The sequence below is a fragment of the Lontra canadensis genome, unplaced genomic scaffold (genome assembly GCF_010015895.1).
Source record: "Lontra canadensis isolate GAN:19392208 unplaced genomic scaffold, GSC_riverotter_1.0 scaffold132, whole genome shotgun sequence".
In the NCBI taxonomy this organism is placed as follows: domain Eukaryota; kingdom Metazoa; phylum Chordata; class Mammalia; order Carnivora; family Mustelidae; genus Lontra; species Lontra canadensis.
Window position 1 is genome coordinate 2,670,580 of NW_022631126.1, and position 141,537 is coordinate 2,812,116.

Here is a 141,537-nt window from a genome sequence, read left to right on the forward strand (position 1 = left end):
AAAGGCTGCAGAGCTCCCACATCAGGATTAACCAAGGGTGACGGGAGCCGTCAGAGACCCACCAGGAAGTTTGGAGGAAGCCCGAGAAATGATGAAGGTGAGGAGGAGGAGGGAGACTATCTCCAGGATATCCCTAGGATGCAGGCTTTATTATCCTTCCTGTTTTACGAATGGGAAAGCCAAGGCCTGGGCAGGATAAAGGGCATGTAGCAAAGAAGGGGTCTGGGGATACATCCCCCAAATGCCTTGGGGTTCCTTGCCTAATTCGGAGAACAATGCATTGTGTAGAATGCCAGAACAGAAAGGAACCTCAAACAACCGAGCCCCCTCTTTTCCAAGTGTGGCCGTCAGGGTAGCTACTCAGAGACCAGAGTGATCACCGACATAGAGCTTAAATCCTGTGTTCGTCCTCATGCCATCTGCCTAGCTGTCGGGCTGGGATGGTTTCCAGACAGCCTGGCTAATGGAGACACTGCCTGGGTTCAGCTACGGACAGGCCTGCCACTGACTAGTTGTGTGACCTTGGCAAAGTGTAGCAGCTGCTGGCAATACTCAGTCTGCATCTCTTTTGATGTGCCAAAGGCTGCTCCAATATTCTTTACTCTTCAGCCTGGGGACTTGTTTCCTGGAGCAGCTGGAGTGCTGGAGAATGAGTCCCTGGAAACAGCCCTTGACCGGACCCCAGCTCCCCGACCTTTGCAGGGATGCCCTTGGGCATGCACCGTGCATGGCCAACCAGGGCTCCCAAAGGGGTGAGGGGCAGTTGCCCAGGCTAGCTCTGTTGGATAACACACCCTCTCCTGCCTCCTGACCTTCCCTGACTCCCCTCCCCATCCGCCAGCAAAGTGTCCTAGAATTGCTTCCTAAAGCAATGACCTGCTCTTGAAACCTTGTCTCCGAGGAACCCCAGTTGAGATAGAAAGTTACTTAACCTCTTGGACCTCGATTCCTGTGGACGTGAAGAGCCAATGAGTTAAATAAAAGAGATAAAGTGCTCTGGACCAGGTCTAGCAGTATGTTTGTTTAATAAATGGGGGAGGAGGGCGGGGAAGGAGATAAAGAGCTTTTATTTATACAAAACCCCACAAGTCCTCCTGTTCCACCCTCCCCTGCTGAGACATACCAGCTGATAAAATAATCTTTGAGATGCAAACAAGCATTACTCAACCCAGGGGGCAGGTCGACGTGCAGGCTAAGTGTGCCTGGTGTGGAACGTCTGGAACGCCCAGCATGGCTGGGTCACTGGAGGGGGGGGGGCACTCCCTCCGTTTGGCCTCCCATGGCTGCAGGCACAGAGCGGGCCCCAAGGTGGTTGGCTGTGTTTATTCTGGGGATCCCATGCTTCACCGGAGCACCCCCCAGTCTTAACGGTCACGTGGGAACCTGATGGCAACTTGGTGGCTTGGTGACCACAATCTTCTGTGTCCTTTTGTGTCTGTCGCCCACTCCTAATGAAGGGCCCCATCCCCCCCAACCCAGATCCCACCTCCAGTGTCAACCCAAAGGAGGTCTGTTCGGTGAATGGGCACCTCTGGGCAAATGAGGACCTTCCCGGACTTCAATAACCATCCATTTCCCAAGGCCTCCAAGGCCCCCCCCCCCCCCCCCCCCCACCCCCCGCTGGCTTGATTAGTTTCTGGGCTCGGCGTCCAATGCACGGTAGAGCAGCAGCTAATCCCAGAACTGGACGAGACAGGAGTTCCAGGGTGAGGAGGTGCACAAAGCAGGCCTCGCAGTGAGCGGGGGGGCATTGCAGGGACAGCATCCTGGACAAGCTGGGGACCCACGAGGAGGCCAACGGCTGGTGCACAAGCCGAGGTTCCCAAGGAATTCCCAATCTCTGAAGCTGCCTCTGCCCCCCGCACGCCATCCACTCCCATGGCATGTGCTGAGCCCAGGCCAAGGCTGGGAGATTTGGGGGGCGCAGTCTGGTCTTTGTTTCCCTGCATCAGACCACCTCACCACTTCATACCGGCTTCTTCCAAGTCTCTCATCAATCTGCCAGCCCAGCCACCTTCCACGGCTGGCTTCCACCTGTGGCAGGCACGGTCCTCCCCTGTAGACGGCAGCGATGAGAGGACACCCCTAAGAAGCGCTCGTGCACGTGGGCTCTGTGGACAGCATGGTCACCTTTCCAGGGGCCTGGCCTGAGCTCTGCGCATTGCCAAGGGCCAGCTGGAAGGACGGGGAGGACTTGTCCTCCCCTGAGACGCCCAGGGGTGCCAGGGAGGCTGGAGAGAGGCTGGCCTCCGGGGAAGCTCCCGCTGGCAAGGTGTCTGGGGCCCTAAGGGGGCTCCCCAGCGGCGAGGACCTGTCACCACAGCAGCAGCCACAGCAGGGGCTGGGCACCACGTGGGCCTTGCCACGCTCCTCCTGGCCATGCCACTGTTTCAGGTGGCCACACAGGTGGCAGGTAAGGGCCGAGTAGACGATGCTGCTGGCCAGGTCGTCCCTGAGGGCATCTGTGGCTGGCTCCGGGGCCAGCAGGGTCTTGCATCTGTCCCCTGCCTTCCCTGCTGGCTCTGCACGCGGATGCTCCGGGGAACTGTCTGTGTGAGGTGGGTCCCCAGGGCCGCGTGGTGGCTCCACATCCAGTCCAAAGGTGAACAGGGGGATGGGGAAGGGGGCCCCTGAGCTGCCCGGAGGGAGGCTCTGAAAGGGTTTGTAGCTCCCGTCTCCAGGGCTGGCCTCGCCCCCAGATGTCCCCGGGAGCAGGCTGGAGAAGGCCTTGTAGCCCGCGTCCCCAGAAGGGCCAAAGCCCGCCACCCCGTCGGCATCGGGGACACTGGCCTGACTCACAGCGCATGCGAAGTCCCGGTAGCCACTGCCAGGGCTGGGGGCCGGGGCCACCCGGTGCTGGAGGACACTCTGGCGCAGAATCTGCTCCCAGCTCTCTGGCTCGGGCTGGGGGGTGGAGGGGACGCTGGGGTCCACCTCCCCGGGGAGTTCAGTCTGCTCTGGGTCAGAGTCCCCCTGCCCGGGAGCTGTGGACTGGCTCAGGAGGCTGCCGAAGCTGCGGTACGCGGGGTTGTCTGTGACGACGGGGGGCATCTCTGGGAAAGCCGGGCTGGCTGGCCTCTGGGTCAGAGAGGCCCAAGGAGCGGAATCGGGGTGCAGAGGCTGCTCCCAGCCCCGGGGTGATGCCTCCTGGGGCCCTGTCCCCTGGAACTCAGCCCAGGGCCTCTGAGCACACTCAGTTCCTGAAGGAGGAGGAAGGCAGGACTCCTCCAAACCCTGCGGGCAAAAGCCCCCAGTTTCCCCCCCAAGAAGGTCCAGGAAGAGGCTTTCTGTCAGCCGGGCTGCGATGTCCTCCCTGCCCTCCTGGAAGCCACCCCCGCTGTCCTGGAGCGATGGGCAGAAGCTTCTTTTATCTTCCTCCACCTCCTCGTCGTCCACATTCTCCACTGGGGCCTCAAAGAGCTCCACACACTGCACCACGCTGATGTTCTCTGGCCAGAGGATCGTCTTGCTGACCTCCACGGGGCACCATGCTGATTTTCCAGGAGCCTGGAAAGGCGCATTTCTGGCAGTCTTGGAGCACTCCTCATCCCTGTCCATGCCGTGCTCCAGCAAACAGGGAAGGAGCTTGGTAAGACAGGACTTCCAGTGTCTGCGTGCGAGAGCAGAGAGATGTTTGGTCAGGATTCAATTTCTCTGCAGGAAAAACTCCTACTCACCCGTCAAAGCCCAGCTCTGAAATTGTTCCGGATTGATGTCTATCTACTGCACACAGGCCTCCTGGCTTCATAATCAGTAATCTATCAGTCTCTCTCCACTACTACACTGGAGCTCCCTGCAGGCAGGTCCTGTGTTTTATTTTGGGATTTCTGGAGACCACACATAACCAAACAAGGAAAAGTCTCTGACAGGGACGATGATATTTAAAATACTTAGCAATTTAAAATATCTGTCAATACCAAAGCATAAGTAATGACCATGGTCTGGAGCCCCCTGCTGGGCCAGCGATCAACCCTTTAGTGACTGGACTGTGATAGTTTCACAGTCTGGGAAGCCCTGGGGGAGGAGCTAGAGGTGACAGAGACAATGGGAGGCCAGGGTGATGATCAGATACTTAAGGATTGAAGATGGCGGCTCTCTGCCAACCAGTATGTAATTACACCAACATTGTAACTACTGTCTGGCTTGTAACCTCTATCAACCTTGCTCAGACCAGACTGCATTTCCAAGGGGGTTCGCCTGGGCCTGACCCCGCAGTGGAACTCAGGGGGCTCAGTTACCATGCCCACCTCCCCAGACCATCCCTCTTCCTGCCCAGTATCACAAGTGCTGAAGGCTGAGGAAGAAAAGGCAGACCTAGAGGTTGCGGGGGGGTGACCCCACTCTTAAGGTGGGCCCACTACCCTAATTCCAACCCCTTCCACATCCACACAGGTAATGACCCAAGTTTGTATACATACGGGCACTTAGCTGGTTCCTGGCCTCGGGGCCGCTTCCCCCATAGTGACACCTAAAATAGAGAGACAGCCAGTGAAACGGGGTGGAGAGGCCTTACAGCTGAGTGTGGCACACAGTTCGGTGAGTGTTTGCTGCAAAAGGGCGGTAAGGCTTGTTATCACACCGGCCGGAGGCCCAGTCCGGTCACTGCAGCTCTCCGAGTTTCAGCATCCTGGGAATCAGTGAAACTGCCTGGTACTAAGTTGCTAGCACTGATGGTAAAAACAGCCACAGTCTTCTGAAGCTCCTCCTACCGCATGAATCTGTCCTCGCCGGGTGACTCGCTTTGGCCAAGAGAATGCCTTGGAAGCGACACTGGGCCAGCCAGCTCGATGACCGAAACGGCTTAGTCACCCCCATGCTCCGGGTGAGAGGCAGACAACTGCTGGATCTCTGAGGGAGGCCTCTGGGAAGGGGCCCAGCCCAGATCCCTCTACCCGCACCACCATATGGAGCCCAGACCGCTTACCTATACAAGCAAGGCCTAAGTCAGTGGTTGTCCTTCTGACTCTCTAAACTGTGGGCTGATTTGTTACACAGCACAGCTAACTGATACACCAACAGCACTTCCTCTGTGCTGGACCCTGTGATAGACATTTTGTATTTATTGTCTCCATGAATTCCAACATCAGTTAGGGAGGCACAACGATAGCCCACAAGAAGGAAACTGAGGCTCAGAGAAGTGAAGCAACTTGCCCCAAGTCCTCACTGCAGGTAAGTGGCAGAACTGGGGTTCAAAGCCAGCCCCTCTGGACTCCAGAACAACTCTGGAGAACTGAGGACACTTGGCTCTTCTGTACTAGACGTGGCCTGTGTCACCTCCCTACCCCCCTCCTAGAGAATGCTGATATGGCCCAGGTAAGCCCACATGGTGGTCTTGGTGGTGATGCTGACCCACCCCTAGCTCGTGGCTGGTCTCTAGGTGTTCCCACTCCCCCACCCGGAAATGCTCTAGGGACAGGCGTGTGGCACCATTTAGACCAATGAGAATTGAGAAGAGATTTGCCAGTGTCCTGGGGGCAGTTTTCTGCTCATAAGGGGAAGACACAGGAAGCCTGTCCCCATCTCCCTCACCTTGTGGCTTCCTGTCTTGGTACAGGCACTTCTCCAGGAGATGACATGGAGGTGACCTCACGGGTCACCTCCTCCCAAGGGATGTAAGAATCCAAGTGACCAACCCAGAGGAGCCCACTCCAACTGAACAGAGTACCCATGGGAGCCAAGGGGCGGGGAGTGAAGGCCTCTGGGCTCCTAGTGACCGACCACACGAAGCTGCTGAAACCCTGGAACCTTCCTGACTTCCCGTGGACAGTTCCAAAAGCCACCTGGGATCCTTAACATCCCAGCTGCTTTGAATCCTACCTCCTGTGAAGGCAGTCCCAAGCATTGTTCCCGGCCCACACTCCTACCTGTGAGTCCTGGATGACTATGGCCACTAGGGGGCTGTGGGCTGGGTTGGGAATCTGGTCCCACCATCCTTTCTTAATCCTGAAAAAGAAAAGGAAGAAGTATCAGACATCATGGCCAGGCTGATGTTCCTTCCATGACGGGCTCAGAGACCACACTGACTGGTTCCTGGATGTCTTGCCCTAATCCCATTCTACAGAGGAAGAAACCCGAATCCCAGAAGGGCAGTGGCAGCTGGACTGTGGGCATGACTCTCAGATTTGTGCTCCGGGAGGAGGGGAGTTCCTGACGTGGCCACCTCTGTCTTCGGTAGGAACGAGCCCCAGGGAATCAGGACAGAGTTCTGGGTTCCCCCATCAGCGATGAAGCTGAGGAGACCCAGAGAGAAACAGATTCCTTCTCTCCGTCCGGGTCTGGCTGGAGCCACAGAGTGTCAGCACTGGGAGGAGAGGTTCTCAGATCACCTCTGACTGGCCCTCTCCCATTCCACTCGGTCAGGCAGCCCACACCTACTGAGCACCTACTACGTGCCACTCACTGTATCAGCAACACAGCAGTGAAGAAGACGAGAAAATCCCTGCCCTTGCAGAACTGACCTTCTAGAAGAGACAGACATCAGCCATAGCCACTTAAGGGTCATGAATAAAAATAAAGACGATGGGGAAGAGAGGGGAATGGAGAGTGTGATCCAAGAAGGCCTCTCCAAGGAGGTAACTTCCACGAGGTCACTGAGGATACAGTGGGAGCCACGGTGATGCCTGGGAAAGGGCCCTCCTGGCGGGGGGAGGGGGGACAGGTGAGGGGAAACTGAGGCTCAGAGAAGGGGAGAAGACCTGCCTGGGATCACGCAGAGCCATCAGTGACAAGACCAGAAGAGGGGAGACTGCATTGCCTGTGCACCTGCTGTGGGACCCAAAGTGCAAGATCCCCCCTCCCTCAGTCAATCTCCAGCCATCGCTAAGCCTTGTGGGGTGAGGGCTCACCAGACCCATTTCCAAGAGGGGAGGGCTGAGGCCGTGAGACACTGGGATTCCAAGCGTCTGAGCTCACCAGAAACAAGGCTCCTCTACCCTCCCTGCCCACTGTGACCCAGCACTCTCTCGGGACTCTTAGGACTCATGAAATACGCTCCTTCAACCTACAAAGGAGGGACCCAAGATGGTCAGCCTGTCGTTGGCCACAAAGCTACCGAACTCCAAGGCCAGAATCCAAACCCAGATCTGCAGACTCCGTCGCGGCAACTGTCCAGCATTCCTCTGTCTACTTCCACGTGCCCCTTGTGTGTGGACCTCACTTTGGGTACCCAGGGTGAGCCACCTTGCTGTTGCTGGAGGACGGTCCTTCCCCAGCTCATTCTACCCCGTCAGGCCTGCCTGGCCTCCCCATCCAACACGGCACCCCAAACATTTCTCCCCCATGCCCTGGTAAACTCCCTTCAGCCCACAGATGGCTCTGGAAACCAGCTATGGCTCCTGGTTGACTTGGCATCTTCTGTCTCCCCACAAGGAGCACAGGGTCCTCGTCAGCCTTGCCCTTGGCTATTGCCTCGGTGTCCTGTGAATAGCAGCTGCTTAAAAAAACACTTATAGCTGAACGAAGGGACCAGAAGCAGACAGGTCCCGTGGCGGCTTCCCACCTACACGGCATACCCCGGGGCAGCCAGCTTGGTGGCATCCCATGCTGAAGCCCAGGACTCACTTGATGATGCTGATGTAGCAGGACAGACAGATGGCCAGGATGACCAGGCAGGAGATGCTGACACCAAGCGGCAGGTGCTGCTCCCAGGGCTCATAGTCTGGAACGGGAGGGAAGCCGTAAGCCCGCGTTGTGCGGGGTACCACCTGCTCTCTGCCTCCAGGAGACCGAAGCCTCAGGAAAGGGTCGCCTGAGACCCTGCGTGAGCTGGCTGCCATCAAGCCCTCCCACTTCATCCCTTTCTTCTGAGTCCTTGTCACATGGCCGCTTCACTGTCCGCTGCTCCTCCAAAGCCCAGTGCCACCCCAGGATCTTGAACTTGCTGCTCTCTCTTTCCCTGAAGCCCAGAGGTCAGGAGCAGTGACTCTGGACCTGGACTACCAGAGTTCAAAGCCTGACCCTGTCCTATCCTTGCTGGTGACCCAGCTTCTCTATGCCTCATCTGTACACTGGGGTTAATGGACCGCTATGTCACAGGATTGTCGTGGGGACGTCATACATGAGCGCTCGGAACACGGCACGCCCGTCTGGAGACCTTTGCTGGTGTCCACACACCGATGGCTACTTCTCGCTCACTTCACGGTCACCTGCTCCAAAAAGTTCCCTCATGCCCTCTCTCCTGCTGCCCCTTCCCATCCTTCTGTGCCCTCGATGGACAGAGAAAGCACAGTAGTAACGGCATCATCAACCACTCAGCACAAATAGAAATCAACAAAAATATCACTGACACTCATCTACTCTAAAATGACAGCGTGTACAAAAAGTACCACTAGGTCTGATTTTTATGGTGGTAATAAAGCAGCGTATACTCGTCAACAACAAATATATTTTAGAATACTTTTATAACCTCATTTCAATAAAGTTAGTTTCCCCTTGTGATCCCACATATTGTATTTCTCACATTTGAAAACAGTATTCTGAGACAGGGTCCGCAGGCTTCCCCAGACTGCCAAAGGGGTTCACAACACACAAAGGTTAGGAATCTTTGTCCCAGGGAGTGAGGGAGCCACAAGGAGGAAACCGCCCCCCCCCCCAAACCAGCTAGGTTCATTCTGGCTGTTACATGAGCAAGAAATGCATTTCTACGGTGTTTGTACGGAGCCGTGGGCTCATTTGTTACCGCAGCCTCGCGTGCCCACCCTGACCAGTACACCAGTCTGCCAGTCATCCCGTTACCCGTGGTTCAAGGCACCTGACGCAAGGGAAACGTAGATGCTCTGCTGGAGCAGATGTCTAGCCACTGCATGAAAGGGACGAGCAGACGGTCCGCCTGCCCACGCCTCCCTGTGGATACTCACGGTTAACCCACGTGGTGCTGGGGCTCCACTCGCTCCACGTGCTGTTGTAGTTCTGGGCCCAGGCCCTCACTCGCGCGCTGTAGGAAGCGCCAGACTTCAGGGTGCTGGCTGCCACACGGAGGGTAGGGTCCATGTAGGTCACATTATAGACTTTGAACTGGTAGAGGAAAGGGACACGTTAGTGCGTCAGCTTAACTGCACCCACAGCGGTTAAGAGCCATGAGCCTGGGCATTTTGTTATTCCTGATTCGGGCCTTTCTTTGACATCTCTACAATGGGAGGAGTCAGGGAATTGGCCCTCACCCCGCCACACCCCCTCCCCGCCCAGGCTCCCTGATCAGCCATGAGACATTATGGGGGCAACCCAAGTTTTAGTTTTCTCATCTGTAAAATGAGGGTAAGAGTCCCTACTACCACCTTCTAGCTGTGGAACCCTAGGGAAATGACATAATCTCTCTAGACCTTGATATCCTCCTTCTGCAAAATAGTGGTAATAGAAGTCCGTACCCCACCCAGGGTGGTTGTGAGGGTTAATGCAGGTAAACATGGAGGACAGTGCCTGGCATGTAGGAAGCATGACAGAGACCTTTCTACGGCACAGAAAAAGCCTGAGCCTCTCTCTCCTCTGCGGGCTCTCTGGAGCCTTCACACTCAAGCCCAAACTTTGGCCTAAATCTCTGGGAAGGGACTTCTAAGACCTGTTTGTCAACAAAAAAGGTAATGAAAATTAGTATGTGCTGTTGGCCACCTTTTAAGTTAAGAAAGAAAAAAAACCAGACTCTAGGATGGCCCCTGGATTCCCACCTTGTATCATACCCCTGTGTGTACTCTCCTCTTCTTCAGTGTGGGTGGGGCTTGTGACCTGCTCCTATTCAACAGAGTGAGGCAAAAATGATGGGTAGGTAGGGACCACATGCATGGGGTTATATCTTGTAAGGCTAGAATTCCGGCTGGCTAGGAGACAACAGGGAAAGAACTGAGGGCAGCCTCCCACTAAGGACCAGCGAGAACCTGCAGCCCCCAGTCCAGCAGCCTGGAAGGAACAACGCCGCCAACATCACAGTTGGCACTCAGGAGAGATCTTTCCCCAGTCGAGCCTCAGATGAGACCACAGCCATAGCTGAGTCCTTGACCGCACCCTTGCGAGAGGCCATGCCGAGGTCCCAGCTCAGCTGCACCCAAACATCTGGCCTCTAGAAACTGTGGGTCAACAGAATACATGCTGATTAACACAGCTACGTTTGTGGTGATATTATTATATAGCAAGAGAAAGCTAACACGTGATGAACACACGTTTGCTTGTCCATGCATCACTCTCTGGCATGCACGCCTCCAAGGCCACTTGCTGGCTCTAACCTGGCCTTCCTTCCCCTCCTGGCAGGAGACGGGAGCAGTGGGGTCACAAGAGAAACATATTACTATTCTAAGTCCTTTCCTACCATTTGAGTTTTTTTACTACATGTAAGTATTACTTTTATTTAAAAAAACAAACAAACAAACAAACTTCTGTATTCCGTATTGATTCTGATGGCATGGGAGTAGCCCAAATCCTCTGCCTGGGGCTCCTCTCTCCACTAGGTCCAACCCTTTGCAGCTCTGCTTCTGCGTGCAGGTTGGATGCATGCCTGGAGAAATGGTCTGGCGTAAAGTGAGCTGAGGGGAGGTACTGCACAGAGCCCCAACAGGTCGCAGAACTTCCCAGCAGAGCTGAGGTTGGGAAAGGGGTTGAAGGAGGAAATGGGGGCAGGAAGAGGAGGACACTCACTCACAGCCTTCTTCTCTTTCTAAATATGAGTAAGCAGGAAGTCCCAGCTGGCCCTAGTTCTCCAAAGGAATTGTATACTCTGGAGAGGAGAAGGGGATTGGGAAATATTTTACCAAGAAACGGAAGAGAAATCGGAGCTTGCAAGAAACTCCTTGTGGCTTTTGTTTTGGCCAAGAGGCCCGGTGTTTGGGAGGCCACTCCTGAGAGAAAGATCCAAAGTAGGACAAACAGCACAGGCTCTGGAGTTCAAATCCCGGCTTCCGACCCCAGCTTTGCCATTTCCAGCAACACGGGGTGAGTCGGTCCATCTCTCCATGCCTCGGTTTCCTTGTCACTAAAGTAGAGAGACCAGTAGCCTCCCACCTGCAAGGCTTTCCAGTGTACAGAGATCCAGGTCGAGGCTAGCACATCTCAGGCACGCAGGAAATGGGAACCTTTATGACCATGAACATAGCATTCATGTCCCACCCCACACTCCTCGTGGGATATCCTTGTACCTCCACGCCTGTGCTCATGGGGTTCCCTCCATGCAGCCTATCTTTCCCTCCCTTCCCGATCTAGAAAGCTCTTGGACACCCTTCAATGCCCAGGGTAAAACTCCACTTCCTTTGTAGAACCTTGTTCAGAAATCATCCAGGACCCTGAGTAGCTTTATCCCTCCAATCCCACAGCCAATTTCTAAGACGTCTCCTTCCAACTGATCCCATCCAAGGAATGTACAGCGTGGGGACCACAGCTACTAATATTCTATTCACTTCATAGGGGGACAGGTGGTAGGTAACTGGACACATGGTGGGGATCACTTTGCAATAAGCACAAACGTCAAATCACTCTACTGTACCCCTGAAACGCATACACTATTGTATGTCAATTATACCACAAAAAAAAAAAAAAAAAAAAAAAAAGGATTGGTCCCATTGAGTCTGAGCCACAGCTGGTGCCTGCAATGCGGTAGTAAGCAGGGCTGGACACGCACCCAGCATCTACGCCAACAGGGTCCGGACAGGTAAGCTTCCGGGTCCCGCTCCCGCGTTAATCCTCATTGGTCGAGACCAATTGCGGCAATCCCACTCCCTAGCCTGTGATTGGTTAGCGAGGAGAATGTGACCAGCGCTGGCCAATGACCAGTGAGGGGAATTCTACAGGTCGGGTCTGTCCCTGGAGTTCGGAGGGATGGGTGAGGAGTGTCCCAATGGCCTCTGCCCCACAACGAGAGAAGCCGGACCCAGAATTCTGAGGCCCTGGGCAGCCCGGAGCATGTCTGTGACAACGGAGCCATGGCCTGGGTATGCTGGTTAATTCTCCCACCTTGGCCGGAGTTCGGGGCCAGGTACTGAACCTGAGTGTGTCTCAGCCGCTCCTGTCCCCGTTTCTCCCTCCCAGAGTTCCCTCTGGGGAGCCAACCCTTCCTCATTCTCCAGCCATCTGGCTCAGGTGGGGCTGACCCCACCTGCAGGTCCAGCGGAGGGCACGTGGCTCACCTCCGGCCAATCAGAGCACAGCACCCGCACCCTCATTCCTGCCCACAGCCTGGGCTGGGTTCGGAGATTTGCATGTGAGCCAAGCCAGGCAACCGAGCACCGGCCCCAGCACTTCTACTGGGACTCTCGGGCAACAGAAACTTTTCCCGTTGTGGCTCTAGCAGGTAGCGAGCATGGAGCATGGGGCTCTTGGTGGATGTACTGGCCACTGCAGGAGGCAAGAACCTGCCTAAAAATGAAGCCAGTGCAGACTAAGAGCGGGGCGCCAAGGGCGGGACAGATTCCCGGAACCAGGAGCCGGCCACCATAAGCAAATAAGGAACATGTCTTTGGACCCCATAGGTCACACCCTTCTCTCCCCTCTTAATAAGCCTTACACTTCCCAGGACACGGGGAGGGGATTTAGCTCCAAAATGGAACCTGCTCCTCATCCCACGCTTTCTGGGCCTCTGCTGTGAGCACCCGGCTGCTCTGTTACTGCTCCCACCCGACACCCGGGCCCCATGCCAGGGGAGAAACCACACCTGAGAGCCCGGGAGATGTGAATCAACAACCCCTCCCCCTCCCTGGCTGAGGCAAAAAGACAGGAAGCAGCCACAGAGGCTGATGTGGGAGTTGAAGATGTGAGGAGCCCGCTCCCTGGCAGAAGCCAAGCCAGCCTGGGTCCCTGGACATGGGGCGTGCCTCAGAGGGGGCCCTCCGAGATTCTGACGTCATGACTTCTAGACCAAGGTGTGGGAGGGCAAGGCAGATGGGGCTTTCCGAGGCCTATGGCACTTGGGAGAAAAGGAGAACAATGTTTACAGCACACTGGGTGCCAGGCAGGAGAGCCTGTCCGTGTCATACACTCGGCACTCTCAGTAGCCCAGGGAGTAGGTACTCTTGTGGGACCCATATTACAGATGAGACAACTGAGGCACAAGGAGGTTACGCGGCATGGCCGGGATCACACAGCTGGGGAGCAGAAGCAGGTATCTGAACCCAGCTCTGAGGGGTTCAGATGCTGTCCCTCCCCTGGGAATGTGTGAGGGGAATAGGAGGCTGGCAGGAAATGAGCTCTGTCACCACCCGAAACTGAAACAGAAGGGAGCCAAGCCCCCACCGCTGCATACAGCCCCTACTGGTACTTCCTGGATAGTCTGCTGTCCCTCAGCTCTCCCTTTTAAAAACCTGTCACTACATTCATTTAAGAAGCAAGCTCACAATCACTGCGGTGATGGCAAAGCCCGAACTGGATGCCATTAGCATCCTATAAGGTCAATGCAGTGGGGACCGAGGGATAGCATGAAATGTTGGCTGAACTTGTCCAGTGGGGGTGGGAGGCTCTGAGCCTGGGGCCTCCTCTCTCCGTGAAAAAGGACTGAACCCAGCACAGGGCCAGGGTGGAAGTCGAGCTCTAGGTCCCCGATTTTGCAGTCGGGCCCCAGGGCCTGAGTCTCCACTCGCCCGAGTCCCAAGGGCTGTGGAGAAGCTCCCCGGCGCACACACTCACGTCCGTGGGGTCGTTTTCATTGGAAATGTGGACCATGTAGGTGAGCTCGGAGTACAGGTGATTGTCGGTAGGGTATGGGTTTGTCCACATCAGCAGCCACATGTGGGAGACGCTGGGGTCAACCGTGAGGTTCCCGGGGGCCCTGGGCTTCACTGTGGAGAAGAGATGCCTGGTGAGGAGCTTGTCCGGGTGTGGGGAGGGGGTTGGTCCCCGGGACGTGGGTCACTGAGATTGTTAGTCAACTGTGGGGGCTCCCAGAGGGCACAGTCCATTAAGCATCTGACCCTTGATTGGGGCTCAGGTCATGGTCTCAGGGTCGGGGGATCGAGCCCCATGCTGGGCGGGGGGGTGGTTCCTTGCTCAGTAGGGAGTCTGCTTGTGATTCTCTCCCTCTCCCTCTGTTCTTCCTTTCTCTCCCAAATAAATAAATAAATCTTTAGATTTTTAGCCAGCCACACCTCTGCAGCACATTTCTGGAATCCTATATGGATCGCATCTCAGCAGAGAACGACAACTGTAATACCAATTATACTGTTGCTAAAACTCTACTTGGCACTCATGGTTATTAACCAGCTTTCTACAGTGAAATGCAAAACGTGTGAGCCCAACTGACCCTAAATTGGCCTTTTTCACCTTTGTCCTTCACACTTCTGGCCCCATCTATGTACTATGTCCTTACTCACTGTTTTTATTTGGATTCGTGTGTTTTAAAACTTAGTCTCCTTTTCAGCAATCCTATCCAGGCAATCATAGGTATAAAATATGTATTAAAATCCATGCACGTGTGCAGAAATGATTTTAATTCATGGGTTTGCTCAGTGGTCTCTTTAAACACTGACCGTGGGTGGCACAAACAGGCCCTTCAGGAACTGCAGAGCCCTGAACTCTGTAGATACTGGTGAAAATTCTCCTCTGTGGCTTAGTAGCTATGTGACCTTAGGCACAGCACTTGCCTTCTCTGTATTGTATTCGGATGTAAAATGGGGATAACTCTCTTCTGGAAAATGAGGCTCAGAGAGGTAATGTGACTTGCCCAGGGTCACACAGCAATAAATGGTGTTTTAAACTCCCATCACTACGCCACAGCAGAATCACGGTGAATTGCTGTGGGGACTGAGGCTGCCAGGATAACATCAGCCTTCAGTGGTCTGGACCATCTGAAGCAGCAGCAGTAGACCAGGAGACAGAGGGTGGAAGGCCGGCTTAGCTCGGCAGCCAGCGTGCCTTCCATTAAGCAGAAGCCTCATCTCAAGACCCCAGTCTGGGCACTTAAATCAGGAGGCTGGAATATAAAAGCTAAAGGGGACCTGATGTGCTAGGGAGCCCAGTCCCATTTCAGAGATGGGAGGACTGAGGCCTGGAAAGGAGGAAAAAACATCTCATTGTGTCTGTGAATACGCAGAAGACTGCTTGCACCTCACTCCCCCAACTGGAGCCTGGCCACCCCTAACCCAGAGCCCAGCTGGGGATCGGGAACCCCCCCCTAATCTGGGCCCTTCCCACCATGCCCCACTCACCATGTTTGCTGGGCTGGAAGGAGCCGCCCCACAGCTGCTGCTTCCCAGCCCACAGGTCCAGCTGATAGACGTCAGCCTGGACCACGTCATCTATGGACATGCAGCACACGCATACTGCACCTTCTCGGTTCTCGGGGACACACGTGCGGTTCCTGCAGACACAGAGGTGGCCTTAGGTCACTGTGTTCAGGGTATTCCTGGAACATGACTCACGGGACACATGCTCTACTAGCTTCCCAACTACTCTGCCCCCAGGACCAGATCTGGGGACAGGGGTGTGGTGAGGACAACAGACAAGCGCTGCTCTCCTTGCTGGCCACAGACACATGCCACACCCACCACGGACTCTTATATGGCTCTGGCCATGGCCATGGTCCTTGAACTTGGCTCCCCCTTGAAAGCCAGTGAAAGGGAAGAAACAAAGGCACTAAGGAATTCAGAACAATGTGAGTATGTGTGTGTGTGTGTCTGAGTGTACCTCTGGGTAGCACGGTTTATTCCAGGGGACAGGGCCCCATGTCTCACAGGCTAGGCTAGGGGTCAGTGAATGTCTTCGGCAAAGCACAGGATAGCAAATATCTGGGACTTAGACATAGTGTGTGTGTCCCAACTATTCAACTCTGCTGTAGTGCAAAAGCAGCCAGAGACAATGAAAAAACGAATGGGCATGGCCGCGTGCCAATAAAACTTTATTTACAAAGGCAGGTGGTGGGCCGGGTGTGGGCCTCAGGCCATAGTCTGCAGATCCCTGGTCTAGGCCATTGTACCACACTTTGAAGCACAGGCCATCCAGCTTGGTATACCTTGGAATGTCTCTGTCGGAGGACCCTATATTCTGGTGTGTGGCATATGCAAGGATGTCTTTTTCTTGGGCACGCGATCATGTTCTGAGCCCTGCCTGGAAGAGCACTCCAGGTGCTGTGGATGGTTCCAGTGACCTACCTGGAACAACGTACCCCGGGTTCCATGGTCCACCGCACAACACAGTGAACTCTACCACTCACACTCTATCCCCAGCCCTCCAGGCCCAGCCTCCCCCAAATCCCAGCTCTACCCCAGGCTTACTCAGACCCTATAAAGTCCAGCTGGTAGGACAGGCGGAGCTCGGCACTGCAGTTGATGGGACCGTCCATCTCCCACTGACAGACAGAGATGCTGACGTAGTCGGAGAAGCAGCTGGGCTTCTGCAGGACCTTAACACTCCCTGTGGGGACACAAGAATGCTCTGAGCAGCCAGAGTCACACAAGCAAGGGATACATGCACCAGAGGACAAGTCGGAAACCAGCCCAGACAGGACTGAAGAGTCCATCACAAAACAAGGAGACCACAGTCCCAGCTGTGTGCCAGTCTTCAGGGAGCTGGGGGAAGGGCGGGGTTCTGGAGCTTCCCAGCCAGCATGGGGGAAGATTCCTGAAGCCGAAGAATACCCCAGGAGGCGGGGTCTACCTTTACCTTCTGGAAACTCCACTACTTGCCCCTTTGAGGCCAAATCAAGGAAATTTCTAATCTAAGAAATTTCTAGTCTAGATTTCTAATAAGCATCTCAAACTTACCTCATGTCCAAAACTCACATCTGGTTCCGCTCCCCCCCCCCCGCAATGTGTGCTCCCTACTCTGTTCCATGCTGTCTTTTTCTATCACTTTCTAACACTCTTTACAACTGATTTATAATTAGGACCATTCATCATTAGCTGTCCCCTCCCACTATAGGGTGAGCTCCCCAAGGCCCGGAATCTTTGTTTTGTTCACTGATTATCCTAGGAGCCTGGCATCTAAAGGGCCAGTAAACATTTGCTGAATGAGTGGCCCAAAAAAGGAAGGAATGGGAATTGGGGACTTACCAGAGCCTGCTACCCACACCAGGATCAGGCAGCTCACAGGGAATGTGAGCCCAGGGCAAAGCCGCCCCATTGGGAGATCCTAAGATACCTGCTGAGAGAAAGTGAGCCGGGTTAGTGCCAACAATGAGCCCTCAGTGTTTGCTGCAGCGTGCATGTGCACGTTCTCTCTCTGTAATCATGAAACACGACCCAGATGCACAAAACCCAGAATGAGAGCCAAAGAATGCCTTGTCCCAAGAGACACTTCTCGAGAAAAACCCCATGACCTGCTAAATTTAAGCAACACCTGGGACTTTAGAAAGTTCATAATGCACATTTGCTTTTAAAGGCTCTGATAAGTCCTGCAGCAAAGAAATTTATTTTTCTTCATCTAACCCAACACTTAGCAATTTATTTCCCTACTCAACCTTCGTGTGTGTGTGTGTGTGTGTGTGTGTGTGTGCGTGCTTAAACCCCTAAAAGATTTATAATTCCTTTAAATACATTTTGGAGATGTTCACCTGTTTAGCCTTATAGAGCTGGTTAAATAAATGGTGGTATATCCACGTAATAAAAATGATGCTTGAGTGTGTGGAGTGTGTTAGACTTATGTCAATGGCCCCAATTCTCCACACCCCTCCTGGATCCACATAACCTCTCAATGACTCCACCACTACCACCCCTCTGGGCAGGGCGTTCGCCCCTGGCCTTGGATTATGGGCTCAATCATGTTACTAGCTTTGGGCAGCCAAATATTAGCAAGGGAATGCACTGTAGAAGCGTGCTTTTGTACGACCATTTCCTTGAGAACACAGCCATGCTAGCCTATGGGAGGATGGTGACATGGGACAATCCCATGTCACAGGCAGTCCCATCCTGCATTAGTCAACAGGCAGCCATTCCCAGTCATGTGAGTGAGCTCCCCAGAGCCATGTACCCAACCTGAGGCTGGCCACGTGCACAGCTGAGCCCAGTAAGCTCAGCCAAGCCCAGTTAAGTTGGCCCGCTGGACCTGAGCTAAACAAGCATCTCTTGTTAAACGCTCCTGGGGTTTTGCCATTCTGCCTCGGGTCATCACCCCACTCCTCTGACTTCTAACCCCGTAGATTCCCTTTGTGTTTGTGTTTTACATGAATGGAATTGTCCACTGCCCCTACTGTGTTAATGGCATCCTATAATACATGACTGGGGAATAAGAATCAGAAAGGACAGACACCCCCCCAAAAAAAAACCCACAATGCAAATCCCCCCCAAATTACAAGGCCTAGCAATAACCCCTGTACACATTCATATCAGTGCTTCCAGATTTGTATCTATACAAACAGGGAAATAAATACGAACTTTTAAAATTTTACTTAGAGCATCCTCTGCCTACTAAAACTTCATTTTTAGTATTTAATATATATATATTTTTAAATATTTTTATTTATTTATTTGATAGACAGAGATCACAAGTGGGCAGAGAGGCAGGCAGAGAGAGGAGGAAGCAGGCTCCCCGCTGAGCGGAGAGCCCGATGTGGGGCTCGATCCCAGGACCCTGGGATCATGACCTGAGCCAAAGGCAGAGGCTTTAACTCACTAAGCCTCCCAGGCACCCCTAGTATTTAATATATTATTAAATATCATTCCATACCACTGTAGATCCAAAGCGTCAAATTCGTAGTATCCCCATGGTTGCCACTGGATTTTTAGCCTTTGTTTATTATTGTTATTGCTTTGTTGTTATACACAGTTTGGTAATTGTGCCCATCCTTGGAGAACCATCACCCCATGTTTCCCTGATCCTTGCCTTAAGCTTATTTTTTTCCTTTTTTAAAAAAAAGATTTATTTATGTATTTTAGCAGGGGGAGGGGCAGAGGGAGAGAGGCAGGCTCCCCGCTGAGCAGAGAGCCCCACACCAGGCTCGATCTCACGACCTGCTTGTGACCTGAGCGGCAATCAAGAGTTGGACACGCAACCAACTGAGCCACCCAGGTGCCCCTTTATCTTGTTCTTTCTTTCCCTTTTTTTTTAAAGTATGTTGTTGATCTTTTCTCATATTATAAAAGCCACATTTGCTCACTGTAGAAAATTTAGAGAAGAGGGACAGAGCAAACAAGCAAAAAAAGAATGCCTGTAATTCCATCAGCTGGGAAAACACCACTGGCGACCTTTTTGCATATGTTTCTCATCTTTTCTGTGAGTGTCTAGTTCAACAGAATGGGCTGGTACAACATCTCCTGTTTCAGTGTGTGTGTTTCTATGCCATGAAATACTGCTCAACACCCCTCCTGGCGAGGGCTGTCTAGTGGGCTTCCTGAAGTTTAAACACCTGCTCTGTCACTCCTTGTGAACCTTGAGCAAATGGCCCTGTGCCTCAGTTTCCTACCCTGTAAAGAGGAGCTAATAACAGCTCCCATCTGACTGGGGTCTCGTGAACACTACATGAGCTGACACGGTCAGAGTCCCAGTAGTCACTGGTCACTTTTGTTAAGAAAAACCCTCACACCTGAACTCCCATGGGGGACAGGGAGTGTACTTCCCCCCCCACAATGCTCCAAGCACATAATGCCAAGGACCCTCTAAAAAGCAAGGTACTGAGGTATGTTCCCAACAATGCTGAGAGCACCTGCCTTCCCCACCCCTGCGTGGGTCTCTATCGTGGCTTCCAGGTTCCTTCTGCTGCTTGGTAGCTGCATGCTGTTAAGGCAGTTACCCTATCTTTCACAGCGTCAGCTTCCTTATCTGCAAAGTGGAAACGATACCAAGCTCAATCTCAAGGTTGTACAGCGAAAAGGAAGTGAGGTGTGTACCTCAAGCCGTCTGCACCCAGTGTCTGGAGCACAACAGGGCCTTCATGCCCCCGTTGGAAGCTCTCCACTTGCAGGACCTCCCCGGCCAGCACTGCCTCCCTCCCTACCTGGCCCAACACCTGTGCACAGCGCTCCTGCCACCTGCACATCTTCACTTCCGGTTGCCCTTGGAACACACAGAACCCGTTCCCACCTCCAGACCTTTCCTCTTGCAGTCCTTCTTGGTCTCTCTACCTCTCTGGCATTTATTCATTTTATTCATTCGTTTGTCCATAATGGATAAATTACCCCATAATACTGTGGTGTATCTTTCAGAAGAAAGGACGTTCCTTCTCCTACATAGCCACGAGGCAACCATCAAAACAGGCAATTAACACTGAGGCATTATGCCATCAGATCCCAGACCCTACCTATTTCCAGCTTGTTAATTGCCTCCGTAATGCTCTTTGTAAGACAAGGACCAGGCTATGATCGTGTGTTACACCTGATCATCACACCATCACAGCGCCCAGGTCTTGGCTTTGAGGACCGTTCCACACCGAATGGAGCAAGGGCTCCTTGAAGAAGCGGCTGACCACAGGAGCAGGGAAAGTGCACGATAAGCCTTGAATCCTTGCCTCAGAAAGTAAGGACGCACCCCAAGAATGGTGGGGATTCGTCAAAAAAGACACAGGACCCAGCTAACAGTATCTGGGGCTCAAACAGGCACAACTGAAGCATTGCAACAAACATATAGTAATCAATTTTAATTCTTGGAGTCAAACAGGGCACAAGAGTCTGTTCTGTTTTAGATCAACATGTGGGGGGGAAGGGGGCAGATCTATGTCTCTGTGGCAACCTTTAAGTATCTCCCCACAAAATCTGTATGGCTTATTAATTTAATGAGTCAAAACACTTACTAACTTTCCAACATTCCATATATTATACACAATACTTCATATAGAGATACAATTGTATCTAACTTTAGGTATAGAAACCTGGCAGGCACCACCTTCACCAATTGCCAGGAATGGGAATGAATCAAGGTTGGGAGCTTTCTGAAACTAACCCCTCCCCCCGCCCCCAAGAACACAGCCTTGTTTCTCAGCTGTTCCTGCCCCAAGTGCACAAATTGCAAGGAAGCATCAAACTTAACCGAGACCTGAAAAGAACGGAGTCTAGAAAATAATTGGCGTATGCTCTTTGAAATATGCCTTGGGGTGGGGGGGTGTGGGGGCAAAAGGCAAGGACAGTGTGGGAGGGCTGCTCGTTTTCAACTGTCTCTCATCCCGAGAGCCAGGCTTTGTCTGGTTTGCTGCTGGGTTCCTAGTGTCTGGTGCATAGCACTTGCTCAGTTAAACGCTTGTGGAATAACGCCATCTCGGACGCGATGTGGGGTCTCTAAAGGGCTCAGCATGGGACTGGAAACTCTCCCCAGGGGGAACCTGGAATCTGCTCAAAGCCCCAACTCGCTTCCCTTGAAGAGTCACAGGGAAGAGCAAGGAAGGAGGCGTGGGAATGTGGTGGTGGACCCATGACACTGGTGTCCTCTACAAGGTTCCAGGAACTCTTCCTCTGACAGGTTCACACATGCCCACAGCATCCTGTGGCAGAAAAGGCGAAATACAAAGTCCAGGTAACTTTTCCTCTGATAAGTTCACACATGCCCACAGTATCCTTCGGCAGACACGGCAAAGGTGTCACTTGAGCTCTGATTTTGAATAAAGAGAAACAGAGAGGGCAAGAAAACATGGACAAAGTCACACAGCAGAAGAGCTACTATGATAAAGTCAAGCCACCCTGGCAGGGGAGACTAAAACATGACATCTGTAGCAGTCAGGGTGGCTATCTTTGATCTGTTCCAGAGGGCACATCCAAATACAGGCACGTGTATGCCCATAACCGCGTGCGCGTGCACATGCTCACGCGCCCGCGCACCACACACACACACATGCCAGCTGGCTTCACGGACAAGCAGGGGCTGCATTCAGGGGAAATCACAGCCTGCGACGAGCAGTAACATAAGAGCCTCCCTGAATATCACAGGGATGGAGGACAGAGATGCGATAAATAAGAGATGTAAAGAGTAATTACCAAGTGCGTGGGTCAAGCACACAGCAGGAGAAAATAATTTGAGTGTAAACTCTCAATCATGGGATTCCTGACCCACTGGAGTTGGCAGGCAACTCCAGGCTTCACTGCCAACCCAAACAGTGATGCCCTGCACACATTCTCTCTCTGACAGGCTGCAGTTCCCTCTCCTCCACAGACGCTCATCTCCAGGTCACGGCTGAGCAGAACTGATGAGTGGAAACCGTTTCCTTAGGTCCAGCCAAAGATTCATGTAAACAAAATCCCACCTGTCAAGTACTTACATTGTGCTTGGCACTTAGCTAAGCGCGTTAGGAGCATTACCTTATTGAATCTGCCCAAGAACCCTGCAAGATGGCCTGTTAACCGCACTTTCCATCTGGGAAAACTGAGGCCAGAGAGGTCAAGTAACTTGCCCATCAGGGCCCACGGCTGGCAAGAGGGGAGAGCTAGTGTCAGAACCCAGGTCTGTTGGCTTCTGAGTCCAAGGTGCATTCCAGTACATTAGTGTCTTCACCTTCTTCTAGAACTACAGAATGAACCCAACTAGATGAATGAAACAAGCCCGGAAGAGCTGGCCCTCCTGCTTGTCAGTTTCAAACATCAGCAGCCCCAGCACAGGACCAGGAACAGCAGGAAAGACCTAGGGCTTTTTAAGTCTACAAACTCCCCACAAGCAGCTTAAAAAAACAGACATAAAAGCTAGTGGAAGTCATATTAACAGAGATAGGAGCACCAGGACAAGGGAGGTGACTGCCCAATCACACCTGAGCATCCCTTTGGAAGAAACACTGCTGACCTGAATGAAACTTGGCTAGAGAATGATAACTGACACACAGGGCCGGAAAATCCCAGAAGGCCTAGAAAGGCTTAGCCTAAAGGCTCTGCCCCTTATATCCTACATGCTCATCATTCACTGAACAAACATGATATTTACAGCACACCAAGTTTTGCCCATTAAATTTTGCATTTCATTTTAGGAGTTCATAGATCTCCCCACAGCCGAAGTAAGGACTCCAGGTCAAAGACCCCTCTTCTAGGCAATGAGCAGTTTTTAAGGGTTTGAACAGTGACAAAATTTTCCAAAAACCCAGTCTGGGGCTGACAAAAGGATCGGGTGGGGCAGAGGGGTAAGTTAGGAGTTACTGCAGACGTGACTCACTTTGTTTTCTTCCCCACGGGGGGGGGGGGGGGGGGGGGGGGAGAGGATTAATAAAACACGGCGGGGGGGGGGGGGGGGGGGGGGGGCGGCAGGAGTCATTTTAAAATCAGGCCATGAGGGGCGCCTAGGTGGCTCAGTGGGTTGGGGCCTCTGCCTTCCGCTTGGGTCATGATCCCAGGGTCCTAGGATCGAGCCCCACATCGGGCTCTCGCTTAGCGGGGACCCTTCTTCCTCCTCTCTCTCTCTGCCTGCCTCTCTGCCTACTTGTGGTCTCTGTCAAATAAATAAATAAAATCTTAAAAAAATAAAATAAAATAAAATAAGGCCATGAACTCCCTGCTCGTTCCCTTCACTGACCTCTAGGTCCTGAAGGATGTCTTCACCCAGGGGCCCGGAGAGATGCCTATAGTTCACGGCCCCGCCAAGAGGAGCATCTCCCACTCAGAATAAAACCCAAGCCCCAGAGCGCAAACGGCCAATCCAAAGGGCGCACCCTGTGTGATTCCATTTATGTTAACATTCTTGAAATGACAAAATTATAGAAATGGAGAACAGATTCACGGTTGGCGGGTAGGAAGAGAGGTCGGTGTGGCTATAAAAGGCAACACAAGGGATCCCGGTATCGCTGTGGCTGGGCTGGAGACACAGACCTCAGCATGTGACAAAACTGCCCGGAACTACGCACATGCGCACAAACGCACACATGCGCAGATGCGTCCGAGTAAACAGGTGCCTCCTGAACGAGATCAGGGGATGTCAATATCCTGGTCGTGGTGCTGTACTACCTGTTTCCTAAGTGGGTGCTCTTGGGGGAGCCTGACTCTATGCTTTCTTACGACTGCAGGTGAGTCACAAATATCTTAAAAAGTGTAAGAAAATGCAAAACCCAAACCAAGCAAAACCACCAAAAACCCCTGAGCCCCGTGATCGTCTGGCCCCTGCTACACGTTCCATTTCCCCTGTACCGCCTCCCAGTCCCCCACAAGTCTTCCGTCCCGCTGGCTTCTGAGCACCTGGACATGCTCCGAGCCTTTACACCCAGAAACCCCACCTAATGAGAGGTCCCCCGTTACCTCTTATCACAGCACCCTGTTTATTCCTGTCATATACTTATCACCATCTCTAATCGTATCGCGGAGGTTACACGTGTGAATGTTTGTTTTATTTCAGGATGTAGATAGCAAAGATTGAAAGATCCTACTGTAAAAATGTTTTCAACTTCCCCAGGTCAAAATACACCATTAAAAAAAAAAAAAAAAAAAAAAAAAGCAAGCAAAGACCGGGAAAAGATAGCAATCTACACTGCAGAGGGTTAAGGGCCTTCATATATAAAGAAGTTTAGAAATCAATAAGACAAAGGTCCCTTTACGAAAAAGAGGTAAAGAGGGCGACTGGGTGGCTCAGTGGGTTAAGCCTCTGTCTTCGGCCCAGGTCATGATCTCAGGGTTCTGGGATGGAGCCCCACATCAGGTTCTCTGCTCGGGGGGAGCTTGCTTCCCCCTCTCTCTCTTCCTGCCTCTCTGCCTACTTGTGATCCCTCTCTCTGTGTCAAATAAATAAATAAAATCTTTTAAAAAAGAAAAGGAGGTAAAGGATGTAAGCGATTCACCCAAAACATGTTTCATCTCGGCAAAATAGGAAACCCTCTCATTCTGCTTATTAGCTCATGACGTTGGGAGTGTCAAAGATCACCTGTAGCATTCAAATTTCTCTATATACGTACTGTTTGTCTCCCCACCATAAGAATAGAAGCCCCAAGCCCCAAGAGGGCAGAGCTTTATGGCCGTTGTTTTGTCCCCAGGACCCGAACAGTGCCTGACACATATGTAGTGTGTGCTCAGTAAACATCTATTAAATGTTATTGCTTGAAAGTCAAGAGTAACAAATTCTAGGATCTATTTTTAAACACCGAGTACCAGGCTTTTGCTTATGGTAATGGCTATGCACACAGCTCTATGAGGTGGGGGAGTTAAACCTCCCCCCTCTTTTACAGATGAAGAGACTGAGGCACAGAGAAGTTACAAGCTGCCTGAACCCAGGCAGCCTCGCTCCAGTACCCATGTGCCTGACTGCTGATTTTGCTGCCTTTTGAAATGCAGCCCCTGCCACCCTGGGATGTGGTGCTGTTGGCCTCAATTGAGGGTGAGAGGCGGCAAGCGGCAAGCGACAAAGCCAAGGTCAGGGAGGGAGGAAGCAGCCCTTGGTGAGAATCTGAGCCTGCAACACGTGGGAAAACCCTCCTGCTGGCAATGAGGTACTCTTAACTTACTCTTTATTTGGGAGGACGTGAGTGGCAAGTCTTGAAATGTCAGAGGCCAGCAGCAGTCGGGAAGTGACCTGGCGGCTCTTCCTGAGCCCGATGGGGTGCAGGGCCTCCTGCTCTCCACTCCTCTTCCCTCTCTTGACCGCAAACCGGCTTGAAGGCAGGCTGGATGGGCAGACAGGATGCAGCCAGTCCCATGACAAGCGAACATGAAGAGGAAGCCAGTGACAGTGGGGGCTCCGGGTGGCCTCGCTGGTGAGCCGCTGACCCCCGGAGCTCCAGACTGTAGTCGGCCAGGAGCTTCCTCTGTCCTCTGGGACAGCTGGGCTGCCCTGGCAGGGGGCCAGAGACACACTCCTCCCCGGAGCAGCAGCCTTCCCAGAACTGCTGCCCGGCTGGGGTTCCCAGAACCGGCAGCTGCGTCAGTGGCCCCACCCAGCTGGTGATGCAGGCCCGGCCAGGGTCCCAAAAAGGCCTGGCCTCTGCCTCCTTGGCTCGCAGCCCAGCGGGTGGACAGGACAGGTGGCGGTAGGCCGGTCCTACTCCCACTGCAGGCGAGAACCCAACAGGGTCCAGCAGGCTCCCTGTGGACCTACTGTGCACTCCAGCTCCTCGCCCACTCGCACGCACCCACGGGTGTTCCTGCTGTATTTTCTGAGCGCCTACTATGTGCCGGCAACCACCGAAGCGGAAAGCCATTCATTCATTCACTCATTCACCCATTCGTTTCTTCCTCCTTCCCTTTGACAAATACTTGGAAAAAGAAGTTACTGGAGGTTTCTGAGCAGAGATAGGACCCTATGAGACTTTTCAACCCATCCCTCTGGTTGTGTGTCTGAAAGGCCTATGGGGTCAAGGGCAGAAGCAAGCACTGGTGAGGAGCCTACTGCACTGGTCCAGGCAGCAGGCGCAGGGAAGGATTAGCAGGAACGGGCCGACTTCTAGATCGGCTGAAGGCAGAGCCAACAGGATTCGCCAACAGAATGGACTTTGGGAAGAGAATGGATCGGGGTTGAGTGTGACCGTCGTTCGTTCCTGAGCTAACAGAAGGCTGGGGCTGCCCTGGATCAGGGTGCCACGGAGTGGGGGGCGGGGCGTGTGAGAAAGAGGCCTGCCGGGGGGCAGCAGAGCGGGGGTTGTGGGAAGCAGCATCAGGAAAGGTAAGGGCTGTTCGGGGAAGTTCCACACGGGTCCTCGAGGGTCAGGTGTCCCTAGAGGGATGATTGAGAACTCCCCAGGGAGGGCAGGGGTGGGGGCCTGGAGAGGGAACAGAATAGCCTGCTGTAGGCTCTTGAGGACAGGCAACATCTCATCCAGAGCTCCCCACCCCCCCTCAATAAACGACCGTGCGTCTTCTATTTTTATTTCTACACTTACATAGTGCCCCCTTAGTGCCAGGCACTGTTTGAGATGCTTTAAGTCCTCCCTGTGAGGAGGGGACTACAATGTTTGATCCTGACGGGTCTTAGGAGAGGGAAAGGTCAGGGGAAGGGATGCATGAGGAATGAGGGCATAGTCAGGGAGGAGGGGGAGCACAGGCCCTTGGCTACATCGACAAAGAGAAAGAAGAGGTCACAGGGCCAGAGGACAATACTGTCAAGTAGGCATAGCACGTGATTCAGACTCCGTCCATCCCCAGGGCAGGCCGTTAAGCAGGAGAGGAGCTGTGCATCCGCCGGGAGGTCCACTCCAGCTTGTGTGTGGAGAAGGGCTGGGGGTTTGAGCCCCATGTGGCTGGGTTAGGAGGGCAGGGGCTGCTGGAGGAGAGGGGCTGACTCAGCCCTGCGTGGGAAGTAGAGGTTAACTTGCTCATGGGTGGTGGTGATGGGGGGAGGGGACTGGGAGGCAGAAGTGGCCTAAGGCTGGGCAGTAGGTGGCAATGGGTGGCACCAGGAAGATCACATGCCCAGCCACACTGTGGACGTGGCAAGTCTGAGCGGGTGGTGGGCCCCGGAGGGCATCTAGGAGGCAGTATGTTCTACTGGCCTGGAGCGGGTGGTGGGCCCCGGAGGGCATGTAGGAGGCAGTATGTTCTACTGGCCTGGAGCTCAGAAGGAAGGCTCAGGCTGGAGACAGGCCTGAGAGTCATCAGCTGTGTCTGAAGCCCAGGGGGTTGTGCAGAGAGAGACAGAGCCTTGTCTGAGAAGGCCAGGAGGGGGCTGGAGACCATGGGACGTGGCTGGAGGGGACACTGTCTTGGGGACACTCAGGTTGGCTATACCTACATTGAGTCCAAGCTGCCGATGGGAAGCCTGCAGAGGTGGTGAGCCCCACGGAGAAGCCTGGAAGCCATGCCCATCCTCAGAACGTCCCCAGAGGCCCCAAGGAAGAGGCGGAGCCCGAGGGACCTGCAAATCCAGACATGCAGTCTGGAGTAGCAGCTGACCGCCCCCCCGCCCCCGGTCACTGGCAAACCCATTTCTCTGCTCACCACTCAGCCCTCGTGGCCTATCACATACACACGTGTCCTGTGCATGTCCAAAGGCCCCCCTGGGACGCCAGTGCCCACAAGGCCGAAGGCTGTGTCCACCCTGTTCATTGCTGGGGCCCTAGAACCTAGGACATGCTCAGCACACCCGGCGGGGGGGAGGGGGATCCAAGGGTATTTGCTGAATGCAGCCGTCCCTGATGAAGACGTGGACACAGACCCCCAAGCAGGAATTATCCATTATCCACCCCTCACAGCCGGATAAACACTGACCAATTCTGGCTCAGAATCTCCTTAGATTCCTTTATGCAGGCCCTGAACTTGGCCACCGGGGAAACTGACCTTGGAGAGCTGGTAATTGGGGCATTACCATGATTATGGCCCTGGCCCCGGGACACTGATTAGATTTTGGCTGTCTTAGTGACAGTCATGGCTCCCAGCGGGCCTGCTTCCTGAGGTCTGTTGAAGGCACCGTGAACGCCCCTGCGTGTCCCCAGTTCCTCCAGCCATTAGAGATCATACCCTGGGCCCTTCCGCCTGTGACTGCCACCCCCACCTCCCAGAATGCCCGGCCTTAGTCTCTGTCACACCAGACTCTGCTCTGCACTTGAACTTCACCGATGGGCTTAACCCTGACATCAACCCAAAGACTATGGCAGGTGCAGTTTTATCCCCACTGCAGACGCAGGAAGCATTTGGGCTAGAAATGGCTTCTGGCCCTGTTTGCCCAGCCCTCGCCCCTGAACTTGTCTCAACAACGACCAGGACTTTGCCCCCTGGGTGAACCCAGAGCTGGGCCAATCAGGTCCACACAAAGAAGAGCTCTCTGTTCACTTTCTGTCTGCAGACGGGCACTGCAGGGGAGGAGTCTCTCCCCGAGCTCTTCCCATTGTCCACCCCCCCCCATTATTCCTGGCACAGTCAGGGACACATGGACGTATGGAGTCACTCAGGCAGGGACCCCAGTGCCTCGGAGACACAGAAGCCTAACTCTGGGCCTGAGTGGCCAGGCCTTGCCCTGATTGTCTTGGCAAGCTGGGGTTCTTCTCAGGGCCTCTGTCTCGTCATCTATGAAGTGAGGGCAGAACCACTTGCCTCGCCGGTGCTGCAAGGAGACAAGGAGACCAGGGCGGAAGAGGCCCTGCGACAGCAGGGATGGAGCAGGGAACAAAAGCTCATCTCCAAGCATAACATAAAGGCTCTGAGACCCCGAGTCCCCGACATTGGCCATATCAGGTCTCACGGGGGCATATGGAAGAGGAAGCTGGGCGCCAAAGGGCAGATCGACTCCATTGACAAGAAGTTCCAAAGGAGACAAACTGATCTTGGGGTGATAAGTCAGGAACTGTCCCTGGTTTGGGGGGGCAGGAGGGAAGCTTCGGGGGGACTGGCCAAGCTCTGTTTCTAGGCGGCGTTCTGCACATTTTTGCACACCAAGGGAAAAGGCACGAAGCTGTGCACCCGTCTGCACAGAGGGAGGAAAAGGGAAGAAGGAGGAGAGAGGCCATGCCCTCTGGGCTCGGGGCGGCCAGCACCTCCCCCCACCCCCCCAGACCCAGCAATCCTCTCCAGATAGCAATTCCAGCCCCCCTCGGTCTTTTCTGGGGCCACCGACTCTCCATTCACCTGCCTCTGCTCTCACGGCTCACAGCCATATCCCCCACCCAGAGTCGACCCAAGGATCTAAGGGAGCTCAGACACATGACGGACAGACCCATATGACATGACACATGACAGCGCGGTGGGCCCAGGGCCAGTCCTGAAGAGCAACTGTCACTCCAACAAAGCTGCTTTTTGTCACCTCCGCGAAGGCCTGGGCATTGCTAGGTCTCTTGACATCTCGAAAAGAAGCTTGAAATCCAGATTTCCATGCCCCTTTTCCTAAGTTTTTAAAATCTGGAAAGCAGTTCCAATTTCAAAACCCACACCACAGATCTGTCGTCCCTCTTTGGCTTCCAACCACAAGCTGACGTCCTCCAGGGTCGGGGGCGAGGGTGTCCCAGGATGCCGCCACCAAGACGCACAAGCAGTCACAGGTGGAGACCCCATAGCTGCCTTTTCAAAGGTCCCCTGCCCTCTGTCCCTATTAGCTCTTGTTCATTACGGGATGTGGTTGTCAGGGTGATGAGAATGGAGTGGAGCTGGAGAACCACAGCCCCCTCCCCAAATCGCCTCTTCTTTGTGGCCCAGCGGCATCCTGGGGGCAAGGGAGGAGAGTCAAAATTCTGCAAGCCCCATGCCTTCCTCTTTCGTAGGGGAGGAGGCCCGCCTGCCAATGCTGCGCTCTCCCAGCCCGGCTCCACCAGTCCCCAAATGTGCCACAGACTCCCCCCTCGATGCCCACCTCCTGTGCCACCCCCACGGACCTGACTGCTCAAACCCTGCTCTTCCCTCAGCCCTTCCCCTGGCTGTCCCTCTGTCCCAGCATCCCTGCCAGTCTCAGCAGTACTGGGCTGTGCCTTCTTTCCTCTCCTTTTCTGGACTGAAAGTTCTCCAGGCCAGAGACCGTGTCTTACTCATCGTCTGTGGGAACAGAGGAGGCAGCCAGCCAGGGGCAGCCGCCGAGAAATTGATCTTCACCCTCGGGGAGTGGTCCCTGCCCTCCAGGTCCTCCTCCGTCCTCACTGCCTGGAACGTCAGCCCATGTTCACACCCAGTGACTAACCCCCGCACAGGGATGTTGGCAGCACTTTTCATATCCAAGACCGTCGCTATTTTCACAGGAACTGGAGAGAGAGGCAAAGTGAGTCATAGCCCCATTTTATGGATGAAGAAAGTAAGACCCAAACAGGCCAAAGGACGTGCCGCAGATTACAGAGCAAGTGGATTGCCAAGCCGAGACTGAGATGCACGTTGTTTTTTGTTTTTAATTTATGTGGCTCCAAGACTAAGGTCAAAGAAAAGTCACGAAAATGCATAAAAAGAGAACAGGTATAGGAATATTAATACCGAATAAAGTGGAATTCAAGGCAACAAAGTATAAAAGAGAGAAAGGTGGGTGTTTTATGATAAGAGCAACAATTCACCAAGAAGGTATAAAAATCATGAACCCTCCTTCTACTCATATATTCTATTTCTATGCACCAAACAGTATGGGTTTGAAAGTAAAGAAAAAACAAAAACAGACACAAAAACAGAAAATATGAACGATGTAATGATCAAGCTTGAGCTCATAGATTTCTAAAACTTTACACCCAACAGAAAATATACATCCTTTCAAATACATGAAGAACATACAGAAAAACTGACCAGAGGAATCTTACAAGGACCTCAACGAATTCTCCGACACTGATCTCACACAAGTCATAAATACTGACCACTATGCCATAAACATAGACTCCAACAATACAAAGATAACTTTAAAAAAAGCCATGCGCCTTAAAAAAAAAAAAAAAAGTTTGAAGTACATAACATTTGCAATCAAAAGGGAAATTGTAAATTATTTTAGCAATGAACGACATTGTGTAAGAAAGACCTGTGGAATGAAGCCAAAGGAGTACTCAGAGGAAAAAACATAGCCACTTAGCCTGAAGCAGATTTACTAGAAAACAAGAAAGCCTGAAAACAAGTGTTAGCCTCAGATAAGAAGGAGTTTCAGAATGGAAGAAATTTTGATGGACAGCAATGTAGAAGAGGAGGTTTTAGCTGGAAAGCACAATGTGAACTCCAAGGGGGATGTGACCACTCAGAAGCATGATTGCAGGTTATATCAACAGAGGTATGGGCTCCAAATCCAAAGAGGTGATAGTCTCCCTCCCCCTGTGGCTGGGCAGGCTTTGGTGGGAGGCAATGGGTTTGACTTTGAGCAACTGGATCATGTCTGAAGCCAGGCTGAATTCTTTACAATTCCCTGAGTCCGGAAGAATGACTGAAAGAACTAGGACTCTGAATTTCGAGTAAGAGAAAAACTGGGCTCAGATTGGAGGGCACTGGTTACTACTTCCAAAGGGTAGAACCAGAGCCAGAACGTAAACACTACTCGAAAGTTAATTTGGCTAAATCTCAGGAAAGATTTTTCTCCCAGTTAGAGCTGTCCAGCTGTGAAAATGGGGCTTCTGGTAGGCCTACACTCCATCTCCAGATGCAAGATTGTTAAGAGGCTGCGGCTCCACGGGCTTGGAGGGCTGCCTGTCCACAGATCTGGTGTCTCTCCTCTCCACAGAAGTTCTGTTTCCTCTTTTGAAAAGACAGAACACTCTCCTGGCACAAGAAAACCTCGGGGCCACCCCAGTTCTCCAAAATGGCGGCTGGTAACTCTGCTCCTTCACTTCTGACCAAGAAAGGTAGTTTCTTTTAGACGCTACTCCTTGGGCTGGATGGCTCAGAAGAGCAGTTAAATGCACAGGCTCCCGGGTCAGCAGCCTCAAGGTTGAACCCAGACTCTGTCCCTTTGGCGTTGTGTCACCCAGAACAGCCCCCACCCTGAGCCTCAGTTTCCTCCTCAGGGAAATGGGGAGGCACCTGCTCGCCTACCCACCTTCACCTAGCTCAGTGCCTGATGTGGAGAGGGGCCTCTACTCATCCCCTTCCACACACCGCCCCCCCCCCACCCCGTGCTTTGGTGTGTCCTCGCTGTTTGGGGCCAGGAAGGTTCTCGTTGGTAAAATGATAAGTACAATGATTAGTTCAGGAAACACCATCCTGATCTGGATCCGACCACATGATGTGTTGAAACACCGTGGTGAAGACCGAGGATGCTGGAGCTGCTGGCTTCACAGCTGTGCGCTGCCACCTGTGTGGCCCTGGCCAAGTCACTCAACGACTCTGTGCCGGTTGCTTCATCTATAAAGTTTGGATGAGAGCAGCTCCTACTCTGCCGGCTCCTTTCACAAGGTGAATGAGGTACCTGCAGATGTCTGGTTTTCTGTTTTACCTCCCCGACCTGTGTTCCTTCCCCTCTCAGTCTTGCTCAATTCCTTCCAACCACAGCAGTTTTTTTGGAGGGTCAGACATACCAAGCTTGGTCCCATCTCGGGCCCTTTGCACCTGCTGTCCCCTCTGCAGGAATCACTCTCTTATTTCCCTAGATGTCCACATGTCTTTTTTTTTTTACCTCAGGTCTTAGCTCAAAAGTCACCTCCCTCCCTAGAATGTCAGCTCCATGAGGGCTCTTGCTTCTGTGTCACTGTTGTGTCCCCTGTCCCTAACATGTCTGCTGAGGGAGTGTAAGCCTGGTGCTAACACTCAAGGCATGTGTGTACCCGTTACTTTTTGGTGTGCGGTCCGTCCCTTTATAAACCCGCTGCTCAGAAGGACAGTCCTTCCCTTTTAGGAAATGTTCCACCAAACCCAGGGGGCTAAGCTCTCTTCGCCTCACGGGGACTCACTTCCTCCCTCTCTCCCTGTGGCGGCGAGGGGGGACTCAGGTGCCAGCCCAGCTGGTGATCCTCTCCAGGGAGTCGGCGCCCAGGCCTGTTTGAGCGAAGCCCGGGGATCTCTAAAGCAAACTTGAGGCCCCTAGGGTGAGAATGAGTCAGTCAGAGCCAAACCTGAACTCTCAGAGGCCTGGTCACTTGTTGGGGAGGGAAAGACATGCATGTTTAGACAGATCTGTGCACCCAGAGCCAGGGACAAGCAGCAAGCCGGGCAGTGCGGTTGCTGGGGTGGACAAGACCTTCCCCGGGGTTCCCTCCACCTGGCCCGTTCTTCCCCCGGCCTCTGCCTCCGGCCTCTGCCCCCGGCAACTTCCTCAATGTCGCTCCTCACAGAGGCTGCCCTGGAGTCCGCACTCGCCCTGCTTTACTTTTCCTCCCAGTCCTGACGGGATATTCCCTGTTCTCCTGTGTGAAGTCCGGGCTGACCAGGCATGTCTCAGAATTCACGGTAACTCAGATTACAGAAAGGTCACCTGGTATAAAATCCCACCCGCCCTAACCACCCTGCCTCCCCACCAGGGGTCCAGCACTCCCCAGATCGCTCACATTCATTCCTCTGCAGAGAGACACACAAGCATTCGTATCAGGGAAGCATAAACACACACATTAAAGTGCCTCGTGATTAGTTCACCTGAGGTCTCGCTTCCCATGGGGTCATGGAAAAACTTTCAGTTTCCAGAGCCTGCAGACTTCAGCATTAGAAATAAGGGGTGGGGCGGGTAGAGCTGTCTATATCAGTTTGCTTGTGTTTTGCCTGTCTTCTTAACTGGAACTGAAATTCCAAGACAGCAGAGACTTTGTCCACTGCTCTATTGGGAGCTCCCGGAAATATTGATAAATATTCAAAGAAATAAATGAGCAAGCTAGGGGCTGGGTATGGAGAAGTGACTGTCCTAAGAAGAAGAGAAACAGTAATCACTGAGCCGTGGGCAAGGTGTCTATGGAAACTATCTCATGAACATCCCTCCAGCACCCATTTTAGTGACAGGCAAACTGAGGCTTAGAGAGGTTCAGCACCTTGCTCAAGATCCCATAGATAGGAAACAGCAAGGTCTAAATTTGAACCCAGCACCCCCACCCCCACCCCCAGCCCAGTCTGCAAGCCTGTACTCTCCTCTCTGCCTTGGGCTCTGAGAAGCAGTGACTTCCTGGAAGTCACACATCAGGGACACAACCTGTTTGGTGCAGGACACCCTGGCTACTGCAAGACCCTTCAGTCTCCGCTGGGCTTCTGGTCCACACTCCTGCAAGGGCAAGTTCATACGACATGCAGGCAAGCCACTGGCCCCTCTTCTAGCCTAGCCAAGGGAATTCAGGTCAGAAATGACCACGGAAAATGCTCAGAAAGCTGTCCCCCGGGGCTAAAGTGAGCAAACTGGCACAGTGGAAAGGAACGCAGGCTGGGAAGAAAAGCAGATTCAAATCCCTCCCTGTCACTTCCAAATATACGGCCTCGGCCAAGGCCACTGCACACATCCCTGGCAAAATAGGTAGATTAAATCCCATCCAGTGAGGTTCATTTATTTACTTAACAAACACATCGTGCTCATTCTGTGCCAGGCACTGTCTGGATGCTTGACCGTTATCCTTACATTTAATCATCACTACAGTAGTAAAAAGTCATCACTACCCTTTCATAAATGGGAAGACCGAGGTCCTGAGAAATTAGTCAACTGTAAACCCAACATCTGAACCTGGGCAATCTGGCTCCGGAGCCCTGGCTCTTAACCTCCACACTGTGCTTCCTAATGGGCAAAGAGTCATGAACATTTGTTGTGATGTACTATGCGAGGGAAATCACGTCAAGTATCTTAAAAAACATGTCCTCGGGGCGCCTGGGTGGCTCAGTGGGTTAAGCCGCTGCCTTCGGCTCAGGTCATGATCCCAGGGTCCTGGGATCGAGCCCCACATCGGGCTCTCTGCTCAGCGGGGAGCCTGCTTCCTCCTCTCTCTCTGTCCGCCTCTCTGCCTACTTGTGATCTCTGTCTGTCAAACAAATAAATAAAAAATCTTTAAAAAAAAAAAAAAAAAAAACATGTCCTCAACCTTCACGAAAGTCCAACTTGAAAAATGAGAAGCACCTAGTGTGGGGGGGTTCTGCCCCTGCCCCGCTCCCAGGTACCATCAAAGGCAGCTGAGGGCAGTGGGTCACTTGAACCCAAGCTCTCTCCTCCATCCTGTGGGGTAGAGGGGTGGGGATTTAGGGAGGGGGGGGCTCCAGGACAGGCTCTCTCCTCTTCTGATGGTGCATTTCAGCTTCATTTCTAAATCAGAGCAGCAGGAAACTGACTGCCTTAGGGGACCACCTCCCTACCCCAGCTTGACCTTTCTGCACCCCCAGGAATCGTGCTGTAGAAGGCACATCAATTAAGTGAGTCACTGCCCAGAATCTAGAAGTCCTCAGGTCATCCCAGACCTGCTGGTAACTGGGTACGTGGTAACCAGGGTGACTGACTCACCAGCCGGCTTCCCTCCTTGCTCCTTTCCCATGGCCTCCCTTCCAGATTTGGCTCTGGAGGTCCTGGGTGGGGCCTGGAAATCTGCACTGTGGTTGTCTGGGGCTCAGGCAAAGGTGAAGTGCACCGGGCCATGCTTCTCAGCATGGCATTCAAGGCCTTCCACGATGTGGCCACACCCACCTTCCCATCCATGTGTGGCTTCTCCCCCCTCCCCAGCACCACTGGAGCCATGCTCAGCAGGAGCCCAGTAGGTGCTAATAAATGAGCGGATGGCTAGGACAGGTTGCCTCCCATGCCACACACCTCAGCATCCTCACCTGTAGCCACAGGGCAGATGAACGGCACTCAAGGGGACTCTGCAGGACCCTGAATGTCCCCTGACTGTGGGGGAGAGAGGTATACACCCTCAGTCTCCCCATTGGACTTTAGGATTTTAGTAAAGGCACTGATGTCCCAGCAAATGCCCACATTTCTAAAAGAGGCCACTCTTAGGGAGGAACCTCACAGAGGGCTGGGGGAGAACAGAGCAGACGCTAGGCCTCCAGGAGGATCAGTGCTGGCCGGAGAGTCATCGACCAATCCCAGCAGCAGGGACACGGAGTTTGCCAGGTCGTCAGTCTTGCCTGATCTAAGAAATCTAGATTGTGCGTGTGTGTGTATGCGCGCGCTTTAAAATCCAGACTCCCAGGTTTACTGAATCTGAATCTCACTGAAGGCAGCCTGGGAATCTGCCTTTTAATAAAATCCCGGGGATAATTTGTTTATGGGATAGTTTGACAAGTATCATGGACAGGTGGAAGACAGCAGGCTCTGGCACCCGACCACCGGGGGCTGAACCCTGCTGCACACTTTGCAGTCAGGAGTCACCTCGGGCAAACGATTTAAACTGCCCCGGGGGCCTAGTGTCCTCATCTGAAAAACGGACTGATTCACACACCGTACCAACCAAAACGGTTGTTCTGCGATTTAACTCAGAATATTTCCAAAGATCCAGACAGAACCTGTACAAAATTAGTCCAGTATTTGATCTCTATTATGACTGGGTCAATCCAATATTCAAATAAGGAGAGAAAGGGTCGACAGGACGCGATTTCCCCAGACGCCTCGACCTGGTCACCAAGTTCAGTTTTCGGAACTCCCCCGCCCCCATCCGATCCTCACCCACTTCCTGCGCTCGGGGTTAGGGGGTGATCTCCGCGACCAGGGGGCTTCGTGGTCCAAGTCCCGCCTGACCCCACGCTCACGACGTCCCCAAGTCCCCGAAGGGGCCGTCTCCGCTGGCGTCTCCGGGTCAGCACGAATCTGAGGGGGCGCGCCGGGGATCCTCGGCTCCGCGCGCCCGCTGGCCCCGGGCGACCCGGGTCGATCCCGGCGCCGCTCGAGACGCGGGGAGGGGCGGGCTCCGGGAGGCCCCCAGATGCGGTCGGGGCGGCCCCGGGGGCCCCAGCCGCCCCAGGCCGCGCCGGCGGTCGCGCCCCTCCCTGGGCCGATCGCCCGCTTCCGCCCCGCGCGCGGGCCCCGCGTCCTACCTGCGCGCCCCGGGTCCATTCGCCGCGCCGCCGCCCGAGCTGGAAGTGGGGGACCCGGGATCACCCGTCCTCCCCGCGCCGCGCGGGGCTTTCCTGAGCTCGCCAGCCCGCCCGCCCCGGTTTCCTGCGTCCCGCCTTCCTGCGCCCCGCCCCTCACCACCCGCCCCGCCCCGCCCCGCCGCAGGCCCCGCCCCGCGCCGCCCCGTGGCCCGCCCCCACGCCCTGCTGCTCCGGGCTTCGCGCCCTGCTGCTCCGGGCTTCCAGCCCCGCGCTCCGCGCCCTGCGCCCTCTGTGGCCGGCCTCGGACCTCGCAGCGGGCAGCCCCGGCACCCGGGCCCGGCCCCTCCTGGGCGCACGGCCGCCCCCGTGGAGAACTCCGCGGTGCTTACCCCTGACTCGCGGACCAAAGTCCCAGCTCCTGCGGGCGGCCCCCCAGCCGCGCTTTGCGGAGGGCTGGGTGCCTCTGGGGCTGGGAGCGGGCAGGGCTGGGGTGGGGATTGGCCAGCTCTCTTCCTTTACCCCTTCCTGACAGCCCGGTTTCTGGCTTCTGCGAAGTGCCCTTGGGTGTTTTTCCCTCCAGTGTTTACTGAGCGCCTCCCCTATGCCAGGCGCCACAAGAATTTAGATATCGAAGCAAGCCTTCTATCAGTAGCTCGTACAATCTGGTAAACTCTGCTCCGAGGCTCTGCACATGGTGACTCATTCGATCCTCACGACTGCCTTATGAAGGAGCTGTATTACTACAGCTCATTTTACAGATGGGGAAACTGAGGCACAGAGGGGCAACTTGCTGAGAATCACTCAGCAGGTGTGGGATTTGAGCCTAGGCACCACAGACCACTAACCACTGGACACCAAAAGAGCCCATGGGGAGCCAGACGGTGGGAAAGAACACTGAGGATTAAAGTATTTCAGCTAAGAAGAGGTCCCAAGAGAAAAGTTAAATGGAGAGGGAGGTATAAGGCCAGTGGAGCTGGTGTTTGAGAGGTGTCCCTGATGAGATATTTGAACTGAACCTGAAAAGAATATGGGGGGAAACTAGGGACCGAAAACAGAATGTGCAAAGGCCCTGGGATGGCATTTTGGAGGAATTGTCTGGAGGCTAGCTTGGCTGGAGAACTTTGAGGAGGGGAGAGTGGGAGGTGGTGGGGTAAGAGATGTGCAGAATCAGGCTGTGTATTGCTGGGAACCCGGAGGATAATTTGACCACATCTCAGCCTCAAAGATCTCCTGGTCTTAGAGTGGAAACAAACTTCTCAGAGCCATGGACAACCCAATGGGGTTGCTGTGGTTGGAGGGGGGCAGTGAGCCAGGGAAGCAGGGAGTAAGGGTTGGCTTCCTGGAGGAGGAGACACGGTACTTCCATTCTCTTTCATTATTCTTCATGCTTTCGTTCTTTCTCAGCCCTGCTGCCTAACCCTGTGACAAGTGCTGAAGACACAGATATGAAGATAGGAAATAAGCATGATCCTTGCTCTCTGAGACCTCATAACTCGAGTATGTGACAATAGACAGTCAACAGTATCCGGGAGTCAAGGATGGCTTCCTGGAGGAGGTGGCCTCTGATGGTCCCTCCATAGGTCAGTGTGGGAGAGAGAGGAAGAAAAGGGAAAGGCATTCATTCAGGCAGAGAGGGTGAGGTGAGCCTGGAGGCAAGAAAAACTACAATTATTCAGCATCTACATACTGATGTCTTGGTGAGCCAGGCCCTGAGCTGGCGGCTGGGGAGAGTAAGAAATACAGACCCATCTCCCGCTTTCCCAGCCCTGGGGGTCTGGGTAGGGCCCAGACAAGTGAGAAACGCAAGCAGTTGGATATAATGAACCCTGGAGGGGGGCAGGCCAGGCAGACAAGCGGAGAGCCCTCGGCAAGGACATGCAGCTTGGCCAGACAAGCCGCGAATTCCAACAGGTCCGATAGGGATTCTGCATTTCACATGGATTCCACAAAGAGCAACGGGGGCAGCAGACATCGCCTTCATGTACACAGGTTCGATTCTGCCTAGAAAAGCTTGCATGCACCTTCATGCCCATCCTTACAACCACTCGCTCACATTCCCCAAACACATTCGCAGTCATAGACTCACACCTACACACACACACACACACACACACACACACACACCTGCAGCCCTTCATACTCACCCACGCACACTCACTCACCCGTATGTTGACTTACACTCATCCACACTCTCCACGCGCTCGCACTGAGGCACACTCACACCACTGCACGCATTCACACCCACACGCAGGGACTCAAATTCATACACAACTGACCCTTGAACACCATGGGTGGGGGAGGGTCAGGGGTGCTGACCCCTGGGCAGTGGAAAATCCACAGGTAACTTTTGACTCCCCAAATACCTAACTAATAGCCTTCTGTTGACGGGAAGCTTTACTGACAACAGAAACAGTTGATTAAATATCTTGCATATTATATGTATTATATACTGTATTTTTAATTATTATTATTATTATTATTTTTAAAGATTTTATTTATTTATTTGACAGACAGAGATCACAAGTAGGCAGAGAGGCAGGCAGAGAGAGAGGGGGAAGCAGGCTCCCTGCTGAGCAGAGAGCCCGATGCAGAGCTGTATCCCAGGACCCTGGGATCATGACCTGAGCTGAAGGCAGAGGCTTAACCCACTGAGCCACCCAGGTGCCCTGATTTTTTTTTTTAAAGATTTTTATTTATTTGACAGAGAGAGCAAGAGAGCACAAGCAGGCAGAGCAGCAGAGGGAAAGGGAGAAGCAGGCTCCCCACTGAGCAAGGAGCCCAATGTGGGGCTCGATCCCAGGACCCTGGGACCACGACCTGAGCCACAGGCAGTCACTTAACCAACTGAGCCACCCAGGCTCCCCTATATACTGTATTTTTAGAATAAAGTAAGCCAGAGGTGCCTCGGTGGCTCAGTCAGTGAAGAGTCTGGCTCTTGATTTCGTCTCAGGTCATGATCTCAGGGATGGGAGATCAAGGCCTGCATTGGGCTCCACACTGGGCACGGAGTCTGCTTGAGATTCTCTCTCTCTCTCTTGCCTCTCCCCCGACCTCCTCGCTTGCACATACTCTCTCTGTCTCAAAATAAATGAGAGTGAAAGGGAGCACACAAAATGCAAAATGACTTGTATCCACCAATAGAGCAATGTGGACCCTGGAAGCCACAGATCTGTTTACTCTCCCTACAGTTTTCCCATTTTCAGAATGTTATACAGGTGGACGCAGCCCACGTATAGTCTCTTAAGGCTGGTTTCTTTCACTTAGCGATGTGACATTAGGATTCCTCCGTGTCTTTTTGTGGTTGAGAGCTCTTTTTTTTTTTTTTTTTTTTTAGTGCTGAATTCCGTCCTCTGACTATACCACCGTTTATGGGTTCACCTGTTACAGGACCCCTCGATTGCTTTCAGTCTGGGGCAATTAGGTATAAAGCTGCTGTGAGCACTTTTGTGCAAGTTTTGCATGGGGATGTTTCCAACTCCTTTGAGTAATTACTGAGGAACGCAGTTGCCTGGTCGTATGGTCAGAGAACGCTTCCTTTTGTAATAAACTTTCAAACGCTCTTCCAAAGTCTATACCCTTGCCCACCAGCAACCAGTGATAGTTCTGCTCATTTGTGTTCTTACCAGCACTTGGTGTTGTCGGTATTTTTAGCTGCCTGGTAGATGTGTGATGATACATATCATTGTTATTTTAATTTGCAATTCCCCAAAGGACATACTATGTCAAGCATCTTTGTATAGGTTTCTTTGCCCCTCTTAGGTTGCTGATTTTAAGAGTTTTCTTCATTTCTAATATCTGCATTCAATGCTATTGATTTTTCTCTGAGCACTTCCTTTGCCACACCTCACAAATTTTGGTAAGTTATGTTTTTATTTTGTTTGTTTAAAAATACTTTTTAAATTTCCCCTATGATTTCTTCTCTAGTCTATGTGCTATTTAGAAGTATGCTTTTTATTCTCCAGATATTTTGGGATTTTCCAGCTCTCTATTTTCTTACGAGGGGGAGGGGCAGGGCAAGCGCGTGAGCGTACGCGTGCATGCGAGAGAGAGAAAGAGAGAGAGAGAGAGAAAGAGAGAGAGAGAATCTTAAGCAGGCTCTATGCCCAGCATGGAGCCCGACAAGGTACTCAATCTCACAACTTTGGGATCATGACCTAAGCCCAAATTCAGAGTCAGACACTTAACCAACTGAACCACCCAGGTGCCCCGATCTCTTCCTATTTTTGATTTCTAGTTTATTTGTATTGTAGACTAAGAGTATACTTTATAAGATTTCTAATTTTTTAAAATTTGTTTAAGTTTGTTTTATGGTCCAGAATGTAGTCTGTCTTGGTGAATGTTCCACATGAAGTATTCTGTGAATGTCAGTTAGATCCCGTTGATTGATAGTGCTGTTTGCTTCAGCCATATGGTTGTGGATTTTTGCTTCCTGGACCCATCAGGTACTGAGGAGGTATTGAAGTCTCCAACATCCAATATTATTAGTATTACCCAAAATATTATTACCCAGACAATAGTGAATTTGTCCATTCCTCCTTGCAGATTTATCAGTTTTTGCCTTATGTATTTTGACACTCAGTTGTTAGATGTGTAACATTAAGGATTATTCCATGTCTTGGAGAGCAGTCTCTTGTATCATTATATAATATCCTCTTTTTTTTTTTTTAAGATTTTGCTTATTTATTTGACAGACAGAGATCACAAGCAGGCAGAGAGGCAGGCAGAGAGAGGGAGGAGGAAGCAGCCTCCCCTCGGAGCAGAGAGCCTGATGCAGGGCTTGATCCCAGGACTCCGGGATCATGACCTGAGCCGAAGGCGGAGGCTTTAACCCACTGAGCCACCCAGGCGCCCCATGATATCCTCTTTTTTGCTTTTTCTTTTTTCATAATATCTTCTTTTATCCCCGCTGATATTCCTTGTTCTGAAGTCTGCTTTGTCCGAGGTTAATATGGTGACAGCTTTCTTCTGATGAATGTTAGCATGGTATATCTTTCTTTATCCTATTGGTTTCCATCTAAGTGCATGTATACATTTGAAATGGGTTTCTTGTAGACAGCATGCGGTTGCGTCTTGTTTTTTAATCCACTCTGACGGTCTCTGTATTTTAGTTGGATGCTTCTACAACCAGGATACAAGTTGGATGTACCAAACCTAATTTCCTTCACACCACGCTCAGACATTTGAAGGGATTGTCAGTTGGGCTGCTAGTGACCATATTAGTAACCGTTTCATAGTCACTGCATGTATTTTTTTTTTCTTAAAAAACATTCTCTTTTTTGCATTCGCTGGTCTTCACTGAACATCTTATATGATTAAATTTTCTCTCCTCCCTTACCCTATCAGTTATATCTTCCTTTTTTCTTTTAAATTTCTTTTAAGACAAGGATGTCATACATCCTGCTTTTTAAAAAGATTTTATATTTATTTATTTATTTATTTATTTATCAGAGAGAGAGAGAGCACACAAGCAGGCAGAGTGGCAGGCAGAGGCAGAGAGAGAAATAGGCTCCCCGCTGAGCAAGGAGCCCGATGTGGGCCTCGATCCCAGGACCGTGGGATCATGACCTGAGCCGAAGGCAGCGGCTTAACTGACTGAGCCGCCCAGGCGTCCCTATATCTTCTTTTTAAAAAGTGTATTGGTTGTCATAACATTTGCAGTAAATATTTACAACTTAATCTAAATTCACTTTCAAACAATATTATATTGTGTTACAAGCAGTGCAGGTAATTTATAACAAAGTTTTCTCAAATCTTTCCTCCCATTCCCTATAACATTAATGCCATTCATTTCCCTTATCCACGTGCTATCATCGCCTGGTACTATTATTACTCTGAATAGTTATCTATTAGGTCAATTAAGATTCTTTTACAGTTTAATTTTTAATTTTTCTTAGTTTATTTCTTCTCTGACACTCTTCTTTATGTAGATCTGAGGTTCTGACAATATTTTCTTTCTCTTCCAAGAACTTCTTTGAACATTTTTTGGAAGGTACATCTATTGGCAACAAATTTCCTTGATTTTTGTTTGTTTGAGAAAGTCTTTACTTCTCCTTCACTTGTGAGGGGTAATTTCACTGGATGCTGAATTCCAGGTTGGTGGTTTTTTTCTTCAATATACTTAAATTTTTCGCTCTGCTCTCTTCTTGCTTGCCTGGTTTTGACAGGAAGTCTGTTTCTTCATAGATAAGGATTTTTCCCCCTTACTTGCTCCTTTGAAGATTTTTTTCTTTGCCTTTGGTTTTCTGCAGTTTAAATATGAGACATCTGGATACAGATGCTTTGATATTTACCTTGCTTGGCTGCATTCTTTTTTTTCTCTACATATCAGTTCTGGACATTTCTACTGTCATACCCTCAAGCTTACTGGCTATTTTCCAGTCAAGTCATGGGGCCACCAAGAGTGTTAGTATATCTCTTATAGTGTGTTTTATTCCCACCATTCCTTTCTGATTCTTTCTTAGAGTTTCTCTTCTTGCATGTTATCTACTTTTTTCTGTTAGGTCCTTTAACATAATAATCTGTAGTTACTTTTAATTCCTTTCCTGTCTGATTAAGTCTCAAATCTGCATCACTTCTGATTCTGGTTCCTATGGTTGCTTTATCTTTTCAGACTATGTTTTTTTCTTGCCTTCTAGCATATCTTGTAAATGTTTGCTGAAAGCCAGGCACGGTATGTTGCATAATAGGAACGGAGATAATTGGGCTGCCAGTGTGAGGCTTTATGTTAATCTCTCTGGGAGCTGGGCTGTGTTCGATATTGCAGTAGCTGTAGATGCCAGAGGCTCTGGTTATCTCTGCTTTCCTCATTTTTTTTTTTAACCCTCTGTGGTCTTTGGGTTTTCCTAAGAATTCCTTCTTCAATAAAATGTCTTTTATTTATTTATTGTCTTTTATTCATTTTATATACTTTTTGTCCTTCAGTTCTCCCAGTTTTGGTGAACTGTTATTAGAAGGGAGCCCTGTTGATGTGGCAGGAGGTGTTTGGAGAGGAGAACCTTCTAGAATAATATAAGTAAATCCCATTTTTCTAGTGGGCCTGAGTTCCTGGTCTGTGACCTTCAGAAGCACTTCTTAGGCTTTTTTTTTTTTTCCTTGCCTTGCTAGAGACAGCAAGGCTAGATGGAGTTGGAGTGGACCAAATTTTCCTTCACACCTCGCTCAGATAAAGTAGCCTCCCTCTGAGGGCAGGCCTTTGTTATGGAGAATGGTCTCTGCCCATTTCAGAAGGGCTATGTTCCTCTGGCTCCCCACCCCCAAATATGAGGGGATTTTTTTTTCCCCTCTGATATTAACTGGGAGAATGTGGTAGGCTCCTTGAGGTAAAATCTATGAAAGTATGGGATCCCCCTAAGCCTGGGCCCCCAGTTTTCATTTCCTGAGCTAGTTCACACTCAACCTCCTGCAATTTATAAAAAGTATCATCTAAGTGTTCCTACCAATTATTAGCTGTAGTGGTTTCTGCATCCAGGAAGCTGATCTTAGCTGTGTAATTCTGTGTTCACCTTGTCTTCCCAGACTTCTGGGTGGCACCAATGCCCTGTGACCTCTATTTCCCGAAGGGTCTGGGAGAAGTCCTCAATCTTGACTTTTTTCAGCTTTTCTCTTGTGCAGATGGCAGTGATGCCTTCCAAGTTCTTTCCACATCAGAGCTGAAACTCCAAGTTCTGTCTCTCAAGTTTTAAACCTAATTGTCTTAGTTTGTTTTCCCCAGAAGCAGACTGTGAGATTAGGATTCTAAGGCAAGCAGCTTACCTGGTCAGTGGTCTCAGGAAAACCAAGGAGGTATGGGAATCACTGATTCCCATCACTGAGAAGACAGTCTCTGTGGTCAGCTAAGGCTCAAGTCTGCTGCAGAACTCAGGGAGACAGTGTAGGACATGTACTGGAAATTCATCTCACTAAGGGGGAGAGAGCTGGAGTATTGATACTCCTCTCAGCTATGGGCTTACAGATGCTGGGGGTGGAAGTGGGATACGGACCAGGAAGGGGAGCAGAACAGGCTTCTACAACCAGGATACAAGCCCTCAGGCAAAGAGCTGTTTGGGCTCAAGGTTGGGAGTTGGGAGATGGCAAAGCTGATGTGAACCCGGGGTTGGAAGTTATGACAACAGGGGTGCTCTGCCTCTAAATTAAGGAATGGCTTCCCTTCCTGAGCAAAACCCACTCTGATTCTTCTAAAAGCAGCATGATATAAGTTTTAGGATCTTTAGAGAAAAAAGTGTTTTTTGTCAGCTGTCCTCATAATTCTCCCTCCAACACAATGCTTTATGGTCTGTTTTATTTTTAGGTCTCTGTCACTGGTAGGTAGATGTGGCATTAAAACATGTCCAATTATTTATCCTCCTACCAGAAGAAAAGGTCTAATTCCCTTCTCCTACACTATGACCTGGCCTCAGTGGGTCTCTTCTAAGGAATAAGATCTGGTAGAAATGATGCAGTGACTTCTAAGGTTAGGTTTAACACAGAGAAACAGCGTCACTTGGTATTCTCCCTCCCTCCTTCCCTCTCTCCTTTCCTTCTTCCTTTCCACTCCCTCTTCTCTCCCTCATCCCTTTTTCTCTCCCCACCCCTTTCTCTCAACTCACACCTTGGGTTCCCTGAGCTGACATGTGGGAAAGTCCAGCTGTGCTAGAGAGAGCATATGGAGAGTCCACATAGAGAGAGAAAGAGAAGCCCAAGGAGCCCCAGCTGTTTGGAGCTTTCCAGCCCAGGGCCAGATGTGAGTGAGTGAGTCATTAGATGGTCAACTCCAGAGTCCTCCCAGCTGACACCAAGGGGAACAGAGATGAGCTAAGCTCGCTGAACTCCAACAAAATTACAAAATCACGCAGAAAATAAATGTTGCTGTTGTTTTAACCTGTTGCCAAGTAGAGCAGAGACAAGCTGTCTCCACTGAGCCCTGCCAAATTACAGATTCTTGGACAAGATAAATGCCACTAAATTTGGAGACAGCTTGTTACGTGGCCGTAGTACCTTGAATTGCTGTAGAACCACGATACTCACCTCCCACCTTCTTCCTTGCCAACAGAATCCCGACTTTATCTGGGGGCAGCAAGGTACCTGGCCTGAAGCAGTGAATCATGATTTGTTTTGGCCAGTCATGGTGCTCCTACTCCAGCTTTCTCAGCCTCATTTGTCCTGGGGCTGGCTGAGGGACCCAGTTCTGCCAATGAAACACAAATGGAAGTGGAAGGGAAATTAGGTCAACTCTGTGCAGAGGTGGGGGAGCCTCTCAGAAAATGTTAGCATTTCTGATAGCAGTGGTCTTCCTGCTGTGACTACAGAACATCTTGCCACCATGAGAGAAGGCCAAGACAACTGCATTGTGGGAGCCCTGATATCTGTGAACGGGGCTCCAGCAGCAGCCAGTATCTGGAATTCTTGTACGGTGAGAAATATTTCCCTGACATCTGCGAAAAATACTTCCCTGACATCTTTGAGCAGCTGAATCATACCAGTGGTGGCCAGCCTCCAGACTCCATGTAATAGGAGAGACTCCAACAGCTGTTTATGTTTTTGTTGCTTGGTTTTATTGGGGGGGGGGTTGGTTTTGTTTTGTTGTAGTTTAACAGAACAGACCCAGTGGGATTATTTTAAAGTTAGAGCCATCTGAGACCTCCAAGCTGGTGTGGCTCCATTGGTTTTGGCAGGTGAAGACAGAGGGATGGCCCACAACTCCGAGCTAAGCACTGCGAACAAAGCCAGGAGACTATGTCAAAGAGGCTGAGAGCTGATCCTTTCTGCTACCACCCTTGGGCCCTTGGGGAAGAATGACATCCAATCATACCCCAGGTAAGGCAGTCTCCATAAAGAGAAAGAATGATGATGATGGTGATGATGATGATGGTGATGGTGATGTTGGTGATGATAATGGTGATGATGGTGATGGTGATGATGGTGATGGTGGTGATGATGATGGTGATGATGGTGATGGTGATGATGGTATGATGAAGATGATGGTGATGTTGATAATGAAGATGACGGTGGTGATGGTGATGCTGATGGGTGTGGGGAGGATGTTGATGACAATGAGGTGGCGGCGATGATGTCGATGATAATGGTGGGGATGATGGTGCTGGTGCTAATGACAGGATGGTGCTGAGAACTAATACCTGTATAACAGTGTGGCACAGTGTCCCAGACCCCATTATGGGATAATATGCTAATTACAGAAATTCTAGGAGTTAGGTGCTGTTATTAGGTCCTTTTCATAGATCAGAAAATTGGTACAAAGAGGGTAAGTAACTTGCTCAGATCCCGTAACTGGTGAGTCCTGAGCCAGCAAGCACTTTCTCAGGAAAGAGAAACTTCTGCCAGGAACCTGATAGACATTACATGCACACTTTGCAATGGGTGCAATTTTCTATCTGGAAGGAGCACACAGGAGGGTTAGTGTTTCTGGCTGAAGAACGATAGACTCCTGTTTACTTACCTCCCTGATGTCCCAAGGGAAAGGGAAAAGGTCCTGAATTACCCTGATCTCAGGCTGTCTTCCTCCAGGCCACCAATGACTCAGCTGTTGGAGTTCGCAAAGTTGAATCTCTCTCTCATTCTTGGTTAAGAATCACTCTGTAGCTCCTTATTGCTTATGGGTTAAACCAGAATTTCTCAATCTTGGCACTACTGACATTTTGAGCTGGATAACCCCTTGCCATTGGAGGCTGCCCTGTGCCCTCTCGGACGTTTAGCAACATCCTTGGCCTCTACTCACCGGATTCCAGAAACATCCTCCCAGTCGTGACAATCATAATATCCCCGAATGTTGCCAAAGGCCCCCTTGTTGGGGGAGAGAAAGTAAAATGACCCCCACTTTAGGACCATCGGGTTAAAGGAAACAGGCTTCTGACCTAGAGAACGTGATTTTGACCACAGGTCTCAGAAAACCTTACTGCCAGATGGTGGGCTCCCCAAAGGGTGGGGTCCCCGCCTTATGCCTATTTCTTTTCCCCCGAGGTTGATCCGTAGCTCACAGCAATGATGACTCAAGAAATAGTGGTCAAATCAGACGTAACCAGACTGTGGTCAGGAAGAAAACCAGGCAAACAAAAAGCATGGAAAGTACTAATGGGCGGGGGTCTCTGAAAGAGGTCCTGAGGGTGTCTCTGTTAGAGGGGAGAGCTGCAGTTGAAGGCAGAGGAGCATGCTGACGGAGGTGGAAGGGGAGATGAGCTTCTGAGTCACAAATGGCAGTGTGATCAAGGGTTGGAGGCCTAAAGGTACACCCTGGGGAGCTGGGCTGGGGTAAGCAATGCAGCTTGGGCCCTGTTATCAAAGGTCTTGTACACCAGCCTCGGGTGATATGGAGCATCAGTGAATTCCATGCTGGGGCATGAGAGGCCCAGCCTTGGCTTTTAGAATAACCTCTGTTGGGTGCCTGGGTGGCTCAGTCGGTTAACCCTTTGCCTTCGGCTCAGGTCATGATCCCAGAGTCCTGGAATCGAGTCCTGCATCGGCGGGGGGGGTCCCTGCTCAGCGGGGAGTCTGGTTCTCCCCCTGCGTGTACTCTCTCTCTCCCTCTCTCTTGCTCTCGCTCTCACAAAGACAAAAAGTCTTTAGAATAACCTCTCTTTGACAGCTGTGTGGATGGTGAACCTCAGGGAGCTATGGCTGTCGCAATAATCCAAGTGAGACCTAGGGCCCAAAAGAGGGGACAGGAAGAGGCAGCGTTCTCCTCTTTCATTGCGGATAAACGCTAACCCTTTCCAAGAGCGTAAAGGCAAATATAAAATGTCCAGCCCCTAATAAGCGATCCATTGTATGACTTTCTTCCCCACCAGCTCCGCGCCACTGTCTCCACAGTTCCTGGGCTGGCTATGCCCTTCCTTGTTTCCTCAGGCTGGGAAAGCACCCTCTTGCTTAAAGGCCTGATGTGTCTCCTTGGTGCAGAATTCTTGAGCTGCAGATGGAGGGCATGTTATGATTTCATTTGTTTTCTCTATGAGGTGGCGAGCAGGTGGAGGCAATGACTTTGTCTTGTCCCTTTATTCCTTGAACTGATATTGGATGAGCACCTACTATGGGCCAGGCACTGTGCTCGGTCCTGGGGTAGAGCTGTGTGCAGCCGTCTTGTACCCCAAGGAGCCGCGGAGGGCCCGGGGAGGAATGAACGCATGGATGCATGAACCGTGGGCTGGCTGAGGGGGGCTGAGACCTGGAGAGACTCAGCAAGTAAACCATGATGGCCTGGCGGAAGCAGCCGGGGAGGGGCTGAAGCTCCAGACAGTGAAGGAACGTGGAAACGGGTGTTTGGCACAATGGGGTTCCACACCGGGTGCTTTCCTGTGGGGTTTTCTGTGTTTCCCAGACCTGTCAGGAGGCGTGGCTCTGTTTCTTCAGCTAGTTGGCCAAAAACATAGAAACTGTGGATATGTTTGTAGTAGATGTGAACAGCTTGTCTCCCACACACGCTTGTACTCTTTGAGGCGACAGCCTGCTTTGCCTCTGGGGATCTGCCCGTCCTCAAGTGTCCATCCACGTACACGCACGGGGCTCCACGCCCAGCCTAGGGTGGGAGCGTGCGGTCCAGACTGACGTCATTCAGTGTACCTGGTGCCACTGGCCTCAAGACCACCAAGCTTGGTCAGGGGCAATCATGTGACCTGAGTGCCTTCAGCTAGTGTCCAATCAGGGTGAACTTCAAGGTTTTGGTGGGCTGCTGGGACAAGAGCACTGATACCCTTTTGCCCTGGTTGTGAGTGTGGAAGGTGTGGATTGCACCTTCATTGCTGTTGGGTTCCATCTTATAAACACCAGGAGAGGTCCTTTCTCTAAATGAAAACCCACAGAAGGCGCTCATGGGGTGGAGAAACAGAGAGTGAAATTAGGTCCTAACGTCACTTTCTGAGCTCCTGGATCCAGCCATGTCTGAAGCCAGCAAAATCTTACCTCACCTACATTTTGGTTATTTTCTCGAGCCAGTCTGTTGGATTTTCGATCTTAAGTCTTGTAGTGCTCGACTGGGTGCTCAGCCTGTGGCAAGGAAATCTTGGTACTCCAGTGGAAGGAAGAAGAATGTCAATGGCAAAGCTGTCAACGGGGGGCACCCTGCTCTGGCCCTCTGGATGTTTTGCAAGAATAAGGCAGGAGAGCACCAGATCCTTTAAACAAGGGACAAGCCAATGTGCGCACTGCATTCCTAGAGTACATTTCCTAAAAGCGGTGGCCTCCTTGTTCCAGACGTTATTCTTGGGTCTTCTCACAGACTCTGGTACAATCAATGCTTCTTGTCCTTCTTGATATCCTCCTCTGGTCCTTTAGCATCATCCGTGTCTTTAACTCAACTTACCCCTGGTTGGTTCTTGTATCTTCTCCTTGTCTCAGGACACTTGGAGATACTTCTGGAAATGTCATTCCTCCAGACTGGACTCAGCCCTGTAGCTCTCATTTCTTAGAACTCTACCATGTGCCCCATGCCATGTAATCAGTTGTCTCAGTCTTCAAACTACCCTGTATATTCCCATTTTAGAGATGAAGAAATTGAGGCCCTGAGAGGTTAAGTAACTTGCCCAAGGTCACACAGCTCGCAAGTGGGGAAAGCAGTCCACACCTTATATCTCCTCTACTCCACAGCCTGTGCCTTTAACCACTCTGCCATATTTCCTCTGGGATTCTATCCAGAGGCTGTACCTACCGGCTTCCTTGCCTCAAGGTCAGGACCCAGACCAAAATGAGCTAACGTCCTAACCTGTTTTTCCCACTCTAGTAGATGGTATTGATCCCCCACCCATATCTCCTAGCACTTACCAGTCCAGCTTCTGGCTGCAAGCACCAGCGACGCGGCTCAGAGGGTTAGCGCTCACAGGGCGGGTCTCAGCCAACAACAATTGGAATTGGCTGGGAACTTGCTTAGTTTCCCTGCTTCTCAGGGCATGTGGCAGGGACAACTTAAAGGCATGCTCTGTGGTCTCCATCTCTCTGGATGGAGCTCTGGTCCCCCAGCATTAACCTCCTCATCAACGCTCCTGCCCTTGGTCCCTTCCCCCAGCCCTCACTGTGCCACTCTTTCCTGGTGCTTTCTGGATCCCTTCACTTGTAAATTGTGCTCCAGTCCTCGTCTGGGATTTCTGGGGCCACCTAACCCAAGTCAGCTGCCTCTTGTAGCATCTTTTTTTTTTTTAAGATTTTATTTATTTGACAGAGAAAGATCACAAGTGGACAGAGAGGCAAGCAGAGAGAGAGAGAGAAGGAAGCAGGCTCCCTGCGGAGCAGAGAGCCCGATGTGGGACTCGATCCCAGGACCCTGAGATCATGACCTGAGCTGAAGGCAGAGGCTTAACCCACTGAGCCACCCAGGTGCCCCTCTTGTAGCATCTTTGATGTTCCTCCAATCAGCCACCCTCTCTGGATCCCAGTCCATATCAGTTAGGTAGAATGGACTCTACCTGTCTCAGAAGTGGGCAGGTGACTCAGAAGTGGCCAGTCAGAGCACTGTGTTCCCTTAGCCTTAGTGATTTGGTAAGAGATGGGCATGTGACTCACTGGAGCCAGTGAGATGCTGAGATTCTTCCGGGGCTGCAGAAATAGAGAGCCACCTGTCCTTTCCACAGGTGTCTCACCTGTACTGCTTGGAAGATGTGAGGGCTGGAGCTCTGGCAGCCATCTTGCTTGAAAGCAGTTTTACTACCTCTGAATAGAAAGAATGTGTGTCGTAGGAAATTGCAACCATGGCTTCTCTTTAACCCTCCCTGTATCCACACTCTTTGCCTTATAACTTATCGGTGCCTCTAACTTGGATTCTGAGTTCTCCTGCATGAATTGACAGGGATATCAGCAGATGTGATGGGAGGCAGAAGCTTGACATTGGTTTACATCATTGGACTCACTGGCATTTCCACCATTGCTGTGAGGACACCACCCACAGGGTCAGAGATAATGTGGAGCAGAGTTGCTCAAATGCCAAGCCAAGGTCAGTCTAGAGCATCCACACTATGCCCAGATATGAAAGAGCCCGGCCGAGATCAGCACCGCCACCTGGCCAACCATCGCAACGCGAGCAATAAATGCTTCTGTTGCAGGGCTCTGAGGACTTTGGGGAGATTTGCTACAGCAGTAGGTAATAGATGCAATTAGAAAGTTGGGGTCATACAGAAAAGCTTTAAAAAATTAAGTGACAATCACCTGAAATCTCATCACTAGCCCCTGCTGACATTTCGGTGAACATTTCTCTGCATGCATGGGCACACACACCATACACACCTCCACAGGCATCCCCAGTCATAGAGTTAATATAACTTGGGCAAGATGGGAGAGGGTTGGGGCAGAGACCACAAAGATAAGGATTTGACGTCATCCTGGAAAGGGCAGTTGTTGCCTCAGTACATCTGGGAGGAAGTAACAATGATGAAAGGATTAGCCTTGGGCATGTAGAGAGAGGAAGACCAAAAGGCTAAGGTCTCAGGGCGGTTGAAGAAGGTTATAAAAACACGATGGTTAAGGAATCAGAGATGGACAGCACAATAAAATAAGCAGGAATGGGAAGATCCTTGGGAAAGAATCAGGCTGGTTTATCTAAAACTCTTTCACTCCTAACCCTGAGGTTCGTTCATTCATTCATTCATTCATTCAATGAACATTTATGGATACCTGTTATGTGTCATCACATCCTAGGAGCTAAGGACCGCAAAGACGTGGTCCCTGAACCCCAGGGAGTTTGTAGTCAGCTGAAGGACAGAGGTTATTAGGGTACAATGTGATACCAGTTCTGAGAGGAAACCATGCAAACAGAGAAAATATTCTAGAGAAGGGCGAGCCATGTAGGCATCTGGTGGATGAATAGGAATTCTCCACTTTGAGGGTGAGTGGGGAGAGTGGGGAGAGTGACCCAAGGGAAGGAACAAAATTTACAAAGGTATGAAGGTGAGACCAATCACTGGGTACTTGACATAAGATCAGGGAAGGTGAGGGGGCAGGGAGAGTAACAAAGACAAGTAGAAGAGAAACAAGGTTCTGATCCAGGAGAATAGTAGCTTTAAAATTTTTTTGATTATAAGCCACAGTAAGAAATGCATTTCCTATTTTGGCCCCACACAATCATACACACACACATATAGACACACACACACGTGAAGCAAAGGTCAACAAAACAATATTTCACCCTGCAACATGGCATTCATTCTGATATTTGTTTTAAAATTTTGGTCAGGGATGAAATAAGCTGATCACAAGACAATTCCCATCATATGATTTTATTCCTATAAAATTCTATAAGAGGCAAAACTAATCCAGAGTGGTATAAATGACATCACTGGCTGCCTGGGGTGCGGACCGGGTGGGGCAGGATAAATTGCAAAGAAGTGAAAGAGAACTTTCGCATGAGATGGAAATTTTCTATATCTTGATAGGGGTGGTGGTTACATGGGCACATGCATTTGTCAAAAACAAATACATAAAAATAAATGTATGTGAGGGAACTTTCTCGGGTGGTGTTGATGTTCTAGATCTTGATAAAGGATTTGCATTGCACAGGTGAATGCATTTGTCAAAACTCATCAAATGGTACACTTATGATTTGTGCTCTTTGTTGCATGTAAATTTTACATCAGAAAGAAAAAAGATCGTGGACAAAAATTGAACTGTAGCTGATGAGATGAAGGGTTAGGAGGAAATATTGTGGTGTCTGCAACTCACCACTTCTGCTATGGTTAGAGCAATGGAAAGTTTGACAGACGTGTGATAAAGAAAATATAATAAGAGTGCTAAGGCATGTCAAGATACCTCAATGAAGAAAGACCAGTCTTGTTCATACACAATGCTGGAGTTACTGGGTATCTACCTACAAAAGAATGAAGTTGGATCCCTACCTCACGTCATATACAAAAACGAATTCAAAATGGATCAGGGACATAAATACAAGAGCTAAACTATACAATTCTTAGGAGAAGGCATAGATATCAATCTTCCTGACCTTGGACTAGGCAATGGTTTCTTAGCAATGACACACACACACATAAAAAACTGTAGTCAACAAAAGAAAAAAATAAGGCAAGCTGACATCCTCAAATTGAAAAGCTTTTGTGGTTTAGAGGATTCCATCAAGAAAGCAGAAAGATGATCCACAGAATCAAAGAACGTTTTTGCCAATCATACATCTGATGAGAGACTTGTCTCTAGGCTATGTAAGCAACAATTACACCTCAGTAATAACAGTCCAGATGACCCGATTTTAAAATGGTAAAGGATCTGAACACACCATTCTCCAAAAAAGATATACACGTGGCCAACAAGCACATGAAAAAACACTCAACATCATCAGGGAGATGCAAATCAAAACCAACGTGTTTTGTAGCTACCCCGAAAGGAATTATCAAACAGATGGACAGTTGTAAGTGTTGATGACGATGTAGAGAAATCGTATGCAGCTGGTGGGGATGGACAGTGGTGTAGCCACTTTGGAAAACAGGCTGGCAGTTTGCAACTCAGCAATTTCACTCCTGGGCATATAACCCAAGAGAAATTAAAACATGTGTCCAGGGATGCCTGGGTGGCTCAGTTGGTTAAGCGGCTGCCTTTGGCTCAGGTCATGATCCCAGCGTCCTGGGATCGAGTCCCACATCGGGCCCCTTTCTTCGTGGGGAGCCCACTTCTCCCTCTGTCTCTGCCTGCCACTCTGCCTGCCTTTACTCTCTCTAACTCTCTGATAAATAAATAAAATCTTTTTTAAAAATCATAAAAATGTGTACACAAATGTTCACAGAAGCCTTATGTGTAATAGCCAGAGGGTGGAAATGACCCAGGTGTTCATCAGCTGTCACTGGATAAGTAAAATGTGGCATATCCATACAAGAGAGGATTATTTGGAAATAAAAAAGAATGATGTGTTGGTACCCTCCACAACAGCTTGGATGAATCTGGAAAACATGATGCTAAATGAAAGCAGCCAGTTGCAGAGGCTCACAATTTGCGTGTTCTATTTACACAAAATGTCCACAGTAGGCAAGTCTGTAGAGACAGAAAGAAGACTAGGGTGGCCCAGGGCTGGAGATGGGAAGCACAGGGTAGGACATTGAGGGTTGAGGGGTGCAGGGTTTCTCTGGGAGGATGAAAGGCTCTAAAATTGATTGTGGCAAAAGGTGCACCAATCTGTGAGTACACTAAAGCAATTGTACATTTTTAATGAGTGCATTGTGTGATTTATTTTCATTTTTTTAAGACTGATGTATTTATATGAGAGAGAATTTATATGAGAGCATGGGGTGAGGGGCAGAGGGAGAGGGAGAGAGAGAATCTCAAGTAGACTCTCTGCTGAGTGCAGAGCCCCATGCAGGCAGGGCTCAGCCTCACAGTCCCAAGATCACGACCAGAGCCAGAACCGAGAAATGGACACTTATCTGACTGAGACACCCAGTTCCCCTGAGCACAGTATGATTTATGGATTGTATCTCAATAAATCTATTTAAAAATGTTTATGTAGATATAAATGAAAAATTTGATAAATTGCACTTCACCCAAATTAAACACTTCTGCTCCTCAAAAGACACTACCAAGACACTTAAAAAGATAAGCCACAGAATGTGAGAAAATATTTATAAATTATATATATAATAAAGGACGTGTATCCATAATATATAAAGAACTCTCAAAACTCAACTAAAAAAGACTCAACTTTTTTAAATGGGAAAAAGACTTGAACAGGCATCTCCCCAATATATATAGACATGTGGCAAGTGAGCACATGAAAAGATGTTCACCATCACTCGTCATCTGGGAATTACAAATTAAAACCTCATCACACATTAGAACGGCTCAAATTTTTTCAGTGCATTGACAACACCAAGCGATTGGGAGAGGCCAAACAGCTGGAACTCTCATGTGTTGCTGGTGGGAGTGCAACATGATACGGTCATTTGGAAAATAGCTTGACAGTTTCTTATAAAGAGAAACATATTTTACCATACGACCTGCTGTCCTACTCCTGGGTATTTACTCTAGAGAAATGAAACACACATCTAGGAAAACCTGTCTGCAAGTGTTGCTGCACAGTGACTCTATTTGTAATTGTCCAAAAAATAGAGACACCCCAAATGGACCCCAGCTGGTGGTGAACGGATAAACAAAGCTTGGTGCACCATGTGGTTTCTTGGCAGTAAAAAGGAACTATCCTCAGATACACACAACAATATGGAAAAATCTCCAATGTGCTATGTGTTTTGAAAGAAGTCAGACTCAAGATACTACATGCTGTATGACTCTCTTTCTATGACAAGCTCTAGGGAGAGAAAATAGACCAGTGGTTGCCGGGGCCAGGGGTGGGAGGAAGGGTCACTGGAAACAGGCAGGAGAGAATTTTTTGGATTAAAGGCACCATTTTGTATCATGACTGGGGTGGTGGCTACTTGACTGTGTTTGTCCAAATTCATAGACATGTGTTCTAAAATAGGTGATTCTCACTGTATATAAATTACACCTTAATCTTAAAAAGTAAAAATATGTATTAAGTATATTAAACTCATAATTATTGTATAGTATATATAATACTTATAATTAATTAATTAAATTATTATTAATTAACTTATTACTTAAAATTAATACACTAATAATAAATAATATATTAATCTGGATGGTGGGAATATGGGTACTCATCATACAATTTTTTACAACCCTTTGGTGTGTTTGAACATGTTCCTAACCAGATGCCTGGCAAAAAACATCGAAAAGATGTTAGGGGGTTGATAAAAATAAATAAATATAGGCATGACCAAAATAAGCTAACAGTTGATTAAATTTTATAAAAAGTGACTCATCTCACCCTTCAAGGTTTAAATAATAATAAATATAATACTTAAAGCATTACAGGTCCACAGCATTGATTTTAAAAACCATTGATGGACCCTGACCTTTAGTTCAGAGAACACTGCTTTAAGTTAAGGCCCTTGAACTTGAAACTGAGAGAGCCTTGGGGAGATTGAGGTCCCCAGATGTGGACTGAGCTGGGCTGACTCCCCACTCTAGGACCAGGAGTAGTTAGAGGTCCCAGGGAGTCATTGTGGTTCGTGCCCTGCTCAGAGGGAAATGGCTGTCTGGTGTCCCCAGGGAAGTGGGACCAGGGAAAGAATCCCGTGTCCTGCATCAGGGGGCCAACATTGTGGTGACAGCAGAGTTGGCATTCTGAAAGTCATCACCTGTATGCATGAAAATCAAAACCTTCCTCAACCATCTGGACTGTATCAGACCTTGGATTTTCACGTGACTCTGGATGGAGGAGGGTTCTCAGGTTATGACAGAGAGTAACTTTCTCACCAGCCTGTCATTGGGCACACAGGGTCAGGCTTAATTTATTAGTAAAACCATACTTCCTGCACTTAAGACAATTGCAGTCAGGGAAAGATGTATCCCTATTATATTTGATGTATGTATCGCAGTTACATTTAATTTCAACTTCTGTAAAGGGATTCACGAATAAGAAAACAGTCTGCTACTTGAAAATGCAAGTTTGGAAACCTCTCATTCAGACTCATTTTAAGAGTTTCACCTACCTGTGGTCTTGAAGCTAAGATGATACCCCTGTGTCTTCTTTACTGACCCCTTTTCCTGATCTCTGTGCCTGTTTACCCAATGCTCAGAATTCTGACAGTTTTGAGAGGGAGCAAGTCTTTCATACTTCTTTGCCTTTGCACAGACCCTTTCCCTCTCTTGTCCCCTTGGTGAACTCCTATTCATCCTTCAAGACCCTGCTTAAGCTGCCCCTCATCTCTGGAGACTTACCTGGATCCTTTCTCTTTATGACAGTGGCTGTGATTCCTTTTTCTGCGTTTCTACCCATCTGTGCACACAGCTGTCACATCAGGCTGGCTTCCTCTCTGGATGTACAAAACCATAGGAATTTGTTGTTCCCAATAAAACTAAGCCTGATGCCAAGCCCTCATACTCAGAGTATAATAAATGACTTTCAGTGGTTGCTGAAGTCTCTCCCTGCTTCCAGGGTGACATGATGGTGGAAGCATCATACATAGGAGAAATGCTTACATAAAGTCCTCTGGGTTCTGATGCGCAAAACGCGCCATTGAGTGGCTATTGTCTGATTCTGCCTGCCTCCAGAAGGAGTTTGGGTGTCCTCACTGCTCCTTCCCTGCTTGGGCACCCCCTCCTCACATCATGCAGTCCCACTGGGGTCCTGTCACCTCCCACCACAAGGCAGAACGGCATTGTCGCATTGTCGCGCAACCCCCAAATGCCTCCGCCTCCTTCCCCGGGGTTTGGCTCCCTGCTTCTGCCCAACTATACTGCACCTCTCTCCCCGCCACCCGCCCCCTGTACACACACACCAGCACTTCTGTTCCCTTCCTTTCTGGGAGATTTCATTAGAAACAAAGTGCGGTCTGGTTTGTCTAGGGAAGGTGGGGAGAGATGCTGATGCCAGACAGTTTTTTGCTAACTCACAACGACCCTGTTACACATGGATTAGCACTTACCTCACTACATTACAGTGATTTATTTCCCTGCCTGGACCTTCTGCTGAACTGTGAGTCTTTGGAGATCAAGTACTATCTCATTGACCTTGCTCTCCAAAGAGAGGTGACCTTGCTCTCCAAAGCCAAGTGTAGGCTTTCCAATTGTGACAATGGCAAGTTTTCTAACCTCTCTGAGCCTCAGTTTTCCTGCCTATAAAATGGGGGCAGCAATAACACAATCTCATGGTAGTGTGATTGGGATGAACCCAAGTAATGCATGTTGATCCCTGAAAACAGTGCCTGACATGTATCAGTGACTCAATTGATTTTAACTGCTATAATACTTTTTATCCTCATTATTGTTAATTGCAGTAGTTGTTTGGTTGCCTACCTAACAGTCATTCCCAGCTCTTTTCTCCCACTACAGAAGCTGAAAATGTAAAGTACTCATCCCCTAGCCTTGCTTACCAGCTGGGCATGAGTATGTGACCCAATCTTGGGCAATAGAACTAGAATGGGAGTGTGCCAGAGGCTTCTGGGAAAGAGCTCCCCCTCTGATAAAGACAGGACAATGGAAAGAGATGTTGGACATTGACATGGAGAGAGGCGATGCATGGAGCTGTGGCAGCCATTTTGTGACAGGAGGGCAGAGCTCACTAGAAAAGTCAGTATGTGGAAGATGTCCAAGTGGAAAGATGGAAGAGTCAGGGATCTTTATGACATTGTTGAGTTGCTGCCCCAACCATGGAACCTCCTACCTTAGAACATTGTCAGATTCTATCTGAAATGTCCTTATTATGAAAGCCACTTTTTGTTGGTATGAGCCACTGAAACTCTTCCATTGCATATATTATTACAGAAATTTATGCTGCGTGACTGTTGAAAGAAAGCGGCAACACCAGGGTGGAAATCCTGGACTTCTGGAAGTTTGGGTAAATGGGGTTTTGATGAGCACCTCCTACTGTCCAGCCCCCACGCCCACTCGGGTTCACATTAGCACAAGAGCTGGCTGCCAACTGAGGTCATAGATGGATAATGCTTCTTGGCCCACTCATGTGTGTGTTGGCCTCATGCGTATACCGTTCTGCAGTGTGTTCATAGGAAAACCAGTAAAAATACACAGCAAATAAAAATACCAAAGAGAGGGGGAGTAGAATCACTCACAAGTGAATAATCCAAATTCCTCTGGCTTTGTGTTTGCTCAGTCTTATCACATAGTCTTGTTCATTTAATCTGGGGCATCCCGTAATCTCAGTTAGAACATTGGGTCCACCCAAAAGCTGTGGGCTGGCAAAGCAGCACTCCCCTGCTAACCTTTCTCAGTGGTCTTTCTAACTTAGTTGTGGTACGTTATTCATTCTGTTGTATCAAAGTCTCTGTCTCTCTGTTGCTGAGAAGAGGAGGGGCAGGGGTTACGCTTCTCTTGTTTCTGGTTAATTCTGTGGCTAGACAAAATTTCGTGGGAAAGAAGAATGCACAGCCTATTTTTACCACAACGACTACCGGTCCCGTGGTCATGCAGGATGTTGCAAGGATAACTGGCGTGCACCTTGTTCAGGCTCATTTACATCTCAGGTGGGGTGGTCCTACGGTGGGTCAAAGACAAGCTAAAAAGAGAGAGGTGGTGGATAAGACATTTGAAGGGCATGGCCGGTCTTTTAAGGATAGGTACCTGAGAAATACCATTTCTCTGCTTTCTCGAGCTCCCGTGTTCTCATAGGGGCTCACATTTCTCTACGTAGCGGAGGAAAATCTTTTCCCTTCTTGGCCTCCATGGTCTTCAGCCAGGCCTAATAATTAAACTGAAATAAGACAGATGAACAGGAGAAAGACAACCTTAACTTCATATGCATAGGGGCTCATAAAAATCTGAGACTCCTAGAAGTGACCAGAGCGGGCAGCTTTTTATACTTTTTAGACAAAGACACGATACATTTGTGAAGAATTGAGGACACAAAGCACTTTGGGTTTGGAGGTCAGCAAATTAATGAAGAAGGTGTTTCTACAACCTTCTCGGCCCTGAGTTCCCCATCTCTGGTGATAAGGGGGCCTTTCGCTTCCAGGTGCAGGGAGGGTGCTGTCCACATAGGTGGGCGAACAAGGGAAGGACAGAGGGACAGGGGAGTGTCCTTCTGGCACCAGTGTTTCTTAAATAACTTCAATTCAAAATAATAGGCCAAAGTGACATCTTTTGGGGCAGTCTGCCCCAAACCCCATCACAAGTGTATGACCATATCTCGTCTGCACACCACCCATACTGTCAAGGGGCGGCAATGAGGTTTCACGAAACACAAAGCCCATCTTTCTCAGGCTCTCCTTCCGTCTTCCTCCTCCTCTGCATCCACTCATTCTTCTCCCAGCGTTCAGTCCCTATCCTCTAAGTCTCTAAACACCTCCCCCGTCTTCTTTCTCATGTTCCTCTAGATGGAAGCTTTCACCACAACCTTTCTTGTTCCTCTGCCGTTCTCTTTCTTGTTCAGCTCATTTCTAACTGTACTTTCCCCTCATCGGATGCATGCCCAGTATCAAAGCTTCAGCAATGCGGAAGTATACGATGTCAATGAACATTTTCCCCGGAAACACCCTCTCTTCTGCCCATCCCTTTCCCCAGAAGGAGCCTCTGTGAGTACTTGGATGTACATTCTTCTGGACCTTGCAGAAGCAGAGACATAATTTCGTAGCATGGTTTTGACTACAGTAGTCCTCCCCTTATCTGAGGGGGGAAGGGTGTGTCCTAAGATACCCATTGGTTGCCTGAAACTCCAGTATCAAACCTTACACATACCACGTTTTTTCCAATACATACATGCCTGTGATAAAGTTTAGTTTATAAATTAGGTACAGTAAAAGGTTAATAGCATAAGTGCTAATAAAATAGAATAATTGTAATGATGTACTGTAATAAAAGATAGGTTATTGGGGTCTCTCTCTCTCTCTCTCTCAAAATATCTCATCCTATACTTATTATCCTATCCTTCTTGTGAGGATGTGAGATGATAACATCTCTACATGATGAGACAAAGTGAGGGGAATGACTAGGCACAGTGACGCAGCACAAGGTGACTGTTGACCTTCTGATGATACCAGAAAGATTGTCTGCTTCTGGACCGAGTTTGATCAAGAGTAACCAGAACCACAGATAAGGGGTGACCACTCTCCAGCTTTAGGCTGATAACACCCAATTTATCCATCTGACCTTGACCATCCTCCCATGTCCTAGTACTTCATAGCCCACGCCTTGTGGGCATTTGCCTCGAGCTAACTCTCAGATCCCTCAAACTCCAAATGCTTAAGACCAAATTCATCTTTCTCCAACTTTGCTTCTTCTCTGTGTTCTTGGCCTGGGTCAATGGCCTCACCATTCAGTTAAGCAAGATGGAAACCACATTCTCATCTTGACTTCCCTCTTTCTGTCTCTGTCTCTCTTTCTCCTTCCCCTTCTCTCTCATGAAAGTTAAGCACGAGCCGCCATAATCGGTCCACTCCACCGGTGTATCCATGTTCACATCCTGCCTATTTTCCTCTTCCTGTTGCCTCTACCCCGGCCTTAACTCCCTCTTGCATGACCTAAAGTGACACCCTTCCCTGCTTTCCATTGCTGGTGGCTACCTCCGTATATCCTCCTTCCCCCAGTACCATTGTACCCCTTCTCCTTCCCACTTCATTCAACCTGCAATGGCCCACATCTGGAGAATAAATCAACAGCAATCCCTTTCCCCCCAGAAAAGATTCTCACTTTCCCAGACTCGTTTGCACCAAGGGGTGGCAATGTGATCCCATCCTGGCCAATAAGACAAAAAGGGCAAATCTGGAAAGAGGCTCAACATGAAGAGAAAGACCTCCGTGCCCCTCCCCAGCTGTCATCATTTTCATTTATGTTTTAGAAGTTCAAGCTCTCTGGGTTGGCATAAACTCTTTAGACTCTATGACCCAGCCGCCAACTTCTCTTTCTGCCAACACTACTCACTTCCCACTGCATACCTCATGCTGGAGCTTGGGGGTGGGATGCCCAAGCCCAGGGACATCTTCCTTGGCAGCTGGTATCCAGACATGGCCCCAAGGCTGCCCAGTCTCCCAGCAGTCACGATCTGGTGCATCCCCTTCCCTGAATCTACACTGGTCCCATGAAATAGCTTAACTCCTAGATCCTAGAAGATGATCTGGTGTTCTGCCAATCTACACCAAGATGACCCAGCAGGTTCCACCTTTGTGTCTTCAGTTTCCCTAAGAAGCAACCCACCCATCCTGAGACCATCACGCTTTGAGGCAGTGTCAGCTAACCACAGGGGAGGTCATGTGGAGGAGAGCAGAGAATTGCAGCCAACACAGAAGACCACGGCCTCAAAGTCATGATGGAAGTTGAACCATTCCAAGAAGTCCCCACCCACTTGTGTCCAAATGGAGCAAAGACAAGCCAGGGCCGTTGTGCTGAAAATGTAACAGACAGCCATGTTTCCGGATCATGCTCAACTCATTTTCTCTTTCTTGCGGATGACTGCCACTCTCCTGTGTCCACACTCCGCTTCTATTGCCCTCGGCCTGGGTTATCTTTCCTCTGCATCCAACACATCCCTTCCTCCAAGATTCATCTTGAATGCCACCTCTCCCGTTAAACCGCCATTACACCGAGCCCACATAGTTGGGTAGGCTGACCCGGCTTCATTCATCTCCCTTTTGCCGTAACAGCTCACCATTTTGTTGGGATGCGTGACCCCTCCTTTTTGGTGGAACCGACGATCAGCTTGTCCCCTTCCCTCTGTCCTGGGTGGAACATAAAACCCAGCTGGAACCAGTGAGCGGCTCCCACCTTCCAGGGCAGATCCTGAGATGGGAGACAGAAAGATCTGCAAATGGCATGCCGGCCGGACCACATCTCCTTCTGGCCAGGCCTCCCCAGGTGCTCAGACCCCTGTTCAGCTCGAGAGGGGAAGCTTCAGCTTTTCCTTGGAGTGGGCACCTCCCTGTACCACAGACACTGAGCTCACTGGTTATTCCATTTGTCCCCGTAAGTTTCCCAGCTCCCTGCCATGAGGCAGGCCATGTGACTCATTCTGACTGATGGCAATAGATAGAAATGACACATGTCACTTTCAGGCTGAGGCAGTAAAAAGCCCCCAAGCCAGCCTCCAGGCTCTAGACACCCCTGCCCAGTCCCTGAGGCTTCATGTTTGGGTGATGTGACTACAAAGTTGGGGGCCTCTGTTCGTCTGAGTCCCCAAGCAAGTGTAGAGCAGAGCCTCTGTGGACCCACATGGGATGTGTGGCATGCCTTCCAAGTAACACGTGGGGGATGTTTCTTATAGCACCTTGACCTTGACTATCCTGAATAATAAACATATGCCCAATATCCTTCCAATAACCTTTTTTTTTTTTTTTTTGCTTAAGGTATCCAGAGTCTGTCTCTGACACCCAAACTAGCTTAATTGGTAAATTCTAAGACAACTTAGCAGTTTCTACACTTAACTAATGGGTACCTATCTTATTTTTTTTAATCAGCTATTTTTTAAATCAAACTGACTATGGGGACAAAGACTCATCTTCGCATCCTAGCACCCTGCGCTATGCCTTCTAAGGCTCTTGATCATTCCTTAGGAGGAAGGCAAAAAATTAAATGAAAATGAAAAATGTGATGAGTCAAGTAGGTGCTTTCTTTTTAACCTTGGTTTCCAAAACCATTTACAAGTGAGGTTTTCTGTTGTTTTTTTTTTTCCCCCGAGCAAAAAAGGGGCTTTTATTATAGTACTTGGACAGGACCCATGGACAGAAAGAGCTGCACTGGGATTGTGAGGAGTAAGTGATTATATACTTTTTAGTTAGTGGGGATACAAGTGAGTTTTAATTAAGAGATTTGAAAATATGATGATGCTTCTATTTTATGATAATAGTGCTGTATATATATATCATGTATCTCTACATATTATATATATCATACTGCATATTATATCCTATATATCATATAAATCTCTATATATCATTTTTATATATCTCTGTATATCAGAGATCGTAAATATTTCTCATATTATCACCGGTTGTCATACATCAAGAAAACTTTACTAAATGCCAAAGACTAAAAATACTTTTGAGACATCAGAACAACAACAATATTCACTGAGCCCTTAATTCATGACCGGTTGTTGGTTTTGTGTCCCTATCCCACCGACCTCCAATCCTGATATCTAACCTCATATTGTAGACAAGGGAAGAAGCAGCGATTTGGAAGTATTTGTTGTTCCTAAAGGGATTCATAATTTTCAAATCAGAAAAAAAAAAAATAGGGCACCTGGGTGGCTCAGTGGGTTAAGCATCCGACTCATGATCTCAGCTCGGGTCTTGATCTCAGTGTGGTGGGTGCAAGCCCTTCATCGAGCTCTACGCTGGGCATGGGAGCCCACTAAAAAAATAAAAATTGTTCCAGGAAGCTGCTGAGCCAATGGAGAACTGCTGAAAAGATGTAATTCTCTGCTTTTGTCCATTTTAAAAGAAATGCATGTGCAAAAAAAAAACCGATTTACAACCTGCACCCAATAAGAGAAAGAGAGAGAGAGAGAAATATTTTCATTGTAGTAAGCTTTAAGAGGATGGCAGGTAGGGGGGCGCCTGGGTGGCTCAGTGGGTTAAAGCCTCTGCCTTTGGCTCAGGTCATGATCCCAGAGTCCTGGGATCTCAGTGTCCTGGGATAGAGCCCTGATTGGGCTCTCTGCTCAGTGGGGAGCCTGCTTCCTCCCTCTCTCTGCCTGTCTCTCTACTTGTAATCTCTATCTGTCAAATAAATAAATAAAATCTTAAAAAAGAAAAAAAGGATGGCAGGTGGGAGAGGTGAATAAATTTAAGTGTGTTTGAAATCAATGCTTCTCACACTTTCTTGTCATTCACCTGCAGGTCTTGTTGAAATGCAGACTCTGCTCCAGTAGGTCGGTGAAGGTGGGGGGAGGTGGGGGGGTGCATGCTGGGTGGGGAGGCACCTCAGTGTCATCTTCCCAGAGGTCTCTCAAGCCCCTCGGTGGGATGCGATGCTGCTAGTTCACCAACGACCACCGTCGGAAGAGCAAGGAAGGGATACCCCATTGTGATGCGAACGGGTCACCAAAGTTTCTAGAACTCTTAAAAGGCCTATGTGGGAGGCCACCCGATTTGGGGTTTTGAGTAGCTTGCCTTGAATTCAACCTTTGATTCCCTTTCTTGGTCAGTCCCTTGGGAGATCACGATGACCTTGCATCTTGTCTGGAAACCTCCCCTGGTAGCTTTGCTATGGCTTTTGAGAACAAAGCAGGGTCCCGAGAAGGAAAAGTAAGTGTAACAAATTCTCCATACTAAAACGTGAGCACTTTACTGATATTTAGCTTGCTTTATTTATTTATTTATTTATTTATTGGCACTTTTTAAAAATTTGATTTTATTTTTTCAAGATTATTGTTCCAAGATTCATTGTTTATGCACCATACCCAGTGTTCCATGCAATACGTGCCCTCCATAATACCCACCACCAGGCTTTCCCAACCCCCTGCCCCAAAAACCTCAGTTTGTTTCTCAGAGTCCACAGTCTCTCATGGTTCGTCTCCCCCTCTAATTTCCCCCAACTCACTTCTCCTTTCCTTCACCCAATGTCCTCCCTGTTATTCCTTATGCTCCACAAGTAAGTGAAACCATATGATAATTGACTCTCTCTGCTTGACTTATTTCACTCAGCATAATCTCCTCCAGTCCCGTCCATGTTGATACAGAAGTTGGGTGTTCATCCTTTCTGATGGAGGCATAATACTCCATTGTATATATGGACCATATCTTCTTTATCCATTCATCTTTTGAAGGGCATCTTGGCTCTTTCCACAGTTTGGCGACTGTGGCCATTGCTGCTGTGAACATTGGGTACAGATGGCCCTTCTTTTCACTACATCTGTATCTTTGGGGTAAATACCCAGTAGTGCAATTGTAGGGTCATAGGGAAGCTCTATTTTTAGTTTCTTAAGGAATCTCCACACTGTTTTCCAGTGTGGCTGTACCAACTTGCATTCCCACCAACAGTGTAATTGGGTTCCCCTTTCTCCACATCTTCTCCAACACATGTTGTTTACTTTCTTGTTAATTTTGGCCATTCTAACTGGTGTACAGTGGTATCTCAATGTGAGTTCAGTTTGAATCTCCCTGATGGCTAATAATGATGAACATTTTTTCATGTGTCTGTTAGCCATTTATATGTCTTCTTTGGAGAAGTGTCTGTTCATGTCTTCTGCCTGCTTTTTTTGACGTGATTATCTGTGTTCTGGGTGTTGAGTTTCAGGAGTTCTTTATAGATCTTGGAGATCAGCCCTTTTTCTGTAGTGTCATTTGGGAATATCTTCTCCCATTCAGTGGGTTGCCTCTTTGTTTTGTTGACTGTTTCCTTTGCTGTGCAGAAGCTTTTGATCTTGGTGAAATCCCAAAAGTTCCTTTTCTCTTTTGTTTCCTTTGCCTTTGGAAACATATCTTGAAAGAAGTTGTTGTGGCTGATGTCGAAGAGGTTACTACCTATGTTCTCCTCTAGGATTTTGATAGATTCCTGCCTCATGTTGAGGTCTTTTATCCATTTCGAGTTTATCTTTGTGTATGGTGTAAGAGAATGGTCGAGTTTCATGCTTCTACACATAGCTGTCCAATTTTCCCAGCACCATTTATTGAAGAGACTGCTTTTTTTCCACCGGACATTTTTTCCTGCTTTGTCAAAGATAATTTGACCATAGAGTTGAGGGTCCATCTCTGGGCTTTCTACTCTGTTCCAGTGGTCTGTATGTCTGTTTTTGTGCCAATACCATGTTGTCTTGGTGATCACAGCTTTGTAGTAAAGCTTGAAGTCAGGCAACATGATGCCTCCAGCTTTGTTTCTCTTTTTCAATATTTCCTTAGCAATTCGGGGTCATTTCTGGTTCCATACAAATTTTAGGATTGTTTGTTCCAGCACTTTGAAAAATGCCAGTGGAATTTTGATTGGGATGGCATTGAAAGTGTAGATTGCTCTGGGCAGTACAGACATTTTAACAGTGCTTATTCTTCTGATCCATGAACATGGAATATTTTTCCATGTTTTTGTGTCTTCTTCAATTTCTTTCATGAGTGTTCTGTAGTTCCTGGAGTATGGATCTCTTACCTCCTTGGTTAGGTTTATTCCCAGGTATCTTATGATTCTTGGTGCTATAGTAAATGGAATTGATTCTCTAATTTCCCCTTCTGTATTTTCATTGTTAGTGTATGAGAAAAAAAACTGATTTCTGCACATTGATTTTGTATCCTGCCACGTTACTGAATTGCTGTATGAGTTCTAGTAGTTTGGGGGTGGAGTCCTTTGGGTTTTCCATATAAAGTATCATGTCATCTGTGAAGAGAGAGAGTTTGACTTCTTCTTTGCCAATCTGAATAATTTTATTTCTCTTTGTTGTGTGATTGCTGTTGCTAGGACTTCTAATACTATGTTGAACAAGAGTGGTGAGAGTAGGCATCCTTGTCGTGTTCCTGATCTCAGCAGGAGGGTTGTCAGCTTTTCCCCACTGAGGATGATAGTCGCTGTGGGTTTTTCATAGATGGATTTTATGAAGTTGAGGAATGTTCCCTCTATACCTACACTCCGAAGAGTTTAATCAGGAAAGGATGCTGCATTTTGTCAAATGCTTTTTCTGCATCAATTGAGAGGACCACGTGGTTCTTCTCTCTTCTCTTATTGATTTGTTCTATCTCATTGGTTGATTTGAGAATGTTGAAGCACCCTTGCATCCCATGGATGAATCCCACCTGGTCATGATGGATAATCTTTTTAATGTACTTTTGGATCCTATTAGCTAGGATCTTGTTGAGAATCTTGGCATCTATATTCATCAGGGATATTGGTCTGAAATTCTCCTTTTTGGTGGGGTCTTTGCCCAGTTTGGGATCAAGGCTGTGCTGGCTTCATAGAAAGAGTCTGGAAGTTTTCCTTCTGTTTTTTTGAAACAGCTTCAGGAGAATAGTTATTATTTCTTCTTTGAGTGTTTGGTAGAATTCCCCAGGGAATCTGTCAGGTCCTGGACTGTGGTTTTTGGGGAGGTTTTTGATCACTGCTTCAATCTCGTTACTAGATATCGGTCTATTCAGGTTTTCAGTTTCTTCCTGTTTCAGTCTTGGAAGTTTATAGATTTCCAGAAATGCATCCATTTCTTTTAGGTTGCTTAACTTATCAGCATAAAGCTGTTGATAATAATTTCTGATGATTATTTCTATTTCCATAGTATTAGTCGTGATCTCTCTCCTTTTATTCATAATTTTATTAATTCGGGTCCTCTCTTAGTTTTGCCAGTGATTTATCGATCTTATTGATTCTTTAAAGAACCAGCTTCTCGTTTCGTTGATGCGTTCAACTGTAGCTCTAGTTTCTAACTCATTGATCTCTATTCTAATCTTAATTATTTCCCTTCTTGTGCATGGGGTTGACTTAATTTAGTGTTGATTTTCCAGTTCTTTAAGGTGTAAAGGGAATTGATATATTCAGGATTTTTCTTTTTTCTTTTTTTTTTTTTTTTGAGTGAGGCTTGGGTGGCTATGTATGTCTTCCTTAGGACGGCCTTTGCCGTATCCCATAGGTTTTTGACTGAAGTGTCTTCATTCTCATTGGTTTCCATGAATTGTTTAAGTTCCCCTTTGATTTCCTGGTTGATCTAAACATTCATGAGCAGTATGGTCTTTAGCTTAGAAGTGTTTGAATTCCTTCCAAACTTTTTCTTAATGGTTGAGTTCCAGTTTCACAGCATTGTGGTCTGAGAATATGCAGGGAATAATCTCAGTCTTTTGGTATCAATTGAGCCCTGATGTGTGACCCAGTATGCGGTCTGTTCTGAAGAAGGTTCCATGTGCGCTCAAGAAGAATGAGTATTCTGTTGTTTTAGGGTGGGATGTTCTGTATATATATATCTACGAGGTCCATCTGGTCCAATATGTCATTCAAAGCTCTTGTTTGTTTATTGATTTTCTGCTTAGATGATCTGAGAGTTGTGTGTTAAGATCCCTTACAATTAATGTATTCATATCAACATGACTCTTTACTTTGTGTAACTGTTGGCTTGTGTAGTTGCCTGCTCCTGTGTTGGCGGCATAAATATGTACAATTGTTAGACCTTCATGGTGGATATGCCCTTTAAGAAAGATGTAGTGTCCTTTTGTATCTCTGACTACAGTCTTTAGCTTAAAATTGAATTTGTCTGATATGAGAATTGCTACCCCAGGTTTCTTTTGAGGCCCGTTGGCATGAAAGATGCTTCTCCATTCCTTCATTTTCGGTCTGTGTGTATCTTTAGGTTCCAAATGTGTCTCTTGTAGGCAGCATATGGATGGGTCCCGTCGTTTTATCCAGTCTGCAACCCTGCGCTGTTTTAAGGGAGCATTTAGGCCTTTCATATTGAGAGTGATTATTGAAAGATAAGTTTTTATTGACATCATATTGCCTGTGAAGTTCCTGTTTCTATAGATTGTCTCTGTAAATTTCTGTTCTATGTCACTCTTGGGTTCTTTCTTTTATAGAACCTTCCTTAATATTTCTTGTAGTGTTGGCTTGGTGGTCACATACTCTTTTAAACCTTGTATGGCCACTTTTCTTTTTTTTTTAAGATTTTATTTGTTTATATGACAGAGAGAGACATAGCAAGAGAGGGAACACAAGCAGGGGGAGTGGGAGAGGGAGAAGCAGGCTTCCCGCTGAGCAGGGAACCCAATGGGGGCTCGATCCCAGGACCTTGGGATCATAACCCGAGCTGAAGGAAGATGCTTAACAACTGAGCGACCCATGTGCCCCCACTTTTCTAATAAGACTGGACATTTGTTTGCTCAGGTTAAGGGGCATCAAAAGAAGGAGATTATAAAAAGAAAGTAGGGCTGCTGATGGCTTGACAGAGGGAAGGAGGTGGAAAAGCACGAGCTTATTATTATTTTTATAACAATTTCCTTTATTTACTTGAGAGTGAGAGCAGAGGGAGGAGCAGAGGGAGAAGGACAAGAAGACTCCCCTGATGTGGGACTCAATCCCAGGACTCTGAGATCATGACCTGAGCAAAAGACAGATGCCTAACCAACTGAGCCACCCAGGCGCCCAAGCACAATCTTTTCATTTTTACAATCAACAACGCACATTAGTTGGGGTGCTTTGTGTAAAGACATAAAATATAGTCATTGTCTTCCAAGATGTCCCTGTACTCATCACAAAAAGTCAGTGTTTGCTCATGGTGGCAGATAAGTGTGTATGTTAGAACGGTAAGTACAGAAATTAGAAAGTTTTTAAAATGCTCATGTTGAAGGGATAATCTAGTTATATGGAACATTCACTCACATAACACAATTTTCAGATGCTGGACATCTATGGCTTTAATGATCTCCTAAGTGTACATAGTATCCATTTTATTATACCAAAAATCTTTATGATCACAGATTCCATTTATTTTTTTTAAAGATTTTATTTATTTATTTGACAGACAGAGATCACAACTAGGCAGAGAGGCAGGCAGAGAGAGAGGAAGGGAAGCAGGCTCCCTGCTGAGCAGAGAGCCCAATGCGGGGCTCGATTCCAGGACCCCGAGATCACGACCCGAGCTGAAGGCAGAGACTTAACCCACTGAGCCACCCAGGAGCCCCTCCATTTATTTTGAAAAATAGTATTTCTTAGGATTATGAAATTTAAAAAGTGCTTTTCGTGAAAAGTTGAAAAGTATAAGAAAGTGACAAGAAAAAGAAATTTACCTATATCCCCCCCCAATCAGGGATAGTCACTGATAATATTTTGGTACATGTATTCTTCTAGCTTTCTCTCTCTCTGAAAATATTCTGCATTATGTCTTTTTTTCCCCCCTGACCTCAACTGTGTTTTGAAAACATGATTTTTAGGCTACATAATAATCTGCAGCGTTTTTATTTATTCTGGACATTCCTCTCTTTAGCTTTTTGGAGACATTCAAGTTGTTGCCTTTCTTCCCTGATAAAATTAAGGCTCTGATGCTTTTTTTTTTTTTTTTTTGTCCATTAACTTTTGTGTTTGTGTCTGATTATTTTCTCAGATTGATTCCCAGAAGGGGAATTACAAGGTCAAAGAACATGATATGTAGACACTGTGGATGAGCACAGCCAAATTGCCCTTTAGAAAGATTGAACAGTCTACACCATGTCTGGGCATATTTCTCAATCCCGTGGCTGAGTCTTCCTGGACTTTAAACAGGAATCGTTTTTAAAATTGACCTTTGGGGCCTGTCACCAGCCCTCTAAGATGAAGGATGAGTAGAGGGGAATCACTTTCCCTTTCTGCCTCTCTGGCTCATACCCATTACCTCCCCCTGGATCCAACCTAAAATGTCATGAATCCAAAAAATACGTGAGTGTATAGATGGGAAAAAGGACGATTCTGGAAAAGTGGAAAGGGTCTGACTGGGCTTTGGTGAAACCTGATCTTGCCTCTCCCCCTTTCCACTGATGGCCAGGTTCTTCTAGAAAAAACAAAAGTACACTCTTCATTCATTTTCATATGTTCGCTCTTCCTATCAGAAATTGTTTTTAAATACAGAACAGTGAAAGTGAACAAAGTGACAGCCATCCACATTCCCAGCACTCAGCATTAACCACCGTTGGCATTTAGGCGTATTTGTCTATACTGGAAAATTAGACAAACACTATATGAATATATAATTTTGTTATTTTATTTTAAAATTCAGATATTACAGATAAGCCTCAAGACTTCTTTATCCTCATCCCACCCCCCTCTTCCCTTTCCTAGAGGTCTCTTGGTGTCAGTTTTGTGACAGTGTTTCCAATCCTTAATAAGAAGATATTTTTATATGCATAGATTCGGCTCCTAGAAATATATAATATTGCCATTTTGCATTTGGTCAGTTTCATACACAGAGTAACTGGAAGATGAATCATCGTTGCCTCTTGTTTTTTCCCCCACTTCACTCTATGCTTTTAAGACTCATCTATATAGATACTTGGGAGTGAATTCATCCCTCTTAATGCTACATGATCATCCATCCCACGTGAACATTCTGCTTTTCCATTTCCTTGTTTTTTTTTTAATTTTTAAAGATTTTATTTATTTATTTGACAGACAGAGATCACAAGTAGACAGAGAGGCAGCCAGAGAGAGAGGAAGGGAAGCAGGCTCCCCGATGAGTAGAGAGCCCGATGTGGGGCTTGATCCCAGGACCCTGGGATCATGACCTGAGCCGAAGGCAGAGGCTTTAACCCAGTGAGCCACACAGGTGCCCCTCCATTTCCTTGTTAATGGATAGTTAGGATGTTCTCATTGTTTCTTCTACTGGCAAACCTCTCAAGAGCGAAGGGAGATGTTCTCCAGTTAAAGCCCTAGAAGTGGAGTTGCGAGATGAGCTTTATCCATTCCCATGACACCAAATTGCTCTCCAGAGCAGCTGTAATATTTACAACTTTATCGGATATATGTGGGGATGCAGTGGCTTTTTTTATGGGGGACAACTGGTATCTTTTGGTTGTTGTATGTAAGGTTAGGGCACGCCCGGGTGGCTCAGTGGGTTAAAGCCTCTGCCTTCGGCTCAGGTCATGATCCCAGGGTCCTGGGATCGAGCCCCACATTGGGCTCTCTGCTCAGCAGGGAGCCTGCTTCTCCCTCTCTCTCTGCCTGCCTCTCTGCCTACTTGTGATCTCTCTCTGTCAAATAAATAAATAAAATCTTTTAAAAAAATAGTAAGTTTGGGCATCTTTCCACACTTTCTTTTAGCCATTTGAATTTCCTCTTCTGGAAGAGACAGTCTATTAACTTTTTTTTTTTAATTGGAGTCTTGTTGACACACAATGTTGTATTAGTTTCAGGTGTGATTTGACATCTCTGTATGTTATGTTGTGCTCGCAAATGTGGCTACCATTGGTCACTGTGCTGCATTACTTCTGTTCCCTATGCTGTGCCTTTCATTCCTGTGACTTACTCATTCCATACTGGAAGCCTATCTCTCCCACTTCCCTTCACGCATTTTGCCCCTCCCCCTTCCTTCCAGCAACCAGGAGTTTGTTCTCTGTATTTATAGGTCTGATTCTGCTTTTTGTTTGTTCGTTTATTCATTGATTTTGTTTTTTTAGATTCCACATATGAGTGAGATCATATGGTATCTGTCTTTCTCGGGAAGACTTATTTCGCTTAGCATAATAGCCTCTAGGTCTATCCATGTTGTTGCATATGGCAAGATTTCATTCTTTTTTAGGACTGCATAATATTCATATTCATATATACATACACATCACGGCTTCTTTATCCATTTGTCTATTAATGAATGTTTAGATCACTTCCATATCTTGGCTATTGCCACTAATGTTGCAATAAACATAGGGATGCATATATCTTTTTGAATTAGTGCTTCTGTTTTCTTCGGGTTAATACCCACTAATGGAATAATTGGATCATATGCTATTTCTGTTTTTAAATTTTTGAGGAATCTTCACACTGTTTTCCACAGTGGCTGCACCAGCTTACATTCTCACCAACAGTGCACAAGGGTTCCTTTTTCTCCACATCTTCACCAACACTTGTTATCTCTTGTGTTTTTTTTTTTAATTTTAGCTATTCTGGCGGGTGTAAGGTGATATCTAGTGGTTTTGATTTGCATTTCCCTGGTTAGTATCCAAAATATATGACGAACTTCTACAACTCAACACCAAACAAAACAAATAATCCAAAATCCAATTAAAAATGGGCACAGGACCTGAATAGACATTTTTCTAAAGGAGACATGCAGATGGCCAACAGATGCATGAAAAGATGCTCAACATCACTCACCATAAGAGAATGTCTTTTGAGACACTAAGAGACCCAATTTTTTGCATCCATGCTTATAATATACATGGACCTGACATTTTCTTTAATTCTGCTGTCTTGTTTTGGTATCAAGATTAGATTAGCCTCATAGAATGTTTGGATAGATTTCTCTGTCTTGTTAGAATTCTGGTGCAGTTTGCACAATATAGTTTGTTTGCATTTGTGTATCACTCTAGTAAAACTCTCCCAGCCTGGGCATTTAAGGAGTTGGAAGAGACCCACTGCCTTTTCAATTTCATTGACGATTCTTGGTCTATCTCTCTTCTAGGAACAACTTTTGTAATTTGTAATTTTGTCAAGGATTGCCCCTTTAATCTAGATTTTCAAATGTATTGGCGTCAAGTTATTCATGATACTCCTATGCTTTCTCAAATTTTTACACTCTCTTTAGCCATTTATAATATTGCTTCAATAAATCTTACAAGAAATCTGTCTGTTGTATTTAGTCTTCAATAGAACACTAGTTTCTGGTTTCCATAATCAACTCAATTTTCTTTTTTGTTCTACTCATATCTGCCTTTTGCTTTGTTATTTCCTTCTTTCTGTTTTCTCTGGGTTATTTAGTTTTGTATCTACCTCTTACATTGAACACTTACACTTTTTTCTTGTTTTGTCTTAAGTACAGTTAAGGCTATAAATCCTCCCACTAATTATTGTTTTAGTTGGATCCCACCTGTTTCATTATATTAGGGTTTTTTTTGGTCATTCATTTCTAAATATTTTGTAATTTCCATATTGGTTTTCTTTTTTACATGTATTTTTTCAGTTTCCAAATGTTTGTTCTTTTTCTCTTAAAAATGTTATAAAATCTTTCAACATACACACAGGTATAAAAAGTAATATAATGAACACCTGGCTTATGTTTAGTTTTATTTTTTCATAAGTACTAGTAGTACATGATAAAAAAAATAGATTATCCTGTCTTCAGGACTCTCTCCTCAGAAGCATTTTCAGTTACTAATTTAAGAACTACAAGTGGTTTGGGTTTCCTTCTGGTTGTGTTTTTGTTGATTCTTCATTTTACTTCATTGTGGTTCGTGAATGTGGTCTATAGATTCTTTGGAATTTATTGAGACTTCCTCTGTGGCCAGTAAACGGTCAATTTCTGTAAATGTTCCCAGTATGTTTGAAAAGAACAGATGTGCTGATGTTCTTTTTCTAAACTACAAACCTGATCTCCTCACTTCCTCCCCGATAGCTTCTGTGGTCTTCAGAGTAAAAAGACCAACCCCCTTAGCCTATGATTTGCCCCCAAGTTTCCTCTCCAGCCAGGGTGTCGGCCACCTGCCTTATGTACGGTGAATTTATGTCCACGGAGCTCCTGTACCTTTCACGGTCAACTTCCAGAAGAATATTTGAGCTGGCAGAGTTGTCCTGAAGCAGACAGCCCCAGGTCTGGCACATCGAAGGTCCTTGAAGGTCCTAATGTTCATTGAGCCAGCTAGAGAGTGGGCTGTCTTCTGAAGATGGAGACTTGTTGAGACAGGACAGTCACCTGGTAAGCCACCTCACTGGGACCTCTGGGTGCTGTCCCCTTCCATGCTAACTTCTCAACACATTCCCTTCCTCCCTGTCCATGGGGTGGCGGATGACTTCAAAGACCTTCCCACCAACACCCTCCAGTTGCTTTGGCTTCTAGAGTCAGCTGCATTTGTTAAGCCAAGACCCACCCCAAGATGAGTCCACACAGATTTTTCTGCTCTGGGGCCCCTGGTATGGGGATGGGAGGTTCCCCAGGGATCAGGAGGGACTATCCTCTCTACACATTTATGGTTTCAACCCTAGCTGGAAGCTCACTTTTGCATTCCCTTTGGCATCTGTTCCAAACCCTTGATTGTCCTAAAATCCCTGAGCATCTCCCAGCTCCTTTGCTTAGCAGAATGAGAGTTTGCTACTTTATGGAGAAAACAGAAAATACCTCGTGTTTTTTTTTTTTTTTAAAGGTTTGGTGAACCTTTATCCATCCTTTGTTCCCTCCTTTCCTCCTGTTTCAGAGATCTCTCTTCCTTTTTGGGTAAGAGTAATCCTGTCTCCATATGCCCTTGACCCCATTCCCTCCTCTCTCCCTTGTTTTTCTTCTATTGGCTATTCCCTCTGCTCCTGTCTTCAGGTCTCCCCTTCCCAAACCACCCATCCTAGAAGCAGTCAGCAACTCTCTCCACTCCCTCAGCTTCCAGGCACTCACTTCTCTTGGAGGCCAATCTCGCTTCCTCCTGTCTCTCTGGGTCTCACTGTCAGTGTGTCCTCCTTGACCTCCTCCTATCTCTCTGGGTCTCACTGTCGGGTGTGTCCTCCTTGACCTCTCCAGAACACTGACAATTCAGACCACACCTCACTGTAACTTAATAGTCTCTCCCGCCCGTTCGCTTCTGATACAATTTGGTCTTGAATTCATTTCTTTCTACCTCTTTTCTTGGCCTTTTGATCCTGAAATGTCAGTGTCCCCAGTGTCGTCCACTCACGGGCCCCCGTTTTTATTTCTCTACACCCCACAAAAGCACATTTGTCATCACAGAGGGACATAGTCTCTACCAAGCTTTAAACAAGGACAGCCATAGGGGGATGCTGGCCTATTGTGGCCAGACTGCCCCATTTTTCAAGAGCTGTCAGATACCCTAAGGTTTTATGTGAAATGCCCAGCTCTAAATATTGATAATGAATTCAAAATTGTGCAAAAGTATGCAGGACAAACAAAACATAGATGGTCTCCTTAGAGCTGTTCTTCTCTTTGACTGCCCCCAAGGCATTTTATAAAGTACTTTATTAGTAAAGATAACTCACACTTACTAAGGGCTTACTATATGCCAGATACTCTAAGAGCTTTGCATGTCTTAACTCATTTAATCTCATGGTGATCCTGTCAACAATGTGCTATGATTATACCTGCTTTATGGGTGAGCAAATTGAGGGGGAGAGCTTCAGTATTTTGTCCTGGGTGTCAGACATACTGAGTTTAAGAACCAGCATTCAGGTCCAGATGGTCCAGCTCCCAGCTCAAGCCCTCACCCACCACATGCTATTGCTTTCTTCGCTCAGCAGATGGGGAAACTGAGGTCCAGAGAGGTTGAGAAACTGTCCAAGATCACAGGAGTGTAACCGGGCAAGTAGGGATTTGAAGCCATCATCACAGAGGCATAGATATTTGCACTTTCTGCTTTATTAGAATTAGCTACCTGTTCCCTGCTAGACTGCATCCCCAGCTCCCAGATCAGGCACTGAGATGCAAGTGTTTGTCAAATGGGTGCCCTCCAACAGTCCATTCCTTCTATTAAGAACTTCATTCGCTTCTCCTAACAATCCCTAAGTAACACAGTAGCTGACTTCCAGCACTTCCAGTGCGCATTCTCTTAAACCTCACGAACACGCTGTCCCTTGAGGACCGCGATCCTCCCCATGTAACAGAAGAAGAAACGGAGGCTCAGGGCAGCTCAGAGACTCACCCAAGATCTGGCAAGTGGCAGAGCCAGGATTCTAGCTCAAGCTATATGGCAGCAAGAGTCCTCACTGCTGACCCCGAGGCCACAGGGTCGGTTGTACAGGTGGGGAAACTGAGGCCCGGGACGGGCACTGGGTTGCGTCCGCGAAGCCGCGGCTACTCGGGGGAGGGTCCCGCTACATGCCTGCCCTCCCTCCAGTAAGGTCGCGGGGTGCCACTGCGGGGCTGGAGGTGGAGGGCCACAGGCGGCAGCCCCGCCGCTGGGTAAGGTGTGGAAAGCGGCGGGAGAAGTGCGTTAATTCCCCACCTACCCCAACGGCTCCTTGGCACCAAGGCAACGGCGCGAACAGGACGGCAGGAAGTGCGTCACCCGGTGGGAGGGACAAATAGGCGACATCCACCAATGGGAGCGCTGATCCCGCGTTCGCTCCGCCCTGAAGGAGGAGCCGCGCCCGCCTTTTCTGTCCTGGTCGCCAGCACTGGGGGCTGCACTCGGCTACCGCGGTGGGTGATCGGGCCGTGGGGCTGCGAGGCTGTCGGGGATGGAAGAGGGCCGTGCGGAGAGGCGACGGAGGACGGAAGGTGGGCGTCAGGCCCCGGGTTCGGCCCGTGCCTGTGCCGGAGTGTGGCGCTGGGGGCCCGGGGACTTGGGTCTCCTCATTTCCTGATGAGGATTCAGGCCCAGAGAGGGACAGGAAGGCCAGTAGGCTGCAACCTAGTGCCCCCGACACACAGACGTTATGAAATCGTGGTATCAGGTGCAAATATCGATGTCATCCTGATATTAGGTGACAAAAGCAAAATACAGAATTCTGCCTGAACCGAATAGGGAAAATACGGCCTTCGCGGACCACCTCACGGTTTCTCGCCGCCCTCTGTGCTTGTGCTCTCGGTCGTGTTACAGAAACCCCAACTTTGTTCAAGCCCACAGCCTCGTATTTTAAAGCCCCGAGGCGAGACGTACTCAGACGCCCCAGTTTTGGGGACTTTTGAGAGGAATATGATGCATAGATTCGATGGTATGTCATACCTTCCTTGGGGTCTGGGGCAGCTTCTTGTAATCAAATTCACCGCTATTTTCACCGCTAAATGTGCGCAGATTTACACCAAAGGAACTAAAGAACGGCCAGAAATAGCCTCACCTCAGGTCAGGTCAGGTTTTCACACTTAAAAGATGGGGTTTTAAGACCTTTTTTAGATTTGAGAATTGTAGGTAAGGGATCCCTGCAGCTGAGCGATCATGACTTAATTGTTGCCTCCCGTGTCTCGCTTACCTTGCTGGGGATGCTACAGTTCCTGAACTTTGCTTTTGTTTTGCGCCCCTCATCCCCACTCCCATCCATCACTAATTCTGTGCATCCCCTTGTGCCTTCCCTCTCTGTTTCCTCATCTGTAAAATGGAGTCAGTAATGCTTCCGTCCTCAGGTTCCAGCGAGGATGGAGCGAGACCACAGAGAAGCACTCGCCCCAAGCCTCGCTGGCGGCTCAGATGGTGACGGTTGAGATCTGCTTATTGCACAGACGTTTCTATTTTTTAATTATTTGGGTAGGCAGTTAGCCACGATTAATCTCTGCTGCCCGGTCCCTCTTCAGACAACTGCCTTCTGTGTAAAAACACGCCTATCTGTATCTGTTTTCCTCTTCTTTCCCCTAAATTGTAGCCTTCTATGACGTTCTGTAGTTGGTCCTTCTTACTAACATTTATTTTGGCTAACGTAACACATTTACACCATTTCTTCGTTTTATAATCAAGATAGGTAACATTTCTATAAAAATGTTTGCAATTTAAGTTCGAAGGATAAAAATCATAGGAACACCCATATACGCATCATCAAGTTAAGAAATAGAACATTATCATACCCTGAAAGCCCCCGCTGAATTCTTTCTTCCCCTCACCAAAGATGACTCAGTGCCCTGAGTATCGTGTTACTCATTCCCTTGTTTTTCTTTGCGGTTTTTACTATGTGTCTGTAATGACTGCTACATATGGTTTTGCTAGGTTGTGAATTTTATATAGGATCGTCATATATATATTTGCCTTTGTTTTTGCGTCACATTATGTGTATGACATGCGTCCAAGGTGATGTGAGTAGCTCTACATCCCCCTCATTGCTTCCTTGCAATTTTGAATTCCATGGTTTAATTATAAACGCTTTCCGTAGGCATTCCTCAACTGATAGTCGTGGACACTCTTGCCAGATTTTTACTGCCACATGGTGTGTTTATAAACCTATTTCCTGGAGCAGATGTAGAAAAGTTTCTCTAAATTGTATACAGAATAGTGGATTTCCGGGGATACCCACATTTGTGAGTAAGACTGACCAGTCTGGGTGGTTTGTACGCGTTTACACTCCACCAGCTATGGGTGAGTTTTAGCCCAGGCCGTTCTTCAGAACTTTTTGCCTATCTGGTGATGAGTAAACATTGGTCACTGGGATTTGAATATTAATTTGCCTGATGACATCAATACAGAGCCATTTAAATATATTTATGAACCATTTGTGCATCCTCTTTGAAAATTTCTGTGGCTGATTTTTCTCTTGACATTTGTCTTCCCCTTACTGATTTGTAGGAACTCATTACCTCTTCTGAGTACGAATCTTCTGTGGCTTCAGTTTCAGATGCTGTCCAGTTTGTAGCTTGTCTTCTCTCTCTCCCACTCTGAAGTATTTTGGGTGAACAGAAGTTCTTAATGTTAACAAAGTCACGTGTATCAGTATATTCCTTTATGGTTTGTGCTTTTTGTATCATTATTTTTATTATTCTATCTTTTAAAGCTATCCTTCCCTGCCTTTGGCTCATAGAGAATGTTCTGTATTGTTGCCCAACGTTTTATAGTGTTTTCTTTCTTACGACCTGACTGCTCAAAAAGATTTTTGTGCCTAGTGTGAGGTGAAGGTCGAGTTCTCTGTTTTTTTCCTGTAGGGTGATCTGTTGTTCTGGCATCTTTTATTAAAAAGCTTGCTTTGAGCCGGAGTTCCATTTCTCCAACCTGTTGAATAACCATACCTGTGTGCATTTCTGTGTCTGGGTTCTCTCTGTGCTGTCCCCCTGCTCTTATTTGGTCCATGTCTGTAGTATTATCATACATTATTCATTACTCTAGCTTTAAAATAAGTTGCTACCTGGTAGGACAAGTCCTCCTGTCTTTATCTTCTCCCCGAATGGCTTTGCTGTTTTGCCTTTACGTGTCTCCACGTAAATGCAAATGTTGGAATCGTCTTGTCAAATTACACCCAGATGCACCCAGCCTATGGGGATTTTGATCCGAATCGCGTAGGTTCAGTTGCATTGGATCAATTTGGGTTTGAAAGTGATCGCTTTCAATAGGCCACCCTTAAGTATTATGTTCACCATAGGTTTTTGTAGATAGCATTTAGTAAATAAAGGAAGTTTCCTTCAATTCAAAGTATTTAGTATGAGTAACTGTTAAATTTAATCATAGTTTCTGAATCTGTTAAGATGATTATAGGCTTTTATTCTGTATTCTGTTAATGTGGTGATCACACTGATTTTTTTTCCAGCTTTATTGAGATATTATTGACATATGACATTCAATTGATTCTCAAATCTTAAGCCATTGAGGGGATAACCCCAACTGGTCACCATGAAGTCATCTTTCTGTGTTGCTAGATCCGATTAATGTTTTGCTTTGGACCCCCCCGGAGCTGTGTTTCTGAAAGATACTGGCCTTTTTATTTTCCTTTCATTTGAAGCCTCGGTTGGGTTTTTTTTTTTTTTTTTAGTTTTTTTTAAGATTTTTTATTTCTTTATTTAACAGAGAGAGAGAGAGATCACAAGTAGGCGGAGAGGCAGGCACAGAGAGAGGAGGAAGCAGGCTCCCTGCTGAGCAGAGAGCCCGATGTGGGGCTCGATCCTAGGACCCTGAGATCATGACTTGAGCCGAAGGCAGAGGCTTAACCCACTGAGCCATCGAGGCGCCCCAGGTTTTAATGCCCAACTGACGTCAGCCTTATCAGATGATTTGGGGGAGGGTTTGCTTTTCTGTAGGTCCTGGGATAGTTTTGTGACATTTGAAATCACTTGCTTCCAGAATGTTTGGCGGGGTTTCTTGATAAAACCAACTGGATCTGAAGTTTTCTTCGTGGGAAGATGGACTTCCCACAGAAGGTCTCCAGTGGTTATAAAACTTGTTAGTTTTCTGGGGCACCTGGGTGGCTCAGTGTGTTAAAGCCTCTGCCTTCGGCTCAGGTCATGATCCCAGAGTCCTGGGATCGAGCCCCACATTGGGCTCTCCGCTCAGCGGGGAGTCTGCTTCCATTCCTCTCTCTCTGCCTGCCTCTCTGCCTACTTGTGATCTCTGTCTGTCAAATAAATAAATAAAGTCTTTAAAAAACTTGTTAGTTTTCAGATAATCCTTTAGTTGTTTTTTTTTTTAATTTTTTTTAAAAGGTGCCCTCTTTAGTTGGTTTTAAATGGATTTCCCATAACTCTGTGTATATTTAAAACTTCAGATTATTGTTAGGTTGTTTAAGTCTTTTTTAAAATATGTTTGTGGGGCGCCTGGGTGGCTCAGTGGGTTAAGGCCTCTGCCTTTGGCTCGGGTCATGATCCCAGGGTCCTGGGATCGAGCCACGCATCGGGCTCTCTGCTCAGCAGGAAGCCTGCTTCCCCCCTCTCTCTGCCTGCCTCTTTGCCTGCTTGTGATCTCTGTCAAATAAATAAATAAAAATTAAAAAAAAATGTTTGTATCTTCAACTAGTTCCCCCTTTTCATTCCAAATAGTGTTTATTTTTCAGTCTTCTCTCGGAAAATCTTGTCAAAGGTTGGTTGCTTTTGTTGTGTTTTTTTCCAAAGAAAAATTTTGGTTTTGTTGAATTCAAATGTACATTAATTTCATTGTTTTTGGCTCTTTATTATTGACTTTCTTTAACTTTTTCTGGATTTAATTTGCTGTTGGATTTAATGTTGCTGCTCCTAGTGATAGGAAATTAACTTTGGCAGGACATGGTGACTGGCTGGATCCGAGGGTGGGGGTGGGGGGGAAGAGGATGAGAGTTGGACGGTCGGGCCTGTGGTGTTTGTGTGACTGCGTGGACTCCTTCTCCCAAACCAGAAGATTCGTGAAAAGGACTCCGGCAAAGAAAGAAAGGGATTGAGGATGGGGCAAGGAGAAGATGAGCCCAACTTAGGTTGAATCACTGCTGAGCTGTTCTCGAAGATAGCTAGCAGGCAGTCGGAGAAGCTGGCCCTGAGCTTGTGTGCCTTCCCACCCCTGAGGCCCAGTTGATGTGCTGTTTAAAAAGAACAGTGAGGGGCGCCTGGGTGGCTCAGTGGGTTAAGCCGCTGCCTTCGGCTCAGGTCATGATCCCAGGATCCTGGGATCGAGTCCCGCATCGGACTCTCTGCTCAGCAGGGAGCCTGTTTCCCTCTCTCTCTCTCTCTGCCTGCCTCTCTGTCTACTTGTGATCTCTCCCTGTCAAGTAAATAAATAAAATCTTAAAAAAAAAAAAAAAAAAAAAAGAACAGTGAGCAGCAGCTAACGTTTGTGTGTGTGTCCTAGGTCCAAGCTCCTTGGCAGCCTCCAGCATAGTCATATCTCATTTAAATGGCATCTTCTGTCTTAAAGATAGTTTTTTGTTAGCCCCATCTTGTAGCTGAAAAGACTGAGGCTGAGAGAGATGAAGCTTGTTAGCTACAAGTGTTTTCGTGCTGTATCTGCCGTAGGGAACAGCGATTTTCTTGTCAGATGGCGGCGTCGCCTGAAGTGAGTGTCAAACCCTCAGAATTCCAGGCCCCTTGGCGGTCGGAACCTCCAGAAACAGGGCCCCAGGAATCTCTATTTTTCATGCACAGGTTCTCTGATTCTCGAGATTGAGCAGGTCTGGCAAACAGGCGTCTCCACACCACCTGCCGATTGCTCAGCCCATGCTCTTTGCCTCCGCACGGTGCCACCTCTCCGTGGCGAGAGCGGGCTCTTTGATCAGGACTTGTGCAATGCTTTTTATCAGCCCTGATCTTTGTGGTTTGTGGAAAGATAATGTGTTAGTAGAGAGCAAGAGATTGAAAAAGCACCTCAGGGGGACGGTTGTTTCATTAGTGGTTTGGGAGAGGAGAAGGAAACTAGTCCTGGTTCAGCACTTACTAGTAGTTCTTTAGGCAGCGAACGCTGTTCTGAGTTGAGCGTGAGCAAATGGGGCCCCAGTGGACTTTAGCCAAGGCCTTCAATCTGCTAAGTGGCTGGACTGAGTTTCAGACCCAGAATGGTCTAGAAGTAAATAGAGCTAACGCTTACGTAGTGTTTAGTGTGTTACCTGGCTGTTACTGTGTAATCAGTGGAGTACGTCCGTGGAGGCCGTTGCTGTCGTTAGTCTCATAGATCAGAGACCGAAGCACACGGAGGTCCGGTTGCCCGGTTTCACCCACTTCACGTGGTAGCACAGGCTGGGTGCCGGCGTCCTGGCTGGCTCCAGAAGCCACGCTTCTCCCCACCTGCTGGTGCTAGTCGGCTTGCCCCTGACCCGTGTCCTTTTCCCTTTGGGCCATTCAGCAGGATGCACTTGAGCTCAAGAACTACAACAAGTATTTAGTCGTGAATGTCAGTTAGTACACAGTGCAGAACTTGGCTTTCGGAGCGCTCGGAGGTGACTGGGTTTCATCTGCTTCTTTTCTTAGCTCCTTCACACACACAGGGCGGTCCTAGGAGGGCCGGTGTCATGACCGACGTTCACCGGAGATTCCTGCAGTTGCTGATGACTCACGGCGTGCTGGAGGAATGGGACATTCGGCGGCTGCAGAAGCACTGCTATCGGGTCCATGACCGTGAGTATCGTCTCCCGGGTCATGAGATGCCCCAGAGCCAAGTGCTCAGGGACGAGGCGGCCAAGTGGTACGCCCCACTTACACAGTCTCACGCCAGCCCGGGTTGTGTTTCTCGTCTCATCTTCAACCCTTTCCTTTTTTTTTTTTTTACGTAAATCTGACAGTTAGCCTAGGGGGATGGGAATTTGGACTTTGAACCCGAATAGTTGGCACTTACGCCAAGGCGTCAACATCTTCTCCAGCCTGAGTGTCTTCATCTCTCTAGTGAGGACAGTTCATCATCCTCGACACCGTAGTGGGGGTTCAGGGGATTGAGAGACAAGGTGCATACAAAGTGCCAGGGCCCGCGGAAGCTGCTCATTTGGCTGTCGGTGGTAAGAGGGCCGCTTTGTACAGTGGGTCAGAACGTAGCCTGGGACTCAGCCAGACCCGGAGACCGTGCTGCCCTGCCCTGGCCGGCTGTGGGCGTTTGGAGCGCCTTCTCAGTGGGCTGCTGAGACAGGAGGTAAGATAGGACACACAAAGCCTTGAGAGACCGGGCCCGGCTGAGTTGCCAGTAACAGGAGGTCATAGCAGAAACAACAGGATCAGTGCTGGCAGGTCAGGGAAATCAGTATTGGTAGCTTGGGCTTAGTCGAATGTCAGTATGGGTAGATCCCTGTTGAGTGACAAAGTGGGTAAATTCTGCTTACTGTATGATGTCTCTGCGTTAAGCTTTTTGTAAAACTTCACGATGTTTTTTTACAGACCTTACTTAAGAGAGAGAGCATGGGACGGGCCAGAGGAGGGGAGAGGGAGAGGGAGAAGCAGGCTCCCTGCTGAGCAGGAAGCTCGATCCCAGGACCCTGGGATCATGGCCTGAGCCTAAGGCCACGCAGGCGCGGTCCAGCTTTAACGATATTTATTGTTCGTGAATACATACAACTGCAAGTAAAAAACCTAAGAGTGGACCAGAAGGATATGGAACACACTTGTGAAGTGCTTGGCTTTGGGGAGAAATCAGAGCACACTGTCATCTTTACCGTATGTTGTTCTTTTATTCGAGAAAAGACTTGAAGCAAACGAGGCATTCGTAGTGTGGTCTGATGATCGCTGCTGCCTGTGAGCGGGAATACAGGTGTTCATTTATGCTGTGCTTTTGTTTTTCTGTGCTTTCAATTTTCAAAAGAAGAGGGGAAAGCACACAGAGGTGAGCCAGCCAGCAGGGGTGAGGAGAGGTGTGTGTGGGGCGCCAGGTTACAGGTGGAGGCCCTTGAGAAGAGGGGCTGTGTGTGGAGAAGCCCCATTGGCGGCCTGACGCTTTCCTACAGTAAGGAAACCTGCTGAACCTTGTTTAATCCCGGATATCCAAACTCTGTGGACCTACCCCTGACATACTTCGGGAAACCCCTGATAGGAACATGCGATGTGTGGGAACAGATGGCACCAAAAGATGTGTGGGTTTACAGATCAGAAAGAGCCCACAGTATGTGCAGCAGAGTAATGGGGTTTCTTTCATACTTAATACTGGGGACAGCGCGGATGTCTGGAAGGGCTTGAATCAGGAACGGGACATAATTAGTGCTGTGCCAGGAAATCGTCCTTCTGGTGAAAACATATCTGCTCTACTTGGCGTGCATTTGCTTGGATAGAGGTCTTTGGTAAGGGCCTCATTTATGGGAAAGGAGTCTTACACCTGCCAGGCTAGCTGCCCTTGCTCCTTGAAGAGCACAATTGCGCTTTCAGCCTCCCCCTCAGAATGCTCCAGTGAAGGGCATCAGAATGTTTTTCTTAGTCTATGATCTACATGGCCGCTCAGTCCTCCTCCCCTTCAGTTTCTCATGTAAGTCCTAAATGTGGGCTTTCATGCTAATGGGGAAGTTTCATAGCTCACTGCAAGGAGCCACATGGTGCCTTAGTACTAAGAATGAAAGTGTTTTTGCCTTTGCTTGACCTTTAAAGTTATTATGACCTAATTTAGGAAAGTCCTGTAGAATATATCTAGGAATTAATTTATTCTTCACACTTTGTGTGCTGTATCTGTGCATCAAGATAATAAAGGTATGGTTATGGCTAGGGTAATCAGGATAGAGCGGGAGTTTGTTTTCCCCTACCCTTCATCTAAAACTAAAAAGGCTTTTTCTCAAGCATTATTGTTATTTTAGAGATTTTAAAATGAGAAGTGATGGAAAGAAGTGATCTCAAATTAAGTAAATATTTATAAGACCTAACATCATTAATCTGTCTTTGGAAGAGATGCCCAGGGAAGTCCCCTTTTACCAACTGGAAATGTATTCAGCTTCTAAGAGAATTATGAAACAGAGGAGTAATTGAGTCTGTCGTTATTCTGATTGCAGTTTCCCAAGGCCTTTTGTCCAGCTTCTCGAACATGCTTTCTGTTCTGGGCTCTGGTTCCAGCTCCTCTTACCGTCATGAAGCTGGAAGCAAATTCCCCATGTCTCTGGGCTAGTGAGAGTTTAGGTTTTGTTGTGACATGCTGGTGTAAGGCCTCAGGCCTGGGCTCTCTGAGTGGCACTGAGGGCCTCTGTGCTCTCGGAGGTGAGCTGGAGCCTGTGAGTGTGCCTGCGGTCCTCATCTTGCCATGGCCTCATGGGGGCCAGGCTCCTGTGCTGGGGACTGGGGACACTGAGACAAAGCTTTTGCTTTGCCTTGGGTTTCACGAATCCTGCAGGCACAGAATCCTGTGATTCTCATCTAAGCCTCTCTTGATGGAAGTAGGTACAAGAAGCCAAGGGGGGCTGGTTAAGAAGACTTGCATTTGAGGATTTCCACTTTTGACCAAGGTCGAGTAACAGGGACCAATTGGCCTTCCTGTCTGAAACAACTAAAAATAGATGACACAGTGGGCATGAGTCAGGGAAGGGCAGTGAATCCTTGAGAGACAGGCAGCGAAGCTTCCCCGCCCCCCCACCCCCCGAGTGTTCCCTTTTCCCGTACCTCCTCTGCGGGTCTCTGCGCGCTCACTGGATGACCAGTAACAGCTCAGTTTGGACTGTTTACTTGGAGTTGGCGTCAGATCCCACAGTTAAACTCATTCAGCCCCACCAGGCTGCCCCCACTTTGGAGGCCTGTCTCAGTACTTCCGACCCAACTGGCTATAAATTAAGTCTTCTGGCCTGCCCCTGAGTTTCAGTAGTTTGCTAGAATGGCCCACAGAACTCAGGAAACCCTTGACTCACATTGCTGGCCTATATAAAGGATACAGCTCAGGAATAGCCCGAGGGGAGAGGTGCATAGGACAGGGGATGGGGGGCAGGGGGAGTACCTTTCTGGGGGCTGCATCCTCCCAGTACCTTGATGTGTTCACCATCCCAGTGGATCTCCGGATGCCATCCTTTGGGGGTTTGGGGAGGCTTTCATTACACATGCATGATTGACTAAATCATTGGCCATTGGTGATTAACTCTGTATGTAGACCCTCTGCCCTTCCCAGAGTTGGGGATGGGGCTGAAAGTTCAAAGCTTCTAGTCAAGGCTCGGTCTTTCTGGAAACCAGCCCTCCCCATCCTGAAGTTCTTTAACGACCTGTCAAGAGTTGCCTCTTAGAACAAAACACTTCTGTCACCCTTGTCACTCGGGAAATTCCAAGGTTTTTAGGAGCTCTGTGCCAGGAACCAGGGATGGCAACCAAGTATCTTTTATTTTTCTTTTTCCAATTTTTTTTTTAAGATTTTATTTATTTATTTGACAGACAGAGATCACAAGTAGGCAGGGAGGCAGGCAGAGAGAGAGAGGAAGGGAAGCAGGCTCCCCACTGAGCAGAGAGCCCAACGTGGGGCTTGATCCCAGGCCCCGGGATCATGACCCGAGCCGAAGGCAGAGGCTTTAACCCACTGAGCCACCCAGGCGCCCCCCAAATAATGTTTTTTATACCACAGGCAAAAACAGAATGAGCACTACAGTTGCCTCAGCTCACTGCCCTGAGAGTTTTCAGGCTATGGCACAGGGGAAACCCAAGCAGAGCTAAACAGGCTGTCTGAGCCGAGGGGATGGGGGATGAGAGCTCAGAGAGACAAAGGCGTTTGCAGGTCAGAGCAGGAGAAGAGGTGCACAGAGAGCTGGAGTCAGCCACCTCCCCCTGGCTCCCTGGCAGGGATCCAGCTAAGAGCAGATATACAGGGAGCAGTCCAAGGCCAGGCAAAGATGAAGTTCAAAGGATTAAGAGAGAATCGGTGCCTGGTGTTCACAGGGCAGAGGATAGTACCCGCTGCAGGTACAGTGGCTTTGCTGGGCAGTTCTACCAAGCGTCGAAGGGAGAAGGGCTGCCGGTTCCACCCACTCCTTCTAGAAAATTGAAAAGAGGGAACACTTCCCAACTCATTCTTTGAGGCCTGCATCGTCCTGATACCAAAACCAGACAAAGACATTGTAAGGAGAGACATCTAAAGACTAAGATCCTTCGTGAATACAGAAGGATCCCTGTACACAATTTGAGCAAATCTAATCCAGCTGTACATGGAAAGAATAATGTGATATTACCAAAGTGGGGTTTAGCCCAGGAATGCAGGGTTGGTTTAAGAGTTGAAAATCAGTCTGTGTAGTTTACCACATTAGCAAACTAAGAAAGAAAAATCCTATGGTCATCTCAGTAGTGCAGAAGAAGCATTTGACAAAATCTGGTATCTACTCTGGCATGGTGCACCAGAAGTTTCACACAGGAAACTGGAGATCTGAAGGGTTGAGGGAAGATGCAGATTTCCAGGACGTCATGCCTTAGAGCAGGAGAGAGGACTCAACGAGTATCTGCCCAGAGTTAGAAAAAATTAATGTCTATCCTCAGTAAACTCCCTCAGCAAGGGAACGAAGGAAGGCAGATTTTTTTTTAACCCAATAGAGAGGGTCTGTGTGAAACCTACAGCTAACCAACTTCACTGTGAAGACTGAGTACTTTACCCTAATATCAGGAGAAAGACAAGAATGTCCATTCTAATCATTTGTTCTTGCCAGTGCACTTAGGCAAGAAAAAAAAAAATTAAAGGCGTTCAGTTTGGAAAGGAAAAATTAGAACTATTGAAAGACATGATCATCCATGTAGAAAATCTGATGGATCTTTGAAAAAGCTACTAGAACTAATATGTGGGTTTAGAGAAGTGGCAGGATAACAGGATCAATCTCCAGAAGTCCACTGTATTTCTGTATGCTCACAGTGAGTCATCAAAAGTTGGTTTTAAAAAGCACTGTTCAGGGGCGCCTGGGTGGCTCAGTGGGTTAAAGCCTCTGCCTTCGACTTGGGTCATGGTTCCAGGGTCCTGGGATCCAGCCCCGCATCAGGCTCTCTGCTCAGCGGGGAGCCTGCTTCCTCCTCTCTCTCTGCCTGCCTCTCTGCCTGCTTGTGATCTCTGTCTGTCAAATAAATAAATAAAATCTTTTAAAAAAAGTAAAAAGCACTGTTCATAATAGCATCAAAAATATGAAATACTTAGAAATAAATGTGATGAGACTTTGTAAGCCCTGTACACTGAAATGTACAAAATATTGCTGAGAGAGGTCAAAGAAGATCTAAATCAATGGAGAGATGTACCATGTTCTTGGGCTGGAAAACTCAATATAGTTAAGATATCTATTCTCAAATGGATCCAAAGATTCAACTGAATCCCCATCCAATCCCAGCAGGGCTTTTTGTTGAAATTAACAAACTGATTCTGAAATTCACATGGAAGGGCAAAGGACCTAGAAAAACCAAAACTATTTCGAAAATGACAATCAAACTTGGAGGATTAACACTGAGTAATTAAAGTAAATGAAGAGCAACCTGATCTTAAGACGTATGATGTAGCTACCCTATCCAGATAGTGTGGTATTGGCATAAAGATAAACTCCTAGATGAATGGAATAGAACAGAGAGTCTAGAAATAAACCCATACATATATGGACAGCTAAGTTTTGACAGAAATGTAAAGGCAGTTCAAAAGAGATAATCTTTTCAAAAAAATGATGCTGGAATAATTGGATACACTTTATTTTATTTTATTTTCTTATTTTTTTTTAAATTTTTTTTTTGACATTTATTTGTCAGAGAGAGAGAGCATGAGTGAGTATAAGCAGGGGGAGTGGCAAGCAGAAGGAGAAGCAGGCTCCTTGCTGAACAAGGAGCGCCTGTGGGACTGGATCCCAGGACCCTGAGATTATGCCCTGAGCTGAAGGCAGACACTTTACCAACTGAGCCACCCAGGCATCCCTTTTTTTTTTTTTTTTTTTTTTTTTAAGATTTTATTTTTAAGCAATCCCTATACCCAACTAGGGGCTTCAACTCACAACCCTGAGATCAAGAGTTGTGTGTTCTACCAACCAGAAGTGCCCCGGACACCTCATATTTTAAAAAATGAACCTCAAACCGTGCTTTGCACCATATACAAAAATTAACTCGAGGGGTGCCTGGGTGGCTCAGCGGGTTAAAGCCTCTGCCTTTGGCTTGGGTCATGATCCCGGGGTCCTGGGATCGAGCTCCGCATCAGGCTCTCTGCTCTGCAGGGAGTCTGCTTCCTCCTCTCTCTCTGCCTGCCTCTCTGCCTACTTGTGATTTCTGTCTGTCAAATAAATAAATAAAATCTTTAAAAAAAAATTAACTCGAAATGAATCATAGACTTCAGTGTAAAACCCAAAGCTATAACACTTCTAGAAGAAAATATAGGAGAAAACCTTTGTGACCTTAGGTTAGGCAAAGATTTCTTTGATACAACACAAAGATGTGATCCATAAAAGTTGATAAATTGGACGTCAGAATGAAAAACTTCCCTCCCTCCCTCCCTCCTCCCCCCTCTTTCTTTTCTTTTTCTTTTTCTTTCTCATTTTCTTTTTCTTTTTCTCTTTTCCTTTTTCTTTTTCTCTTCCTGTCTTCCTTTGTATTAACATATAATGTATTATTTGCCGCAGGGGAACAGGTCTGTGAACTATCAGGCCTACACATTTCACAGCATTCACCATAGCACATACCCTCCCCAGTGTCCATAACCCAGCCCCCCATCCTCTCCCCCCACCCCCCAGCAACCCTCAGTTTATTCCTGAGATTAAGAATCTCGTATGGTTTGTCTCCCTCCTGATCCCATGTTGTTTCATTTTTTCCCTCCCTACCCCCCACGACCCCCGGCCTTGGCTCTCAGATTCCTCCTATCAGAGAGATCACATAATAATTGTCTTTCTCTGATTGATTTATTTCGCTCAGCCCTCTAGTTCCATCCATCCATGTTGTTGCAGATGGCAAGATTTCGTTTCTTTTGATGGCTGCATAGTATTCCATTGTATATATAGACCACATCTTCTTTATCCATCTGTTGATGGACATCTAGGTTCTTTCCATTTTTTGGCTATTGTGGACATTGCTGCTATAAACATTTGGGTGCACGTGCCGCTTCGGATCACAACATTTGTATCTTTGGGGTAAATACCCAGTAGTGCGATTGCAGGGTCCATAGGGTAGCTTTATTTTCAACTTTTTGAGGAACCTCCATACTGTTTTCCAGAGTGGCTGCACCAGCTTGCATTCCCACCAATGGTGTAAGAGGGTTCTCCTTTCTCCGCATCCTTGCCAACACCTGTCATTTCCTGACTTGTTAATTTTAGCCATTCTGACTGGCATGAGGTGGTATCTCACTGTGGTTTTGATTGGTATTTCCCTGATGCCAAGTGATGTTGATCACTTTTTTATGTGTCTGTTGGCCATCTGGATGTCTTCTTTGCAGAAATGTCTGTTCATGTCTTCTGCCCATTTCTTGATTGGATTATTCTTTGGCTGTTCAGTTTAATAAGTTCTTTATAGATTTTGGATGCTAGTCCTTTATCTGATACGTCATTTGTGAATATCTTCTCCCATTCTGTCAGTTGTCTTTTGGTTTTGTCGACTGTTTCCTTTGCTGTGCAAAAGCTTTTGATCTTGATGAAGTCCCAATAGTTCATTTTTGCCCTTGCCTCCCTTGCCTTTGGTGATGTTTCTAGGAAGAAGTTGTTGCGGCTGAGGTTGAAGAGGTTGCTGCCTGTGTTCTCCTCAAGGGTTTGGATGGATTCCTTTCTCACATTGAGGTCTTTCACCCATTTTGAGTCTATTTTTGTGTGTGGTGTAAGGAAATGGTCCAGTTTCATTTTTCTGCATGTGACTGTCAATTTTCCTAACACCATTTGTTGAAGAGACTGTCTTTTTTCCACTGGACATTCTTTTCCTGCTTTATCGAAGATTAGTTGGCCATAGAGTTGAGGGTCCATTTCTGGGCTCTCTATCTGTTCCATTAATCTGTGTGTCTGTTTTTGTGCTAGTACCATACTGTCTTGATGATGACAGCTTTGTAATAGAGTTTGAAGTCTGCGATTGTGTTGCCACTAACTTTGGTTTTCTTTTTCAATATTCCTCTGGCTATTCGGGGTCTTTTCTGGTTCCATATAAATTTTAGGATTGTTTGTTCCATTTCTTTGAAAAAGACTGATGGTGTTTTGATAGGGATCCCATTAAATGTGTAGATTGCTCTAGGTAGTGTAGATATTTTCACAATATTTGTTCTTCCAATCCATGAGCATAGAACGTTTTTCCATTTCTTTGTGTCTTCCTCAGTTTCTTTTATGAGTATTTCATAGTTTTTGAGTACAGATTCTTTGCCTCTTTGGTTAGGTTTATTCCTAGGTATCTTATGGTTTTGGGTGCAGTTGTAAATGGGATTGACTCCTTAATTTCTCTTTCTTCTGTCTTGTTGTTGGTGTATAGAAATGCAACTGATTTCTGTGCATTGATTTTTATATATTGACACTTTAATGAATTCCTGAATGAGTTCTAGCAGTTTTGGGGTGGGGTCTTTTGGGTTTTCCACATAAAGTATCATGTCATCTGCAAAGAGTGAGAGTTTGACTTCTTCTTTGCCGATTCAGATGCCTTTTATTTCTCTTTGCTGTTCGATTGCTGAGGCTACGACTTCTAGTACTATGTTGAATAGCAGTGGTGATAGTGGACATCCCTGCCATATTCCTGACTTTAGGGGAAAAGTCCTCAGTTTTTTCCCATTGAGAATGATACTCGCTGGGGCGCCTGGGTGGCTCAGTGGGTTAAGCTGCTGCCTTCGGCTCAGGTCATGATCTCGGGGTCCTGGGATCGAGCCCCATATCGGGCTCTCTGCTCAGCAGGGAGCCTGCTTCCTCCTCTCTCTCTGCCTGCCTCTCTGCCTGCTTGTGATCTCTCTCTGTCAAATAAATAAAATCTTTAAAAAAAAAAAAGAGAATGATACTCGCTGTGGATTTTTCATAGATGGCTTTGATGATATTGAGGTATGCACCCTCTATCCCTATGCTGTGAAGAGTTTTGAGCAAGAAAGGATGCTGTACTTTGTCAAATGCTTTTTCAGCATCTATTGAGAGTATCATATGGTTCTCGTTCTTTCTTTTATTAACGTATTGTATCCCATTGATTGATTTGCGGATATTGAACTAACCTTGCAGCCCAAGAATAAATCCCACTTGGTCGTGGTAAATAATCCTTTTAATGTACTATTGGATCCTATTGGCTAGTGAGAATTTTTGCATCTGTGTTCATCAAAGATATTGGTCTGTAATTCTCCTTTTTGATGGGGTCTTTGTCTGGTTTGGGCATCAAGCTAATGCTGGCCTCATAAGATGAGTTTGGAAGTTTTCCTTCCATTTCTATTTTTTGGAACAGTTTTAGGAGAATAGGTATGAATTCTTCTTTAAATGTTTCATAGAATTCCTCTGGGAAGCCATCTTACCCTGGGCTCTTTATTGTTGGGAGATTTTTGATGACTGCCTCAATCTCCTTACTGGTTATGGGTATGTTCAGGTTTTCTATTTCTTCCTGGTTCAATTTTGGTAGTTTATATGTCTCTAGGAATGTATCCATTTCTTCCAGATTGTCAAATTTGCTGCCATATAGTTGCTCATAATATGTTCCTATCATTGTTTGTATTTCTTTGGTGTTGGTTGTGATCTCTCCTCTCTCATTCATGATTTTATTAATTTGGGTCCTTTCTCTTTTCTTTTTGATAAGTCCGGCCAGGGGGTTATAAATCTCATTAATTCTTTCAAAGAACCAGGTCCTAGTTTTGTTGATTTGTTCTACTGTTTTTTTGGTTTCTATTTCATTGATTTCTGCTTTGATTTTTATTCTTTCTCTTCTCCTGCTGGGTTTAGGCTTTCTTTGCTGTTTTTACTCCAGCTCCTAAGTGCAGGGTTAGGTTGTGTACTTGAGACCTTGTTTCTTGAGAAAGGCTTGTATGGCTATATACTTTCCTCTGAGGACTGCCTTAGCTGTGTCCCAAAGATTTTGAACAGTTGTGGTTTCATTTTCATTTGTTTCCATGAATTTTTAAAATTTGTTAATTTCCTGGTTGACCCATTCATCCTTTAGGGATGCTCTTTAGCCTCCATCTATTTGAGTTCTTTCCAATTTTCCTCTTGTAACTGAGTTCTAGTTTCAGAGCACTGTGCTCTGAAATTATGCAGGGAATGATCCCAGTCTTTTGGTACCTGTTGAGACCTGATTTGTGACCCAGGATGTGATCTATTCTGGAGAATGTTCCATGTGCCCTAGAGAAGAATATGTATTCTGTTGTTTTGGGATGGAATGTTCTAAATATATCTTTGATGTCCATCTGGTCCAGTGTGTCATTTAAAACCTTTATATCCTTGTTGATCTTTTGCTTTGATGGTCTGTCCATTTCAGTAAGGGGGAATGTTAAAGTTCCCTACTATTATTGTATTATTGTTGATGTGTTTCTTTGATTTTGTTACTCATTGGTTTATGTAGTTGGCTGCTCCCATGTTAGGGGCATAGATATTTAAAATCGTTAGATCTTCTTGTTGGATAGACCCTTTACGTATGATATAGTGTCCTTCCTCATCTCTTATTATAGTCTTTGGCTTAAAATCTAATTTATCTGATATAAAGATTGCCACCCCAGCTTTCTTGTGATGTCCATTAGCATGGTACGTTGTTTTCCACCCCCTCACTTTAAATTTGGAGGTGTCTTTGGGTCTAAAATGAGTTTCTTGTAGACAGCATATTGGTGGGTCTTGTTTTTTTATCCATTCTGATACCCTGTCTTTTGATTGGGCATTTAGCCCATTTGCATTTAAGGTAACGACTGAAAGATATGAATTTAGTGCCATTGTATTGCCTGTAAGGGGACTGTTACTGTATATTATCTCTGTTCCTTTCTGGTCTGTTACTTTTAGGCTCTCTCCTTGCTTAGAGGACCCCTTTCAGTATTCCCTGTAGGGCTGGTTTGGTGTTTGCAAATTCTTTTAATTTTTGTCCTGGAGATGTTTTATCTCTGCTTCTATTTTCAGTGACAGCCTAGCTGGATATAGTATTCTTGGCTGCATATTTTTCTCATTTAGTGCTCTGAATATATCATGCCAGTCCTTTCTGGCCTGCCAGGTCTCTGTGGATAGATCTGCTGCCAATCTAATATTTTTATCATTTTATGTTACAGACCTCTTGTCCTGTGCTGCTTTCAGGATTTTCTCTTTGTCACTGAGGCTTATAAGTCTAACTATTAGATGATGAGGTGTGGACCTATTTTTATTGATTTTGGTGCTGGATTTTTATGCTTGTTCCCTTCACCAAATTAGGGAAATTGTCTGCTATAATTCACTCCAACATACCTTCTGCCTCTCTCTCTCTTTCTTCTTCTTCTGGGATCCCAATTATCCCAATATTGTTTTGTCTGATGGTATTACTTATCTCTCAGATTCTACACTTCTGATCCAGTAGTTGTTTGTCTCTCTTTGGCTCAGCTTCTTTAGTCTCCATCATTTGGTCTTCTATATCACTAATTTTCTCTTCTGCCTCATTTATCTTAGCAGTAAGAGTCTCCATTTTTTATTACACCCCATTAATAGCTTTTTTGATTTCAACTTGGTTAGATTTTTGTTCTTTTATTTCTCCAGAAAGGGACTCAATTCTCTGATATCTTCTATGCTTTTTTTTCGAGCCCAGCTAGCACCTTGATAATTGTCATTTTGAACTCTAGTACTGACATATTACTAATTTTTGTATTGATTAGGTCCCTAGCCTTCAGTACTGACTCTTGTTCTTTTTTTTTTGTGGTGAGTTTTTCCACCTTGTCGTTTTATCCAGATAAGAATAGATGAATGAGAGAATGAAATACTAAAAGGGTAGCAACAACCCTAGAAAAATATACACCAAATCAGAAGAGACCTGAATCCAGGGGGAGAAGGAAGGGGGGAATAAAAAGGAAAAAAAAATATATATATTAAACTGGTGAATAGAATAGAGTCACACACTTGATTTTGGGTGTATTTTGGTCTGTTAGAAAAAACTACCTCCCAAAATTTTAAAGAAAGAAAAACATATATATATACACAAAAATAAAGGTAAACATGATGAAAGGATGGAATATGACTATAAAGATGAAAATTTAAAAAGATTCTAAAAATGGAACTGATAAGAAGTTGCTTAAGAAGAGGAAGGACTGTGATCAAGCTGGAGACTAGGCCAAAGCCATGTGCTAGATTTAGGGTATATTTTGATCTATTAAAAGAAATTGTATCCCAAAATTCAAAAAACTTCTCTTTGAAATACACTGTTTATGAGGGATAAAAAGACAAACAAGATCCTGGGAGAAAATATTGCAAATCATATATCCAATAAAGTGCTTGTATCCGAAATATATAGAGAACTCCCCAATTCAACAGTTAGAAAACATACAGCCAGAAAAAAATGGGCAAAAGTCTTGAACAGACACTTCACCAAAGAAGATACATAGAGGGCCAATAAGTACAGGAAAAGTACTCAGCTTCATTAGGGAAATGCAAACTAAAACCGCAGTGAGGTACATTGGAACATGTACATGGGACATTCCAGGTACATGTAAAGGTACATGGAACATTCCATCCCAAAACAACAGAATACATTTTCTTTTCTAGGGCACATGGAACATTCTCCATTTTTACATGGCTAAAATTGAAAAGATTGCATTATGAGTGTCAAGAAAATGGAAGAACTGGCACTCCATCTGTCAGAATCTAAAATGGTGTAGTCATTTTGAAAAAACATGGGCTCTTTCATGATATGGCCATTTCTGTTTCAAGTAGCTGTTTTTAGACTCAAGAGAAATGAAGATACGTGTCCACACAAAGGCTTATACCTAAATGTTCAGAGTAGCTTTACTTGTAATAGCCGCTAACGGGGAACACCTAGCTGCCCATCAGCAGGCAAACTGATAAACAGGCTGCAGGACGATCCAGATGATGGAATACTACTCAGCAGTGAAAAGGAATGAGCCGGTGCTACGTGCTCCTGTATCAGTGAATCTCAGGGTGATTATATGCTGAGTGGAAGAAGCGAAGCAAAGGAGATTACGTGTTGGAGGAATCCGGTAACATACACTCCTAGACAGCGTGTACTTGGGTGGAGTGACAGGTAGGGAAGGGTTGTGGGGGATGAGTGAGAGATTACAGAGCGGTGTGAGGGAACTTCCCGGGGGGCAATGGATAGTGTTTGTGGCCTTGGCTATGGTGATGGTTTCAGGGTTGTATACATATGTCAGAACCGATGAACTCGTGCTGTTTAAATGGGCACAGTTCATTGTATGTCAGTTACAGCTCACCAAAGCTGTTTTTTTAGAAAATCTGAATTTAAAGCCACTTTGCTGCTTCGGAGCTGTATAACCTTGGTCAGGTCACTAAAACTCAGAGCTTCCGTTTTCCTAGTTGCGAAGCAGGGCTGGAGATAGCTGGCACCCGGGGTCATTTGTGAAGATTACAAACATAATGTGTGGAATGTGCTAAAAGCCTGTATGTGCCCAAGGTGGTGACATGTAGGGGATAATCAGGTTCACACAGTAGATCTCATTCTCTAGGTCTGGTAGGGCCCTGCGTCATCTCTGTGGTCCAGGAAATACATCCTTTCTGTCCTGGATCCGGAGTTTATCCGGGGGAGCATCTTCCTTCAAGTCTGACTCACAAGAGAGCTGGGAAGTAGTTTTGTGGTAGTCAAGCCATGGAAAGTTTCTTTGGTCAGTTTCCTGGAAAACAGAATGAACATGGAAGCCTGAATTCTGAAGCCTTCACAAGTGGCCCAAAGTCCTTTTGTCATGCGATGGTGTTGCCCAGCGTGGGGTTTGAGGGTGCCCCAAACAGGAGCCTGACTCTCCCCGTCTCTTTCATTTCTCGTGTGTGCTACTGAGCAGAAGCACAAGATCGCCACAGCCCACTAGCTGCACGGCAACAATTCTGAGTTCCTGGCTTTGTTAAAATGTTTTGGGGTCTGGTCCTTTGTTTTTCGATTGAACAGTTTGGGTTTTCAGGGAATCACCAGGTCCAGCCTCCCGGCACCCCAGCTGCTTCTCACATCGGCTCCGGCCCCACCGCTGCCAAATGTGCCTTCCGGGTGAGCGGCACATTCGCCAAGGGCTTTCCTTGCCTGGAGCTCCTCGGGGGGCTTTTTAAACTTACTTTTTATTTTGAAATAATTCCAAACTCACAGAAAAGCTGTTTAAGAATAGAGATCACTTGAGAGTTAACAATTTGAAATTCCATCACCACTAAATTCTTTAGGGAACGTGTCCTTCTAGCAAAGCCATTCTCCTAAACTATCAACTGTCATGGGATAACCATTCAAATCAGGACATTGACACTGACATATTCCTACCCTCTCATCCACAGAACCCACTGGAGTTTTCCAGTTGGCTCAATACTACCTCTTACAGCCAAAGATCCGCTACCGGGCCAGACGGCACATTTAGTTACGTATGTTTCTTTAGGTGCCTTCCATTGGGAATCATTCCTCAGCCTTTTCCTTGACTTGTATGACCTTGACATTTTTGAAGACTACAGGTTACTGTACTGAGTAGGACAGAGCTGATAGAAATTTGATGTGAGCCACATTGGTCATTAGACTTTTCGGGGGTGGGGGGGGCATGTTAAAAGAGGTAGAAGGAAACAGGTTTAATTAATATCCCAAAGACTATCATTTCGACCTACAACAAATATGAAATAGGACTCGTGAGATCTTTTCCATTTTCTAATATCTTGTCTCCGACATCCAGGTTGGATTTGCACCTGGGGCGTATCCGAATTTGGACGTGGCATGTTGTGAATGCCACGATGCCGCCGGCCTGGCGCCTGCTGCTGTTGCGACGGCAGAGCCGTTCAGTGCAGGCTAGTCTGCTCCTTCCTCCTGACTCCGTCATGGTTGTGCCTTTTACTTTTGCAGCAGTGACGCAGAAGCGGTGTCCTCGCAGCCTCCTAGCTGGGGTCTGACGATGTTGGTGAAGCTGCTGTCTGCGCCGTGAGGTTACTCCTTCCTGTGTGATTGAGAAGTGTTTGGCAGGGCGATTCTTCAAGACAAAGTCGGTTGCTCGTACCTGCTGGCTTCGCATCCAGTGGGGTTTCTCCCTGACGTCATTTATTTTGTAACGGCTGCCAGCTTGCCCTGGGCTCCTCTTCCAGATGCCCAGCGCTCACGTTGTGTAATTCACGGTGCTTATTGTTACGCGTTCCTTTTAGCGGGTTCTTCTGGTGTCTTGGTCTCGAAGACAAACTGGGTAAAATAGCTCAAATTTTAGCTTAAAAAAAAAAGAAGATCGGACATGATTTCAGGGAGCAGAATAAATAAGACAGTGTTCAAGCAAAAAAAAAAGAAAAAAACACAAACCCACGGTTAACCGAAATGCACATACCAAAAATAGATCAGTGAGCACAGTAGGAGAGGAACACTGGGGTTTGACGGGTATTTTCCGTGTTTGTCAGACCTACCTGCCTTCCCCTGGCTGTGTTTGTCCTGTCGGGGTGCAGGTCTCCATCTGCCCCGCCATCTGGGGCCCAGTTAGGATCCCTGCATATCATTAGGTGACACGTGTTACTGGTGAGTCACTGCGCTGTGGTTGACACTTTGGTGTAGCGAGTGTTCCGTTCCATGTGTGGTCATGTTTGTAAGTGGCTTCTCTTTCCAGGGAGGACTCTGTGGTCATTTGAAGCTGGGTCCCAAGCAGTTTCCCCTGTTTTTAATGATTTCATTGCACATCTCTCCCCTCTGACTGGGAGGTACGGTTAATAAGCTTGCCACCGTCCAAGCCTGCTTGCCTTCCCACTTAATCAGCGGGGATTAGGGATGCGCCCATAACGGAAAAGTGGCAGGAAATTCGCATGAAAAGTCACCTCTACAGGGTAACTGGGTGAGTGTTTGGACATACAGAACTCCACAACAGACGGCTGTTTTGTGCTTCGACAGGACTCTCTGGCCTCAGCATGCCCCTTAACCATGAGGAAGCAAATGCTACTTTCACGTCTCTGGCTCCTGCAGGACTCGATGGGTCCAAATCCCAGCTCGCTCTGACTGTGGCGTAGCCCCCAGTGTGGGCCGGAGCCGGTGGCCGGTGCAGATTTCCGGAGCCAGGGCCTCTGTTGTTTCCCTTGCACTTCTAGGTGTGGACATCTTCGGTTTTGGATTGCATTTTGCACTGGCTCCCAAGCACGAGGGAGGGTTTGTGTGGCCGGCGGAGGACTGGGGAGGACAGAGATTCCAGGCCGGGACTTGGGAGAAGTTCTCTCAGTTTCTGAGTCCCAGCTTTCTGTCTTCAGAAGGAAATCTTACCTACCTCATGGAAAAGCCAGGAGGGTTAAACAGGGAAGCTTCTGTTACGTGCCTGGTACAGAGTGCTTCCTGGTGCGTGTTCAGTATGTGCTCCTCACTGCCCCTTCCTTCCTGTGTGACCCTTCCGTGTCATCTGACCCCACATCCTGGGGAGGAGATGTGGGGGTAGTGACTATCAGAAGATTCGTAGTGCTGATACATAGTGTAATGTAGACCATGCGGCTGAATTTCTGGTGCTGGCATTTTCTCCTCAAATCCAGAAAGTGTGGTCCCTACGGCCTAATGGAAGGGAGTCCCAAGTGTGGATGTTGAGCTGGGGAGGGGCCTTGTGTGCAGGCAGGAGGCCCAGGGGATGGGAGTGTAGAGCGCGGGGGCGCATGTGGGATCACGAAGGAGCGTGGCTAAGGGTGACGGAGCCCCCCATAGCTGTGCGGAGACGGGGTGCCAGGACCTGGCCCTGTTCTGGCTGTGTATGGGGGGCAGGGGTAGAGCACTATGGCAGGCTTCCCAGGAGACCACGGGAAGCCGGCCCACATTCTAGGGATGAGGCGAATTGGAGAAGGTGACCAGAGTCTCCCCTCCTGGCACTGCAGGCCTGCGCACACCATTCTGCCGGCTTGTCTGTGCCTCCCGGGAACAGGGCACTGTGCTGAGTCTGGCACGTGCACCTAACCGAAGAGCACCCAGATGGGGCTAGGTGGGCTGCTGGTTGAGAGCTTGCTGTAGTGAGGGACTCGGGCCCCTCACTTGTGCATTGGCAGAGACGCAGTGGCAGGTGGAGGAGGGTGCGAGGACAGCTGGCACTGCTTACCGAGAAGCAAGACGCCCCGCAGTTGGTTAGGGGAGCCCATTCGGCTTCCTCTGCCTGGTGCTAAGTTGGAAGCAGGAACCCAAAATTAGGGAAGCCGTCAGTTACAAAGCACGTGCTGGCCTCTTGCTCCAGTTACCACAGGGGCTATTGTCGGGCCTCCGGAACTGGTGGCTAACGGTAGTGGTCTGACTTTCTAGAAGTCTGGCTTCCAGGCGGTGGGCTGGCTGCCGGGGCTGCTGACTGTAGATGAGGGGCTGCTTCTCTGGGCTGGCGGCTGCAGATGGTGGATCTGAGTCCTGTTCTTACGTGTGATCTGTGTCTGGCCTCTAGACCTCTTTTTCTTGCACTTAGCTTTATTGTGCTTTCTAGATGTTGCCTTTTTTTTTTTTTTTCCAAATAAATCACAGGTTTGTGGCAACCCTGCACCAAGGAAGTCTGTCAGTGCCTTGTGCCTTTTTTCCCAGCAGCATACTTCGTGTCTCTGTGTCACCTTCTGGTCAGTCTGGGCCATATGTCCAGCGTTCTCAGGATCATACTTGTTACGGTGATAAGGGATCCATGCTTACAACTAACCGGATGATGGTTAGCACGTTTTAGCAATCGTGTATTTTTAAGTGAAGGTAGGTACATTGTTTTTTCAAAGTGCCGTTGCATATTGGATAGGCAGTGTAGTGTAAGCATAACTTTATATGCACAGGGAAGCCAAAAAGTTCACTTGGCCAGCTTTACCGTGATGTTGCTTGATGGGGGTAGTGTGGAACGAAGCCCGTGCCATCTCTGACATGTGCTGCGTTCAGTCCCTCAGCCTCTGAGTTACTCACAGCTTAGCCCACAGCCTCTTACCTGCTGGGTCAGGGAACACAGTGGCCCCATCAGTCTTTGTGTCTCTTTATGGCAGGGTCCCAGCCCATATTAGAATTTGGAAACTGGGACGGTCAGTGGTACGTACCTAGTTGATGGGCACCGTTTGTTTCCCTCTGGTGTTTTAAAAATTAACAACCACATTAAAAAATAAACCAAATGGGAGATTTCTCATAAAAATCCAAAGATTGGGCATGTGGCTGTAGCAGAGGAATCCTCCTGCTCTCGGTGGGACACGTGACATCCGCGTCACCCACTGCATCCACTCTTGTGCCCATCTGGGCTTGTCCCCATCTGGGCTTCTGCCTGGCCTGTGTGGGCCTCCAATTCTGTCCAGACCGGCCAGCTTGGGTCAGCTGCAGCCCGGGGAGAGGGAAGCTCGCCCATCAGGGATAGACCAGAGCCACTTTGCGTCTAGCAAATGGGCCGTCAGCCCCCACAGACCCCGTTCATCTACTTCCTGAGGATCCCTTGGGGGGAAGGAGGGGGTGTGGGAGTGGGAGCTGCCTCTCGTCTCCACGGTAGATGGCCCACCTGTGTTCAAAGGCTGAGATGAAGTGAAATGCACATTAATAGCATCAACAGTCGAGTTCTGCTGAAAGGCTTAGTTTTCTGTGATGACTCACGTTGTAATTCGGGATGCCGCCTGCCCCGGCCCCTTTGTGACAGAGGGAGCACTGATCCACGGAGCTCTGGCAAGGGGCCAGGCCAATGGGTGGTGGGTTTACTGCACACACAGGGACGGTCGGCACACAACCTGTCACCAGCCCGGTAGTGTTGTCATAGGTCTTAGGACCCTTCGTGCCTGTGGCCGGGACGCCAGAACTGTGCCAAGCACGGTGAAAGTTCTGTGTACTGCCATTTGAAGGAAGGCCTAAAGAGCAGACGTTCTAACTACAGTTAGATTAAAAAACAAAACAACAACAAAAAACTCTGTGTACTTGGAAATGGCTCTCTAAGCAACAGATTCAGGAAGAGTCCGTTATTCAAAGCCTATTCCCCCCAACCTCCCCGTACACCCTTAGCGGTCTGAGCTCATCTACCTTGTCATGGAGCTCTGCCATGTTTCTCTTCTTGGAGTCAGAAACTTGAGGGTCAAGGCGTCAGGTCACATTGCTGATGACGACTGAGTTTTTTTTTTTTACCCTTAAATGGGAAAAGTCCAACAGAAACATAGGATAATACAATGAAGCCCATCGCCCAGCTAAAATGGCAACTCATGACTAATCTTGTTTTATCTGCACATCTGCTACCTATTTAAATGCATATTATTTTGAAGTAATTCTCAAGACATTATTGCATATCTAAGCAAAAACTTTTTTCTTTGAATGAACGCTCAAATCCTTTGTCACCGCACCAAAAGCTAAAGGCCAGACACACCGCAGTTCCAGTCTGTACTTCATCGCTGGCTGGCCCTGGGATCTTGGGTCAGCCCCGCAGCTCTGTGACTCAACGTGTCCTCTGTGGAAGCTCCCAGAACTGCTGTGTCCCAGCTCGCCTCCGCGGCCGCTCACGAGGCCCTGATGAGATCACGAGGGGGTGGAAGCGGGGTACACGGTGAACTGATGCACAGATACAGAGGACTGCACATCAAGCATATTTGTCACATGAAAGGCCGCTCCCTCCCTCCCTGCTCTTCCGGGGCCGTTCACTGACCAGACTTCGGAAGCAGCATTGTTGTCCGTTCCCGTCTTTCTCCCGCGTGGCTGAGTGTGTAGAGAGCCCTTTTCCCAGGCATTTGATTAGAAGGTCACAGGCTGAGATGTGACCACTTGCACAGCCTCTCTGGCCCCGTGTCCTTGTCCGCCAGTCTTTCTCAGTCCACCCCCCCCCCTCGGCCCGGTGTGCCCCAGCTCCCAGGGCTGATCCAGGGCCTGGCCCGCTCCCTCCCCAGTGCCGCGCGGGTGGGCCACCATGCTACCCCAGCAGGTGAAGGGCCTGTCAGAGGGCGAGTAGGCCCACAAGTGGTTTGGTCCCTTGGGGTCTTATTTTTTGCTCTTATTTCCTCTGCCTAAAAATAGCATTTTCTATCTATAGTTGCCTGGTTTGGAACAAAACTATTTGTTGCTCAGAAGTTAAGGCAGCAAATTTCCTGAACGCCCGCCGCCCCAGTGTGTGGGGAGCCCCTGTTACTGGTAGCCTGCTGGGAAGGAGGGACCCTGATTAGCAAGAGGGCTGTTGGTTGAGCCAAAATTGACTTTTAATAGAAAAGGAGAGAATATATACAGCAGTGGCCATATAAAGCAGTCTCTCAGAATGAAGCAGCCGCTTGTCCGTGGAACAGTGTCCCCTTTTCTGGGCTGCTTCCCCAGCCCGTGGAATGCCCTGAGTCCCCTTTCTTTAATTGTCCCATCGAAAAGGCATTTCCTGCTAAAGAAAAAGCCGTTCTGTCCTCTCCTGGGCCTTGGCCTTTCAGCCCCCACAGGCAGGGCATGTGTTCTCAGGAACGGTTGCTCTGCTCTGGGGAGGCCCTGTGGCTTCGTGCACCGGGCTCGGGATGTGGGGTTGGGCAGGCCTGGGTGCCCTTGCTAAGTGATGGGGACTCTCCCCAAGCCTCTCTCATATCAAGGTGATATTCGTGACTCGCAGTCGCCGGTACTGATGATGTGAGGCGAGCGAGCGAACAGTGCCCCCCACACACTCCTGTGAATCACAGCCGCCGGCTTGCAGGCTGGCTGTTTGTAGCTCGTCTGCAGTGACTTTGCCCCAGTCCCCAAGGAAGGCCCAGGGACACCCGGCTCCCAAGAAGAGAGGATCCAGGGGGCTCCGAAGAGCTGTAGACCTCTGCTTGGCTGAGACATGGGGCTGCGTGCCGTGGGGTGGGGGCCTCCTGCTCTCGGAGAGGAGACAGTGCTGGTGGGCCCAGGGCCTTGCTTGTCACAGCTTTTTGGAGCAGGTCCTCCCGTCGTGCTGACCGCGGGTCTGATCAGAAGCAGGCACCCCACCTCTGATCCAGCTCAAACTGCACAAAATCTGGCAACTTTGATACTAAGCTGAAGCCTCTCTTTTTTCTCGGTGGGTTTGGGGTGCTGAAGGGAGGAGTGATGTTATTAATTCTCTTAAGTCATCAACATGGTGGGACTAAGACCGGAAGTAATTGCCTCCAAAGTGTGTGGTTCAGCCTTTTATCTCACGCACTTCATCATGACCGTAGCCTTACAGGATACTGGGGCCTGAGGGATCCTCTGATCCTCCTTCGGCCCAGGGTGTTCGTACAGATCTGCAGACTAGAGCTTCTCCACTGCGGCTTCAAGAGCAGGGCAGGGCGCAGGGGCGCGGCCGGGCACACAGCTCCTCAGAAGACTGGAGGTCTGGAATCCCCCATCTGCTGTTCCCCTGACACTTGATGGCCTGTTGGGAAGCTTGGTACCAACCAAACAACCCCAGTTCTGGCTGCCTTTAAAAGAACCATGTCGGAAGGGCACTGGGGACAGGGACACATAGGACTGGTTGACAGCCAGGGGCCAGGCTGAGGAATGTGCACGACCGAGGGCACCAGGACGTGGGACAACCTTCTGGCCAAAGCCATCTTCCCACCTTCCCACTTCTTGGTGGCTAAGCTGGAACCACCTTGAGCTCTCCTGTTGTCCCTTCTAGCTTGAGAGTGTCCATCCGATAGGCTGGGGCTACTCCTCCTGACCTCAGATTGGGGCCTTCAGCTCCCTGCCTTCCAGTTCTCTGGATATGGGTATCTGGAATTATTGCCTCCCCAAATCATACTTTTGAAGAAAGAAAATTAAAAAAAAAAAAAAAAAAAGCTAAGATCTGGTTAGAGATGGAAATGGCTATCAGCAAAGGTTACCAGGTGACTCCATGAGTGGGGCAGCCAGATTTGGTGACTGGAACAGCCAGGTGATTGAGGAAGGCACTGCTTAGGAGCTGCAGGAGGCCAGGGCACAGGAACCTCCCCTCGGCTGGTCTGGTCCATGACTGGGAGGGGGCGTGACCAGGACGCTGGGGGAGTGGGAGACTGGGAGGTTGGAGTGAAGGGTTGTGCTAGAGAGACGGTCAGAGGGATGTGTTTTAGACTCACGAAGTTGGAAGTGAGGCAGTCGGTGGCCTTCAGGGATGAGAAAAGGGTGAGACTCACCGGGGGTCCCCCAGAAAGGTAGGGTGGGCCTGGGATGGCACCACGGCGCCATGCTGATGACCTCAAAACTCAAGTTGGGTAGAGGGTGTTCCTGAACACAAGAGAAATATATTCTTTTTTTTTTTTTTTTTTTTTTTTTTTTAAGATTTTGACAGAGATCACAAGTAGGCAGAGAGGCAGGCACAGAGAGAGGAAGGAAGCAGGCTCCCCACTGAGCAGAGAGCCCAATGCGGGGCTCGATCCCAGGACCCTGGGATCATGACCTGAGCTGAAGGCAGAGGCTTTAACCCACTGAGCCACCCAGGCACCCCAAGAGAAGTATATTCCCTTACTTAAGGAGGAGATAGTGTGGCAGAGGGCATGAGAAGCACGCACAGTGTCAGCAGTAGGCAGGGGTGCAGACATGCCCTTGACATAGGAAGCTGTGTGGTCAGAGAGAACGTGAGTTCTTGAGAAGGTGGCTGGCTCCTGCAAGGACAGCAGTAGGAAGTGGGTTTTTTTGTTTTTGGGTATTTTTGTTTTTGGTCTTTTAGGTGGTTTTTGTTCAGTGAAAACAGGCATGTTTCTGAAAAATGAGAGTGGACAGCACGCTGGAGGGGTGGGAGAGGGGAGGGCATGGAGTGGCTGTTAGCTCATCTCCATGCAGACGAGGTCGCTGGAAAGTCTGTCATACGGGAGGGTTTGTGATCTGCCCACAGGGTACCTTTTTCTGAACCATACCCAAGAGTGGCCTTTTCAGTGGAAAATGTGCATTATCACTTTCAGAGGGAGGTGGGACTTGCCATTGTGTCAAATTGGGTGGACGGAGCAGCTCCTGCCCACGAGGAGCCTTGTCACCCCCGAGGCTGTGCTCCCGAAGGCCCCACAGCTGTGCACCGGCTTCCCAGGCTGGGCGCTGCTGCAGCAAGGGCTTCGCACCTGCTGAAAAGCTTCCTGGCCATCCTGCACCGGCCCAGGCCCCCCGGCCGTGCATGGCCCTCCGTGTGGAAGAGGAAGGACGGCAAAGGCCCGGTGTACGGGGGGCTGCAGAGAACATTTCATGGAAAGAAGTGTGATTTGAGTCGTCCTCCGGAATGAGTGGGCAGGAATGCGGGTGAGGAGGAGGGAGGCCTTTCAGAAAGGAAGGGCTCGAGGGGAGGCAGGAAGTAGTACCACCTGGGCCCGCCTCTGCTCCCAGGCGCTCGGCAGCTGGGGCCACATTCCAGCGTCATACTGTCCTTGCGGTTTGTCCCACGTCTCTGTACCCTCAGCACTGCTGACTTTTTACTGAAAGGGCTTTTTTTTTTTTTTAAACTTTAAACAAGTTTACTTAAAAAGGAAGATTTGATCCCTGCCGTGATTTGCATGTTGGTGTTATTGTCCTGGTCTTGTCATTAGCTTTTCTGGGCCCCCTCTGCCTGTGTCACGACTCTCCCTTGGATGGTCCACGTGGTTGTGACCTTCACTGCCACCAGTGTGACTGGTCCTTTGCTTTTCAACTTCGACAGGCCTTGGGTATACAAGGAAGTATCTTTCTCTGTGCGGAGTCAGGCACAGATAAAGTGTCCTGGGCTGACACCTTCGTCTGTGTCTCCCTCCTAGCAATGGCCTTAGCCATCAGCTTGGTGGTTGTTCTTCCAGGCCTTTCCTGCAGTACTTCATGAGTTTTCTCGTTATTTTTAACATAAGTGGTATCATACTGTTTGTATGCTGGCTGCTTCTCATAAATCCGTTGAAATTATCTTAATAAGTTAATAAAACTATTAGGAAATACTTTTTATTTGGGGCACCTGGGTGGCTCAGGGTTAAATCCTCTGCCTTTGGCTCAGGTTGTGGTCCCAGGGTCCTGGGATCGAGGCCTGCATCGGGCTCTCTGCTCAACAGGGAGCCTGCTTCCTCCTCTCTCTCTGCCTGCTTCTCTATCTACTTGTGATCTCGATCTGTCAAATAAATAAATAAAATCTTTAAAGAAATACTTTTTATTTAAAAAAGTATCACAGTACACAAGAGGGTAATTCCAAGACACAAAGTTGACCGTGTCCTTTCTCTGCTTCCGACTCTGCCAGGCTCCGCAATGCGACCTTCCCCTGGGCTGCAGGGCCCTGTGCGTGGGGCTCCTGCCTCCCGCTGCAGCCTCAGGGGCCCCTGGCTCTCTCCTGTCCCCAGCTCCCCTGCAGCCCGGGGATGGTGAACGCTGCTGGGGTTCTGTATGTACCCCCCGTGTATGGACTGGCAGCCTCAGGACAGTGGAGGGAGCTTCCCTGTGCAGCCCCGGGAAGCGTGGCGGCAGGACAGTATACATATCTGAGCCCAGGCTCTGGCCATGCTACTGGGCTCCCCTCTGCTCACTGTGCTCGGGGGGTGCAGTGTGGGTGCGCCAGCCCCCTGGGCACCTGGGCCTAGCTGCCCATCTGGAGGGTACTGGTGCCTGCCTCAGAGGGCTGCTGGCAGGACGGACTAATGGCTGGAAAGTGCCCGTGCAGGGCCTCTCCCAGGGGTGCGCCCCATGTGTGCTGGTGCTCTTACCCTGATCTGGTCATCTTTGGTCTTCACCGCTGCCACCCCACTCCTGACCGGGAGCCGGCACGCAGGTTGGCATGGGAGTGTTCAGTACATGTCTGGATGGCGGATAAAGGGAAGAAGGTAGAGAGAGAGAGACCCAGCGTGGGTGAGGCTGTGCAGGGCCAGGCTCCTTGTGGGGAAGTGTGCGGAGAGGGGCCTAGTGGGTGGCAGGGGCAGCAGTGGGGGCTTCCAGCCAGGACAGGAAGAGCTGGGCAGGGTCAGACACCATTTCGCGGGCCTTCCTGCTCACAGCACCCTGTCTGGGTACTCGAGGAAGGAAGAAGCCACATCTGTTCCTGGCTTTCCTGTTATGGGCTCACGTGGATGGAATGACTACGACAGTCACACTTTCTGGATACCCACTGCCCCATCCCGCTTCTCTCCAGGCACTGCCGCCGTGGAGGAGCTGGAGGACTTTATCAACAACATTAACAGCGTCTTGGAGTCCCTGTATATTGAGATCAAGAAGGGAGCCACGGAAGACGACGGGAGACCTGTTTACGCACTGGTGAGTGCACGTCGGCGCCCTCTTGTGGCGTCTGTGCAGAACTGCGGTGGGTGGAGGTGGCAGTGCCCTGTTCCAGCAGCCCTGCGGTGGGAGAGACAGACGCACTCGGCCTAGCCCGGCCGCCCCGCCTACCGGGTAAACGGCGCTGCTGTCAGTGTCCTGTGCCAGTGATCAGGGCCAGGGGCTGGCACCTCAGTGCTCACTTCACTGCCCCACACGGAGCCTCTGCCCAAGACGGGTTTTGTTTGTTGACAGCTAAATGCAAGTACCCTCAAATGCGTGCAAGGCTAGCATCAAAGGGAGGAAGTGGTTTTTCATTTGGAATAAAATATGGACACTGTGAGAAGAAAGAATGTGTGGAGCGCTGGGACTGAGAGCCATCTGGGCCTCCTGGCCGGGGAGCGAGGGGAGAAACAGGCGGGTGGAGCAGATAAGGCCCCCAGTGTGGGCCAGGGCTCTGCCATAGGCCCATCTAGGGAGACCAGGCTCCCACAGCCAGGCCCACCTGAAAGGGGTGCGGCCAGGCGCTCACACTCGTCCAGGGCAGAAGGGCTGTGGTGTCAAGTAACTACAGATACACTGGATTAGATCAGTAAATCAGAGCTGTCCACTGCTGGACTTGTCAGTGCCTTTTGCACGTGACTCTCCGTTCAGTGTGCAGACAAGTTCCCCAAATGTATCTGGGTTTGGAAGATAGTACACAACCTTCGGAGTTCTAAGAACCTCTGAGAAGCAGACGTGCTGACTGAGCTAGAGATAGAGGTCTATCCCATAGGGACTGGTCACAGATCCAGCTGTGGCCGGCAGCCCCTGGACACCAGTGCTCAGGTACCGGTGAGGGGCCCAGCCTGACCACCATGCTGACCTCTTTTGTAGGTGAATCTGGCAACGACTTCTGTTTCCAAAATGGCCTCAGATTTTGCAGAGAATGAGCTGGATCTGTTCAGAAAGGCCGTAAGTACAGTAGTTCCTGTTTAATGGCCGGGCTTCTGGGGAACCTGCTGTCTTCCATCGTCAGAAATGGAAACCGTGATCTTGGAGGGTCACCACTGCTGTCCCAGGTGGCTCTGTACGGGGGCGGGGGGTCACAGAGCAGTTCACTGCCGCCTGGTGATGATGGGAGGGCGCCACGGAAAGAAGAGCCTCTCTAGGTTTGAACCGGATTGGCTTTGCACGAGGCCTCTGGGTATGCAATGCGGGCCACCAAGTGTTACTGCCTGGTGCTCGCACCATGGTCCAGGCCTGCAGCAGCAGCAGCGAGCTTGCTAGAAAGGCTGAATCCCAGTCCCCCCGCCCCAGACTGTTGAATCTCGTTCTGCATTTTAACAAGGTGCCTGACGGGCCTTTTCCACGGTCTCGTTTGAGAGGCGCTGCTGTCTCCCCAGCATCAGTGCGTTGGCTCAGCCTTCCTGTCACTCACCCAGCTGAGCACTGGCCACCACAGTGGTTCTCAGTCCTGGGGGCACCTTCTAAGGACCAGGACATAAAGACAGTTGAGACATTCTGGCCTCATCCAGATCTGGCCAATCCCGGTCTCTGGTGACTAGTCTTAGAACCATTCCTTTCTGAGCCTCCTCTGGGGACCGTCAACTCTGAGAGTGCCTGCTTCCTGCCCCTCCCTGGCTTTGCTGTCCTGTCCTGTCCTGCCTCCAGCTGGTCCCCCACCCCCGATGCCTTTCCCACAGGTGTGGTGCTGCCTCCATTCATTCCCAGCTTCTCTCCCTTTAGGGAGGTGGGGGGCGAGAGAAGATTCTTGACTTGGGCACATTAAGGTCATTCATTTGGCGTGATGTCACAGGCTGAGCACCAAGTCAGAAGGACTGGCTGTGGTTATGGCTGTTGGTGCCCTATGCGACCAGCTTCCTGAAAGAGCCTTCTGGGGGTCCAGTTCTGCCTGCGGTCGGGAGCGTTTTGCTGCCCCCTCCCCGCCGGGATCGGGGTTCTTGCTCAAACATTGCTTTTGCCGATTTGATGGATAAACGCAGTACCTGCTGCTTTCTTCCAGTTGGAACTGATTATTGACTCAGAAACGGGCTTTGCGTCTTCCACAAATATTTTGAACCTGGTTGACCAACTTAAAGGCAAGAAGATGAGGAAGAAGGAGGCGGAGCAGGTGCTGCAGAAGTTCGTGCAGAACAAATGGCTGATCGAGGTAGCGCGTCCCTGGTGCCCCGGCTCGGCTCACTGTTCACATGACAAATTTCCCTCCCAAACCACACTGGATCTGGCGGTTGTCCATTGAGCTGGGCCGTGCCAGGTGCCTCACCTGCTTTCACGCCCACCAGGACCCTATGGGAAGGGCTCGGAGCCTCCTGCTCGTTCCCACGAGGGGCCCACGGCGCCACAGCTGGAAGTGCAGAGCGGGGACCGCACCCGGGCTTGGGGCCCTGGGCGGCAGATGTGGGGCGGAGGGCACGGCTCTGGCGTCAGATCTGAGCCTGGTTCCTGGCCAGGGCAGCGGGAGCCCCTCTTCTGTGAGCGGGGAGGAGTCCTGTCCCCAGCCCGGCAGGAATGGAACGACCGATGTCCAGCGCCTGGTGCCGGGCTCCCAGAGGATCGCTGTCCTTGTGGTTCTTACTGTCAGTGTTACATGATTTAGGGCCTCTCGCTTAGACGCTGGCCGGAAGGAGCCAGGAGGACATGGGGGCAGGTGCTGGAGAGGAGCTGGGGATGGCCGGGAAGGGACCAGATGGTGCTGACCTCCCCGTTTCTAGACCCCGTGGCTGCCACTGCTGACTGGAGCAGAGCAAGATGTTTCCGGGCTTTTCCCACAGAAGGCAGTGCTGCTGCCAGGAACCCCGAGGCCGGCTGGCCCCGTGCTGACCCGACCTCAGCCGTGGCCCTAGTGCCCATGTCTGCGCCCGGCGTGCTCAGGGCAGCCCTCCACTTCCTCACGCCGTGGTCAGAGCCGCAGCTGGGGGCCGCTGCTCGTGGTGCGGTGCTGCACCACATCCCTTCCAGGGAGAGTCTGCCTCTGGTCCCCAGAGCTGTGGCCTAAGTCCTTGCTCGGGGCCCACTGCAGCCTCGGGTCTGCCCCCTGCCCTGTGATGACCGAGAGCCCCCTGGCTCTGGTGCTGAGCCGGACACACCGCAGCTGCGTGGCGTAGGTGATGTCCCCGGTCTGGCGGGGACAGAGCCCCATCCAGGCCCGGGCTTGGGTCACAGCAGCTCCCAATACCTGCTGTGTCCTGGGCTCTCTTCCTCTGTGGGGCAGGCCCGGCAGGAGGGAATGTTCTTGGGCAGTGCGGGTGCTTAACCCACTGAGCTCCTCGTGCCTTACCGCCCTGTGGACGCTCCAGCCATGTGGCTGGGACCAGGGCTGGGCCCGGAGGGGACGTTCCAGGGGGACGGGACTTACTTCAAAATTTCTCCCAAACAGACAAGATGTACTTGCTCCTCATGGGGAGGTGAGGAAATCTTGGATTTTCAGGAGGAAACACACTGTAGTCACCTGCTGGTCTGCCCTGGAGCCATGCGCTCCATGCAGCCGAGCACCCTACTTTGGCCCTGCGACTTGTCGTGCACATCCAGGGCACAGACAGGATTGTGTCCCGGTGGCGGGGTCTGGGGAGGCGCCCAGGGTCAAGGAGCCTTGGAGCATGGGCCTCTGCTGACGGCCGCACCTCCAGGCCTCGGGGGCCGCTGCGCCGCGGGGCCTGGGAGATCTTGGGAGGTTGGGTCTTTGGGGTTAGGGCACCTGGCCTGCCCTCCCTGTGACAGGGTCCCCACAGGATCGAGCAGGGTCATGAGCGATGAGGACCAGGCACACAGTCCACGTTTAGTAAATGTGGCTCAGGCCTGACCGGGAATGTGAGCTTGTTCGGTGGGGCCTCGGGCATTCCGTGGTCTCGGCGCTGGGTCGACTCCACCTTCCCTGGGAGTTTCATCACCCGGCTGCCGAGCGCGGAGCCCCACACTAGGCCTGGGGACACGAGCAGCACCGGGCCTGGCGCTCCGCCTGGGGCCCATGGTCTGGGAGGAGCCAGAGACTGGGCAGGCAGCTCGCTGAGGTCCAGCTACAGAGCGGAGGAAACGCAGGACAGCTCTTCCCCAACTGAGCCAATGACCCTGGAGCTGAAGGTGGTACAGGGATACAGGAGGGCTGCCCGGGGGAGGAGAGGAAGGGGTGAGCGCTCGGTAGGGGCTGTGCCTGGGGGCAGGCCCGTAGGGGGGCTGTGGCCAGGCTCGCTCAGGGGGCTGCTGGCATCTTCCCCCACCCCCGGTTCACGCTTGTGCGGCACAAGTGAGGTGCCGAGGTCGGGGCACGGGGAGCCTCACCTTGGCTTCCTTTTCGGTCTCGGCCTAGGTGTTCCCAGCTTGCGGCTGTGCCGAGGGGCCGGCGTGGGCACCTGTTGGCCGGGGCTGGTGGAAACGGGCCGCGTGAAGGGCACGAAGCCCTGAGCAGCTCCCTGGGCCGTGCGCCTGCCGGGCGGGCGAGGGGCTGGCGAGCAGGGGCGGAGCCGTTGCCATGTTCTGTCCTGCAGAAGGAAGGAGAGTTCACGCTGCACAGCCGGGCCATCCTGGAGATGGAGCAGTACATCCGGGAGACGTTCCCTGACGCCGTGAAGATCTGCAACATCTGCCACAGCCTCCTCATCCAGGTACCCCACTGGGCTCGGCGGGGGCGGGTCGGGGTGACCAGAGGGCCTCCGCTCGGCTTCGTCTGGGACCAGCACGCGCGCCCTCCCCCCGGTCCCTCAGCTCTAGGCCGGGGCTCTCAGAGGCCGCGGGTAGCCCGTGTCCTCCTGGCGCCGGCGTGGGAACGTCTGGCCGTGGGGCCCGCTGCTGTTCTGCTCGGCGCGGCCGGCCTGGCGGGGCTTCCCTGCGGGCGCCTGGGGTTCTTCCCCGACTCCTACCGCTGCTGCGCCGTCAGCCGTGCGCCGACGAGCCTCTCCGCACAGCTGTCCTGGAATTGATGCCTTGGGCTGGCTTCCCGGACGTGCGGTTTCCGGCACGGCGGACACGTTTTCTTAAAGCCTTTGCTCCACATTTCCAAGTGGCCTTCTGGAAGGCTGAAGCCATGTGCTCGGCTCTGCACGCTCTGAGGGCCCATGTGCACTGGGAGCCCGAGTTCCTGGGGTGGCCTGGCCCGCCGTTCACCAAGTTCTGCCCGTTAGAGTTTTGTTTAAGATTTTTATTTGCGAGAGAAAGAGCACGGTGGCGGGGAGCGGGTAGGGGCAGAGGGAGAGGGAGAACCAGGCTTCCCACTGAGCAGAGAGCCTGATGCAGGCCTCGATCCCAGGATGCCTCAGGACCTGAGCCACAGGCAGCCGCTTAACCCACCAAGCCACCCGGGCGCCCCGCTGTTAGAGTCTGGAGTGTTCTCCATCTACATTCGTTTCTCAGAACAAATGTACACACAAGCACGGGCACAAGCCCCTGTGCTGAGGGCTATGGGGTTCTCCTTGTCCATCTCAGGCCTGGAGGACAAAACCCTGGAGCCTTCTGGACCTTCTCCTCGCCCCTGTGGAAGGGCTGTGAGCTCGGAGGGGTGCACGAGGCTCCATGGCCATCCCCTTGCTGGTTTCAGGGTCAAAGCTGCGAGACGTGTGGGATCAGAATGCACTTACCTTGCGTGGCGAAGTATTTCCAGTCCAATTCCGAGCCGCGCTGCCCCCACTGTAATGACTACTGGCCCCACGAGATACCAGGTTCGTGTCCCTGTGGTGCGGGGGTGGGGGGGCTGCACCCTGATCTTCGGGAGGGGCTGGTGGCAGGACCGAGGGGACACCTGGAATGAATGGGGAGCGCTCAGGCAAGGGCTCCGCACGTGCAGGTCTGTGTGAGCCGGACCCGACACCCCAAGCTGAAGGGTCTCGTGCAGTGTGCGGAGGCCTTCCCGCTCGCACACTTCTCAGGGCTCTCAGAACCCAGGCGAGCTCCCAGGGACAGGAGCGTCTGGTCTAAACAAGGCCCCCCACCCTGGCAGCCATCCCTGGACGGGAGGTGACCCCCGCCTTCCCGGCGGCAGCGTGGTGGGGGGTGGGGATCTGCAGGGAGGGGCGAGGGCAGAGCCCTCGGCGGGCGGCACGTAGCTGCGGCCATGAGCTGCTCCTCACAGTACCTTCTGGTCTTTTCTGTGCCCAGAAGTCTTCGACCCCGAGAAGGAGCGGGAGGCTGGGACGTCCAGGGCCACCAAGAGGTCCTTGCGGTCCCGGCAGCACTAGCTGGCGCGCTGGGGGACCGCGGGTGAGCCTGGTTTGGGAGAGGAGCGGCAGTGTCGAGCCCCCCTGCTTTACGTTCACGTGTAAGCAGGTTTGGAATAAAAGTCACTGAAGAGTCCTCGCTGCAGCCTCGGTCTGTGGTCGTGCGGCCCCAGGAGGCTCCCTGTGGTGGCTGGTCCTCTCCTGGGCTTCCAGGTAACAGAGAGCCCGTTGGCTTGGGTCCCAGCCGGGCAAGCTGGCAGAGCTCCTCCCGCACGACCCCGGCCCGGCGGCTCTGCCTCAGCCCCCGGCTTGGGTCACCCGTCCCAGCAACACCGGCCCTCCCCAGCCTCCCACAGTCCAGACCCTCTGGCCCAAGATGCAGCTTGCCTGATGGCTGGGGGCTGCTCTCCTTACTGGGTTCCTCCACCCTGCCTGGCGACGGGCGGCCCCACCGTCAGCCTAGATGCCTCCACCCCGGCTCCCCTGCGTCGAGCCGCCACCAAACCCTGTCCAAGCGCCCTGCCTCCTCCGCCAGCTCTGCTCCTGGCTGCAGCCGGCCTGCCGGATCCGGGCTTTTCCACCACGGCGATCTGCCCCCCAACTCCGTCAGCGTGGTGCGCCTGCCTGAGACCAAGGACTCCGGGGCCAGTGCTGAGGCCCATCTCACGGACCCTCCAGCCTGTTTCTCCCCTCATGGTGTTTCCTGCCGTTCCGAAAGTGCCCTCTGTTCCTGGCCGCTGATGCCGCTGATGCACATGTTGTGCCCTCAGCCCAAACACTTTCCCTGGTTTCCCGCCATTGGCCTGCTCCCCGGCCGCTCTCTGGATCTTGTCACAGCTTCCTGACCTCGGTCCCCGTTTCCCCACACGTCTCTGCTCAGTGCACCTGCCACACTCCTGACTCCCGTCTCCCTGTCTCTTCCACCCGGATCAGTCAGCCCAACCCAGTCTGGCTAAAACAAGGGGTCCTGCGGGAGAGGCTTGAGCCGGCGGGTCCGGGTGAGGTCACCAGGCCTCCACACCGCTGCCTCTGCCGTAGGGGCACAGTCATACCATGCAGGTCCAAGGGAGTCCTTAGCTGTGACTCCAGAAGCTCCTAGCACCCGGCCCCTGGGGACATGGGCCCGCCAGCGTCTCAGTCTCCCCGTGTTGATCGCAACGTGAACTTCCCGAGGACTCCTTGACAGCACCTGACAGAACCTCAGTTCAGAACGCAATTCTGAAGACTGTGTCTGGTGCTCGAGGCTTTTGGGATCGGGCACTGCCTGCCTCCCTGCCCAGCTGTCATCCCCGCTCTGCTCCCTGCTGACACTCCTGACTTGGTCCTTCTGGGAACTGATGGGACAAGTGACACTCACGGCTGTTCCACTTTCTAGCTCATCCTTCTGTCCCTCCTCACAGCAGCTCGCAGACCCATCTCCCTGGCTCCACACCCTCGTCCCTCCCCTTGCTAGTGCAGTCGCGGGCTCCCTGTGCTCCCCCAGCGCCAGAGCCTTCCTGCCCCAGGACTGCTGCACCTGCTGCTCCACCTCAACCCTCGTGGCTGGTTCTGGCCTCCTGGTTACTCCGGCAGATGTTGTCTGTGCTAAGTCCTGTCCCCGGTCCCCCCAATTCTGGTCCCTTCACAGCCCTCGCCATGATCTGTACCTTACTGCAATGTCCCTCCTCTCCGGATGCCAGGGCAGGGCCGCGTCCGGCTCGAGGCCACGCGTGCCTGCATCAGACTGGGCCCCAGGCAGGCCTCTGCAGCTGGGGTGGGTGGGGGACGGTGGCCCCGTGCTCGCCCCACCTTGGCTCGGCGAATGGCCAGAGATAACTCGTTTTCCAAGCGGACTCAAGTCCACACTCCTCTGAGCTGAAGCCAGCCCTCCGGCTCGCCGTGGTTGCTGTGGCCCTGCAGCTCGGCACAGAGGGCACATGAAGATCTCGGCTGTTGCCATCTTCTCACCTGACAAGGGACATTTGCTAGAGGCAGCCAGGCCTCCATGTCATGTGTTAATGACCATGTCCTCCTGTCCCCCCAGTGGATGAGAATGGCGGCGTAGAGCATGAGTGGGGCCACCAGGCGGGAGAGATGGATTGTGGAGGCTGGAGCCACACAGCCACCCTTAGGTTGGGGTGGGGGGTGCTGTGAGTGATGCAGGCAGACCCCCTGAGTTATGGCCCATTCCCCTTAGACAGCCAGCGTGCCAGACGCAGTGGCTCCTATCTTATGCCCTGCTACCTTTAGGGGTGTTAATATGTGGTATAAATTCTTCATCTGAAAAATTAGGCAAAGAACTATTAATAACACCTGAGAAGGGAACAAGCAGTCTCTGCAAAGAGCCCGCCGTTTCGCTTCCCAAAGAGCTGGCCTTTGCCACTGTCCCCAGTGCCCCTGCCGCGCCCTGACCTCACTCCCCATCCGCGCCACGGTCTCCCCGCAGGTGTCGGACTCCCTCTCGTCTGCCAACAGCCTGCCAACTGCATGCATGGACGGTCCCCCTGCTCCAAACCGTGGAGCCCCCAGCCCCATGTGATGAAGTTCAGAGGCCCCGGCTGCCTGCGGAGGATGCGGGCGGCTAGACTTCCAGCCGACCGCTGATGCCTCCCTGCCTAGCTCTTGGTTACCCAGGGAGGCACATGCCAGCCAGGCCCCGATCGCACCTCACCGGTTCCCAGCCTGCCAGAATCTTCCCTGGGACCTCGGAGACTCTGGGCACTGGCGCTGCGGGGACGTGGAGCTGACCTGCCCCTGCAGGGGCACCCGCTCCCCTGGGCGAAGGCTTTGTCTGCGAGGGGGTAATGAATGAGACTGATGGGCAGGAGGGGGGTCCTGGGGGCCACGGACGGTGGTTTCATGACGTGGGGACTGGCTGCCAGGAGGGGGCGCAGTTGAAAACGCAGGCTAGGAGACGGCCACCACCGTGGGTCAGGCCAAGCGCACACAGGGACAACAGAAACCTCCCCAGACCCCCCCCCACCACCCCGCCACAGCCAGCAGGGCTGGGCTGAGCCTGGGCTGTGCCCGGCGCCCCCTCCAGAGTCTGTGGGCTGGGGCTGTCCTGTCAGGCCAAACAGGACAAACAAGTCGGTGGCAATCACAGTAATTATTAAGCTCAGACAGCAGCTAATGCTCACAGACCCGCCCGGGCTCTGTGCACCGTCTCTCGAACTTTCCGTGGCAGGTGCTTGAGCTGCCGTTTTCCACACGGAGACGCACACACAGTGAAGTATCCCAACTCTTCCACAGCAGGGAAGCTGGGGCGGGGTCTCAGTCCAGGCAGCTGACCTCAGAGCCCACCCTCTACAGCTTTGCGCACAGCCGGCCCGTGGCCCCAGCACCTCAGGCCGCATGATGCCCAGGGTCTCCGGGTGGAGTGCTGGCCTGGAACGTCCTTCTGGGATCTCACCCACCGGCCTCTGCTGCACGCTGGCCTGGAGCCTGCGCCTTGCCACGCCCTCACCCTGTGTCTGTCCAGTGACCAGAGGGGTCTCCAGTGAAGGCTCCGGCACAGGCCGAGTCTGGCTTGTCTCTAGATGCCGGGAGCCAGTGCCGGACCAGGGGTAGAGCAGGGAATGTGTCTCAGATCCTCGGACTCTGGCTACGACCACCAGAAGCTGACCGAGAAGCTCAAGTCCAGAGCCCGCACGTAATGCCAGTACTGAACCGGGATAAACAGGACCTCTCCGGGAGACAGGACGCAGGACAGGAACGGGGCCTCGGCAAACCTGGGAAACCTTTCCAGGTCGGGATTCTCCACGTCAACCTGAAGAAAACCCGACTTGTCACCTGCCTGGTCTCCGAGGAGGGGGTAGGTGGGGGGCGGGGAGGACCTGCAGCGACACTCGGGGCCTCCAAGCACCCACCTGGCTCGTGTTATGAAGAAGGTGCGTCTCGTGCGGGTATAAAGCCTCTGACTCCTGTGGGGAATACAGCCGGATGTACTTCCTGCCGATCACCTGGGGAGACAGTCACTGGTCACTCTGCTGCTGCCCCGAGTGTCACGGCTGCCCCCCACCCACTGACCGCAGGTCCCTGAACACACCAGCCTCCTATACCTCTCTGTGCCTTTCGATGTGCTGTTCCCTGCACCCAGACTGCCCCATCCCTGCCCCCGTTCCAGGCCAAGCATAGGTTTAGCCTCCAAATATATTATGGATCAATAACCAGGGAGGCTAGCTGAGCAGCCCAAGGTCACCAAGCGGATAGGTGACAGGGCTGGCGTTCACGCCAAGCAGTGGATCTGGGGCCCCGGCTCTCAGCCATTCTAGTGCCTCTGGGCTAGAAAAATGTTCTCATCTGTTAAACCTCTCCACCTACAAAAAAAGGAGGTTTTACAACAGGTGCCCCTTCCCTTGCAGTAAACACACCCACTCCGCCTGGGTCTCAGGACACCATCCAGCGGCTTATCTGAGGAGAGGTGCTGGCAGGAGAAACCAGCCTGGTTCTGATGGATGGCGGGCGGGGCGGGGGTGGTGGGTGGGGAGGGCAGAGGACAGGCACCATGAGGGCACTTGCTCTGTCCCGATACAGCTCCCCGGCCCTGCTCTGCCCGATCCCAGGGGCTGTTGGTCCCAGAACCACACCTGGAAGCAGCCCCCGCCAGAAGGAGGGCCCCACAGGGAGCCTGGTACCATCTCTCTGTTTTCACTTTTGTCTGCTCCTGTCTCTGGAGTTTAAACATGGATAACAGGGCCAGGCCACGCAGTGCTGGGCGGGGGGAGGCCGACACTCTGGAGCGACTCCCACCTGGACCAGGAAGTTCTGCTGAGGGTCCTGATGAAGGGGGGACACTGTTCCCCGGGGACCAAACCAGGCATTAATGGTGATCTCGTCCTCCTCCCCGTCGCCCAGGCAGCAGTAGTCGGGGATACTGATGTCCCGCTTCAGCTCCGGGATCTGTGGGGGTCAGAGCACATGTGGGGGCCGAGCCCTGGCCAGGGACGCACCAGCCCCAAAGTCAACGGACCATCTCACGGGACACACACTGCCCTTTCACGTGACAATATGACCTCGTCTGCCTGTTACTTTGGGGAAACTGAAAAACCAACTGAAAAAATAAATACACGAGGGCACCTGCGTGGCTCAGCCGGTTGAGCATCTGACTCTTGATTTCGGCTCGGGCTGTGATCTCATGAGATCAGGCCCCATGCTGGGCTCCGTGCCTGTCCCTCTCCCTCCGCTCCTCCCCCTAAGCGAGCTCATTCTCTCTCTCTCAAATAAATACAATTTTTTTTTTAAAAGAAAGAAAAATAAATATATAATCCTTAGAAAAGACTTGTATATAATTTTATTTCCAGATTTGTTTCCCTGTCATGTGCGTTTTACCTTCGTTTCCTTTTTGAAAACCTGATAAAACTGTTCCGCACCTAAAAATACGCAAGCTCTCAACGTTCTGCCAAGTGCCACGTTTTTGAAAAATCAAATGAAGGAAAAACCAGAAAGAAAGTGGGGTTGGGTATTTATCAAATCTCTGGAAAGGGAGATTTTTCCAAAATGGACTAAGGAGAAAGCGGTCACCCCGTGTGCATTTGAACACGTTCATGAATACAAAGGCCAATAAAGGGAGAAACTCCCGCACTGCAGTACGTGAGGGTTACTGTGGAGAGCTCGCACGAGATAACAAGGAAAAATAAGGATCCCAGTATGTAAGCTACACAAGTAATCAAAGAGCAAAACCCAGACACTACATAGAAGTTGTTCCATACAAGGCAGACCGCCGTCCCGACCCCGCCGACAAGAGGGGCTTTCAGTCAGTGTGTAATCCCCTCTGGAGACTTCTTCTAGCCCTGCATCCTCCCCACCCAGCAGAGGGGACCCCAGCACCCCTGATCTGGGCTGGTGAGGGGTCCAGACACCCCGAGGGGGCCGTGGGATGGCTCCGCTGGGTGCAGCCCCGGCTGGGCCCTCTTAAGGCTGGCCTGGGAGCGGTTTCCTCACCGTCAGACGCCGGTTCTCTCCCCTGGATGCCAGGCCCCCACGGCCCCATGCAGCGCCAAACCTCGAAGACTGCCTACTGTGGGAGCGGGTGGCTTGGAGGCTCAGGGAAAACCCAAAGAAACCAAAGTCTGGTCCTTAATGGGTGGCAAGGGGACAGGGGGGACCCCTCTGCTACCTTCCTCAGGGATTTTGCGAGGGCGTCTCCCTGAAGGGGCAGCTGCAGGCAGACTTTTGCCATTCTTTCGGTCATAGCTGCCCCAAGTTCAGGGCGCTGGCCCAGAAGCCACTGATCGATCCTTAGGAATGGCTGGAGTGTTTTCGCTGCAGGACCTCAGGCTGCTCTGTCTCAAACAGCCTGGGCAGAAAGAGAGGAATGCATCTGTGTCCACTGCTCTGGGCTGACGTACAAGTTCCCAATCTGGCGTCCCCTGTTGGATGGGGTGAGGGGGTGGCAGGAGACCCCAAAGGCCTCTGGGAACGTCCTGCTTCTCCATCACCACCAGGCTCTGTCACACACGGCTGCTTCCTGCTGGGAGGACACTGAACCCGGCCCTGTGGAATGCTCAGAAGCTGATTGGTCCCTGATGACATCATCAGGATTTCTGGACCGTGACTGGTTGATCAAATGGTGTAATCAGAGCCACTGGCCACGGATTCAGAGACTCCCCCCAAGAGAAGGAATGCTCCCACTATGTGGCCGATAATTAGAGGAAGGCCTAGTGTGGTGACCACGATCTTCCACAACATGGGGTCCCTGGGAGAAGAGTCAGTAAGAGGTTTTTGGGCAAGAGGTTTTGGGTGGGAGCCACTGAGCGTCGTGGAGGCAGAGAAGGCCCCAGAAAGCAGTGCAGGACCTGCCAAGTGGCACTCTGGGCAGCAGAGGGAAGACACACCTCTGGGAACCCAAGAGAAAGACCCAGGTCCTCCAGAAGACAAAATGTCTTCAAGGTCTTGGTTCATCTTAAAAACAATCGGGCACTTTGCCTTCTGCTTCTAAAACTGCTTCCCCTTGTTCTAGTCAAATGGAAAAGGGAGGCGAGTTTACCTGGGGCTTCACAGGGCCCCCGGGAGGTGTGACTGTGGTTGGGGGGACAGGCTGGTCACTTGGGATGGCACAGTAGGGGCCTGCTGGCTCAGACTGCCCTTTCCTTGGGAGAGGGCAGGAGGCAGGATCCTAATTCGGGAGGCCTGGGGAAGAGCTCAGTGCACCCTGCCCCCACCCGCTCCGGCCCCTTTAATTTCGGGTGCGCAGGCTCCTGGAGGCTGGCACAGCCCCAACAGGACGTGAGTCCCCTGTCAGGACAGGCAAAGAGAGAAGCCCCAGTCAAGGGGCCGACACAGCACACTCACGCCCCAGCTCCCCCTTGGCTGTGGTTCGGGCCGACTGACCCAGATCTTCCCCCTTCGGGGCATAACCCTGTCCTCACCCAGGCCAAGTCCTGCCCTGCTGGGCCCCACCATGGCGGCTCTGGCCCGACTGACACATCACCCTTGGCTCCACTGAATGGACACTCGGGTCTCAAATCTAGAATTTTCCTAGATTGCTCCTGCTCCCCCAGCCTCGCCCAGCCACCTGCGTGCAGGAGCCCACCCGGCTCCCATGCTGACCTATCCGCCTCCCTGGGCATCAGCTCTCCCTGGGCTACGGCAGCAGCCTCCAGGGCGGCTCCCGCTTCCCCACCCGCCCACCTTCCACTCCCCTCCAGGCTGGGGCCTCCCGTCCAGTCCTGAGAAACACTCCAGTCCTCCCACGCTGCCCCGTGCGTGAAGATGACCGTCCTTCCTCTTCCAGCCCGCCTGCTCCTTCCCTCCCGCCGGGTGCTCGGCTCCAGCCCCGCTCAAGGGGCAAGTGCGTTCCTGCTGCTCCCTCTCCCCGGCTGGCAGGCCCCCCTCGTCTCGAGACAAAATAAGAGTTAAAGACAGGCATAAAAATATGGTGCTTACAGTGGACAACTAGCTTATCCCCAGAACGTGTACAGAGAACTCGTAACACTCAAAAGGCAAGCAACCCAGTACAAAATGGGCAAAAGGTCTGCCCCGTGGCTGGAGGCTGCTGGTCTTGGAGGTCACCACTGAAGTCTCACCTCTGGAGACCCATCGGCGCTCAACAGTCCTCCTTCCCGCCCAGCCTCTTCCACAAGGCGGCTCGGTTCTCCTGGGGGCGCTTGTCACCAGCCGCCGCACTTGGATTTCAGGTCCACTGGGACACGTGACTGTTACCCCGTCCCCCCGCAGGGCTGGACCCCGGGCAGGGTGCAGAGGGGCTCACGAGGAAGCCCAGCCTGGAGGGGGTGTAGCCTTCTGGCCCCCGCTCCCAGGACAGAGTGAAGTGATTGCGGGCCCGGGCAGGGGGTGGACGGAAGGAAACAGTCCATGGCCTCCCCAGGATAAGCCATCAGATTATTTCAGCCTAACCAGACGGCTCCGAACACGCAAAGGCAACCGGGTTCTACTTTACTTTGTTGCGTCTACGTTTAAAAATCGAGTCTATGTTTTCTGGCAATGGTGAGTGTACGTACTGCAAACTGCGGAAAGCCACACGCCGTGGGACCACCCCCAAGTGCTGTTCACCTTCTGAGGCACTTTGTCCTGTCCCCACCGGGGTGGGGCTCCCTCTGCCCGCGGCACACCCTCGCTTTCTCGCTGCCAGGCAGCCCCTGGGGTCCCGCCACCGTGTCGTGAGTGCCCCTCCTCGCTGGGCACCAGGGTGGGGGCTGGGACCGAGCCTGCATTTCCATCCCTCCCAGGGCGCTGAGGGACGCCGGTGGCCGGGGATGCTCCCTTCTTCAGGCCGACCGACCGTGAGGGAGGAGCCGGCACAGGACTTCTGCCTCCAGGCTCCCTCCCTCACAGCCACCCGGCTCTCCTGACGGATCTCCCCATAATACCTCCTCTTCCTCGGACCCTCCTGCTCCGAAACCTCTTAGGGCTCCCCACTGCCTTGCAGATACATCCGAGTTCTTGGTCTGGCCTTCAAGGCTTGCCCATGTGGAGGCCCAGCCTCCCTCTTCGCCTTCTAGCTCTGCTCTTCTGAACGCACCCTCCCAGGCCGGCAGACGCCCCCAGCACATGAGGCCCGCTCCAGATTGTGCCCCCGAGCCTCGATGCACAGGGGGCCTCTCCCGGCAACGTCCTCCTGCCTCCAGCCTGGGTGTGCCCTACTCCTCCTCCACCCCAGCCCGAGACCCCCTCCGCTTACAGCCTTCGTTCGGCCAGTCTGTCCTAAGGGTCTTCGGTCTGGCCAAGCAGGGCTGGGGACCCAGAGGAACCGAACCCAGCCCCTGCCAGGAGCGTGCCAGCCCAGCCGTGGGGAGACGGCCTCGTGAGCAGACAACGGAGATAGGGTAAAAGGATGGTGCCAGGATTCCCCACCCCCCAACGCTGAGAAAACCCACAGTCAAGGACAGCAGCGACCTGCTCTTTCTGGTTCAGGTCAGAGCCTGCCGCCCTCACCTGGCTGCCCAGGATCCTTCCTCCGGGTCCGGCCACACCTGCTCCGACTCCTGGCTCTACCCGATGGGGCCCCCTCCTTCCGTCACCATGGCCTCCCTCCCCTCCTCCTCCCCCGCCCCCCAGGCTTGTGGCCCTGGGGTCAGCACGGCCAGTTTCCTGCTCACCACCTGCTGCGCGCTGGCGAGGGGGACGTGGATGCCACCCCCGTAGGTGGCCCACGAGGCTGCTAGAGCCTTTCCTGCCTTCTGGGCTTGAAGCCCAGGCAGGGAGGTGGAAGAAGATGTCAGGGTCGAGGACAGAGGAGCGTGGTCTCAGCCTTACCTGGTCAAAGAGCTGGTGCTGCGCGAGGTACCCGACGTCCCTCGACTAATCCGCAGAAGAGAAACCAGAAGTGACACAGAAAAAGCCTGGTGAGTCGTAAGGAGCAGCCTCGGGGGCTGCTGTCCCGCCAGCTCCCAGGTCCGGCGCACCCCAGCCGCGGGCCACCAGCTGGCAACAGCCCTCCACTGTGTCCTGTCCCCACTTGGTCCCCTCTTTGCCCCTCGCAGGCAGGGCTGGGCCTTGGGGAGGCTCAGGATCGGGGGCTGCCTCTGTAGGGACTGGCCCCGGGCTCTGTTGCCTTCTCCCCACTGAGGATTTCTTTTATAAATAAAAATGGAACCATATCCTATTATTACTTTGAAATGTTCGCTCCACTTAATGACGACCCCACGAACAGCTGCTCAGGTGAGTCTGTACTTTTTTTTGACAAACACTTTGCAGGTAGGATGCCTCATTAATTCAACCACCCCAGGTGCTAGGCAGTCAAGTTCCTTAGCCACTGTTTCCGCCAACAGCCCAATATTCTGGTCCTTGTATTTATATGTCCTCCCCAAAATAGAACAACTGAGTCAAGGACTGTGTGTATTTTAAATTCTAATAGCTTCTGCCCACTTATTTTCCCAAAATTAACCACCGACTGTCTTCCCAGCACAACTGAGTAGCTATTTCCTACCTCCCAGCCTGCACTCCTGGGAGACGAGCGTTTTGTGAACATTTCCACCATGAGACGGATGGAAAGATCGCTGCCTTACAAACCGGGCTCCACAAGGCTTCAGGCCCTCTCGGGGGGTGGTGTGGGCTCTGGCAGGGTCACTGGGGGCTGGAGCCCGCGGGAGGCTGGCCCCGCTCCCCCCAGCCACAGCCAGAGCACAGCCAGCCCGGGTCTCATGGGCTCAGAGGCTCACACCATGTGAGGCCCCGCTCTAGAATCCCTCGAGACTCCGTGCTTCCAGCCCTCTCCCTCACTCCCTTCTCTTCCTGACGACTCCATAAGTCACAACAAAGCCAGACCCAGGCCTCCCGGGTGGGCAGGGCCCATCTGTGGGATCTCTGCTCTCACGGAGATTCTGGACCAAAGATGAGGTCAGGTTAGCTGGGCGCCGACCACGCTGCGCTCAGAGCTTTCTGTGTTACTCTTCCGTGTTTCAGACCGTCAGCCAACGTGGCCACCCCCCGGGGACCCTTGCACTGCAGCGGCCCCATGATGAAACTGAATCTGAACTCTCCCGGGGCTGGGGCTGAGGCTGCCTCGGGTGTGGGTTGCAGGAAGTGTGGGGAACAGTCGCAGACCGTGGATTCGGAATTCCCCGACCTCGGGAAGGACTCTGATCTCCGGGCCAGGAGGGGCGGCCACGACCGCGGAGGCTGGGTGGACATCCAGGTCTGTGTGCCGCGTGTGGGCTTCCCCGCCTAAGCCCAGAGGAACGGTTCGGGAGCTCCAGGGCACAAGGGCTACGTTCCCAGCCGCCCGGGCCTCAGGAAGCGGAGGCCAGGCCCGGCCCTCACTGCGACCAATGTGATACGATAACACAATAGACCTGCTTTTGGAAACCGTCTGGCAGTTCCTCAAAATGGTCACAGAGTCACCGTGTGACTCAGCGATTCCATATCTGGTATACACATGAGAGGAAGGAAAACAAGACGTCTGCACAGAAACTGGACAGGAACGTGTCCAGTGGCGATCTTCACATCAGCCAATGTAGGCCACCTGAACGGCCATCAGCTGGCGATAAAGTGTGGTGTGTCCACAGCCCGGGACAGCCACAGTAGGGAACCCTAAGAGTGCGGATCTGACAGCAGCCAGACACAGAAGGCCACATGCTGTCCAAGTCCGCTTCTATGCCAAGTCTAGAATTGGGAAATCCACAGAAACATAAAGCAGGTTAGCGGTTGTCTGTGGATGGGGGGAGGGTGGAAGAGGAAGTGACGCTCATGGCTACACCGTTTCTTGGGGGAGTGATGAGAATGTTCTGGAATTAGTGGAGATGGTTGCAAAATCTTACAAAGACAATTTAAAACAACAACAACAACAAAAAAAACACCACTGAATTGTACCAGGGGGAAAAATAAAGGAGCTGAAATGAGTCAGCGTCCAGCTCTGGCCCCCCACCAGCCCCTCCAAATCCTCATCCTGCAGCGCCGGGACATCTGGGAAGCTCTGAGGCGAGGAGGCACGACGACATACCTCATCCCGGATGTATTTGCTGATGAACTCGTTGACCGTCATGAGAGTCTGCGACCATTCTTCATCTGTGTACCTGGAACCGACTTCCACTGGGACAGTTCGACAGCCGGCAATTTCCTGGATATACTCCAGACTAGGAGACAGATACGTGTGGCTTTGCCTAAGACCTGCTGGGCACTTGGCCATGCTGGCCTCCTCTGGTGTCCACCCTACAGGGAGAGACTGCTGTGACCCCTTCTTCACAGGCGGGGGGTACTTGGGCACCAACACATGGGGTGACGTGCCCACCAGTACCAGATGGCTTTGCAGAAAGATCCGGGGAGGCTGGTTTGCCGAGGCTCTGGCTGGGCGGTTCTACTGCCCTGCTGGCCGACAGCCTCCCAGTTCTCTCTCTGCTTCCCTGGTGTCTGAACAGAGAAACCTCTGAGCAAACAGCAGACAGCATAACGGGGGTGCTGGAGTCTGAGTTGAAGGGGGCCTGGCCTGCCCATCACCGGCCGGGGACCTCCAGGAAGTTATTTATTCACCGCGCTTGTAAGCCAGGGTGATGACCGTACCTGTCCCACTCGATGGGAACTGGGGAGGACAGAGATAAAACACAGCAAGCGCCGACCGGGTGGCAGGTCCATAGTAAAACTCATCATGAACATTTGCAGCCACAACTCTTCACACAGCCTTGGTGGGAACTACTCCCTCCAAACCCCACGGGAGACCGCGGACCCGATCCCCCACTCTCAGAAACCCCTGCTCCTTCTCGCAGCTGCGGCACGCCGGCCACTGCCCAGTGGACTGTCGGGACATGCGTGCGAGGCTGCATGTCCTTGGGACGCAGGGAGGCACCCAGGAGTCTCTGGGTGCAGTGGGGGCTGCCGACGGGCAGAGCCACTCACCTCCACTTGGTCATGCACGGCCACTGGTCCACCACGCCTTCCAGGATCACAGGCCTCCCGGGAGCCAGAAACTGCTTCCTGAAATGCTGGAGGGACGGACAGCGAAGCCGGGGGACCGGTCTCTCTGATGCCACATCTGGAACTGGAACACCGTCATTCCTCGCTTTCTGTTTAGAATGCAAACACAGTGGAAACAAGCGCGGAGAAGTTAACGCTACAGGCGCTGGACATCCACGTCCCCAGCGGGATAGCTTCCCTGTCACTGATGACAGCAGCACCAGGGGCCCGCGCTGTCCTTGCACCTCCTCCTGCTCATTCTGGCAACACCCAGCCTTTTCTCTTTACCAGCTCAAGTGTCTGTTCGATCAGAAAAGGAACGCACGGCTTTCACCGAAACTCCGCGAGAGGAAAAGTCACCATCCCAAACGCCGTCTGGTATCCGAGGACTCTTTTCCGTGACCACGTGCTCCTGGCCCAGGTTCCACTGCCCCGGCAGGGACACGCGGGGACAAGCAGCCCAGCTAAAGCAGGTCTCTGTCTCGGTGAGCCAGTGGGAGTGGCTGCACCAGAACTTCCTCAGCCACCGGCCAACTGGATGCCCTGAGCAAGTCACTCTCTCCAGCCTGTACACCCTCGCTTTGGTTGTCACACCTGCCCTTATCAATGTGAGCGACGCTGCCTGCCCTCCTTTCTCACCACGTGAGACAAGACGCTCGTCGACAGCCTCCTAGAACCCGGGCTCCAGGAGAATGGGCCCTTCTGGAGCTTACCGTCCCCCTCAGCTGCACATACTGCCCAACGCTGCCCACGCCATGAGCACCACCTTGGGGATGGGGCCCACCTCCATGCTCCCCTGGGACAGACTTGGCATGGGAAAGGGAAGGGCAGACCCTAGGTCCGAGGGCACAGGCAGGTCTGCCCTGCCCCCGGAAAGGTCAACCGACACACCATGCCCATGGCCCCCTAGCGTCCTTAGCAGCACCGGGTATCACAGAAAACCTCCTCTGAGGATTTCATAGCCAAAATTGGCTATCTCCCTGTTCTTGCCTTTTTTTTCTTTTTAACCCACAGGTGAGGTGGACTGTGTTCTCACACTCCTATGTCACAGACCTATTTCCTCCTGGCGAACACACACGCCCAGAGGTTAGGGCTGCACCCAGCGCCAGGGCCTGAATGCTGTCTGCCACCGCCCTCAGCTCTGCGCCGTGTTCCTCACGCCCCCAAATACCAGGAACCACCCACGCCAGGCCCTCACGGGCGGGACGGACCAGCCACGGAGCCCGGAGGCAGCCCGGAAAGTGGGTGATGCTTCAGCAAGCTGACCGAGAACAGTCTGGAAGGTGTGGGCTACCACTGCCTGCAGGCGGGCCCACATGAGCCCTCTGACCTGCTGCTCTCGGGGACCGCAAAGCTTCCCCTCCGTCTCTCCTGAAATGGCACTGCTTCTGCAGAACGTGGGGGGAAAAAACCGAGAAAGCAGACCAAGCCGTTCCATTTCTAAATCCACAGAGATGCTCTTTCCCGCCAGAGGTCAGCATGCTGCCAGGACTCAGCCCTGGGGACAGCTGACTCCTCCCTTCTAGAAAAAAGCGGGCTGTGGGGGCACGTGAGGTGTGGCAGGCAACAACCCCACCCAGATACCTTTGGGCTGGGCTGCTCCTGGGCTGGGCCGGGCCTCTTTCCTGAGGGGAGGTGCGCCTGGAGGACAGCAGCGACTTTAATGAGGATGTCCCCATGGATGGCCGCCCCCATCAGCAGGCCCATGTCACAGACTTTGAGGGCCTCTGCCACCGCGGGGGCGTTCCCGGGCTCATCGCACAGACACACCGCCTTCAGCAGGCAGCCAAAGGCGTAGACGCGGCGCCAGTCCTTGTGGACGTCCCGCCACAGGCCCGTGTTGAGCTTCTCCCAGGAGTAGTCCAGGATGGCCTCGCTGGCCTGCAGACACTCGCTCCGGCGGCCCCCGCAGAACAGCTCAGCGGCCTCCTGCAGTAGCCGCGCCACGCCAAGCTCCACCTTCTCCCCGAGCTCCGGCACCAGCTCCTCTTTCGTGGGGGGCAGGAGTGCCCAGAGGGCTTCCTGGAGAGCTCTGGCTCCTGCCAGGGTCTCTCGGTTGTCTTCAGCCATGGCGACCCTCTGCCAGCCTAGCCTGATGAAGGTGGTGAGGGAAGAAAGAACAATTAGGCCAAAACACCAAATTGCAAACCTAAATACGTACGTTTGTAGTTTTTCATAAAATCACACTGGGATGGGGGGAAGCTTGATCTGTGATGACATCCAGTGGCCAAGACGTCAACCACTGAGAGTTTAAAAATATATATTAAAACGCAACCCACTGAATGGGAGAAGATATTTGCAAATGACATACCCGATAAAGGGTTAGTATCCAAAATATATAAGGAACCGACACAACTCAACACTCAAAAAACAAATAATCCAACTACAAAATGGGCAGAAAACACGAACAGTCATTTCCCCAAAAGAAGACATCCAGATGGCCAGTAGACACATGGAAAGATGCTCTATAGCCCACCTCATCGGGGAAAGGCAAACCGAAACCACAGTGAGATTTCACCTCCAACCGTGAGAACGGTTAAAATCAACAACACAAGAAACAAGTGTGGGTGAGGATGAGGAGAAAGAGGAACCATCTTCCAGTCCCATGTTGGTGGGAATGCAAACTGGTATAGCCACCGTGGAAAAGAATATGGAGGTTCCTCCAAAAATTAAAAATAGAACTACCGGGGCGCCTGGGTGGCTCAGTGGGTTAAAGCCTCTGCTTTCGGCTCAGGTCATAATCCCAGGGTCCTGGGATCGAGCCCCGCATCGGGCTCTCTGCTCAGTGGGGAGCCTGCTTCCTTCCTCTCTCTGTGCCTGCCTCTCTGCCTACTTGTGATCTCTCACTGTCAAATAAATAAATGAAATCTTAAAAAAAAAAAAAAATAGAACTACCCTACCACCCAGCAACCGCATTCCTGGGTATCTGCCCCCCAAAATACAAAAAACACTAATTCAAAGGGATACGTGTACCCTGGGGTTACTGCAGCATTTTTATAACAGGCAAACTATGGAAGCAGCCCACGTGTCCACTGATAGATGAACGGATGAAGAACATGTGATGTGGTGTGTGTGTGTGTGCGTGTTAGAATATTATTCAACCATAAAAATTGAGATCTTGCCATTTGCAATGACTGGCGGGAGCTTTGGCCAAGGGAAATCAGTCAGAGAAAGACAATTATCATATGATCTCACTCCTGTGATATTTAAGAAACAAAGCAAACGAGCCGAGAGAGAGAGGAGAGAAGCCAAGAAACTCTTGACTCTCTTGACTCTGGACTCTTAACTCTAGAGAACGAACTGATGGTTCCCAGAGGGACGGATGGGTGAAACAGGGGATGGGGATTGACTAGTGCACGTATCGTGATGAAAAAATAATAATTAAATTAAAATGGGATAAAAGGGGTGCCTGGGTGGCTCAGTGGGTTAAGCCTCTGCCTTCAGCTCAGGTCATGGTCTCAGGGTCCTGGGATCGAGCCCCGCATCGGGCTCTCTGCTCAGCGGGGAGCCTGCGTCCTCCTCTCTCTCTCTGCCTACTTGTGGTCTCTCTGTCAAATAAATAAAGAAAATCTTAAATAAATAAACAGGATAAAAAAAGTAAAAGTAAAAAATTATCTGAAGTTATTTTCCAAAGACAGAGAGACCACACAGACTTCTTCCCTTCTAGGTTCCCACACGTGTCCTTTGTGACAGCATCGCATGTGTTGTGATTCTACAGTGGCCTTCTTGGCTGGGCGTAAACTCTACGGGCATGGTCCTCATCTGTCTGGGGTCACGGCTACATTGTGGACCTGGCACAGGACCAGGCTTGCCGTGGGTGTCAGATAAATGTTTGTTCAGAGAGGATCACATGCTGTCCTTGTCTGGAATGCCTCTGACACCCCGCCTCTGGCAAACTCCCATCCGATTTTTAAGGTCCACCCTCAACGACCCCATATGGGAAGCCCGCCAGCGCCCTCTGACAGCATTTTGTGCTGGAACAGCTCTTGGCTTTTTTTAACCGTGCTTCTCCCAAATGGACTCCGGATACCAGCCTACATGGCTGTCTCTCCTGTGCTAGCTGGGGGGCTTCTCCAGGGCAGGAACAGGTCTCATTTCCCTGAGTCTGGCTCCCAGCAGGGACTCAGTGAAGACTCCCAAAGGAACGAGGTCTCAACTTCTCAGGAAGAGACGTGGAAATACATAAAACCCACAGAGAAAGGAAAAATATCACAGTTGGTGCTTTCGGTGGCATTATATACAGATGGCAGGCCAGCCCTAATGAGGCCAGCCCTAATGAGGAGGTGGTCCCAGATTCCTAACTGCTCGCAATCCCTTTTTCACCTGCGCTACGACACACTAGGTAAGGCTAACAGCCATCACATCCCCATCTCCGTGGATGCCAAGAAACAGGGACTATTGTACTTTCTGCAGAGACTGCTCTATACTGGGGCTCAATACTCTTTCTGTAGAATGCCAGAGAGTCCACCTTTCAGGCCTGGCAGGCGGGAAAGTCACCGTGTCACTATCCTGCCCATGCAGTGTGTACAGTATGTAAACGGCCGCGTTCAAATAAAACTTTATTTACAAAAGCATCCTTGCTTCAAGCGCGCCAGAATCCAGTCCTCGTTCTTCTTGGGCACAAAGACGACATCTCCAGGTCTCCCTCACAATGAGATGGGACCATGCCACCAACTGGTAGCTAGCGTGAATGTCAGTGACAGAGCCACTCCCAGGTCTGTCCCGCACACACCTCCTGGAGCGTTCTCCATGCTTTCCCTACCCACCCGCTGGAAGGGAAGGACTCTGAGGCCCAGGGGGATGACAGAGCCGCAGGAGCCACCCAACCAGGCACATGGACCCATGCTGGAATGCCTCTTCAGCCAAAAATGACTTGCATTGTGATCAACTAGAGTGGAGACAGTTGGCACTTTGTTGTCTCCCACTGGCTGTTTCTGGACCAGACTGTTCTTTCTAGGGCCCCAGTTTGTCACAGATTGTCCCCGATTCCTAGATCACACAGCCACTTGCCTTCTTGTTCTTTTCCATTCGTTCTGTGGTCCCACTGGGGCCCTCCGAGAAATGTCTTCTTCCTTATGGCAGCCCGGGTTGGCTTCTTTGGTTAACAAAGAACCCTAGTTGGCCCACAGAAGGCACATCAGCCAGCATCCCCTGGTGGGTGGTGGAGGCCAGAAAGAAAACTTGCCTGTGACGAAACTGTATTAGGTGCCTCCTACCCAGTGATGGGGAGAGAGCCACAGCTCCCTGGTGGTCCTTGCCTCCTGTTACTAATGCCCTTCTCCAACTCCCTCCTCCTGAGCACAGGCAGGACCTACCACTGAGTAGACAGAATAACGGCCTTTGCAAATGCCATCAGGAACAGGGACGTTGAGATGGGAAGATCATCCTGGATGATATGGTTGGGCCCAACCTAATACAGGAGCTCTTAGAAGAATCTTTCCTGGTTAAAGTCTGAGTAAGAGGGAGAGGTGACTGCAGAAGGGTCAGAGAGATGCAGTGTCGCTGGCTTTGAAGATGGGGGGGGGTGTCACAAACCGAGGGGTGTGGAAGCCTCTAGAAGCTGGACAAGGTAAGGAAATGGATTCTCCCCTGGAGCTTCCCAAAAAAGAATACTGCCCTGTCAAGACCTTGATTTTAGCCCTGCCAGTCCCATGTTGAACCTCTAACCCAGAGAACCGTAAGCCACCAAGTCTGAAGTAATTTGTCGTGGCAGCAAGAGAAAACCATCACGACTTGCTTCTAACCAGCAGGTGTGCAAGTTTGATATGTGTGGCTCTTTTTTTTCCTTCTGGCTTAAGATGGCAAAGGTGATGGGATGCCCGTTTTTCAGGATACACGAGATGGTAACTTCTGCAGCTAGCAGACTCCCTGCTGCCTTCCTGGCTTGTGTGCGTTGGTGACGCAAGCGGCCGTGTTGGAGAGATCCACATGGCAAACAGACGATAGGGCTTAGAGCCAACAGCAAGCTAGGAAGCGAGGCCCTCGGAACTGAATTGTTCTGACAACCACAGGGGTTTAGATCCTTGTCCAGCTGAACCTTCCAATAAGGACGTTGTCCTGACCAACACCATAATCGGAGCCTTTTGAGATCCTGATGCAGAGGACCCATCTACGACACACCAGACTCTTGGCCCAAAGACACTGATAAATACACATTGTTTTAAGCAACTCAGTTTATGGTGATTTGTTACACAGCAGTAAGTAACTAATAAACACCCCGGTCCGGATTTCCCTGACACCCTGGGACTCAACTGTAACTCACACAACAGAACGGAAGGAAAACACATGGCTTCCTTTAGTGCCAATGTGTAGGACAGGGAAGTGAAGAGGGACAGCCCCAACCCTATCTCTGTCTGGGCTCCATGTTAGCTCATTTCTCCCCAGCTCATGAGTAACAGCTGGTAGAATACTGACAGTCCTGTCTGATAATCTCACCAAATCTCACACTGGCCCCATGATGCTGAGAACATACAAAGTATTGGCTATAAGCCCCGTATGCCCCAGACACTTCGTAATTCTTACAGAAACTCGAAGACAGTATCATCATCCCCATTTCACAGCTAAGGAAGCTAAAGCAGAGAAGTTGAATGACTTAACCAAAGCACTTGGCTGGGAAGAGGGCATGCAGAGATTTAAAACTGAGGCTGTCTAGTCACCCCTTCCGTGGTCTTCCAGGTGAAGGAGAGCAATCTCCAGCCAGACCTAGATGAAGTCGGGAGTCCAGGTCGCTTGTCAAGAAAAATCGGTAAAGGAGGAATTATTAATCCCACTTAACGGATGAGAAAATCCCATCACTTCACAGAGGGAAACGACCCATCTTTCTTGTGTGTCATTATGTTTTAAGTACCTCTTTCCAGACATGTCCTCAAGTTACAGCAATAACGTAAGGGTTGTTCTCAGGCCTGCTGTCTATTGCACAGTTCGCCCAGCTTTCCTCTCCCTCTGCTTTGATCTGTACCTCCCACAGCTGTCAGGCGGTTATGGAAGCATGCGATCATTCTCCCCACAACCCCACCCTTCTTTTGCTGATGAAGAAACTAAAGTTCAGGGAAAATAAAGGGACTTTCCTACATGCCGTGTCAATGCTCCATGTTTTATGTACATCATCTAACATATTCCGCCTAATCCCATGATGTGTGGTTTTACAGATAAGAACAAAGTTTTAGGACATTGGGGCGCCTGGGTGGCTCAGTGGGTTAAAGCCTCTGCCTTTGGCTCAGGTCATGATCCCAGGGTCCTGGGATCGAGCCCTGCATCAGGCCCTCTGCTCAGCAGGGAGCCTGTCTCCTCCTCTCTCTCTGCCTGTGTCTCTGCCTACTTGTGATCTCTTGCCTGTAAAATACATAAATAAAATCTTAAAAAAAAAAAAAAGATTTGGGACATTAAACAACTTGTCCAAAACTACGCAGGACGTGGTAGTGTCTACACAGAACATTCTTTGGCTTCGGGGGCGATGACTGAATCTGCTTTCGGGCCTTTGTCTCCTAGCTTGGTCCTTGGTGCACAAGCGGTATCCTGCCCAGCTGGCCCAGTGAATGATAGGATCGAGAGCCTTGAGTGGCCTGGCCCTTGCCTGCCGGGATGATTTTGATCTCTAGCCTTCTAGAAGATTTGTAAATGTCTTGTGTTGGTCTCATGAACAGCCTTCTTTTCTTGGGAGGGCTTCACAGTCCAGCCTTCCAGCATGGTCTTATCCACTACCCACCCATAAAAATGCATGTGAGCCCATCAGCTGGCCTCCCCGGGTGGCTTCATGGCTCATCCCCCTCAGAGTGACTCAGTATCTTAAGAAGCGACCTCAAGAAGTCTCGAGGATCCAAAAGACCTCAGAGACTTCATATCCTGGCTTCTCACAAAGGTCTAAAAAAAGCCTCCCAGAAGATCGCTTATTTGCCTTACTATAAAAATGATTTCCACTGGGGCCTTATGCACCGGCTTTGTAAACTGGTCTCTTAGTGGCCTTAAAAAAATGGCTTCCCAGAGGCTTTTAAATGGGCTCCCAAATGGTTCCCTGGGAAGCAGATTACGGACTTTGCTGACTGACTTCTCAGGGTGACTTTCCCAAACAGAAGCCCTTTGTGAGGCTGAGGGGGGCCTTATAGAACAAGCCTCTACACGTGGCCTCGAGCGCGGCTTCGCAGACTGGCTTCCCAAGGCTTGTGTTCAGTCTCCAGAAACCAGCCTCCTCAGGCAGCCCCTGTGTTGCGTTGCAAACCAGCCTTGGAGAGGGCCTCCTGGAGACGGCCACATCAAATAGCCTTCTGGGAGAGGGCCCGCAGGGGACAGTCTCCTCTTGGCCACATAAAGTAGCTTTAGTAACACTAGCCTCCCTGGGGCGCCTGGCTGGCTCAGTTGGTAGAGTGTGGGACTCTTGATCTCAGGGTTGTGAGTCTGAGCCCCACGCTGGATGTAGAGATTACTTAAAAATCTTAAAATTAATGGAGGGGGCAAGATGGCGGAGAGGTAGGAGACCCTGTTTCAACCGGTCCCCTGAATTGAGCTACATATCTACCAGTACACTCTGAACACCCATGAATTCAGCCTAAGATATAAGATACACTGCTGGATCTCTGTGGGGGGCAGAAGATCATCAAAGGAGAGATATAGTGGAGGGGGAGCACTCAGACTGATATGGGAGGATAAACAGAACGGGGAGGAGGCCACCAGAAGCCCCATATTATGCTGTCTACAAGAGACACATTTGGAACCTAAAGATACATCTAGACTGAAAGTGAAGGGATGGAGAACCATCTTTCATGCCAACAGGATTCAAAAGAAAGCTGGGGTAGCGATTCTCGTATAAGCTAGATTTTAAGCTAAAGACTGTAGTCAGAGATACTGAAGGACACTATATCATTCTTAAAGAGTATATCCAGCAAGAAGATCTAACAATCGTAAATATTTACGCCCCCAATATGGGAGCAGCCAATTACATAAGCCAACTGTTACACAAAGTAAAGAGTCATATTGATATGAATACATTAATAGTAGGGGATCTTAACACGTCACTCTCAGTAAGACAGATCATCCAAGCAGAAAACATACAATAAGAAAATAAGAGCTTTGAATAACACATTGGACCAGATGGGCCTCATAGATATATACAGAACATTCCACCCTAAAACAACGGAATACTCATTCTTCTCGAGCATGGAACCTTCTCCAGAATAGGCCACATACTGGGTCACAAATCAGGGCACAACCAATACCAAAGGATTGAGATTATTCCCTGCATATTCTCAGACCATAATGCTTTGAAACTGGAGCTCAACCACAAGAAAAAGTTTGGAAGGAATTCAAACACATGGAAACTAAAGACCATCCTGCTCAAGGACATTTGGATCAACCAGGAAATCAAAGGAGAACTTAAACGATTCATGGAAATCAATGAGAATGAAGACACTTTGGTCCAAAACCTATAGTATACAGGAAAGACGGTCCTAAGGGGGACATACATAGCCACCCAAGCCTCACTCAAAAAAACTGAGAAATCCTGAAAACACCAGCTCTCTTTACACCTTAAAGAACTGGAAAATCAACAACAAATTAAGCCAACCCCATGCACAAGAAGGGAAATAATCAAGATGAGAGTAGAGATCAATGAGACAAAAACTAGAGATACAGTCGAACATGTTATGAAACTAGAAGCTGGTTCTTTGAAAGAATTAATAAGATCAATAAACCACTGGCCGAACTAATCCAAAAGAAAAAAGACAGGACCTGAATTAATAAAATTATGAATGAAAGGGGAGAGATCACAACTAAATCAAGGAAACAGAAACAATCATCAGAAATTATTATCAACAGTTTTATGCTGACAAGTTAAGCAACCTAGAAGAAATGGATGCATTCCCGGAAACCTATAAAGACCTATTCAAGACTGAAACAGGAAGAAACTGATAACCTGAAGAGACCAATATCTGTAATGAGACTGAAGCAATGATCAAAAACCTCCCAAAAAACAAGAGTCCAGGATTCCCTGGGCAATTCTACCAAACATCCAAAGAAGAAATAATACCCATTCTTCTGAAGCTGTTTCAAAAAATAGAAACAGAAGGAAAACTTCCAGACTATGAAGCCAGCATTACCTTGATCCCCAAACCAGGCAAAGACCCCACCAAAAAGGAGAATTTCAGACCAATATCCCTGATGAATACGGATGCCAAGATTCTCAGCAAGATCCTAATAAGATCCAACAGTACATTAAAAAGATTATCCACCGGGTGCCTGGGTGGCTCAGTGGGTTAAAGCCTCTGTCTTCGGCTCAAGTCATGATCCCAGGGTCCTGGGATCGAGCCCTGCATCGGGCTCACTGCTCAGGGGGGAGCCTGCTTCCCTTCCTCTCTCTCTCTGCCTGCCTCTCTGCCTACTCGTGATCTCTGTCAAATAAATAAATAAAATCTTAAAAAAAAAAAAAAAAAGATTATCCACCATGACCAGATGGGATTTATCCGTAGGATGCAAGGATGGTTCAACATTCGCAAATCAATGTGACAGAACAAATCAATAAAAGAAGAGAGAAGAACCACATGGTCCTCTCAATTGATGCAGAAAAAGCATTTGACAAAATCCAGCATCAGTTCCTGATTAAAACTCTTCAAGTATAGGGACAGAGGGAACATTCCTCAGCTTCATATACTCTATCTGTGAAAAACCCACAGCAAGTATCATCCTCAATGGGGAAAAGCTGACAGCTTCCCTTTGAGATCAGGAACAAGACAATGATGCCCACTCTCACCACTCTTGTTCAACATAGTATTAGAAGTCCTAACAACAGCACTCACACAACAAAGAGAAATAAAAGTATTCAGACTGGCAAAGAAGAAGTCAAACTCTCTCTTTGCAGACGACACGATACTTTATATGGAAAACCCAAAGGACTCCACCCCCAGACTACTAGAACTCATACAGCAATTCAGTAATGTGGCAGGATACAAAATCAACGCACAGAAGTCAGTTGCTTTCTTATACACTAACAATGAAAATACAGAAGGGGAAATTAGAGAATCGATTCCATTTACTGTAGCACTAAGAACCATAAGATACTTGGGAATAAACCTAACCCAAGACATAAAGGATCTGTACTCAAGGAACTACAAAACACTCATGAAAGAAACTGAAGAAGACACAAAAAGATGGAAAAGCATCCTATGTTCATGGATTGGAAGAATAAATCGTTAAAATGTCTATATTGCCTAGGGCAATCTATACTTTCAATGCCATCCCAATCAAAATTCCACTGGCATTTTTCAAAGTGCTGGAACAATCCTAAAATTTGTATGGAACCAGAAGAGACCCCGAATTGCTAAGGAAATGTTGAAAAAGAAAAACAAAGTTGGAGGCATCACGTTGCCTGACTTCAAGCTTTACTACAAAGCTGTGATCACCAAGACAGCATGGTACTGGCACAAAAACAGACACATAGACCAGTGGAACAGAGTAGAGAGCCCAGAGATGGACCCTCAACTCTATGGTCAAATTATCTTCGACAAAGCAGGAAAAAATGTCCGGTGGAAAAAAGGCAGTTTCTTCAATAAATGGTGCTGGGAAAATTGGACAGCTATGTGTAGAAGCATGAAACTCGACCATTCTCTTACACCATACACAAAGATAAACTCGAAATGGATAAAAGACCTCAGCGTGAGGCAGGAATCTATCAAAATCCTAGAAGAGAACATAGGCAGTAACCTCTTTGAAATCAGCCACAGCAACTTCTTTCAAGATAGGTCTCCAAAGGCAAAGGAAACAAAAGATAAAATGAACTTTTGGACTTCATCAAGACAAAAAGCTTCTGCACAGCAAAGGAAACAGTCAACAAAATAAAGAGGCAACCCACGGAATGGGAGAAGATATTTGCAAATTACAGTACAAAGGGCTGATATCCAAGATCTATAAAGAACTCCTTAAACTCAATATCAAAACAACAGATAATCATGTAAAAAAATGGTCAGAAGACATGAACAGACACTTCTCCAAAGACATACAAATGGCTAACAGACACATGAAAAAATGTTCATCATCACTAGCCATCAGAGAGATTCAAATCAAAACCACATTGAGATACCACCTTACACCAGTGAGAACGGCCAAAATTAACAAGACAGTAAACAACAGTGTTGGAGAGGATGTGGAGAAAGGGGAACCCTCTTCCACTGTTGGTGGGAATGCAAGTTGGTGCAGCCACTTTGGAAAACAGTGTGGAGATTCCTTAAGAAACTAAAAGTAGAGCTACTCTATGACCCTGCAATTGCACAACTGGGTATTTACCCCAAAGATACAGAGATAGGGAAAAGGGCCATCTGTACCCCAGTGTTCACAGCAGCAATGGCCACAGTTGCCAAACTGTGAAAAGAGCCAAGATGCCCTTCAACAGACGAACGGATAAAGAAGATATGGTCCATATACACTATGGAGTATTACGCCTCCCTCAGAAAGGATGAACACCCAACATTTGTATCAACATGGACGGGGCTGGAGGAGATTATGCCGAGTGTAGGAAGTGAAGAAGAGAAAGTCAGTTATATTGTTTTACTTATTTGTGGAGCATAAGGAATAACATGGAGGACATTAGGAGAAGGAAGGGAAAAGTGATTGGGGGAAATCGGAGGGGGAGACGAACCATGAGAGACTGTGGACTCGGAGAAACAAACTGAGGGTTTTGGAGGGGAGGAGAGGGAGTTAGGAGGGCCCGTATTGCGTGGAGCACTGGGTGTGGTGCATAAACAATGAATCCTGGAACACTAATAAAATTTTAAAATAAATCTTAAAATTA

The 141,537-nt window shown here is 49.9% G+C and overlaps 3 protein-coding genes and 1 long non-coding RNA gene across 9 annotated transcripts; 2 read left to right on the forward strand and 2 right to left on the reverse strand.

Moving 5' to 3' along the window:
• Positions 1-1,638: 1,638 nt before the first annotated feature.
• Positions 1,639-37,102, reverse strand: IL4R (interleukin 4 receptor). Of its 4 annotated transcripts, XM_032842763.1 has the most exons (11): positions 37,011-37,075; positions 25,226-25,384; positions 16,953-17,043; positions 16,176-16,314; positions 15,111-15,262; positions 13,594-13,745; positions 8,856-9,012; positions 7,561-7,657; positions 5,865-5,943; positions 4,419-4,468; positions 1,639-3,610 (listed from the first exon to the last, which is right to left on the reverse strand). In XM_032842763.1, the coding sequence occupies exons 3-11, from the start codon at positions 17,020-17,022 to the stop codon at positions 2,086-2,088; spliced, it is 2,421 nt and encodes an 806-aa protein (XP_032698654.1). In that variant the 5' UTR covers positions 17,023-17,043; positions 25,226-25,384; positions 37,011-37,075; the 3' UTR covers positions 1,639-2,085. The 4 variants fall into 4 exon arrangements, with proteins under 4 accessions (XP_032698654.1, XP_032698656.1, XP_032698655.1 ...); XM_032842765.1 differs by lacking the exon at positions 25,226-25,384 and having other exon boundaries at positions 16,953-17,040; positions 37,011-37,102; XM_032842764.1 differs by lacking the exon at positions 25,226-25,384 and having other exon boundaries at positions 37,011-37,089.
• Positions 37,103-46,767: 9,665 nt separating this feature from the next.
• LOC116858139 lies at positions 46,768-63,271 on the forward strand. Its single transcript, XR_004380864.1, has 3 exons — positions 46,768-46,802; positions 59,256-59,328; positions 63,083-63,271. It is a non-coding gene; the product is annotated as an uncharacterized LOC116858139 (long non-coding RNA).
• A 2,315-nt stretch (positions 63,272-65,586) lies between these two features.
• On the forward strand, positions 65,587-115,994 carry NSMCE1 (NSE1 homolog, SMC5-SMC6 complex component). Of its 3 annotated transcripts, none has more exons than XM_032842756.1 (8): positions 65,587-65,683; positions 84,286-84,432; positions 109,670-109,791; positions 110,668-110,745; positions 111,797-111,943; positions 114,276-114,392; positions 115,322-115,442; positions 115,879-115,994. In XM_032842756.1, the coding sequence occupies exons 2-8, from the start codon at positions 84,327-84,329 to the stop codon at positions 115,956-115,958; spliced, it is 771 nt and encodes a 256-aa protein (XP_032698647.1). In that variant the 5' UTR covers positions 65,587-65,683; positions 84,286-84,326; the 3' UTR covers positions 115,959-115,994. The 3 variants fall into 3 exon arrangements, with proteins under 3 accessions (XP_032698647.1, XP_032698645.1, XP_032698646.1); XM_032842754.1 differs by lacking the exon at positions 65,587-65,683 and adding an exon at positions 78,123-78,231; XM_032842755.1 differs by lacking the exon at positions 65,587-65,683 and adding an exon at positions 78,123-78,231 and having other exon boundaries at positions 115,882-115,986.
• Positions 115,995-119,109: 3,115 nt separating this feature from the next.
• On the reverse strand, positions 119,110-130,835 carry KDM8 (lysine demethylase 8). Its single transcript, XM_032842609.1, has 7 exons — positions 130,350-130,835; positions 128,709-128,875; positions 127,819-127,951; positions 125,634-125,678; positions 120,669-120,818; positions 119,786-119,878; positions 119,110-119,685 (listed from the first exon to the last, which is right to left on the reverse strand). Exons 1-7 carry the CDS (start codon positions 130,833-130,835, stop codon positions 119,521-119,523), a joined length of 1,239 nt encoding a protein of 412 aa, XP_032698500.1. The 3' UTR covers positions 119,110-119,520.
• Between the last annotated feature and the right edge of the window lie 10,702 nt (positions 130,836-141,537).

Bases quoted from the DNA above. Each gene is read 5' to 3' on its own strand.
- KDM8 (XM_032842609.1), bottom strand. From the start codon at position 130,835: ATGGCTGAAGACAACCGAGAGACCCTGGCAGGAGCCAGAGCTCTCCAG. The intron at 127,952-128,708 runs GTGAGTGGCTCT...TCTGTCTCCTAG, and splicing joins CCGTGCATGACCAAGTGGAG to TCTGGAGTATATCCAGGAAA. The intron at 125,679-127,818 runs GTATGTCGTCGT...TCTGCGGATTAG, and splicing joins GCAAATACATCCGGGATGAG to TCGAGGGACGTCGGGTACCT.
- NSMCE1 (XM_032842754.1), top strand. From the start codon at position 78,192: ATGGAAGAGGGCCGTGCGGAGAGGCGACGGAGGACGGAAG. The intron at 84,433-109,669 runs GTGAGTATCGTC...GCTTCTCTCCAG, and splicing joins CTGCTATCGGGTCCATGACC to GCACTGCCGCCGTGGAGGAG. The intron at 115,443-115,878 runs GTTCGTGTCCCT...TTCTGTGCCCAG, and splicing joins CTGGCCCCACGAGATACCAG to AAGTCTTCGACCCCGAGAAG.
- IL4R (XM_032842765.1), bottom strand. From the start codon at position 17,022: ATGGGGCGGCTTTGCCCTGGGCTCACATTCCCTGTGAGCTGCCTGATC. The intron at 16,315-16,952 runs GTAAGTCCCCAA...GTGTCCCCACAG, and splicing joins GGTGTGGGTAGCAGGCTCTG to GGAGTGTTAAGGTCCTGCAG. The intron at 7,658-8,855 runs GTGAGTATCCAC...CTCCCGTTCCAG, and splicing joins CAGCACCACGTGGGTTAACC to ACTATGAGCCCTGGGAGCAG.